At 47.6% G+C, this 135,201-nt stretch overlaps 1 protein-coding gene across 2 annotated transcripts; it reads left to right on the top strand.

The window, feature by feature from the left end:
• The first annotated feature begins 25,123 nt into the window (after positions 1-25,123).
• Positions 25,124-102,664, top strand: CHRDL1 (chordin like 1). Of its 2 annotated transcripts, none has more exons than XM_007666516.3 (12): positions 25,124-25,204; positions 31,577-31,725; positions 43,301-43,413; positions 44,542-44,635; positions 67,023-67,168; positions 68,364-68,457; positions 78,941-79,008; positions 84,799-84,973; positions 89,669-89,863; positions 95,487-95,654; positions 99,463-99,552; positions 102,508-102,664. In XM_007666516.3, the coding sequence occupies exons 2-12, from the start codon at positions 31,629-31,631 to the stop codon at positions 102,636-102,638; spliced, it is 1,371 nt and encodes a 456-aa protein (XP_007664706.1). In that variant the 5' UTR covers positions 25,124-25,204; positions 31,577-31,628; the 3' UTR covers positions 102,639-102,664. The 2 variants fall into 2 exon arrangements, with proteins under 2 accessions (XP_007664706.1, XP_007664700.2); XM_007666510.3 differs by lacking the exon at positions 25,124-25,204 and adding an exon at positions 27,196-27,344.
• Positions 102,665-135,201: the final 32,537 nt, after the last annotated feature.

The following is a 135,201-nucleotide window of genomic DNA, read 5'->3' as shown; positions in this document are numbered from 1 at the left end:
GCAGAAGTGGGATTAGAACCCAGATTTCTTGACTCCTCTCCCTGCACTCTTTGCACTGGGACAGACCGCTTCTAAATGTCTTGAAGAAATTCCAAAGTCCCTCGTGGTCTTCATCTTTCAGTAAAGTGGATGAGATCATGTTTGCACAGTGCTAGGAGATCCGTGGATGAGAGGTTTCCCATCAGCCCTCTGGTTAATCTGCTTTTAGGTTAACTGTGCCAACCAAATAAAAAGTACAAGGTGAAGGCACAGTAGTTCATGGATCCAGGTACCAAAGTGGACTTTTCCCTCAATTATGAAGGTTTTCCATGGGGAGGATATTTCTTGGTTGAATTCCCCTATACATATTTTTTTATTGCTCCCCTTTCCCTCTAATCATAACAAATAATTACTCTCTCCCCTCTTCAAAGCCTTATTGAAGGCCCATCTCCTCCAAGAGGCCTTCCCTGACTAAGCCCTCCTTCCCTCTTCTTCTACTTCCCTCTGCGTCGCCCTGATTGCTCCCTTTATTCATCCCCCTTATGTCCATATCTGTAATTTATTTCTACACATTAATGTCTGCCTCCCCCTCTAATAATAATAATGTTGGTATTTGTTAAGCGCTTACTATGTGCTGTTCTAAGTGCTGGGGTAAATACAGGGTAATTAGGTTGTCCCACTTGGGGCTCACAGTCTTAATCCCCATTTTACAGATGAGGTAACTGAGGTAACTAAGTGACTTGCCCACAGCCACACAGCTGACAAGTGGCAGAGCTGGGATTCGAACCCATGACCTCTGACTCCCAAGCCCGGGCTCTTTCCACTGAGCCACGCTGCTTCTCTAGACTGTAAGCTCGTTGTGGGCGGGGAATGTACCTGTCATATTGTTCTGCTATACTCGCCCAAGTGCTTAAGAGAGTGCTCTGCTCACAGGAAGCGCTCAATAAATAGGATTGATTGACTGAACTAAGGAAAGGTAGCTGTGGAGGAGGGATGGTGGAGAGGTTGATGCCATGTCAGGATAGTACCACTGGATGTCAGTGTCCCCCAGGATTCCAGCAGGGAACAATCCCGCCTGTTGGAATCAAGTGATCCCTGGCTGACTCCAGGAGAGGCAGAGAGCCTTGGAAGGATAGGAGAATCATAAAGACCTTCCAGAAAGGCAGGGCATCCCGGTAGAAGAAACACAGCCCTGGGAGTCAGGAGGCCAGTGTTCTAATCCCAGCGCGGCCAGCTCCCTGGTAGTAATAATAATAATGTTGGTATTTGTTAAGCGCTTACTATGTGCCGAGCACTGTTCTAAGCGCCGGGGTAGATACAGGGTAATCAGGTTGTCCCACGTGAGGCTCACAGTCTTAATCCCCATTTTACAGATGAGGTGACTGAGGCATCGAGAAGTGAAGTCACCCAGCTGACAGGAGGTGGAGCCAGGATTAGAACCCATGACCTCTGACTCCTAAACCCGTGCTCTTTCCACTGAGCCACCTGGTGTGGGACCGTGGACAAGTCACTTCACTTCTCTGTGCCTCAGTTACCTCATCTGGCAAATGGGGACTAATATTGTGAGACCCAGGTGGGACAAGGACTGTGTCCAGCTTGATTAGCTTGTATCTTCCCCAGGGCTTAGTACAGTGGCTGACACATAGTAAGCACTTAATGAATGCTATATATACATATATAGCATATGTATATGTATTCATATATATATAGTATTTAAGTGCTTACTACTACATACATATATTATTTTAAAAGGAGTCAGGAGACCAGGATCCTAAACCTAGCTCTGCCACATACCTTGAGCAAGTCACTTAACTCCCTCTGCGCCTCCACTTCCTCGTCTGTCAAATGGAGATTAAACATCTGTTTTCTCTCTCCCTCAGACTGCGCCCCAAGTTCATTCATTCATTCATTGATATTTATTGAGCACTTATTTTGTGCAACACACTGTACTGAGCACTTGCAAGAGTACAAAAGAACAATAATCAGATATATTCCCTGCCCACAATGAGCTTACAGTTTAGAGGGGGAGACAGACGTTAATATCGAGAAATAAATAAATTACAGATGCGTCATTTCATTTATGTACGTAATCCCAGCTGGGACGGGGACTGTTTCTGATCGGACTGTACTGTACCTACCCTAGAGCTTGGCTGATCTTGTTGGAGACCAGTCCCTAAAGCCTTGAGGTTGCGAACAGCAGGATTGCCTCCATTGCTGGAAACCTCTAAGACCACCTTGTTGCGCCCCCAAAAAGAGCTGAGACCGGCATGTGGGGTCATATGGGCAGAGAACATTGTCTACCAACTCTTGGTATTGTATTCTCCGAAGCACTTAGTACAGCACACTGTAAGTGCTCAATACATACCACTGATGATGATGTGTCCTTTCCCCAGGTCCCCAACAGGTTATCTACAGTGTCCTGTGTCTGTGGCAGAGGCCACCCCAATGCCAATCAATTCAGTCACCTAGTTTTCTTTAATGGTATTTGTTAAGTGCTTACTAGGTGCCAGGCACTGTTCTAAGCAGTGGGGTAGACACAAGTTAATCAGGTTGGACACAGTCCATGTCCCTCATGGGGCTCACTGTCTGACTCCCCCATTTTAGAGATGAGGCAACTGAGGCCCAGAGAAGTGAAGCTTCCCGCCCAAGGTCAGGCAGCAGACAAGCGGTGGAGCCGGGATTAGAACCTAGGTCCTTCTGACTCCCAGGCCGCACTCTATCCACTAAGCCACACTGCTGCCCATTTGACGGACAACGATCCCCCTGAATTCTGTTGCTACTGAGCACCAACCAAGGGTGGCATAAGTCCCACCTCTTCGTGTGGTAATGGTTAGCAAATCTCTAGGCCATACTGGACATAGCTAGGGGCTACAAGCTCACCTCTTTTCTTTCCTGATCATTTTCTTTCCTTGATCCCTGGGTGTGTTCTATTAAGGAGACAAGGTGATTGCCTTTTCTGCCTCCCCAAAGTGGAGAAAATGACCCATTCAGGTTGATAAAATCAGGCCAGGTTAAGCCAGGTCAGCCCAGCGAAGCTAAATCCCGCCAGAGAGGGAATTAGCACCAGCTAATGGCTTTCTAAAGGCATGAGTTTCCTCAGCAAGTGGCTCTTCGGCTCAATCGTCCCCTTCCAGAACCAACTCGGCTTGAAAACATCACCTAAGTGGCCCGTGTTTGCCCTCAGATCAGTTGGCGGTAAAGCAGGGAGGTAGGGAAGACAGAGAAATGAGAGGAAGAGAGGACAGGGAAAGGAAAGGAAGAAGATGAAAGAGAAAAAGACAGAGGGGGAAGAAGCAGGAAAAGGGAGGGAACAATTTAGAGGGGTAGGAAAGGAGGTAAAAAGAGGAAGGGATATTGTATCCGACTATCTTTTATCTACCCAGTGCTTATCATATAGTGGTTGCTTAATTCAGCCTGGCACATAGGGAAGTGCTTACCATATATCACAATTATTATTGTTATCATCATTATTAATCATAATAAATGCCACAATTAGTATATGAGGGGGAGGGAGGGGTACAAAGAGAGTGGGGTGGAGAAAAAAAGAAGTCAAAAAGGCTCAATACCATCTCAGAGACCCAAATGTCTTATTTAATCATTATTGAGCACTTACTGTGTGTCAAGACTGAACTAAGAGCTAGGGTAGAAACAAAATAATCGGATCAGACACAGTTCCTATCCCACATGAGGCTTACAATCTAGAGGAGAGGGAGAACAGAGATTGCACCCCCATTTACAGGTAAGGAAACAGAGACACAGAGAATGAGGCCTCACAGCAGGCAAGCAGTAGAGCTGGGATGGGAACCCAGGTCCTCTGATTCCTAGGCCTGAGGTCTTTTCACTAAGTCATGCTGTTTCTCAAGGTGATATGAGAGGAATTAGGTGGATTTGCCAAGTTACCCGGGGAGAGAGGACAGATTTAGCTCCTGAAAAGACTTATTCACCTCCAATTTATCCCCAGCAGTGACCCCGGCCCCCAGAGCCTCAGTGAAGCAGTGGGGGTCGAGCTAGACCTCTAGAGCAGAGTGGCTTATGAAAAGGAGCATGGCCTAGTGGCAAGAACAAGGGCACAGGAGTCAGAGGATGTGGGTTCTAATCCCGGCTATGCCACTTGTTTGCTTTGTGACCTTGGGCAAATCACTTCACTTCTCTGTGCCTCAGTTACCTCATCAGTAAAATGGGGATTAATAATGATAAAAATAATTCTGGTATTTGTTAAGCACTTACTATGTGCCAGGCACTGTACTAAGCACTGGAGTAGATACAAGGAAATTGGGTTGGACATAGTCTATGTCCTGGATAGAGTTCACAGTCTTAATCTCCATTTTATAGATGAGGTAACTGAGGCACAGAGAAGTGAAATGACTTGCCTAAGGCCACACAGCAGACAAGTAGTGGAGTGGGTATTAGAACTCATGACTCATGACTCCCAGGCCCTTGCTCTATCCACAAGGCTATGTTACTTCCCTAAGACTGAGAGTCCATGTGAGCTCGTTGTGGGCAGGGAATGTGTCTGATTTTTGTTGTATTGTACTCTCCCGAGCGTTTAATACAGTGCTCTACACATAGTAAGTGCTCAATAAATACAATTAAACGATTTAATGATTGAATGACAGGGACTGTGCCCCACCAGATTACCTTGTATCTACCCCAGTGCTTAGTACAGTTCCTGGCACATAGTTAAGTGCTTAACAAATGCTATTATTATTATTATAATGCAGGTCTCTATGAAGGAAGACCCTTGGGAAGTCAAGCGGAGACAGGTCCCGGGCTGGGGCGAGGAACTGAAGGTAGAACACCAGGGCCTGAGACATCCGATGCATAGCTTGGGTTTCGGATGGGTAACCAAAGAAGGGCACAGCACTTCATTTCCTGCGAAACCGTTACCGAAGACATAAAACGTCTGACGTTTTAATTAAGAACCACGATATCAATGTCATGAGCAGCTCTGAGGCTCCACAAGGGAGACACAACTTGACTGTAATAACAGCGCAACCCCAGACAGGGATGCCTGGCAGGACTGTGGAAATGGGCAGGTCACATTCTTGAGCGCAACACGGGTGAAAATATAAAACTCTTAAAAAAAAAACCTCCTCAGGAAACTTAACCTCCCCAAAGAGTCCTCCTGAAAGGTCTGATTACATTCCCAAAGGGCTCAGACCACTTAATTTTCCCCAAAGCTTTTAAAGTTTCCTAAAAAAATCATTCGGTGATAATTTCACTGAGTGAAAAAAGCAGACATGTGACCTCAGATCGCTGGGTGGAAGAATCAGGGTTTGGGGACTTTTGGGTTTCAAATATACGATTAACACGGCTAATGGAAAAGGCCCTCCACTTTTATTATTAAGAATAGTCTAAACATCTCTGCTTTACAGACTCCCTCTGTTCCGAGCTGACTACCTCCAGGTCAATTATTCAAAGGAAAATTCAAGATGAAATTCAAAATGGATAAGCCAACGTGATTGAAAGTTGGCCAAAACACAAGGTGGCCATCAGACGGGATAAGGAAGAGGGGAGATTATCCGAATAGAACTCGGACTGGGAACCAAGCAGAAGCCCTTGACGGAGAAGGAGGGAGCCCTTAGCTGAAACATAAGAGCTTTAGATTAGATAGAAGGTGGGACTTCTTAGTCCTGAAAGGAGGAAGATTCTGGTTCAGGTTTATGAGGGTGGAAGCAGACTTAAAAATAGATTTGTTACCCATCTGCCTGGTGTGGCTTAGGCAAGTTCCCTCCTAGGGAAGTAGCATGGAGTAGAAGCTAGAACATGCGCCTGGGAATCAGTAGGTCATGGATTCTAATCTAATCAAACTAATCTAATTTAACCAGGCTCTGCCGCTTGTCTGCTGTGTAACGTTGGGCAAGTCACTTCACTTTCCTGGGCCTCAGTTACCTCATCTGTGAAATGGGGATTGAGACTGTGGGCCCCGTGTGGGACTGGGGCTCTGTCCAACTGGATTTGCTCATATCCATCCCAGTGCTTAGTAGAGTGCCTAGTACATAGGAAGAGCTTAAAAAATACCAAAATTATGATTAATTATTAGAGGCACAGACTTGATGACCTCTCTAACACTCTTCCACCTGAGAGCGACAGCTCTTGAAGTGGAGAGTCTCTGAGCAAGTCCTTGATGCTTCCTGCCTCAGTTTCTCCACGTGAAACAGGACAATGTTCCCCCTCCATGTTTGTTGGGGTGTAGGCAGGAAGGAGGGAGGCAGTGGGGAAAAGGTCTTGAGGAAAAACCATTATTGGGCAGGAATTGTCTCTATCTATTGCCGAATTGTACATTCCAAGGGCTTAGTACAGTGCTCTGAACATAGTAAGTGCTCAATAAATACTATTGAATGAATGAAAAGCCCTTAGAGTGACATACTATCAGTGGTATTTATTGAGCACTTACTGTGTGCAGAGCAATGGACTAAGCGTTTGGGAGAGCACAGTGCAGCAGAGTAGTTAGACATGATCCCTGCCCTCGGTGAGTTTCCAATCACAGGGTCGCCTGGGAAATAGATCTGGGAACCTTCAGGCAGCAGCTGGCAAGGCCTGTCCAATCATGATTCAGGGAACAGCTGTGGTGGCATTCATTCATTCCTTCATTCAATCGTATTTACTGAGCGCTTACTGTGTGCAGAGCACTTTGCTAAGAGCTTGGTAAGTACAATTCAGCAACAGATAGAGACGGTCCCTGCCCAACAACGGGCTCACAGTCTAGACAAAAGGGACTTTTTAAAAAGTGTCCAAAGTTCATTCATTCAATAGTATTTATTGAGCGCTTACTATGTGCAGAGCACTGTACTAAGCGCTTGGGATGAACAAGTCGGCAACAGATAGAGACAGGTCCCTGCCGTTTGACAGTCTAATCGGGGGAGATTAATTACAGTCTAATCGGGGGAGACGGACAGACGAGAACAATGGCACTAAACAGCGTCAAGGGGAAGAACATCTCGTAAAAACAATGGCAACTAAATAGAATCGAGGCGATGTACAATTCATTAACAAAATAAATAGGGTAACGAGAATATATACAGTTGAGCAGACGAGTACAGTGCTGTGGGGATGGGAAGGGAGAGGTGGAGGAGCAGAGGGAAAAGGGGAAAATGAGGGTTTAGCTGCGGAGAGGTAAAGGGGGGATGGCAGAGGGAGTAGAGGGGGAAGAGGAGCTCAGTCTGGGAACGCCTCTTGGAGGAGGTGATTTTTAAGTAAGGTTTTGAAGAGGGAAAGAGAATCAGTTTGGCGGAGGTGAGGAGGGAGGGCGTTCCAGGACCGCGGGAGGACGTGACCCAGAGGTCGACGGTGGGATAGGCGAGACCGAGGGACGGTGAGGAGGTGGGCGGCAGAGGAGCGGAGCGTGCGGGGTGGGCGGTAGAAAGAGAGAAGGGAGGAGAGGTAGGAAGGGGCGAGGTGATGGAGAGCCTCGAAGCCTAGAGTGAGGAGTTTTTGTTTGGAGCGGAGGTCGATAGGCAACCACTGGAGTTGTTTAAGAAGGGGAGTGACATGCCCAGATCGTTTCTGCAGGAAGATGAGCCGGGCAGCGGAGTGAAGAATAGACCGGAGCGGGGCGAGAGAGGAGGAAGGGAGGTCAGAGAGAAGGCTGACACAGTAGTCTAGCCGGGATATAACGAGAGCAAAGTTGTGGCCTTGTAGTCAAGGGCATTTAGGCCAGGTCTACACTAAGACATTTTCCAAGTGATTCTTTCAGATCTAAAAATACACTTTGGGCTCGGTTATTCAGTCCATTCGTTCATTCAACTAAGTTTTCATTTCCCTTCCTCAAATCTCCCTTCTGCATGGTGTAGTGGAAAGAGCCCAGGCTAGGGAGCCAGAGGAGTGGGTTCTAATCCCAGCTCCGCCATTTGTCTGCTGTGTGACTTTGGGCAGGTCATTTCACTTCTCTGAGCCTCAGTTCCCTCATCTGTAAAACGGGGATTAAGACTGTGAACCCAACCTGATTACCTTGTCCCTGGTGCTTAGAACAGTGCTTGGCACATAATAAGCGCTTAACAAATACCATTATTATAATTATGCACTTGGATCTGTACTCTCTAAGCACTTGGTATTCACCGCACTTGGTATTCACCCCACCTTCAAGCGTCACGGTATTACATACATATCCTCATTCTCTGCAATTTCTCCTATCAGTGTTTTATTTTAAGGTCTGTCTCCCCCTCTAATCTGTAAATTACTCATGGGCAGGGATTACATTTACCAACTCTGTTGTACCATCCTCTCCTAAGCGAAGCAGTATGAGATAGTGGATAGAGCAGGGCCTGGGAGTCAGAAGGTCAGAATTCTGGCTCCGCCACTTGTCTACTGTGTGACTTTGGGCAAGTCACATCACTTCCCTGTGCCTCAGTCATCTCATCTGTAAAATGGAGATTGAGACTGTGAGCCTCAGGTGGGACCGGGACTGTGTCCAACCTGATTTGTTTTTATCCATCCCAGTGCCTAGTATAGTGCCTGGCATATAGTAAGTGCTTAATAAATACCATAATTATTATTATTAGCCCAGGATTCTCAAGAAATCGAGAAATCGAGGAAGCCAGAGGGCTGAGCAAACTTGCCTGTCCCACTAGCCCAGATCCTGCCACCGAGAAGGGGCCGGGGAGGGGTGGGGGGCAGAGGAGGAGAGTCTCTCAGTGAAATGAAGGGAAACCCGGCAAATGTAAAGCAAATAAAACAGGCTATTTCTCCACCCAGCATGACCCCAGCCTGCGGAATGCACTATCGCAGGGGGCCTTAAGGGGAAACGCCATGGCTGGGTTTTAAAAAGAACGAGATAATTTTATGACCGATAATAACATTGGCAGCTCCGGGCCAAGTTAGGATGATGCAAACCTCACGTTTCGAGGCAGAGGTGGATTGCCCAGAGGGTCAGGAAGCAATCCATCTCCCCCCAGATATTGTGCCAGATAATTAAGTAAAGGGCATTGTGGGAATTTTCTTCCTTTTAGGGCACTGGTCAGGGGGTCTGGCTCGTTAGAGCTGTCACCTCTTCTTGGACACCTTCTAGTTCCATCAGCTTAGCCGGCTCACGGATACACCCAACCTCACACATCCCTAGTCCCACTGCACACGATCAAACTTGGGGATATGCAACCACATGGGCACAAAGACTCCTTGTGGGGTTTTCTGCTGTCATTCCCAGGGACAGAAATCCCTGGATCTCTGGATCCTTCCAAAGTGAGATAACACCGTCCATTGGACCAGGAGATGAGGGAGTCGTGATAACATTTACTGAGCGTCCACTGCACTGAACTAAGCAATTGGAAAGGGCAAAACGAAGAAGTGGAATGTTGTCTGCCCACAAAGTGCTTATACCCTAGTGGGAAGATAGACATAAAAAGGATATGCAAATAGTCAAAATAAATAAAGGAATGTACAATTGAATAAAAATATATACAGGAGTGCTGAGGATGGATATAAATAAGTGCCAGAGAGAGGTGATGGAGTATTGGAAAATAATCAGGGCAGAATTGCTTGAGGAAGGTGAGATTGCAGGAGGGCTTGGAATGCAGGGAGGGCTATGGTCTGTCAGATTTGGGCAAGGAGGGAATTCCAGACTGGGAGACAGCATAAGGAAAGCGATGGAGACAGGAGAGTCAACAGTGAGGTACAGTTAGTGGCTTAGCTTGAGCGGAAGAAGCACAGCCTTATGGAAAGAGTGTGGGTCTGGGGAGTTAGAGGACCTGGGTTCTCATCCCCATTGCATCATTTTGCCTGTTGTGTGTGACCTTGGACAAGTCACTGTGGCTCAGTTTCTTTAACTGTAAAATGGGGCTAAAATACCTATTCTCCCTCTTATTTAGACTGTGACCCCAGTATGGGACAGGGGCTATATCTGACCTGATTAACTTGTATAATAATAATAATAATGTTGGTATTTGTTAAGCGCCTACTGTGTGCTGAGCACTGTTCTAAGCGCTGGAGTAGACACAGGGGAATCAGGATGTCCCACGTGGGGCTCACAGTCTTAATCCCCATTTTACAGATGAGGTAACTGAGGCACAGAGAAGTTAAGTGACTTGCCCACAGTCACACAGCTGACAAGTGGCAGAGCTGGGATTCGAACTTATGACCCCTGACTCCAAAGCCCATGCTCTTTCCATTGTATCTACCCCAGCATCTGGAACAGTGTTTGACAGATGGTAAGTGCTTAATAAATACCATTAAAAAATAGAAGGATGAAGAGAGCAAGTTGCAGACTAGTCTAAAATGGTGGAGATCCAGGCTTTGGGAAGAGTTTGCTTGGTACAGAGAGTCTCAAAGCCAGAGGAAGGCATGAAGGGTGGCAGAGGCAAATGCAGATTGACATTGAGAGAAGAAGAATTCATGCAGCAGCGTGTAGATCACGAAGGGATCCTACCAGATCTCAGAGAAAGACATGGGCGGTCATGCCTTACTGACTCTTTGCTGGATCACAGACCAGAGAAAACCCACAGCACAAACTGTCTTGCAAAAATACTGCAGACTTAGCCAGATCTCTGGGCCAAATGAAACTCTTCTCTCAGGCTGATTTGTCAATTTTAAAACTCATTTCATTCAAACCCCTCTCTGACTCTCAAAAACACTATGGAGACTTACTTATTTCACTGCTGTGCCTAGCCACTTTCTACACTTTCAATCGATCAATCAATCAGTTGTATTTAATGAGTGCTTAACTTTGTATGGAGTACTCTACTAAGCACTTGGGAGAGTACAATATAACAGAGTCGGTAGACGTGTTCACTGCCCACAATGAGTTTACAGTCTACAGGGGGAGACAGACATAAAAATTAATAAATTTCTGATATGTACATAAGTGCCATGGGAGGGGTGAATAAAAGGTGCAAATCCTCTTTTGAGAATTGTCTTTGGAGAATTCAGTGATGTTTTTGCTCCCCAAGGAATGTAGGTCCCTCTCTGGGCTACTTTTGCTTTCATTGGCTTGGGATTATTTAGAAAAGGCAAAATTATGGCAAGAATGATGAGCTCAGCATCCACATGGGTAGTCCAACTACCACTCTCTGGTGACCGTACCGACTGTTGCTAGAATGCCTCATGCTCTTTTTAATAATAACTGTGGTATTTGTTAGGCACTTACTATGTGTCAGGCTCTGTACTAAGTGCTGGGGTGGATACAAGTAAATCAGGTTGGACTCAGTCCCTGTCCCTCATGGGGCTCACAGTCTTAATTCCCATTTTACAGATGCAGTAACTGAGGCTCAGAGAAGTGAAGTGACTTTCCCAAAGCCACGCAGCAGACAAATGACAATCCAGAATAAGAACTCAGGTCCTTCTTACTCCCAGGCCCCTGCTCTCTCCACTAGACCAAGCTGCTTCTCTTGTTCGTTAGCTTTTCTCTACAGTCCAGAAGATCCTGTTTTACTGATGAAGAAATGTTGGCCCAGAGAAGTCAAGTTTCTTGTCCAAGGTCATATAGTAACTCAGGATTAGAAGGCATACTCCCTGACTTCCTGTCCCAGAAGTAAGTCTTTTCCCATTTCCCTTGCCAGTGACTTTTTGCTCACACATTCCCTTGCTTCCTGGAACCTCCTGCCCCTTCACGTCCAGCAGACCACCGGTCTCTTCATCTTCAAAGCCTTTGTGAAATCACACCTCCTCCAGGAGGCCTTCCCTGATTAATCCCTCATGCCTCCACCCTAACTGCCCCACAACTGCAACTTCAGCACTTCTGTGTCACCTAAGCACTTGGGTACTCACTTCACCCCTTCAAGAAGAGAGGACAGAGCTTGAAGCAAAAAATCAGAGGGAGAAGCAAAGAAGCAGTGTTGTCTAGTGGAAACAGCAAGGACCTGGGAGTCAGAGGCCCTGAGTTTTAATCCCCACTCTGCAATTTGTCTGCTGTGTGACCTTGGGCAAATCACTTAACTTCTCTGTGCTTCAGTTACCTTATCTGTTAAATGCAGATTAAGACCATGAGCCCCAAGTGGGACATGGACTGTGTCCAGCCTGATTAGCTTGTATATATCCCAGTGCTTAGTACAGTGCCTGGCACATAGTAAGTGCTTAACAAAACCATTAAAAAAAAGTGAGAGCTTACCAGTGCAGAGAGCATATGAAACCATGAAGTCAGAGGGCTGGAACACCAGGCCATGGAAACCTGAATGAATGAGATTTGGTACATATAACCTAATCCCCTTTATTCCAAAGAAGCACAAGAGTTTCTTTGTCTACCTCTAAATAGATGGATATCAGAATGTTTGCAAAAAGAGAGAGGGAGAGAGAGTGAGTAAGAGCAAGGATAGAGAGATCAAGACAAAGAGGCAGAATGAGAGACAGAGAGCAAGAGCGACAAAGAGCAAGAGAGATAGAGAGGAAGAGAGACAGAGAAAACAAGAGATAGAGAGAGAGAGAGAGCAAGAGACAGACAGAAAAGAAGGAAGAGTTTGAAAAACAGAAACAGAGCAGGATAGAAAGAGAGAGCCAAAGGCAGAGACAGAGGGAGAGAGCAAGAGATAAAGATGGAGGCAGAGTGAGAGAGTGACAGAGAGGAGTGAGAAAGTAAAAGAGAGAGGTCAAAAGAGATAGAGACAGAAAAAGTAAGCTTTTGTGGGCAGGGAACGTGTCTACCAACTCCATTGTATTGTCCTCTCCCAAAGGCTTAGTACAGTGTTCTGCACAAAGTAAGACCCCGATACTTACTTTGATTGATTGATGAGAGTGAGAGATAGAGACAGAGGGGAGAGTGAGAGAGACAGAAAGAGAGAGAGAGAGACAGGTGAGATGATGATGATGATGGTGGTATTTGTAAGTAAGTGCTTACTATGTGCCAGGCACTGTTCTAAGCGCTGGAGTAGATACAGGGTAATCAGGTTGTCCCACATGGGGCTCACAGTCTTAATCCCCATTTTACAGATGAGGGAACTGAGGCACAGAGAAGCTAAGTGACCTGCCCAAAGTCACACAGCCGACAAGTGGCAGAGCGGGCTTAGACCCCACGACCTCTGATTCCCAAGCACTTGTTCAGACCAACAGACACAGCTGTCACTGGCTCCATTCCTTTGGCTAGCAATTCCTCCCCATTTAGAAAGCCATCCCCACACTGCGATGAGAGAAGGATGGGACCAAACTCATTTTCTGAAAAGAATCATTTCCTCTTTGGACCAAGTCTATTTCGGACAAACCAAACCTCAGGGGTGAGCTAAGGTTATCAGGGATTTCCCTGGAAAAATTAGAATATAAAATAAAAGAAGCAGCATGGCCTAGTGAAAAGAGCATGGGCCTGGGAGTCAGAAGGACATGGTCTCTAATCCCGGCTCCGCACTTGTCGGCTGTGCGACCTTGGGCAAGTCACTTTGCTTCTCTGTGCCTCAGTTACCTTTTCTGTAAAATAGGGATCAAGACTGTGAGCCCCATGTGGGACGCGGGCTGTGTCCAACCTGATTAGTTTGTATTTTCCTGAGTGCTTAGTATAGTGTCTGGTACATAGTAAGTGCTTAACATATATGAATTTTTTTTTTAAATAGGATAATTTTGGGAGCACTAACCCACTATCCCACCTCCAAGCCCTCTCTGGGAATCCCCTCTCAGCCCTGATTAACGGCCTGCAACCAGTCTTCTCCCTCTCTTTCTGCTCCAACTTCATCTCTGGCTGACTCCCTGGGTACCACCAGTGTCCAGGCAGGAAATGGGTAAGCTCGAAAAGAGCATTTTCCCCACAGGCTGAGAGAGATCAAGCAAGATCGAAGACTGAAGGAGGATGTTTCAATACTGGGAGCTGCTGATGTTGGGTCCGCTCTTTCCTCTGGATGAAAAGGCAGAGCTGCTTTGTTTACAACCTCATTATAAAGAATGCCTGCCTGATCTGAATACAGCAGATCTTGGGAGAAATAATTGGCCCTGGGGGAAAATAAAAGCCATCTGTTTAGTTATTTACTAAACCTATCAGGAAGCGAGAGGTGTGATAACATAACAAGATTTCTCCACCCCCAAACCCCAGAGCTGTTCCAGAGCTTACAGGTATCAAAAAGGTAAAAGTAAATGATCTACTTGGAAATAGCGAGGGCCAGGAGTCAGGGGGACTGGGTTCTGATCCCAAGACAGCCACTAGCCTGTCGTGTGACCTTGGGCAAGTTACTTACTTCTCTGTGCCTCAAGTTCTTCATCTGTAAAAATAGGAATTAAATACCTCTGTTCTCTCTCCTTAGACGGCGAGACTCATGTGGACAAGAGGTTATGTCCGACCTTATTATCTTGCATCTAACCCAGCACTTTATACAGTGCTTGGTTTAGAGTATGTGCTTAATCCCCTTATCTCTAACTGCTGGGTAAGCTCAAAAAGAGCATTTTCCCCACAGGTTGAGAGAGATCAAGCAAGATCGAAGACTGAAGGAGGGTGTTTCAATATGGGGAGCTGCTGATGTTGGGTCCGCTCTTTCCTCTGGATGAAAAGGCAGAGTTGCTTTGTTTACAACCTCATTATAAAGAATGCCTGCCTGATCTGAATACAGCAGCTCTGTGAGCAAGGGGATGGAGGCCGGGAGTTGAGAGAGAAAGGTACAGCTAGAGGATAGGCTTGGGAGTTTGGGAAGAGTGGGTGAAGAAAGCAGGCAGGTAAAGTGGGGGCCAGATGGTGGAGAGCCCCAAAACCGATTGTGAGGAGCTTTCAACTGATGTGGAGTGACACAGGGAGCCGCTGGAAGATTTTGAGGAGAGGAGAGAGATGCGTGGGTTGAGCGATGATTCAGGAAGGTGAGCCGTGCCTCAGACAAAACTGCAAAGCCTGGGTGTCAACCACTGAGGACAAACCAGAGTGGCACACCAGAAAGGAGTGGATGTCTGTGCGCGAAAGTTTCAAAAGCCTGGTTTCTCTGAGAATGTATTTCCATACCTGTTTCCCCTCCAGTCTGTAAGGAAAGACGGTGTCTACCAACTCCATTGTTGTGCATTCTCCCAAGTGCTTAGCCCAGTGCTCTGAACACAGTAAGCGCGCAATAAATGTCACTGATTGATTGATTAATCATAATAAATAACAGTAATGATGGTATTTGTTAAGCACTTACTATGTGCCAAGCACTGTTCTGAGCATTGGGGTAGATGAAAAGGTAATCAGGTTGTCCCATGAGGGGCTCAGAGTCTTAATCCCCATTTTATAGATGAGGTAACTGAGGCACAGAGAAGTTAAGTGATTTCCCCAAGATCACACAGCATACAAGTGGCGGGGCTGGAATTAGAACCCCAGACCTCTGACTCTTAAGCCCGTGCTCTGGCAGAAGAGAAAACAGCACCAATTGCTTCAGACATGATGACACAAGAGGCAACATTTTAGAGCACACAGTGTGGCTGGGACTGTTCATCCTATATTGGCCTTTTCCATTACACAGGCATTCAAAGGTCAAGTTTACCCTTGGGAGCATCTTCTTTTATATGCAAGACAGCTATATGTTTTTTTTCCTCCATGCACTCTGGAGCTGGATCCTTAATCCACATCTCTGAAGCCTAATCTTCTATCTATCCCCTCTAGCTCTTCCCATCCCATGAGGAAACATAACCTGAACCTTAGCCAATAATAATAACAATAATTGTTGTATTTGTTAAGCACTTAGTAGGTCCCAAGCGCTGAACTAAGCTCTGCGGTAGATACGAGATAATTAGGTCAGTCCCAGACCCTCTCTCAAATGATGATGATAATATTAATAATAATGGTATTTGTTAAGCACTTACTATGTGCCAAGTACTGTACTAATGCTGAGGTGGATACAAGATAATCAGGTCCCACGTGGAGCTCACTAAGTAGGAGCTAGAATAGCCATTGAATCCCCTTTTTGCAGATGAGGGAATTGAGATACAGAGAAGTTAAGTGACCAGCCCAAGGTCACACAGCAGAAAAGTGGCAGAGCCGGGATGAGAAGTCAGGTGCTCTGATTCCCAGGGCCGGGCTCTTTCTGCCAGATCATACGGCTTCCCAATAACAGTGGCTCTCATCCCTTGTGGGGGACCCGGAGGATATTGGACGAATTTAGCCCAGAGTGCTGTTACACACTTTTCTTGTTGGGTAGGTGGAAATGGGTGTGGCAGGTACCTGCCAACACCATCAGTGAGGGTTTACCGATGACCTCAGAATGCCAAGCATATTGCAAGATGTCTGGGATACTTATAGAGATTAAACACCGTTCTACCTGCCGGGAGCTCATAGCCTACGAGAGGTGACCAGAGAGAAAAACCTTCAGTGAATCTACAGGGTCAGTGGTTAGTCAGTCATATTTATTGGGCACTTACCGTGTGCAGAGCACTGTACTAAGTTCTTGGGAGATTACAATACGACAATAAACACACACACAATCCTTTCCTACAATGAGTTTACAGTCTACAAGAGGAGACAGACATTACTATAAATAAATAAATTACAGATATGTGCATAAGTGCTGCGGGGCTGGAAGCGGGGATGAATAAAGGGAGCACGTCAGGGTGACACAGAAGGGAGTGGGAAAAGAGGAAAGGAAGGCTTCGCCAGGGAAGGCCTCTTGGAGGAGCTATGCTTTCAATAAGGCTTTGAAGAGGGGGAGAGTAATTAATTTTCAGAAATGAGGAGGAAGGGAGTTCCAGGCAAGAGGTCGGTGTGAGACTGACAAGATTGAGGTACAGTGAGAATTAGAGGAGCGAAGTGTGGGGGCTGAGTTGTGCAATCTCTTTCCTGCTAGTCATGTCCCTGCCGGGGTGGAGAAGGGGTAGATGGGGCGTATCCAAGATGAAGCAGGCCGGCCTTCCCGGGGCAGGCCATCCCAAAGCTATTGGTATTATGCCTGGCTTGGCTGTAGAGACTTTTACTGGCCAAGACCAGAGTGGGCTCTTCCAAAACATTTTCTATCACATTGGACTTTCTCAACTTTGGCGCTGAACCAAACCTCCCAAGACAGACTGGAGTGCTCAAGACCTCCATCCCACCCCTTTTTATCTTTCAAAGTGGTATCTGGTTTTTATGGACTGACCCGGAAAGGGAATAAAAGACCCAGGCATAAGGCGATGGGAGATGCCTGTCCTTTCTTTTAAGCCTCGCTCAGAAACTGGATTCCCTGGCTCTTGGGATAAGATGTTCCAGGAAAGCCAGAGAAATACTGCATCTGGAAGATGAATCTCCAAAGGGATATTTAGTCAATGCTGTTTTGAAAGAGCAGAGCCTGTAGCGTGAGTTGCCCAAAGGATAATAATTAAATTAAATGAAATTAATCCCCAGAACTACTATTATGGGACTGCCTGATTACATAGGTAGCTAAGACCCAGTAACTACCATTTTCTCTGCTGGACTCATAAATTATGTTTTTGTGTATACTACCAAGTTGTAGATGAAATACCGTTCTATCGACAGAGAAAGCTTTTCTTTACGTGCTCTTGCAAATTTGGGATGCAGAACGGAGACACTGCATGAGCTTAGACCTGATGATTCTTTTCCTCGCCAAGCTTCCTGCTGGGCTGTGCCACAGTTAATCAAGCTTTCTAGGTTTCAGTTAATTGCGAGACCCCAATAAATTGGTTTGTACTGGCGTGAGTCCAGGCTGATAATTTCACAGCCTTGAATATGGAAACTGCTGCAAGTTCACCTAGGATTTAGCAAGCAGGGAGCAGAGAGAGAAGGTATAAAAGAAACTCTTGTTTTGCTAAGTTCCATTAATAGTGGGGAAAGCTGAGCCACTAGTGACAGAAAAACACAGTTCAGCACACGTGCCGGGCTCCTCTATGTGTGTGTGTGTGTGTGTGTGTTTGTGTGTGTGCACGCAAGCACACGCAAGAGCAGGGGGTGAGTGGGCAGAGCTGTCTCCAAGGTCTAGGATAACTTTTTGTTCCCCCCTTGGGGTATTTTGGTTTTTAAATGGGGAATTTAAAAAAAATCCCAAAATCTTTATTTTGAAATTTCTCTTTGTCTGATTGTTTCGAGTTTATGTCTCAGATTTCACAAGAGTCCCTTGGGGAACAAATGCTGGAGCCCATAATCTAGTAAAAGCTTCGTTTATGGGTTTTTCTTTAATATTGTAGATAAATACAATGCTCTGGGAACTTCTTCCCCTTCTCAGCTTGGGCACGGAGTTGAAAGGTTCTCAGACTTGGGTGAGGGAAAATCCAGATTCTGAGAGAAGAGGAATCCTGAACAGAAGGACGGTCAATGCCCGCGGGGATCGGCTCCCACAGGATTCTGGGAATACAACAGGAACTTTCTGTGACTCAGTGCCCACCCTGGCACCTCTGTTGCCTACGGGGTCTCTTCGGCAAGAGAAGTGGCCCAGCTAGGAAAGGGGTCCAGGTGGCGAAGGAGCATGTGCCCAGACTTTGCTTTTGAGATTGGGCCATTGCATTTTTGCTAGGAGAAAGAACTTGTCAGGGTGATAGATATTCTGGAACAACCAACTTCAGGGGCTGGGGAGTCTCTATCCCCACTGAGCTTTAAAAAAAGAAGATTAGAGACATTTGTCTGTCTTGGGTGGCTTAGTCGGAGCTGAGGGCTGGACCAGATGACCACTCGAAGGTCCTTTCAATTCTGAGTGCCTATGATTTTTATGTCTTATGGTGTCCTGCTTGTCCCTTGGCGCAAGTCTCTGTGGTACAAACAGATTTCCACACATTCTGAGCTAACCCCACATCAGCAAGGCTTGAAGTGGTTCTGTCAAGTGGGACATCAATGTCTAAGCTGGGATCTTTGCTGAGCATTCATTCATTCATTCATTCATTCATTCAATCGTATTTATTGAGCGCTTACTGTTTGCAGAGAACTGTACTCAGCAACAGATAGAGACAATCCCTACCCAACAACGGGCTCACAGTCTAGAAGGGGGAGACAGACAACAAAACAAAACAAGTAGACAGGCATCAGTAGCATCAGCATTGATAAGCAGAATTACAGATATATACACATCATTAATAAAATAAATAGAATAATAAATATGTACAAATACACCCGAGTACTGTGGGGCAGGGAAGGGGATAGGGAGTAGGGGCGATGGGGAGGGGAGGAGGAACAGAGGAAAAGGGGGGCTCAGTCTGGGAAGGCCTCCAGAAGGAGGTGAGTTCTCAGTAGGGCTTTGAAGTGGGGAAGAGAGCTAGTCTGACAGATATGAGGAGGGAGGGCATTCCAGGCCAGAGGTAGGATGTGGGCCAGGGGTCGACGGCAGGACAGATGAGAATGAGGTCCAGTGAGGAGGTTAGTGGCAGAGGAGCAGAATGTGTGGGCTGGGCTGTAAAAGGAGAGAAGGGAGGTAAGGTAGGAGGGGACAAGCTGATGGAGAGCTTTGAAGCCAAAGCAGCTATGAGACCCGAGTATGATATTAGAAGAGACATCTCCATTAAAGTTCACCATCTGTCTCAATTCCATATGACGAGTGGCCCTATGTAAATTATTTACTTATATTAATGTCTGTCTCCCCCTCTAGACTGTAAGTTTATGTTGGCAGGGAATATGTCTGCTATATTGTTATATTGTACTCTCCAAAGGGCTTAGTGTAGTGCTCTGCACACAGTAAGTACTCAATAAATATGACTGACTGACAAACTGACCAGAATATTCTATGGGAGAGCTGCAGCAAAACCACAACTGTCAACTTAGAGGAGAGGAAACCATTCATTTTGAGTTTCACACCTTTCTTTCACTCAGGGGAAATAGTTGGGCAAAATCTTTTCAGAAATGTTGTTGGTTCCTCTCTACTTGAACAACGTGTTGGAGATTTTTACTGCCAAGTGGGGAGAATCATCATCAGTGGTATTTATTGAGTGCTTACTGTAGGGAGAGCACTGTATGTAGTAAGTGCTTGGGAGTGTACAAATCAACGGAGTTGGTAGACATGTTTCCTGCCCACAGTGAGCTTGCAGATCAAAGGGAGAATTCTTCCTGGTGAACAGGTGGGTGGCAACAAGTGAAACTCCAGACCAAGCAGCCTGACTCAACATTAAAATGCGTCTTATTCAATTCATTCAATCGTATTTATCGAGTGTTTACTATGTGCCACTGTACTAAATGTTATGGAACAAAAAGGCCGAGGCCCATGTCAAGAGGATTGAACTGCGAGATAGGACATAGATTCTATGTGGTATTTTTTGAGCAATAATGCCATTGAGGTTCCTCTCTATTTGGACAGTGTGTTGGAGCTTTTTACTGCCAAGTGTGGAGAATCATCATCAGTGGTATTTATTGAGCGCTTACTGTGGGAAGATCACTCTACTAAACGCTTGGGAGAGTATGATAGAGTCGGAAGGCACACTCTCTGCCCACAAGGAGCTTACAGTCTAGAGAAGGGACTCATCCCTCATCTGTAAAAAGGGGATTAAGACTGTGAGCATCACGAGGGACAACCTGATTATCTTGTATCCACCCCAGCACTTGGAACAGTGCTTGGCATGTAGTAAGTGCTTAACAAATACCATCATTATTGTTATTATTATCCGGACACCTGCAAAGACCTAGTGTTGAACATGAAATGACCGGAGATGCGGGCAAATAGGGACCTGACCCAGAAAAGCCTCTGATGTCTCAAACCAGTTAGCAATGCACTTATTTCTTCTAGCACACATGTCTTCATTTCATGATTTGGACACAATCCGATGACAGACTTAGGGAACATTCCTCCCATATAATAAGCCCATTGTGCTATCACACAATCCCCAAATTAGGGCAAATAGAATCAGGGTAGAAGAAAACTGTTGAACACAAGCACGTGGTGTCAGTCAAAATGTGCAAGGCCTAGGGATTCATCTCAAAAAATGTCAGGCTCGGTGGCGTCTTAGAATAATAATAATAATAATGGTATTTGTTAAGCACTTACTATGTGCCAAGCACTGTCTTAAGTCCTGGGGCAGACACAAGGTAATCAGGTTGATTACCTGTATTGGCTGTAGTCAGAGAAAACCTTCGCCATCAGCCAGGAAACCGACGCAAACCTCTGAGGTGTCATGAGACGTGAAGGGGAAGATTGGCCTGCTCTTCTTCCTTTTCATGGGAATGTTGATGTCTTTTCCCAAGAGGTCTCCACCCCACTCATCTGCTGGCAGCTACCTCAGCACCCTCTCTCCGTTCTAGCCGAATTTTGTTTCCCTCAGCCCCCTCCATTGCCATTCCCCCCATCAAGCCTCCAACCAAACCGCCCCTCACATAGAGAACGGGACAGCCGCTTCAACCCATGTCATCTGGACACCTCCCTCACCTCCTTGAAATTGCAGTTCAAGGTCCAGAAAGCTTTCCCCAACGGAGGAATAGAAGAAGCAGTCGGTCACCGAGCTTTGCCCCAGACCAGCCTTTAGGGCGCCCCAGATTCACCTCTAATGACATCACCAACCCCAAAACCTGTGGCCTAGAAGTTCTGCCTCAAGGTTCCTGCACCTTGGCGACTTGTTAGCGATATCAGGGTGACTGGAGCCAGAGAAAATGTGGAATCCAAAGGGGCTACAGAATGGAGAACGTGGTCCTTTTCTTCCTTCATGGTCCCATCTAAGGGTCCGTCAACCAAGGACATTCATTCATTAATTCACTCAATTCATTCAGTCGTATTTGTTGAGCACTTACTTGTATGCAGAGCACTGTACTAAGCGCTTGGACATCTACCCATCCCCAGGACAGAGGGTGGATTAGAACCCTCTCCAGTCTGACTCACCATCCTTCAGCTGGAGTCCAGTCAAGCCTCCCTCTCGACCTGACCCTCCTTGCAAGGGGGAGCTGGGGGTGGCAGAAGATGGTGGAAGAAAGGACCTAGGGACTAAAGACAAAGTAAACACTTAACAAATACGATAATTATTATTATATCTGTTATCATGGAGCTTCTTCTTTTTTTCTCTCTTTTACGGTATCTGTTAAGAGCTTGCTATGAGCCAGGCACTGTTCTAAGCACTGGGGTGGATACAAAGTAATCAGGTTGGACACAGCCCATGTCTCACATGAGACTCAGTCTTGATCCCTATTGTACAGATGAGGTCACTGAGGCCCAGAGAATAATAATAATAATAATGATGGTATTTGTTATGTGCTTACTATGTGCAAGGCACTGAACTAAAGGCTGGGGTAGATACAAGATAAGTGGGTTGGACACAGTCCCTGTCCCACAGGGGGCTCACAATTTTAGTCCCCACTTTACAGATGAGGTAACTGAAGCACAGAGAAGTGAAACGACTTTCCCAAGGTCACCCAGCAGACAAGTGGCGGAGCTAGGACTAGAACCCAGGTTCTTCTGACTCTCAGGCCTGTGCTCTTACCAAACAGGCCACACTGCTACTCGCTTTCACCTTCAGTTCACCTCTAACTATCACCTAGCAAGTAGCAGGACCATCTGGAGCCAAACTTTCAATTGAGGTCCCTGGTCTGGTGGGCAGTTGAGCTTTCCAAAAGGAAACTGGAGTGTCATTGTTCAGTCAAGGCTTGGTTATGCACAAGTGGATTATTTCCTTTACTAATTCCGATTCTGTTGCTTGCCTTCTGTGTGACTTTGGGCAAGTCACTTATCTTCCCTGTGCCTCAGTTTCCTCTTCTGTATAATGGGGCTTCAATACCCGTTCTCCCTCCTGTTTAGCCTGGGAGCCCTATGGAGGTCAGGGACACTGTACAACCTAATTTGCCTCGTATCTACTTCAACATTTAGGACAGTGCTTGGCGCATGGTAGCACTTACCAGATACTGTTATTATTATTAAATAATAATTATTAAAATCACATCTCCTTCAAGAGTCCTTGCCTGGCAAAGCCTTCATTTCCCCTCTTTTTTTCCCCCCTTCTGCACTGCGTCTGCCCATGGACCTGAATATCTTAAGCATTTGATATTCATCCAGCTCTCACAGCACTTAAGTACACATCCTTATACTCTCCCCTATATCCGCTATAGATTAGAATCTATAATTTATAAATTAGAATTTATTTCAATGTCTGTCTCCCTCTTAGACTGTAAGGTCCTTATGGGCAGCGATCCACTGTACTCTACCTTCCCAAGTTCAGTGTTCCCCGCACAGTAAGCACTCAACAAATATGTTATTATTATCATTATTAACATCATCATTAGTACCATAGCTAGCAGCGGTGTCAATCTATGCCCTTTACCTCAAACTCATCCATCTTGCCACCGACTTCTTGCCCACATCTTGCCTCTGGCCCAGAAAGCCCTCTCTCTTCATATCCAACAGACGGTTATTCCCTTTACCCTTAAAGCCTTATTGAAGTCAGCCAGTCAGTCAGTATTTAAGTCAGCCAGTATTTAAGTCAGTCAGTATTTATTGAGCACTTACGGTGTGCAGAACACTCTAGTACACGCTTGGGAGAGCATGTTATGACAGTATAACAGACACATTCCCTGCCCACAAGGCATATCTTCTCCAAGAGTCCTTCCCTGACTTAGCCCTCATTTTGTCTTCTCCCAGTCCCCGCTGAGTCACCCTGACTGGCTTTCTTTATTCATCCCTCCCTCAGCCCCTCAGCACTTGGGTACACATTGGTAATTTATTGATTTATACCAATATAGATCTCCCGTTCTAGCCTGTAAGCTCACTGTGGGCTGGGAATGTGTCTACCAACTGTTTCAGTGTTCTCTCCCCGGTGCTTGGCACAGCACTCCACGACGGGTAATGGCTCAATAAAGACGATTGATTAATCTAGCACTAGGTTGGTCAGAAAGGTCCAGGACTTGCTTTCTCGTTGGGATTCCCCCTCAGAAAGGCCACCACCTCGTCTCCCGCATCCACGCTGCTAGTGACGGGCCTCCCAGCCCCCGGCCCTGACCCCTGGAAGCCAGACCCTGCCCCTCGCATCCATCCCCTACTCACTGTGCTTTGGGGATGGGCTTCCGGCCTGGCAAAGCGCAGGCGGGTGCCCAGAGGGCAGAGAAGATGCAGACCCTCCATGCCTGGGCAGTCCTTGCATTGGGTTTGCGGGTTCTGATGGTGAGGGGCCCGGTGCCCTGGCATGGTAAACCCTCCAGCTCCAGGACGGTCGGTTGGATTCATTCATTTATATTTATTGAGCACTTACCGTGTGCAGAGCACTGTATCAAGCGCTTGGCACCAGAGGGCAGAGAAGATGCGGACCCCACATGCCCGGGCGGTCCTTGCGTTGGGTTTGCGGGTGCTGAAGGTGAGGGGCCCGGCTAGCCCTGGCACGGTAAACCCTCCGGCTCCAGGACGGTCAGTTGGAATCATTCATTCACATTTATTGAGTACTTACTATGTGCAGAGCACTGTACTAAGCGCATGGTAACAGAAGGAGACGAGTCCTGCCCAACAAGGGGCTCACGGTGTAGAAGGGATTTGCCCCCAATGCCGGGGGCAGTGGGGGGAGCGCCGAGGAGCAGCGTGGCTCAGTGGAAAGAGCACGGGCTTTGGAGTCAGGGCTCATGAGTTCGAATCCCAGCTCTGCCACTTGTCGGCTGTGTGACTGTGGGCAAGTCACTTAACTTCTCTGTGCCTCAGTTCCCTCATCTGTAAAATGGGGATTAAGACTGTGAGCCCCACGTGGGACAACCTGATTCCCCTATGTCTACCCCAGCGCTTAGAACAGTGCTCGGCACATAGTAAGCGCTTAACAAATACCAACAAAAAAAAAAAAAAAGAGGAGCAGGCCGCAGACCACGTGTGGCTAGAGAAGCAGCGTGGCTCAGTGGAAAGAGCCCGCACTTGGGAGTCAGAGGTCATGGGTTCTAATCCCGGCTCCACTGCTTGTCAGCTGTGTGACTTTGGGCAAGTCACTTCGCTTCTCTGTGCCTCAGTTACCTCCTCTGTAAAATGGGAAGCAAGATGGTGAGGCCCACGTGGGACAACCTGATCGTCTTGCAGCCACCCCAGCGCTTACAACACTGCTTTGCACGTAGTAAGGGCTTAACAAATACCAACATTATTATTATGAAAATGGGGACCAAGACGGTGAGCCCCACGTGGGACAACCTGATCATCTTGTATCCCCCCCCCCAGCGCTTAGAACAGTGCTCTGCACATAGTACGAGCTTAACAGATACTACCATTATTATTATTATTACGTCCCCTCCGCCCCCCGGGCCCCGACTGGCAGGGAGATCCTTCCCCTTCCCAAGTTTTCCCCCCTTTCCCAATTTCCCCCCCCCCCCCGCGCGCGTCCGGCAGGTATTCCCAGGACGGCTGATTTGAATTCCCGGCCCTTCCCCGCCCCCCTGGCCGCCTCCCCGGCAGAAATGGCCAGAAGGCCGAAGCCGCGGGACAGAGGAGGACCGGGACCGGGACCGGGATCGGGATCGGGACCGGGATCGGGATCGGGAAGCCCGGCGGGGCCGGCGATAAGCCGGGTTTGGAGCGGCGGGCCCGGGCCGGTAGGAGGATGGGGGGGTCGGGGGGATGGGGCGTGGGAGTCGAGGTGGGGGGGGGGGGATGGGAGGGGGGGAGCGGGGCAGTGTCCTGCTGGGGGTCCCAGGAATCCGAGCCCCCTCCGGCCCTCTCTCAAATTGTCCATTCCAAGCGCTTAGTCCAGTGCTCTGCACATGGTAGGCGCTCAATAAATACTGTTGAATGAATGGCCGACAGCGGCCGGAGGGGACCAGGGGGACGGGGACCCGCCGCCTGCGGTCTTTCGGCGCCCCCCCGCCGCCTGGGGTCTCTCGGAGCGCCACACTGAGCTCCCGCCGCCTGGGGTCTTTCGGCCCGCCGCCTACGGTCTCTCGGGGCGCCCTCCCGATGCCTAGAGTCTCTCGGCGCACCCCCCCCCCGCCGCCTGGGGTCTCTCGCCCCCTCGCCGCCTGGGGTCTCTCGGAGCGCCACACTGAGCTCCCGCCGCCTTGGGTCTCTCGGCCCGCCGCCTAAGGTCTCTCGGAGCGCGCCCCACCACCACCGCCGCCTGGGGTCTCTCGCCCCCCACCCCCTGGGGTCTGTCGGAGTGCCACACTGAGCTCCCGCCGCCTTGGGTTTCTCAGCCCGCTGCCTAGGGTCTCTCGGAGCGCGCCCCACCGCCACCGCCGCCTGGGGTCTCTCGCCCCCCACCCCCCGCCGCCTGGGGTCTCTTGGAGTGCCCCAGTGAGCTCCCGCCGCCTTGGGTCTCTCGGCCCGCCGCCTTGGGTCTCTCGGCGCTCGCCCTCCCCCCCCCCGTCGCCTGGGGTCTCTCGGGGCGCCTCCTCGGTGAGCCCCCCCTCCGCCTAAGGTCTCTCGGCGCCCCCCCCCCCGCCACTTGGGGTCAAGGCCTGGCTGCAGCCGGAGGACACCGGGGGATTCGAACTCGCGACCCTGCCGCCCTCCCTGCCCCGCCGCCGCCTGGGCGGTGCTGACCTGCAGCGCCCTGAAACGCTCACTAATGGGCCGGGCACTGTACTGAGCGCCTCACGTGTGTGTCGGGGGGTGGGCAAGGCAATCAAGTCCCGGGCTTTTAGGCCTCGGAGCCCGTTGTTGGGCAGGGGTCGTCTCTCTCCGCTGCCCCATTGTACATCCCCAGCGCTTAGGACAGTGCTCTGCACACAGTCAGCGCTCCCTCAATACCATTGAATGAATTAATAATTAATGGGGCTCACACTCTGAGCAGGAGGGAGCGCCCACCCGGCTTGCCATGCCCACCTCGGTAATAATAATAATGTTGGTATTTGTTCAGCACTTACTAGGTGCCAAGCACTGTTCTAAGCGCTAGGGGAGATACAAGGTCATCGGGTTGCCCGGCTTACCTCGGTAACAATAGTAATAATAATGTTGGCATTTGTTCAGCGCTTACTAGGTGCCAAGCACTGTTCTAAGCACTGGGAGAGATACAAGGTCATCAGGTTGCCCAGCTTGCCTCGGTAATAATAACACTGATAATAATGTTGGTATTTGTTAAGTGCTTACTAGGTGCCAAGCACTGTTCTAAGCACTGGGAGAGATACAAGGTCATCAGGTTACCCAGCTTGCCTCGGTAATAATAACACTGATAATAATGTTGGTATTTGTTAAGTGCTTACTAGGTGCCAAGCACTGCTCTAAGCAGTGGGTGAGATACAAGGTCATCAGGTTGCCCCACGTGGGGCTCACAATCTTCATCCCCATTTTACAGATGAGGGAACTGAGGCCCAGAGAAGTGAAGTGACTTTCCCAAGGTCACCCTGCTGGCAAGCGGCGGAGCCGGGATTAGAACCCACGACCTCTGACTCCCCAGCCCGGGCTCTTTCCACTGAGCCACGCACACCAGCCCCCGAATGCTCACCCCGGGAGAGGAGGGGCCGTGAGTGGCTCTCCCCGGGGCTGGAAGAGAGCCTGGGGAGGGGAGGATAGGGAGGGCCTTTGGGAAACCAGGGGGCAGGGCTTGAAGCCGAGGGGATTTCCCAGGAGTGGCATTCTCCTGCTCTGGGTGGGCGGCGGGCACGCAGAAAAAGGCCGGACGAGGCCCGAGCTCCGCACTCCGGAGAGACCGGTCCTGCCCATGGATGATGCCGCTGTAACCGGGGAAGGGAGGAATGTCTGGACTCCTGGGATACCTGTCCATCTTCCCGGCCCCAGGTAAAACGCCCTGACTGCCCTTCCCTTATCCCAGATCTGGGACTGAGACAGGGATGGAGTTTAGAGCCGAAGCTACGGCCAAAGGTGGGGGTCTCGCCTTCGTTTTTCAGCAAGCCCCCTGCTTCATTTTTGACTTCAAGAGAAGCCCTGGGACGGGGAGATCGCCTCATTTTCTGTCCTGGGCATAATCAATATTGTTTAATTTGTCCCCAGACTGGTCTAAGAGGAAAGGGCAAAGTGAGCCAGCCAGGCACTACCCGTCCTTATTAATAATAATAATAATAATAACAATAACGGAATTTGTTAAGGGCTTACTATGTGCCAAACACTGTTCTAAGCGCTCACGTAGATATAAGGTAATCAGATTGTCGCATGTGGGGCTCACAGTCTTATTCCCCATTTTACAGTTGCGGGAATTGAGGCCCAGAAAAGTGAAGTGGTTTGCCCAGGGTCATGCAGCAGATATAATTCTATTTATTTATATTGATGCCTGTTAGCTTGTTTTGATGTCTGTCTCCCCCGTTTAGACTTTCAGCCCGTGGTGGGCAGGAATTGTCTCATTTTATGGCCGTATTGTACTTTCCAAGCGCTTAGTACAGTGCGCTGCACACAGCAGGCGCTCAATAAATACGAGTGAATGAAAGTGGCGGGGCCGGGATTAGAACCCATGTCCTCTGACTCCCAAGACCATGGACTTTCCACTAAGCCACGCTGCCTCTTCGTCCTTCTCATTTTTTTTCGGGATGGATGTTGTGGACGCGGTCTATCCCAGAGAAAGTTTTCCCAAATAAGTGGGTGACATTCGGTCGGGACGCCTTCTGAGCTAGAATGCTCAAAGCAGCGCGTGGCAGTCAGAGCCTGGCTCGCTCATCTTTCGGTACTTCACCTCCTTCCCTAAATACAGGGGACTGGGATCCCTTTCTTATTCTGCCACTCGACTTCTTAAAATGCCCTCAGAAAAGTGACTTGTTCAGGATGGATCCGTGCTTCTCGTTTTGTCATCAATCCGACAGGAACGTTTAAAATCGGGAAGTTTCTAACCGACCCATAAAGCAGCCAGAGTAAGGCTCAAAGAAAAGCAGACAGAGAGTTAATGTTGAAATAACTCCAGTTAACTGGGTCAAAGTATAATTTGAAAAATTAAGGGCAGTTTGGCTCCCTGTGAGAGTAAAAGTCGGCGTGTTTGGTGAGTGATGCTTGCTTATATTTACTGCTGCAATACTGACAAGGTTTGGAAACCCAAAGAGAAATTAGAGAGGCAAAAAATAAACTAGTGGGGGGTGGAGGGGGGCTGTGGTGGGTGAGAGGGAGAGGAAAGAGTTAGGAAAAAACCTCTGCTAGTCTTCATTTGTAGTGCTGCACTGAAATTCACACTGTAAGCGAGGCAGATTTCTGCATCTTGGAAGTCAAAATGCTGAAAATTCAGAAAGTGATTCGTTTCAGAACTCTCCCTATCGCGCCAGCACGGCTCCAGGAACTCCAAAAGAGGTTAATTGTTCTCCAGTTATGCTCGAAACATCAAATGGGGCCCAAGGAAAGCAGAATTTTTCTCAGTTTTTCTTGCCAGCTCCAATTATGGTGCTACTTGTTATCCTTTGCTCAGTGGTAGTAAACGGAGAAATGCTGAGAAAGTTCCATCCTTAATTTGTGTGTGCATTGTGGTGGGTGCATGCCTACGTGCATGATTTATAGAACAAACTTTGGTTTCATAAACCCCTGAAAGCTTTGACAGGGAAGGTGACAAACCTGACTCCAACCTGACAGAAGAACTCTACCTCTCTCTTGGAAGTGCTTGGGGAAATAGGTCTCTTTGACCTCTCCTTCCAGAGATCTCTAAATCCAGCTCAGGTATGACTGGTTTCCTTCCTGGCCCCAGGCATCCCAAGACCCAGGGCAACTAGAGAGGTTCCCATAGGAATTGTGGTCCTTGTTAAGTGCTTTCTATGTGCCAAGCACTGTGCTAGGAGCAGGAGTAGATCAAAGCTCCGCAGACTGGACACAGTCCCAGTTCCAAGTGACGCTCCACTGTAATAATAATTAATAATAATGATAACTGTGGGATTTGAGCGCCTACTATGTGCCAAGCACTGTACCAAATAATAATAATGGTATTTGTTAAGCGCTTACTATGTGCAAAGCACTGTCTAAGCGCTGGAAATGGGGTAGATACAAGAGAGTCAGGTCAGACACCGTCGCTGTCCCACTTGGGGCTCACAGTCTAAGTAGATAGTGAATCCCCATTTTACAGATGAGAAGTCTGAGGCCCAGAGAAGTGAAGTCACTTACTTGCCTTAGGGTCTCCCAGCCCTCAGAGGATCGGAGCAGCTGACCTAAAAAAGCTGAGGACTCTTCCCTCCCGCTTGGCTCAGGTCCTGTGAAGAGGCCGTTGCTGGCCGAGGGATATTACAAAGCCCGCTTGATAGCACTAGTCATTCCTGATATCATTTATTCCTCCTTGGTTCCAGAGGCAAGATCCCAGAAGCTCAATTCTCTCAGGAAAGCTTGGAACGGCTGACTCCCAGAGAATTGTTCCCTTGACACTGAGAGCATTAAAAGCTGGGACTTGCTTCCCTTTCCAAGAGAGCTGTTTCTTACTCTCCCTCTGCCTCTCCACTCCACCCCTGAATTCCTTCCCATCCATTTCAGACCCCTGAAATTCCTTTCAACTCGCCCGCCGGGTTCAACCTTTTATTTTTTTCCTGAGTCCTCACGCCCCCGACAAACCCTCCCCAACCGCCCCCCCCCCCCCCCCCCCCCCCCCCCCGCCTCCGACACACACACGTTCCTGTTAATGTTTGGTATTTTGGCTGGGGCCTTAGAACCTGGGGTGGTCTGAGTTTATGCTCGTCCCTGAGACATTGGCTCTCTGGAGAGGTCAGTTGAGTTCAGCGTACAGAGTTGATGAACCCACCTCCCCACCCTGGAAGGTGGAAGGTGCTGCTTCCGACATTTCCCTTCTGTAATTAACTGCTTTTCAAACTTGGTTCGGTTGGGTCGGGTGGGGTGGGACCGAGATGAACACGAGACGCAGTCAGTTTTCAGTTATCTGGGAAGTTAAAAGTTAGGCAAGCGAGCGCATACTAAAGGAAGCAAGGAAAGGACTGCAGTTTTTCTTCGTAATTGTTGATTTGGAAATGAAGTGTGATTCCTGAGCAATGACTCCGTGTTTGTATCGATAATACAATGTTAACTGTGTCTTCGCTCCAGCCTCCACACCTCCAGAAACAATCCATTTCTCCATTTCACAATTCCTCTCATGACAGGAGCATTGTAGAGATCCATCTTGAGAGAGGAAAGGCTGTTTTAAAGGTGCTTAATTGTTCTGAAGGAGATGGGTTTCAGTTCCCAAGGGAATCTGCATCTGATCCGTTGGGGGAATTACCCTGAACCACAGCAACGTGAACGGTCAGATGGTTGATCAACCCTGGAGAGGATTGCACTGGGACACAGGCGTACAGGGCAATGGATTGATACATTTATGCCTGTTTCCCAAAGGATAGATAGTCAATGTCGTCTAAGAGCTGAACTGAGCCCTCATCTGACAAATCACAAGAGTGTTGTATCTGTCCCTATTTCTGTTTCCTTGTGGCCAAAAACAGGGGTGCTTCAACTCCCGGCCTTTCGATCTGTGTCTGCTTCTGTCAAAGAAAATCTCCCCAAGAACCTACTCTTGCCTCCCTGGGGAAGGAGGACTAGATGGATTTTCTTTCTTGTCTGCTCATGGACTGGAAGGGTTGAATCCCGGAACTGGAAGGGAACAAAAGCAGCTTGGCTTAGTGGAAAGAGCACGGGCCTGGGAGTCAGAGGATCCGGGTTCTAATCCCGGTTCTGCCACTTGTCTGCAGTGTGACCTTGCGCAAGTTATTTAACTTCTCTGGACTTCAGTTACCTCATCTGTGAAATGGGAATTAATACTGTGGGACAGGAAATGTATCCAACCCGATTCTCTCGTATCTACCCAGAGCTTGGCAGACAGTTAAGCATTTGAGAAATACCATTAAAAAAATCAAAACTAAACAAAAAACCCAATATTTTCTGACTTCCTCTCTTTCTCTCTCCTTTCCTTTCTTTCTCTGAGGACGGTTTTCAGAGAGAAAGTTGCCAGAGTTGTGTTTTCCTGGAGTGTTCCATGTGCCATGGGTGTATTTCTAGCCTTTTCTGGGTCTGAGGCATTTAGGTTGGGAGGATCCATAGGAGCTGTCTCAAGTCTCTTTCTGTTTTCTTCCCTACAGACGCCAAACTCTGTCCTCCGACCGCTTGGGCTTGCTCTTCCATTCGGCCAAGATGAGGAGGCACTGGAAGATAGAAGACGTCAGGTTCGTCTTTTCCTGTTTGCTCTTTCTCCTCTTCATCGATGGCAGCGCATTGGAGCAAGTGAAACGTAAGTCACTTGGAAAAAACCGAGTATGGTTCTGGGGCTCGGTTTGAGTCTTGTCTCTCAGGTCAAGAAGGGGTTGGGTAATTGTTCGGGCAAGGGATCCATATTGGGTTACTAGAGGGGAAAGGGATGGTAGGAGGTTTATCCTCCATGTGGATGGATTTTTAGTTGGGCAACAATCACGTGGTTCTTCTAAGCATTGATTTGCTCTCGTCAGAAACAGAATCCTGAGCTGGATGGACCATTGGTCTGTCCCTGTTGATAGCCTTTGGTCTCTGTGGTTTCATGTTCTTCATGAGCATCTACCCTTCTTATTCCAAATTTAACCCAAACATGGGCAAGGAAAAGAAACCTTTTGCTGGGTCCCATGTGAGTTTCCAGAATTTCAGCTTGTTTTTCATCAGGTTGAACAAAATTCTGGGTTGCTTTCCTCTGTAGAATATAGTTTTCACTTCATCTTGAAAACGTCACTTTTGCCATTTTCCTTTCCTGTCTCTTAACTTCAAGAGCCCCATTTCACTTTATACAATTCCCAAAGCATCTGACTATTGACCTGGAGCTTTTCCTGAGCTTCAGCCTCCTCGGCAGAGGGCTGTCAGTTTGTGAAAACCTTAAACAGGGGAGGGAGAGATTGGGGTCTGTGGGGGGGAATAGAGCCAGGTGGCCTCATCCCCAAAAAACCTTCCCATGAACTGGGTTCAGATGTATTATCCTTTGAGGCAACTGAGATGACAGGAACCGTTGGCAAACTTTATGCCATTTATCGAAAGGAACGCACAAACAAAGCTGGGGAATATTTCTAGAAAGTCAGTGATCCGTATGATGTGCTAACACGTTGGGAGGAAGACAAGAGAGGCAGGAAGAAACAATTAAGAGAGATTTCGAGATGCCACTGACGCCCCCTCTGTGGCTCACTGTGATGTCAGCCTTCCGAGACGTGTGTTTTTGCCTCTTGTCGGGTGGCCCGTTGCCCCCAGAGCGTTGACACCTGCCACGGACTCTCGGGCTGTCGAAGGGAAGCACCCCGGAGCCAAAGGCCAGCGCTGTGCTCCTCAGGCCAGCACTGGGGGCATCAAAAGAGGCAGCGGGTGGACGGGGTCCAAAAGAAGCATTCTCTGCTCCACTGAGCTTATTCACGAGAGGAACTATGAAAATATTCTCGTTAGGAGCCGAGACGGCACATGAAACCCGTCACTTACACATTCATCTCATTGCTTTGCCGACATGAAGCTCGTCGTCCCCCTAAGCTCGGAGCCGGGAGGGGTGAGGGGGAAGACTTTGCTTGCTTTCGTTGCTTTTGTGGGCATCCATGATAGACGGTGGGCTGAGGAAGATGAACGTGGAATTTGTTTGGTGGGGGAGGGGTGGGCAGAAGAATAAATGGGACAGAGAGAGAAGAGAGAAATCTCTGACCGTCTGCCTCCCTCTCATCTGCCAAGTTCCCTTCTCTCTTCTGTCCCTTGCTCCTCTCGAGGGTCTCTCCTTCCCCGACTGAAGCCGAAGGGATGAGGCATTCCCCACCCAATGCCCCTCTCCTGGGTAGCCCACCTCAGCCCCAGTAGGGCTGCTTTTACCACTGGGGAAAAGGGACCACTGTCCCAGGCACATTGTCCTTGGGAAAGGCCCCTCAGGGGCATTCCAGCAGCTACTGCTCCGCTCCCTTCCACGCAGGCAGCCAACCAGTGGCCCTCTCTCCCAGGAAGTCTTCCCCATCAGTGAGGGGAGTACCCATTTTCTCAAGGCACATCAGATGACCGCCACCTCTCTTTGACTTGTCCATGTGGATCAGGCATAGTGTTGGAAGAGGATTTTCCCAGAGAAATTTCTAGATTGGGCCCAGGCCTGACCCAAGCAGTAGCATCAAGGCCAAACCTCACCTTGCATTGAAGGGGGAATGTGCCATGGGGCCAGGACTTGCCACTTTGGAGTCCCAAACCCATTTTTCCCACCTGGGAGCCCAGTCCAGCAGTCCTGCTATAGCAACGTTGGCCCGATTGACCATCGCTCAGGACAGTACTTTGCACACAGTCAGTGCTCAATAAATACAGTCGAATGAATGAATGAACCAATTAGCATTTTAGGCTTTATAACCCCTGCTCTGTCCGGCTACCCCAGGGCTGTCCCAGTTTGGTGAGCATGGGGGAATCCAGCCCCCACCTCCTCCCGGGGCACTAGGGCAGAAGTTATGAAGTGGGAGGCTCTCAAGCCAATCAGGAGATCCCCAAGAGAGTATACGATCCCAGGAAAAATAACTGTCTGCACACTGCCAATCTAAGCCCTCCCTCATCAAGTTAGCTGGACGACACGCCAGATGTCATACCCACTGACCCAGGTGGAGCTGAGGGAAGTTTTCTATCCCATTTGGAGACTTGTCCCAGGCAGTGTCAAAGATCCCATTTCCCATGTTGCTCTGGGGTCTCGCTTGCCAACTGCAGCTTGGATTTCAGTGCAACTTGACCTTGTTTCTTCCAGGCTCCTGCCCTGGGACTTGAGGGCCCCACCTCATTTTCAGGGTTCGGTGAGGATGCAGATTTCCTTGGGACAGGGACTCTGCTTGGAAGGTAGACCTGAGAGGGGCAGCCTCCTGATGGAGGGAGGAGGAGGTTGATGAGAAGCAATGTTGCCTAGTGGAAAGACCATGGGCCTGGGAGTAGGAGGACCTGGATTCTAATCTTGCCTCTGCTAATTTTTTTTTAATGACATTTGTTAAGGGCTTACTATGTGTCAAACACTGTTCAAAGAGCTGGGCTAGATACAAGTGAATTAGGTTGGACACAGTCCCTGTCCCACATGGGTCTCACAGTCTAAGTAGGAGGGAGAACAGGAGAACTGAGGCGTGGAGAAGCTAAGTGACTTGCCCAAGATCACACAGCAAGCATTTGGTAGAGCCAGGATTAGAATCCAGGACCTCTGAATTCCAGGCCTATACTTCTTCCACTAGGCCACGCTGCTTCCGCCTGCTGTGTGACCTTGGGCAAGTCGCTTAACTTCTCTGAGCCTCAGTTTCCTCTCCTGTGAAGTGGGAATAAATACTGTCCTCCCTCCTATTTAGACTGAACCCCAAGGGGGTCAAGGACTGTGTCCAGCCTGATAAACTTGTATTTACCCTATCTACTTGTATCTTGTATTATTTGTATCTAAGTGAATGCTTAACAAGTAATACGATAATACTGAAGATAATAATCGTGATCCTGGAATGCTGTGTCATTCTCAAGCCCCAAGGGGTTCAGTTTAGTGGGGCAAGGGAAGGGAAGAGGCGATTGTCAACTCTTCCTCTAGGCTGTAAGCTCCTGGTGGGCAGGGGACATGTCTACCAACTCTGATAACTGATATTTGTTAAGCTCTTACTCTGCGCCAGGCACTGTACTAAGTCCTGGGGATTCAAGCCAATTGGGTGGGACACAGTCCTTGTCCCACAGTGGGCTCACAGTCTTAATCCCCATTTTACAGATGAGGTAATTGAGGCCCAGAGAAGTGAAGTGACTTGCCCAAGGTCACACAGCAGACAAGTAGAGGAGCCGGGATTTGAACCCAGGTCCTTCTGACTTCCAGGTCCGCGATGTATCCACTAGGCCACACTGCTTCTCCCCAAGCTTCTTCTCTGCTGCACTGTACTCTCCCAAGTACTCAGTACAGCGCTCTGCACCCAGCAAGCACTCAGTAAATCCCACTGTTTGGTATTTTAGTTCCTGTGCATTCCTTAGGTAAACAGGGAGGAGGTAGTTAACGCTCCATAGACAGCAGCTCTGACAATGAGGGAGACTGATTCAAGGAGCCAAAGAAACCTGCCGGAGGATTTTAGGTGCCTTGCAATGGATGAATGAGCCATTTGTTGCTTATTTAAAGGATTGTTACTGTCCAGTGTCAGAGGGAGGTTTAAGGCCCTCTAGTAGGGGAAAAGGCCTTTCTGTAACTCCATTATGTGTTGGAGTTAAAATTGTAGACAAGGAAGCCAGGAAGCTCTTTTGAAGTTCAAAGGAGCGTAACATGCAGGACGTAATAGTCATGCAAATACGGGACAAAGGAGATGGGTTTGGCAGCTCCAACTTAGGTAATGAACTATTGATCAAAAGGAGGCTGTGGACTGGAATTGTTAGAAATATCAAATTATGTAATTCTGAGTGAATTGGCCAAACCTGGCAAAGCCTCCCTCCAGCAAAGGACAGTGTTTGGGGGCCAAGAAGGGCCATGTTTGCTTGGGGTAAGACCAGGGTCTGGGGAGCTCTTGTTGCTGATATCGGTCCGATGTTCCCGTTGTCCGTTATCCCATCTCCATCTTCCTTCCCCAAATCCCCTCCCCTCCCAACATTCCAATTTGGACTTGGTAGGTGGAGTAAGTTAACAGGGTAGAGAGCGGAGATTGAGTGGAAGAGGGAAGATGGACACCATTTGAGAAGCAGTGTGGCCTAGTGGATAGAGCCCGGGCCTGGGAGTCAGAAGGTACTGGGTTCTAATACCGACTCTGCCACTTGCCTGCTGTGTGATCTCGGGCAAGTCATTCAACTTCTCTGTGTCTCTGTTACCTCATCTGTAAAATGGGAGTTACCACTGGGAACCCCATGTGGGACAGGGACTGATTAGCTTGTAAGTACCCCAGCACTGCGTACAATTCCTGACACGTAGTAAGCGCTTAACAAATACCACCGTTATTATTGTTAAATCTGAAGGCTTCAGATCCCAGCTCCGCCACTTGTCAGCTGTGTGACTGTGGGCAAGTCACTTAACTTCTCTGTGCCTCAGTTACCTCATCTGTAAAATGGGAATGAAGACTGTGAGCCTCGCATGAGACAATCTGATTACCCTGTGTCTACCCCAGCGCTTAGAACAGTGCCCTGTACATAGTAAGCGCTTTACAAATACCAACATTATTATGTCCAGTCCCACTTTGGGAGATAGGAGAGTGTGATGGGAGTGTCAGAGATACAGCCAGGCAGATGGAAAACACTCTGTAGATTGGGTTTGGATAAAATGATTCCAGGGAAGAGGATCATGGATTCTCCTACCAAATCAACCTGGGGCATCATAGACAGATCTTTCAGGAAGACTGAGCCCCATCTGAGGATCAGTCATCACAGGTAATTAGGGGGTCTCCAGAGGGCAGAGCCCACTCTGTGATGTATGTGTGTGGGAGGGGGGGTGAGGGACATGACAGAGGAAGAACCAGTCAGTTTTTGCCCTCGAGGAGTTTACGGTGCAAGGATGGAACCCGAATTACCTCAGAAATATCAAACATAAAGGCAGAAGCCTAAGCCCATATACAATAAACCTAAAAGATCCAACCCTAGAAACTCATGACCAAGAAGGAGACGAGGGGCAGAAGCAAGTCGCATTGTGTGAAAATGGAAGATTCCCTTTCAGGTTTGCCTTTCTCCGTCTTACTGAAATGCCCCTGGGGGCTAAAGGAAAGAAGATTGGGCTGGGAGGCGAGAGACCTGGGCTCGGTCCCAGATCCATCTCTATCTTTCTGTGTGGTTTTGGTCGAGGTTCAACTCCTTCATCTTAAAACAAATCCTCCCTTCCTACCTAGAGTGCTCGGGACAGGGGGAAATCTGGGGCCACTGGGGCTCAGCCATGAACTGTGAGCAGACCACCTGTTGCTACTTTGGTGGTCATTTGGATTCTCCTCCCACTTGTTTTTCAGGGGTGGTATGATAACCAACAAGAATAAAGTCTATGTTCAATGATCTAAGGTGAAGGGGCCAGAGAGAGCCCAGCCTACTAAAATACACACTTAATCCCCAAGCCTCAGTTTAGCCAAAGTTTCACCTTCCAATTTTGGACAGGGAGCAAAGCTGCCCAGTTTGAATCTCCTCTGCCCTTTTCCTGCCCCGGCACCTGCTCTGTTCACTAAGAAGCAGGTTCATGACCAAGAGGATGGAAGCAGGAGGAGAAGAAACAAGGAAGGAGGCCCAGTTCATCGACCCGAATAACCAGCCCCTTGAGCTTTGGGGGTCAGCTGTACCTAGAAAGCCCTTTCAGCCTGAAGCAACGAGGCCTAACGGATACTGCACAGGCCTGGTAGTCAGAAGGACATGGGTTCTAATCCCGGATCTGCCACCTGTCAGCTCTGTGACCTTGGTCAATTCACTTCACTTCTCCCTGCCTCAGTTGCCTCATCTGTAAAGTGGAGATTTAAGGCCGTGAGCCCCATGGGGGACAGGGACTGGGTCCAATCTGATTAAGTTAGAACAGCCTTAGAACAGTGCTTGGGACATAGTAAGTGCTTAAAAAGTATCATTATTGTTATTAGAATTAGTATTAGCTAAATGGAGGAGAGATACTGGGGACATTCAAGATGTTATGCTTTAAGACGGGAGTCTGAGCTGATGCCAAATGGGCCCTTCTGAAGAATAAATGCAAACCTGGAGCTTGGGTTCCTTAGTTTTTTTGGTTGTGGTGAGAAATGGGTAGTCCCCTCTGGAGCGGAGAGATCATCAAGTCCTGTGAGGCAGCTTGGCAGAAGCGCCAGTGTTTCGAACCCAACATTTCTAGAACCCAACATTTCTGATGACCCCTTCAGACCTATTTCTATTCTACAAACCTCTCCCCAGTAAAAAATCACTCTTCTTTTTCTTTCCACAAGCCTCTTTTGTTTGCTCTGGGGGCCCCATTGCTTGCTTCAAGCTGTGACTCAGAGCCAAGATTCAAGTTGTTTTCTCTTTATCTTCACTCCTTGCCCCCCACCCTGCAGAATTTCTTTAAAGCTTAGTTCGTCTTCAGGATTACACTTTTCCACCCCAGAATTCATTTGCTTCAGTGTCTCCTCTTCAGCATGACCTACAGGAAAGACCACGGGCCTGGGAGTCAGAAGACCTGGGTTTTAAATCCGGCTCTTCCAAATGCTTGCTGAGTGACCTTGGGCAAGCCACTTAACTTCCCCATGCCTTTCTTCTATTCTCCCTCCTACTTAGATTGTGCAAAGATTCATCTCTCTCTTCCCACTGACTATGTGTTGTAATAGGATAAATATTATTGTAATATTTAGATGATGATGTGTGTACAATAATAACATGGTCAGAGGCAGTTTGTGGAAACTTCCCCTTCTCCTTTTGGACTTGTGATGAAGCTATTGGCCCTCTGACCTTGTCTTGAGAGTCTGGCGGTGATGATTTGTGGAAAACACTGACAGCATTCTTTTTGGATTCTTCTTTTGGGATGGAGCTAGCCCCGATTTTGTTTCAAGTGTCCCAGAATTGTCAGGGATTTGGACTGCAGATTGTGCTGCAGACAGTCAGGGCGGCGGAGGGGCCCAAAGGAGACACAGAGAGGGAAGAGGGGTGGAACATTTAGCTGAAGAGGTGTGATGCGACAGCTGTGGACGAGAGCCTTGCTAGTGTTCTACTTTCATGGTCTTGATCATTTCCATCTTTCTCCTCTTTGGGATCTGTCACCAGGGCAGAGGAGTCAGGGTTGAGGATGGCCACCCCTCAGCCCCCCTCAATCTGACCGGATTTCCCCAGTCAGACTGAACTTCAGCCAGTGGGTGAAAGAAATCCTTACTCAATAAGTGATGCCTGGGTGCCGTCCTGTCCTCTGTGGAGTCCTCTGGGTTAATCAAACTATGGCTGCCCAGTTTCCAGATGATTTTTTCATCAGTGAGCTACCCATCAGGTGGAGTTGGGAGACTATGTAGTCTCTTCCCAAGGGGATAGCTAGAATCCAGCTCTAGAGGTCTCTTGCCCAAGGGAGTCATAGCTTGGCCAAAGTCCCAGAGGGCTAAAAATAAGGCTCTGAGAAAAGATACATCAATCAACAGTATTTACTGAGCGCTTACCTGTTGAGAGCACCATACTAAGTGCTTGAGAGTATACAAAAAGCAACAGCACGGGCTTGGACATGGGTCCTAATCCCGGCTCCGCCACGTGTCTGCTCTGTGACCTTGGGTAAGTCACTTCACTTCTCTGGGCTTCAGTTACCTCATCTGTAAAATAGGGGTTAAGATTTTCAGCCTCATGAGGGACAGGGACTGTGTCCAACCTGATTACCTTGTATCTACCCCAGCGTTTACAACAGTGCTTGGCACACGATAAGCGCTTAATGAATGCCATAATTATTATGATAGACGTGTTGCCTGCCCTCAAGGAGCCTACAATCTAGTGGAGATGACAGAGGCTAGAATAAATTTCTGAGAAAGGGGAGCAGGAGTATAAAGATGTTGTATGTAAATTCTGGATAGGGGAGGGAGGGTGTGAGTTGTCCAAAGGCCCAGGTGATGTGGAAGTGCTGAAGTGACCAAAAGTGGGGAAATAGGGGGAGGAGATGAGCCATTCATCAAGGACGACCTCTTGAGAAAACGGGATTTCAGAACCATCGTAAAACAGCATGACCTACTGGAAAGACAATGGACCTGGGAGTCAGAAGACCTGGGTTTTAATCCCGGCTCTTCCAAATGTTTGCTGAGTGACCTTGGGCAAGCCACGTAACTTTCCCATGCCTTTCTTCTGTTCTCTCTCTTACTTAGATTGTCAGTACCATGCGGGGCAGGGACTGGGACTCTGTCCAAACTAATTCACTTGTATCTATCCCAGCACTTAGAACAATGTTTGTCACTTAGTAAACGCATAAGAAGCACTATCAAAGAAAGAAAGAAAGGGAGAGGTAGAGTCCAGTCAGGCCCTGCTTCTATGTGGTCTTGGAGGTGTGTGTATCAGGCCTTCTTAAGGCCAGTTAGATGTGTGCAGACCTCGCTGGTCCTCACTCTTTTTTTTATGGTATAAAATTTAAATATAAAATCAATATTTAGAAGGATTGGTATGTTGTGAACTGCACTAAACACTTGAGGAAGAACAACAGAAAGAAGAGACATGCTCCCTCTCCACAAGAGGCTTATGCTTTCTATATATAACATGGAGAAAGTTAGTGGAATCTTGAAGTGAACGTGAGGAGTTTCTGCTTGATGAGGAGGGACATGTATAACCGTTGGAGGTGTCTCAGGAGTGTAGAACTGTGGGCTGGGTACTGCTTCAGAAAAATGATCCCTGCATAGTGTGATTGAAGCTAGGAGACTAGCGGAGAAGTTAACACAATGGACTAACCATGACATTATCAGAGCTTAGATCAGGTTGGCGGTGGTTTGGGTGGAGGAGAAATGTTGTAGAGGAAAAACTGGCAAGATTTAGCAATCTTGCATTTCCTCTTGCCTGCAGGACATGGTTGCCCTGCCACCCCCTCAAATTCAATACGTCCAACACTGAACTCTCATCTTCCCTCCCAAGCTCTCTCCTCCATCCAACTTTCCCATCTTGGTTTGATCACACTACCCTCCTCCATGTCTCTGAAATACATGCCACTGTCCTTGATTCTTCATTCTCTTTCAACTCTCACATTAGGTCTGTCGCTCAATCCTGCCGATACCATTTCCCAGAGTCGCCTCTTTTCTCCATCCAAAATGGGCACCTCCCCGGTTCGGGCACTTGTCCGATCCCTGCTTGACTACTGAATCAACCTCTTCATTGTTCCCTTTGCCTCCAGATTCCCCTCATCAGTTTGCACTGCTCTCTGCTGCTCGGATCATCTTTCTAAAGTGTCGTTTGGGTCCTGCCTACCCGCTCCTCAAAAATCTTTAGTGGTTATATACTCTCCACTGTATCAATCAGACATTCCTGAAACTCCTGACCATTAGCTTTAAGACTCTCTCTACTAGCACACTTTCTATTTCTCCCATCTCACCTTCTTCCTGTGTCTTTTTCTGTCCTGCCGGGAATTCCCTCCACCTTCAAATCTGCCAGACCTCAGCTTTCCCCTGTCTTCAAAGTCCTTATGAAACTCCTCCTCCTCCAGAAAGCTATTCCCAGTTACTCTCTCTTCTCCCCAGGTTCCATCCTTCTAACTATCATTTCAGCTCTTTTGTACCACCTCAGCCCCTACGCAATCACATCTACCAACTGATCTCTCTTCACATTTCTGTGAAAACCACATGGATTACTTTACAGGTGGGGATACCAAGGCATAGCGCAGGAAAGGGTTTTGCATGGGTTGGGGTGGGGGGTTCACTCAGCAAATCGGTGGAAGATGCAAAACTCAAACCCATGTCTCGACCTCCAGATGACTACTCATTTTGCCGCCTCCCCAGCATTCTCCACTTTTACTACATTGATTTGCAATTCTGCCTCTGCTGGTGGTTGAGACTTTCACTGAAGACCTTGAGATTGGGTCTGGGAAGAGAGGATGGTGGAGCAAAAGACCCAGGGTGATCCTGATCCTCCTGCCCCTCTATGGAAATTTGAACCCAATAATCTTTTCTGTGTTCAATCCTAGGCAAATCACAAAGGGTGTTTTTGGAGGTGGTGAACTCCAGTGCTTTACCAATTATCCAGATGCATTATGTGGCTAGATGAGCTGCTTTATTGTGTGGTGTAGAACATTAGAAATCCTGAGGGAGGCGGGGGAAATAGCAAGGCTAAAGATGCTGGAGAATTGAGGTGATCCTTGAGGTCAGGCCTGATGGAGCGGGGCCAGGCTGTTTTGGAGGATCCCTCATGCAGAATGGATAGAAGCAGCACGGCCTAGTGGATAGAGCCTGGGCTTGGGAGTCAGAGGACCTGGGTTTTAATCCTGGCTCTGCCACTTGCCTGCTGTGTGACCTTGAGCAAGTCATTTGGCTTCTCTGGGCCTCAGTTTCCTTCTACTTAGACTGTGAACCCCAAATGAGGCAAGGACTATATCCAACCTGATGATATTGCATCTACCCCAGTGCTTAATACAGAGCTTGGCACAGAGTGAGCACTTAAAACCACAATTATCATTACCATTATTGTTATTATTATTAGTTGAAGAGCAGCTGTGAAAATGAACACCCTTCTTCCCCCTTACCCAGAGCCCAATACAAATCAGGCAACAGCTGGAGTTAAAAGAATTAGACAATGGTTCTATATAGAAATGGTGATTCCTTTCTGCCTCAACTCCTCCCTCTGCCCTCCATTACTTTGGTTTACGCGGAGGTGAGAGGAACACTGAGAGCATCTGTTGTAAAGGATGCTGGGATTTTCCGATGTCACGGGGACTACTAGGAGATGGGGCTAGAGGAGGGCGGGGAAGGCATGGCTTGGAAGGGAGGGTGGGGCCCAACTTGTGGACTGAATAGTATTTGGACAGTCTCGTGACTGTTTTTTCCGAGTTGCTCTATTTGTCCCTGTTGGCTGGGGCGTGGAGTTTGGATTCCCCAGGAGGGGCACTTTCCAGGCCTGGGCAAACCTCTCATTCCCCCACTTCCCATGCCTCCCACCCTACTACGCACATCACCATGCACGACCAAACTTTCCAAAGCCTCTAGTATTCCATCTTAGGGAGATAGTGTGGTCTAGAGGAAAGAGCATGGGCCTGCAAGTCAGGAGACCTGAGTTGGAATACCGGCTCTGTGTGGCCTTGGGAAAAGTCGCCTAACTTTTTTGTTCCTCAGTTTTCTCATCTGCAAAATGCAGACTCGTTACCTGTTTTCCTTGGACTGTGGGTCAGGGATCATGATCTGCTTGTATTGTACCCCCCCCCCCCCCAGGGCTTAACACAGAGTAAGCACTTAACAAGTACCACAGTAATTATTGTTATTATCTAACATCCTCACTCTGTCTCCTTTCCACAGCCTCGGAGACGTACTGTGTATTTCAAGACAAGAAGTACCGGGCAGGAGAGAGATGGCACCCTTACCTGGAGCCTTATGGGTTGGTTTACTGTGTAAACTGCCTTTGCTCAGAGGTACAGAACTCGAATAATAAGAAAGATGGCATTTATTAAGTGCTTACTATGTGTTAAGCACTGTTCTAAGCGCTGACTTTCCCACCCTCTCCTTTTCCCTCTTCTTTGCTCTGAGTCTCACTGGTCAGTGTGAATAAGGCCCAGCCCATGTGCTCAGAAATGGAAACAAATGAAAAAATTATGCAGGCTCAAGATATGAGAAATGGATGAGTAAAGATCCTAGTCTTTCTGAGCTCAGTGTCCATGGGATCTGCTTGTAGGGGCTCTGAGAATCAACATGCTTGTCCTGTCATGATGTGTTTGACCTGAGGTCACTGCGCAGGCCAGAAACCCTCTGAGACTAGCTATAGGCATCAGTGCTGGTGGGTGCGGAGACTGGAGAAGGAGGCTATATGGATGAGGCCCTTGTGTGGCTCAAGTCTCAGAGGAGCAGCATGGCCTAGTGGACAGAGCCTGGGAGTCAGAAGGACCTGGGTTCTAATCCCGGCTCCTCCACTTGTCTGCTGTGTGACCTGGGCAAGTCACTTCACGTCTCTGGGCCTCAGTTCCCTCACCTATAAAATGGGAATGAAGTCTGTGAGCCCCATGTGGGTCAGGGACTGTATCCAACCTGGTTAGCTTGTATCTATCCCAGTAGTGCCTCGCACATAGTAAGCACTTAACAAATACCATTTAAAAAAAAATACTCACCTGGCCTAAGTTGGATTTCACCGCTGCATGTTTCCACAGACGCTCCCTCTTCTTCACCTCCACAAGTGCTTAGTACAGTGCTCTGCACAGAGTAAGCACTCAATAAACAGGATTGAATCAATAAACGAATGTTGCTGCTGTATCACTTTCCCAAGAATCAGCATGGTGTAGTGGATAGATCACGGGCCCGGGAGTCAGGTGGTCATGGATTCTAATCCTGGCTCTGCCACTTGTCTGCAGTGTGACCTTGGGCAAGTCACTTCATTTCTCTGGGCCTCAGTTACCTCATCTGTAAAATGAAGATTGAGACTGTGAGCCCCACGTGGGACAGGGACCGTGTCCAACCCAATTTGCTTGTATCCATCCCAGTGCTTAGTACCGTGCCCGGCACATGGTAAGGGCTTAACAAATAATATTATTTTTTTTCCCCTCCTCCAGAATGGGAACGTGTTCTGCAGCCGCATCCGATGCCCCAGTGTCCACTGCCCCACGCCCGTTCACATCCCTCAGCTGTGCTGCCCCCGGTGTCCAGGTAACCCAGCCCACCGCTCCTCAGGGGCCCTTGACTCTCTGGTCCTGCTGCCCGGGAGGAACGGGAGCGAGGAGTTTGAGGCGGGAGGATGGAGAGAGGGAGCCAGTGGACTGGGGGCTCGAAGGGAGGGAATTCCCAGACGGGGATAACAATGGGACGCTTTCATGCCGTCCAAACCAGCCCGTAAACACCGTTTATGGCCGCAGCGGGGCTTGTTCAGGGCTGTAATAAGCCCTTGAATTCCTGGTGACAGCTTTTCATTGGTTTTTAATAGTTATAAGAGTGATAGCGGTCGGGGTGGGGGCCGGGAGGGGGGAGGAGAGCCTGGCTCGGAGATCTCCCTGCAGAAACAAGGACCGGCTCTCACCGCCCCAGCCGACGGGGCAGATTAACCTGGACCGTGGCACCGGGCGTGCTCTCCAATTAGCGCTCCGCCTGCAGCCCCGCTGAGCCCCTCGATGACTCAGGACCATTAGAAATCATAGGAGCAGAGCCGGCCAGGTTTATGACAGTATTAAATCTCCCTGCCTGCCGGCTGAACAGGAAACTCCTGCAGACTGTACGGTTATTATGCGGGCATTGTTAGGAGCTACTGTGTGGTGGAGGATTTCGCGGGACTCCCAGCCCAACGGTGCTTCTGTACATACCTGTAGCCTATTATGTATATTAACGTCGCTAGATGGTAAGCTCGTTGCGGGCAGGGTATGTGTCTGTTCTATTATTATATTGTGCTCTCCCGAGCGCTTAGTACATTGCTCTGCACCCAGTAAGCGCTCAGTAAGTATGACTGACTGACCGACAGCGTGGGTCATGGATACTGCTCTGATGGATGAGGCACCTCGTCTCCACTTGGAAAACAGGGTTGATTCACTTCCCGCGGGATCCCCTGAGGATCCTATGGGAAGCGGAGGTGGGCAGGGCAGGTGGGGAGGCCCCCGGCTAGATCGGCAGGTGTGCGGCAGGCCCTCTGCTCCTAGTGGACATCGCTCTGTGGTCATAGTCGTCATCAGGATTTATTGCGTTATGGGCTTGTGCTGAGTTTGGGTTGCATTGTGTCGTTGTTGTGTTGTGTTGCCCTGTGGACCTCAGTGAACCTGAGGGTTGGGAGGAGGAGCGGGGGCTTGTGGCAGGGTGGGAAAGGAGGGTCCTGCCTGCAGATGGGGAGAAGCAGTGTGGCCCAGGGGAAAACGTGTAGGCCTGGAAATCAGAAGATACGGGTTCTAGCACCAACGCTGCCACTTGCCCGCTGGGTGACCTCGGGCAAGTCATTTGGCTTCTCCGCACCTCATTTTCCTCATCTGTAAAATGGGCATTAATTATCAGTTCTCTCTTCTCCATAGACCCTGAGCCCCAAATAGGACAGGACATAAGTCTGATCTGATTATCTTGTATCTACCCTGGGGCTTAGCACAGTGAGCACCTACTGTGTGCCGAGTACTGTACTGAGCACTTGGGAAAGGACAGTAAAACAGAGTTGATAGACACGCTTCCTGCCCTCAAGGAGTGTACAGTCTAGAGGGGGAAATGTGGGAGCGCTCAACAAATACCAAAGTGTCCCGCCCAATTTTCTTGTATCCACCCCAGCACTTAGTACTGTGTCAGGTACATAGTAAGCGCTTAACAAATACTACAATTATCATTATTATCATTACTAATGGCAGAGTCCGGGGAGAGTTTTCTGAATTGGTGGAAAGAGAGATGGGCAGCTCGCAAGAACAAGACTTCCCTATGGGAGGTGGAGGTTCTGGAGGAAAGGTGGTCCCACCAGGAGTGAGGTTGCTAAGAGGGTATCCATGCATCCAGAGGATGAGGAGGGTGAGGGGTCTCCCCAAGCAGCAGGTTAGCTCAGATGACCCCAGGAAGGGAGGCTCTGGCAAAATAGTACACTCCTTCTTGTTGGGAAACAGAAGATGGACCTGGCAGGGAGATTTAGTGCCACAGACTACCGGCAGTCCCGGAAACAAGAGAAATAAAAAGAAAAGCCAAGCTCAGACAAGTTGGCGTTAGAGGTGAGAAAGCAGAAGAAGGGTAGTATCCCCAAAGGATGATCACCTAGCTGTATTTCCAGAGGGGAAAGAAGAAATGGATTTCAATGGCAGCAGGACTGATGTCACTTAGACCTAAGGTAATCTGTGTCCTCCTCTAGACTGTAAGCTGTTTGTGGGCAGGGAATGTGTCTGTTTATTGTTCTTTTGTACTCTCCCAAGTGCTTAGTACAGTGCTCTGCACATAGTAAGTACTCAATATATAACATTGATTGATTGAACAGTGCTTGCCTGTGGAAGTTCTGGGAGGAGGAGACCTGGGCCAGCTCAGATCTCGAGCTTTCCCTGTGCCAGACTGCCTGCACTGACCCCCCTCTTTCCTCTTATTTCAGGGACAGAGCTTCTCCCAATTCAGCTGTCCGGGCACCCTCTGTTTCCCATGATCCCTGGCTCCCAGATCCCCACCCCTGGAATTCCCTCAATTCCCACCAATTTTCGAGGTCACCTCCGTAGCGCTTTCTAAACCGTGGAAATCGGGGTATGCAGATTGCTTTTCCAGGATTACAAGGGGAAAATGGATCCTGATCCCCATGGAGAGCAAATTTGGGATTTTCCCAGGAGGAGCTGGCTCAAGCTTCCTCAAGAGAAGTTAGAGGCTGGACAGAGAGACCAGAGCATTCTGAGAGCTATAAGACTGGGAGGGGCTTCCAACGGCCATTCGGTCCATTCTCCTGTCATGGGGCAGGTTTGCACCTCCTCCTTATTAAGCTACTAACTGGATTCATACATTCAGTCGTATTTATTGAACGCTTACTGTGTGCAGAACACTGTACTAAGCGCTTGGAATGTACAATTCGGCACCAGATAAAGACAATCCCTGCCCAACAACGGGCTCACGGTCTAAAAGGATTCAAACAGATCTCCAGAGAAGGAGGTGACCAAACTTCCATTAGAGAAAGTTCAATAATGAGCGAGCCAGAATGATCCCGAAGTCGTATGGGTTGACCGTACATCCTGGCTTAACCTGGACCACCCCTGGATTTTTGATGGAGGAATTTTGGAAAGCCGTGTCAACGTCACAGCATTGAGACCGCTCTGACTAAAAGGCCCGGCCGGGTTTACACCAACCTCTAGGGGCCTTGGTTTCTGGGTTCCTGTCTGAGACGAGTCAGGCTCACATCGTACTCACGTTAGGCCCCAAAACATTCCAGGGCCTGGAATCTGGATGATCCAGAGAGTTGGCTCCCTGTAACCTCAGGTGACTTCTCCTGAAACTCTCCAGCCCTCAATCAGTCAATCAATCGTTTTTATTGAGCCTTTACTGAGTGCAGAGCACTAGCCTAAGCACTTGGGAGAGTTACAATATAACCGAGCTGAGGGACACACTTCCTCCCCACGAGGAGCTTACTGTCTAAGGGGAAGAGTGAAGGGGGAAGGCATGTAAACTTGTGTTGATGTCCAGATATTCTGGGTTTCCTCTTGATTGTAAGCTCATTATGAGCAGGGAACGTGTCTGCTTATTTTAGTGTACTGTCATCTCCCAAGCGTTTAGTACTCTGCACTTAGTGAGTGCTCAATAAATACCATTGATGGATTGATTGATTTCAACCTAGTGGGTGGAGTCAGCGGAAAAAAAGGCAGGCAGTTGCAGAATGAAAGCGCGGGGCTCCTGTGACTGTTTCCTGTAGTTCTGTTCACCTCCCTGCCTACCCTGCGGGCTCAGGCTTCCTAAACTCTTTTTTTTAATAGACTACATAATTTAGTTCCATCCTTTGCCTCCCTCCTTCCTTATCTCCCCCTCTGCTCTAGACCAGCGCTGGGCACATAGTAAGCGCTTAACAAATACCATCATTATTACTACTATGCTGTGCGCACCTGGGTGCTGAATAAGGGAGTCAGAAGGTCATGGCTTCTAATTCCTCTCCGCCACTTGTCTGTTGTGTGACCTTGGGCAAGTCATTTCACTTCTCTGTGCCTCTGTTACCTCATCTGTAAAATGGGAATTGAGACTGTGAGCCCCACATGGGACAGGGACGGTGTCCAACCCGATTCACTTATATCCACCCCCACACTTAGTACATTGCCTGGCACATAGTAAGTGCTTAACAAATACCACAATTATTATTATATCCCGAGGGGAATCTCTTCATTTGCTGGAAGATGGCTTTTCCAAATGGAGCCTCTGTATAGATTGGTTCCTGTGGATAACACCACTAAGAAAGGCGTTCTGTTACAACAAGGGTTATGACTGGAGAACAATGCTTTTGAGGTAAGGTGAAAGAAACTGAAATTGATGAATCTAGAGCCGAGAGGGCTGAAGGTGAAGTAACTGTCGTTGGAGCAGTTTGCTAAAGGCAGTCCATATCAAGGCTGCTGACCAACTGATCAGTCAGTCAGTCATTTGTATTTATTGAGCACTTCCTGTGTTCAGAGCACTGTATTAAGCACTTGGGAGAGTACAGTATAAAAATATAACAGAGAAATTGGCACAGGATGTAAGCAGGGAGGATTTGGGGCAGGCCTAAGAAGTGAAACACTGGAACAGGTTACAGAGTCTGTTTGGGAGTCTATCTGGAGAGAATAATAATAATTGTGGTATTTATTAAGCACTTACTATGTGCCAGGCACTGTGTTCCCAGCAAATCGGGTTGGACAGAGTCTCTGTCCCAGATGGGGCCCACAGTCTCAATCCCCATTTTATAGATGAAGTAACTGAGGCACAGAGATGTGAAGTGACTTGACCAAGGTCACACAGCAGAGAAGTGGCGAAGTCGGAATTAGAACCCATCACCTTCTGACTTCCAGGCCTCTACTCTATCCACTACACCATACTGCAGGAGGGACTCTCTTCTGTGGAACAGCTTAGGCCCGGCCCTGATCGGAGGCAGGGGGATCTAGGTGATGACCTCCCATCGTGTTAAATTTTCCTCTCACCCAATGCAGAGGCGCCCGGCCGTCTGCGGGATTGCGTGCCCGGCCGTCTCCTCCAGTGGGTCTTCCAGTTGGGTCTGAAGTAGCCTGGCGCTTTGATCTCCAGGGCGCGTAGCGTGTTGGCACCTGCAGCAGGCCATCTGGCTCTGGGCTTTGCACAGACTCTCCGGCCAGGGAGACACACCGGCTGCCAGGAACTTGTCATTGATTAGGAACACATTTGGTAAACAGAGGCGAGGCCGGACCCAGTGTGGCCCTCCGCCCGCTACGTGCAGTGTGGCGTAGCAGATAGAGCACAGGCCTGGGAGTTGGAAGGTCACAGGTTCTAATCCCTGCCTCTGCCACTTGTCTGCTGTGTGACCTTGGGCAAGTCACTTTGCTTCTCTGGGCCTCAGTTACCTCATCTGTCAAATGGGATTGAGACTGTGAGCCTCGTGTGGGGCAGGGACTGTGTCCAAGGCAATTTGATTGTATCCACCCCAGTGCTTAGTACAGTGCCTGGGGCATAGTAAGTGGTTAAAAAGCACCGCAATTATTATTATTATTAGTGAGAGCAGAGGGTGCGCCCTGAAGGAGGAGGATGGAGTATCCATGGGCAGCCCAAGAAGGCAGCCAGGAAGGCCTGATCTTGCCTCCACCCTTTCCCCTTGGCCAACTCACCCAATTTCTGCAGGTCACTTCATTAAAATTGGGATACTCTCTCTTCACACTGACTTCACTGCCACAAAAATGACTACCAGCCTCTGGGCCAGAGAGAAGATAGGGAAGGACTAAAGGAAACTAGCCTTTGGACAAAATGGGTGATTGCAAATAATGGAGGCCTAATTGTATTTCTGTGATTGCAGTGATTTTTAATAATAATGGTGGTATTTGTTTAGCACTTACTATTTATCAAGCACCGTACACAGCGCTGGGAAAGATACAAGACAATCAGGTCGGACCCAATCCCTGTCCCTGTGAGACCGAGAATGGATACTGGATCTCCACTTTGCAGATGAGAGGATTGAGGCTCAGAGAAGTTAAATGACTTGCTCAAGGTCACTCGGCAGGCAATTGACAGAATCGGGATTAGAACCCAGGTCTTCTGACTGCCAGGCCTGAGTCCTTCCACTAGGTCATGCTGCTTTTCTTTCCACAGTCAATACCATAACTACCTAAACTCCAGTCTGTAGACCATAGTTGGACCCCGGGTTCTTCCTGAGATCTAGCTATATACACACACATTCATTCATGCACACATATAAATATGGATAGATAGATACCATATTGATATAAATATATTCATTCATTCAATAGTAGTTATTGAGCGCTTACTATGTGCAGAGCACTGTTCTAAGCGCCTGGAATGTACAGTTCGACAACAGATAGAAACAATCCCTGCCCAATGACGGGCTCACAGTCTAAACATATGTGTGTGTGTGTGTGTGTGTGTGTGTGTGTGTGTGTGTGTAGATATACACATATAGTGACCCAATTATAAAGTGATCAAAAAAGCATCTTCTCCCACAGTTGTAGAGAGAATTCCCTCAATAATTTTTGTCAAGTTCTTTTTGAACCTCTGAGTGGCTGGTGCGTGAAATCCCAAATTCATTTATTATTCCTTCTGTGCTTGCATCTCTCCCCTCTTCATTTTCCCCGACACAACCCCCTGACTTTCCCATAACTGAAAACAACACCATCATCCTTTCTGTCTCACAAGCCTGTAACCTTGGCTTATCCTCAACTCATTTCTCTCCACCAACCAACGTAATCATAGTCACCAAATCCTTTCAGTTCTACCTTCACAGTAATGCTAAAATCCTCCCTTTCCTTTCAATCCAAACTACTACACTGATCTAAACACGTATCCCATCTTAACTTCTGCACCAGCCTTCTTGCTTATCTCCCTGTCTTTTTCTTTTTTTAATGATACTTGTTAAGTGCTTGCTATGTGCCATACACTGTACAAGCTAATCAGGTTGGACACCGCCCATGTCCCCCATGGGACTCACAGTCTTAATTCCCATTTTACAGGTGAGGTAACTAAGGGATAGAAAAGCTAAGTGACCTGCCCAAGGTCACACAGCAGACAAGTCTGAAACCAGGTCCTCTGACTTCCAGGCCCATGCTCTTTCCACTAGGTCATGCTACTTCTCATGTCTCTCCCAACTTCAGTCCATAGTTTACTCTGCTGTCCAGATAAGTGTTTAATCCTTGTTTCTCCTCTTCTCAAGAACGTCCAGTGATTCCCCTCCACCTCTGCCTCAAACAGAAACTCTTTACCTTTCGCTTTGAATTACTCTATCATTTTGCCCCCCCATCTTACTTCACAGTTTTTCTACTACATCCCAGTACATTCACTTAGCTCCTCTAACACCAGCCTACTCATTGTACCTCAATCTTGTGTTTCCTAATAATGATAATAATAACTGTGGTATTTGTTAAGCGCTTACTATGTGCCAGACACTGTAATAAGTGCTCGGATGGATTCAAGCACATGGGCTGGACACAGTCCCTGTCCCACACGGGGCTCACAGTCTCGATCCCTAGTTTACAGATGAGGTAACTGAGGCACAGTGAAGTGAACCAACCTGTCCAAGTTTACACAGCGGACAAGTGGAGGATCAAGGATTAGAACCCATGACCTTCTGGTTCCTAGGCCCGTGCTCTACCCATGACGCCATGCGGCTTTCTCCCTACCAACTCCTAACCCTCGTTCTGCCTTTGGCCTGGAACTCCCTCCCCCTTTATATCTGACAGAACATCAGTTTCCCCTCCCTCAGCCCCTCCTACAATCATATATCCAAGAGGCCTTCCCTGACTAAGCACTGTTTTCCCTTACTCCCTCTCCTGTCTATGCCACTCTTACGCTTAATAATAATAATAATAATGATGATATTTCTTAAGCGCTTACTATGTGCCAAGCACTGTTCTAAGTGCTGGGGTATTCACTCATTCATTCGATCATATTTATTGAGCACTTGCTGTGTGCAGAGCATTGTACTAAGCACTTGGAATGTACAATTTGGCAACAGATAGAGACAATCCCTGCTCAACAATGGGCTCACAGTCTAAGAGGGGGATACAAGATAGTACATACAAGATAATCAGGTTGTCTCCCATGCAGCTCACTGTCTTAATCCCCTTTTTACAGATGAGGTAACTGAGGCACAGAGAAGTTAAGTGACTCGCCCAAAGTCACAAAGCTGACAAGTGGCGGAACCAGGATTAGAACCCATGACTTCTGACTCCCAAGCCCATGCCCTTTCCACTAAGCCTCGCTGCTTCATTTGGATTTGATCCTTTCTTGACCTCACCCTCAGCCCCACAGCTCTTATGTACATATCTTAATTTATATTAATCAATCTCCCCCTGTAGTTTGTAAACACCTTGAGGGCAAAGAACATGCCTATCAACTCTATTGTATTGTACTCTCCCAAGTACCTAGAATAGAGCTCTGCACACAGTAAGCGTGCAGTAAGTAGGATTGACTGATTGATTGGAACAGTGGGTAACAGCTAAAATCTGAGTATCAGAGAGTACTACCCCAGTGTTTAAAGCATAGTAAGCACTTAATAAATTCCATTAAAAACCCCCAGCCAAGAGAGGCTAGTTTAGGGAATAATAACTGTGGTGATTGCTAAGTGCTTAGTATGTGCCAAGCTCTGTGCTCAACACTGGAGTTAAAAAGGCAATCAGGTCAGGCAGTTCCTCACATATGGGGCTCGGAGTCTGAGGAGAACAAGTACCTAATCTCCATTTTACATATGAGGAAACTAAGGCCTAAAGAAGATAAGTAGACCTGGCCAAGATCACTCAGCTGGCAAAGGGAGGAGCGGGGATTAGAACCCAGAATTACTGACTTGCCGGCCTGGGCTCTTTTGTGTAGGCCACGTTACCATTCGGCCAAAGGCTGAGTCCGAGAAGTAAGGTGCACAAAGGAGAAGAAAGGGTGAAAATTTAATTAATTCATTCAGTTGTATTTATTGAGCACGTACTGTGTGTGGAGCACTGTACTAAGCGCTTGGAAGAGTACAATAGAACATTAAGCAGGCACAATCCCTGCCCATAGTGAGCTTAGAAACAGAGAGGGTTTGGTTAGTCTAGCATATAACCCAATTTGTGGGGCTGGGGCTGGATTCCAGAGCTTAGAATGGTGCCTAGCACATAATAAGCACTTAACAAATACCATTATTATTATTATTGTTAAGTGGAGTCCAATGGTGGATGAGGGGCTGGTCAGAGTGGACCACCCTGGCTGTTGGGGTCAGAAATATTGTTGATTGGTGGATTATCATGGACGGGCCCCTCGCAGCAGAATGGCCCCAGGGTGCAAGGGCAGGCTGGGAAACCTTCAGCCTCAGCCCAGCCCACACAGCAGCAGCGGCAGCAGGCATCACAACAGCCACCGCCACATCTGCTGGACCGCCTAGGCCTCCATGCTACTCAGTGAGGGAGAAATTGGGCATGTCGGGTCATTAGTGAAAGACGGCAGGCAGCTGGGCTCCCTGCATGAGGAATTGATTTGGAAACACAAAATTAAAAACAAAACACCCCATACCTCGCCCGCCTACTGCTCTATAGGTTCATTTTGGTTCATTTCAAAACTACAAAACAGGATCCTGAATCTGCCTACCAGAGCCTCTCTCAAAGCCTTCTCTCCTGCCCATCCCAAGACCAATTCAAGGCCTTTCCGAGAGACTACCCTATCTCCTCTGAATCTGCCCAGGTTCTAAAAAGATGATGCATTCAGGAGGTTTGGAAGGAAACTGCAAAGTGTAGTCGTATATTCAAGATGATCGGTCTTGTCCATGGTTCTCCCGCCCCCGAAAACTCTCCAGAGGGAGCAGGAGAAGAAGTAGACGAGAGCTCCCCCTGAGACTTCTCTGGACCAGAAGAGACCGGCCCAGCTGAAGCCAGCTTGAAACTAGGGCGTGTGGTGCAGTGTGAATGCACGGGGAGGGCCTGGAATCCCCCAAAAGCTACCCCAGGGTTTGGGGGCCGGGCTGGTGATTTTAGAAGTCAAATTCTGGCTGCAGAGTGACTGGCTCATTGAAAGAAGGCCAGCTGGGGTTCGGCTCTTGGGAAAGGTCACAAAGAAAGGTGTCCTTAAAGAGGGCCGGCTTCTGGTCTGTCTCTCCAGCCTCCGGCCATTCTTGCTTCTCCAGATTAACAAACCCTGTGGTGACATTCAGGAATCAATCAAGCTCTCCCTCTGCACTTGGACCCTGCATAGATGTGCCTCGTTAGGCAAATTCCCCAACGTGCTTTCAAAAATGCATGAGCCACCGGGTTCCCTAGATTTCTCAGATGACAGGTTTAAAAGGGAATTTTACATGAGGGTTCAGAGGACCCAGGAGGGAGGGAACTTTTTGCTAGGCCCAAGGCAGGGCGATCAAAGCATCCCCATGACCAGAAACCCACGACAGCAGGCCTACCTTCTAAGTTAGGAAACTGTCACGGTTATTAAGTGAGGTTTTTGCTCTGCAAGTTCCAAGTCTTTTTTTATGAGAGAAACAGGATGTTTTGGACTAGTTTAGTGAGTGGCTAGTCCAGTGTGACAGCACCTATTAACAGTCACCTGGAGGGGAATGGTAACATTAAAATGCATTAATTCATTCATTCAATAATATATATTGAGCGCCAACACTTTATTAAGCACTTGGGAGGGTACAATATAACAACAGACACATTACCTGCCCACACCAAGCTAAAATCATTACAGGCAGGGGGAATCTATGTGTCAGGCTGGGTAAGTTGTTATGTCCAGGAGAGCCACAGGAGATGCTGGGTCATCTGGCCCTCATGACTAACAGCAGCAGGAACATCTCACCGGCAACCACTAACTGAGCCAGGACCAGTTGGCAGGAAGCCTTGGGGCAGAGCCCAAATGGGTCCGTCGCCAGCCTCCCATCTCCGACCTGAAACTTTCCTGCAACATCAGTTCACAGGACACCCCCCCAGACTGGGCAAACCCCAATAATTTCGGTCAGTGGTAACTCAATTTTCACAAGGTCTGTTGCAGAGGCCATGAAGGGTCAACTGGGACTGAGTTCAGGCCAGTTAGCCGGCACCCAGATGGCCCGGCTGAGTCCAGGCAAGAAAGCCTCCCCCTCCATCTGTCTTGGAGTGGCCCTGTTGGCTCTCTGTCTCCCCCTCTATACTATAAGCTCGCTGTGGGCGGGGAATATGTATGTTATATTGTTGCATTGTACTCTCCCAAGTGCTTAATACAGTGCTCTGCACACAGTAAGTGCTAAATAAATACGATTGACTGGCTGACAATGGCGCTCAGGCCTTCTGAGGTAGGATGAAGAGTTCTTCCATGTCTGCCGGGAGCTCTCCGGGCCAAGTAGCCCCATAGGATATGTAGCCCCCCCGGGGTCGTCTTTGGAGCCCAGAGGAGTCAGAGCCAACATGCTTGTCGAACAGTCCAGCCCGGGATTCCTAGCATTCCAGCTACCCCGGGGAATTACAAGTTGCCGCCCATTACCGCAAAGCCAGTACCCAGCTGGGAAGCTAGGCCTCGGAGCTGACGCTCGGGACTGGGGTCACTGGCGACCCAGCATCCAACTCTCCGAAGCGACGAGTGTGAAATCCCCCAGCGGTGAATCACCGGGGAGGAAGCACATGAGCAAGTTTCCAGTGAGCCCTGCCCAGGACACTGTCAGGTTCATTCATCCTGACATCGTCTGTAAATCTCCTTTAGCTTCAGGTCGCTCTTGCCGGCGCTTGGGGATAAACAACATATTTTTTTGAAAAGCCGCACTTGGTGGAAACCATCTGTGTTTGGGTGGGTCTGGGTTGGGACTCAAAAAAGGCACCCCCTTCCCCATCTCTAACATCTTTGGGTGCCCCCATCAAGGGCCGGCCTGGATGGGGGTTTATCTCTGCGCATAACAAGCTTACAGTCTAGAGGGGGAGTCAGACATAATATGAATAAATACGTAATTTATAATATGTAAATTCGAGAAGCGGCATGGCCTAGTGGATAGAACTGGGGCCTTGGGAGTCAGAAAGACCTGGGTTCAAATCCCAGCTCTGACACTTCTCTGCTGTCTGACTTTGGGCAAGTCACTTAACTTCTTCGTGCCTCAGTTCTCTCAACTGTAAAACGGAGATTAAGACTGTAAGCCCATGTGAGACAAAGACTCCGTCCAACCCGATTTGCTTGTAAGTACTTAGCAGTACTTAGTACAGTGCCTGATGCATAGAAAGCACTTAACAAATGCCACAGTTATTATTATTATTATTGTTATTTTTATCTGATTCCACTCTGGCAACTTTCCTCTGGGGGTTGTGAGTTACTCTGGATCCTGTTAGTGGAGTTGACCCAACTACCCATCCACACTGCTGCCAGGAGGGGAATAACTGGGGGCTTTTTCCTCCCCTTCTTTTTGGAAATGAAAGCCATTTTTTATTGAGTCATCTGCCAAGCCCCACCCTACCCTTTTAGGCTCATCGTCTCCCTCAACCCCTTCCCCAGGCCCGAGGTATACCACTTAGCCAAGTGGGGCAAGCAAGCTCCTTTCTTTCAGTCAGATGGGCTCATTTGCATTGATGCCCCAGGGGTGGCTGTTGGGGGGAGTTGGGGAGGCATTCTGCTATCACCCAGTCCACTAATTCTCCTTGAGACAATTCGTACTTCCCTGAAGGCACAGCCACCAATAGCCATCTGTGGTATCTCATAGCCAGCGCAGTGAGGTGCAATCTAAAGAAATCAGGGGAAGGCAAATGAAAATCAGCCTGAAATGGAACAAATCTGCTTGTCTTTTTTCCCTTCTCACTCTTTGATTTGCATGGGAATCTGGGTTTAGGGGAGTTCCGAGCATTTTAACAGGAATTCCCAATACACATCTATCATTTGGAGCTGTTCATGCCCCTGAGCTATAGAGATTCCGCCTACTATGTGTTCCGGACACATCCCGGCAGGATGTCTACAAATCCCAGTAATGTTTGGACTGGGGATGTTGGCTGACACACAGTGTGGATGTAGAGGAAGTAGGAGATCTCTGAAAGCCAGATAATCCTTGCACAATGGCTCCTGAAGCCTTCTGAGGGCTCTAGACTATAAACTCATTGTGGGTATGGACTGTGTCTACCAACTCTGTTATAATATAATAATAATAATTGTGGTATTTGTTAAGCGCTATGTGCCAGACACTGTACTAAGTGTTGGGGTAGATACAAGCTAATCAGGTTGGACACAATCACTGTCCCACATGGGTCTTACATTCTTAATCCCCATTTTACAGATGAGGTAACTGAGGCACAGAGAAGTAAAGTGACTTTCCCGAGGTCACACAGCAGACAAGTGCTGGAGCCAGGATTAAAACTAAGGCCCTTCTGACTCCCAGGCCAATGCTGTATCCACTAGACCATGCTACTCCTCATATTGTACTCTCCCAAGTGCTTAGTACAGTCCTCTGCACACAGTAATTGCTCAATAAATACCACTGATTGATTGATGGATAGTGACATCCTGCTGCAAAACCTAGCTCAGCCATGGGGTGAAGATGGGCTGGACAGCAAAGACAAAGGAGCTGCCGGGAACCGGTGGTTTCATGATCGGTGGCTCGAACCAGTGACTGCTGAATCGGTTTGGGAAGTCAGTCAGATTTACCTAGGGTTTATTGTGGATAGGTAGGTCCTGTTCTAATGTCAGGAAGAGCCAAGAGTGTTATTTTTATCCACACTCCAACACCACACATTTATTTATGTGTGATTTACAGCATAGATCCCTTGATCCACTAGGCTGAACCCAGCCTGGACGTCTAAAAAATTGAGTTGATTTTTACCCCAGTAATATTGAAGCAGTATCGCCTCCCCACAGAATCACGCTGGATCAGGGCCTAGACTCTTAGGGGAGGCCCCAGGTGGGTCCCCAAGATAAAGTTTCCCCAGGGGTCAATTCCGCCATCCCAAATAACACCAGGTTCTTGCAGCCTTAATATTGGAGCAGCTGGTGTGATGAAACTAAGCCACCCTGTATATGTCTTTGGGGCATATGAAGTCTGGGTACTGAAGTTTTTCTAGTGTGAATGCTAGATTAGCCCTGTTGAGAGGAATGGTCTTTCAAAACACGGTCTGGATAGCTGAAGAATATTCACAGCCTTCTCCTCCAGGAGCACTCTGGCTCCAACCCCTAGCCTTTGGTCAGTCTTCCAGAAACTGGGAAATCCCTTTCAGATTTCCCTGCAGCTGTGTTTTGGATTTTGAAGGATGAGCTTCTCTGTGTGTCTTTATTCCTCATGTGTCTGTGATGTTGAATAGACTGTCTCCTCTCCCCAGGATCCTGGTCTGTAATTACATGAATCGTACCATTTCTCGTACAGCTGGGAGGGAGAGGTGGAGTAGGAAAATAGAGGGTTACAGATGGCGAGGAGCCCCGTTTTTGATATTCTCTGTGTTTATAACACAGAGAGGTTGTGGACGAGGCTCAGCGAAACATAAGCTGGATGTCAGGAGCCGGGGCTGTAAAAAGGTACTTTGATTGCTTTAACCCTTGAGAAAGTGGCTTCTCCTATTCTTCCTGGGGGGTTACCGGTGGTGGGAGTGGGGCTGGTGGTGGTGAAGAGCCCTGCAGCTGAGAGCTCATGGCCTTCGAGCTATACTTTTGGATGCCAGAAGGGCATCTGTGGTCGGGATAGATGGTGAAATCTTAAGGGACAGACCTGAGGCCCAGACGGTCCTGGGTAGGCCAAGGGACTGCAAAAAGAATCTCACCTCAAGCAGACATCAGACTGGATTTCCCAGGAAGCCCAATTGGGAACTTGGTTTTTTGAGGTCAGGAATGTTACTTTCACATATTGGCAAGCAGTGGGAGATGGCCATGAGAAAGGCCCCCTTTCCTGGTACTGGAGGATGCAGAACGACCTATGTTTTTGCCATTTCAGCCCTCTAAGGGGTGTGGGGTGACATTCGAAGACATTGCTAAATGCCACATTCTTTTTTTTGCCTTCTTTCTATAACCAGATTTTATTAAACCCTACAACACCATGCTAACATTATAGTATCACCACTGCATTCAGGTAAACAGGCCTAGAGACTCTTTTAACCTTAGTTCCACAGAATCTGGTGAAACTTAGGAAAGAAATTGGCCAAAGCTTTAAGGAGAGCTAGGAGAATTAGTAGAAAGGGCCCAGGAAAAGGGCTTAAATCAGGAAGATCAAAGTTCTAGTCCCAGCTCTGCTATAGAGACATCTGCCTTAGACTTTCTGGGTGTCAGGGTCCCCGTGAGTAAAAGTCCTCACCCTCCCCTGTCTTCACAGGAACTCTCTGAGGACAATTGACACCAAAGGGAGGAAAAGTAGTATAGAAATTCAAAGTTTTCCCAGTTTCCTGGCTTGTAAATAAGCTAGAGTACAGCTTAAGTACTTAGAGTTCAAGAATAACTAGTATAGTACTAGCCCCAAACCATCTAACTAGGCCCTAGAGGGTAACGTCACAGCTTTAGAAGCAGTGTGGCCTAGTGGATACAGTACAGGTCCAAAGGACCTGAGTTCTAATCCAAGTTTTGCCACATCTGCTGTGACCTTGGGCAAGTCACTTTACTTCTCTGCATCTCAGTTACCTCATCTGTAAAATGGGGATCAAGACTGTCAACTCCATGTCAGCTGTGTGAGTTTGGGCAAGTCTCTGTGCCTCAGTTACCTCATCTGTAAAATGGGGATTAAGACTGTGAGCCCTGCATGGGACAACCGGATTACCTTGTATCTTCCCCAGCACTTAGAACAGTGCTTGGCACATAGTAAGCGCTTAACAAATGCTATCATTATTATTATTATGTGGGACTGGGACTGTGTCCAACCTGATAGCTTGTGTCTACCCCAGCACATAGTAAGTGCTTAATACCATTTTTTAAAAAAAGACACTGTTACTCCCTGTCTCAGCCCCTACTCTCTAAATTCACCATAAATTATAATAATAGTAATAATGATAATAAATAAAAAGGAAACAGGTCTGATAGGTTCTCTACTGTACTTTTCCAGCATTTAGAACAGAGCTCTGCATAGAGTAGGCATTCAATAAATACCATGGAAAGAATGAATGATATTCTCCCCTTCCCTAAGTCCTCACGATGTCACTTCCAGGGGTCACCCCTAAGGATAACTACCTGTTGTGCTGCTGCTTGATGTAGAGACCAGTCAGATGGTTTTTCAAATTCAAGCATCTTCCCAACACTTTACTTTGATTATTGTCATCTATCAGAATATGTCCTGAAGCCCCGCTGGGCATCAGAAATCTCTCAGGGGATACCGTAAACTGTTCCCAGAAAGAGCCATTTCTCCATGGCCCTAAACTCCCCATCATTTGAGTTATGATGGCTTTCACAAGTATCAAGAATCCACCCTGGACCAGTTACTCCCTTACTCCCTTGTTCCAGATGGACGCTGAGGGCTCTCCTGAGGCATTGGATTAGATTGTTTAAAAGCACCTTCTAAGCAGTCAGTCTCCAAAGGGGATGGGCTTTTAAGATTCCTAATTTTCCTGAGGTGGCAGTTTCTCCCAAATGCAGCCAACTTAAATATTCAAACACACCTCCCAAACTACAGGTCTTTGACAAAGACCAGAGAGAGTTTATTGCTAATACAAATAATTTAAAGTCTGGATGACCGAATAGAACTGGGTTGGGCTGCCCCAGGCAGTAAGGGAACTGAGATGCATTTGGGTGAGACAAACTCACTTTTTGTGGTCCAGATTATCCGCGGATTGGATAACGGGTCACTCAGCTCACCAGATGTCAAATAAACAGCTTTCCACGGTTTACTAATGTGAAGGGAGAAGGAGTTCCTGGCAGAAAGGAAGGTACGAGCAAGAAGTTAGATGCTAGGCACCAATCTGCTGTGAGTCAAAACTCACCTGTGCTGGGCAGCAGTGACGGGGAGAGAGTCAAGGGTGGAGACTCAAGTTTACTGCACAGAAGAACCACTTCCATATTTTTACCAAGAAAACTTTACGGATCCACTACCAGAATGACTGCAGATGGAGGTGGGGTATTCTTGGAGAGATGTGTCCATGGAGTCACCATGGGTGAGAAACAATTGGGCATCATAAGACAAGACAAGATCCCAGGGCTCAGAACAGTGCCTGGCACATAGTAAGCACTTAACAAATACTGAAAAAACAAACTACACAAAACTACTGGATTTCCCACCTGAATGAAGATGGAGTTTACCCTCTTCTCCCCGCTGCCCTTCTAGTTGCTGAGATTGGGAGATGCGTGTATAGGGGCAATGTCCCAGTGCCCCTGCTTCCAACAATGATAGTTAGTCTCACCCTAGAGTTGAACTGTAACCTAAATCCCTCATGCTCTAACTTTAGTCTCTTTTCTGTTCCCTGATAGCCCTAGTCTACATGATAACCCTTCAGTTACTTGAGACCATTGTAATTATTATCATTATCGTTATTATTGTGCTAGATTGAAAGCTCATTGTAGAGGCAGGGAATGTGTCTGCTATATTTTATACTGTACTCTCCCAAACGTAGTTCAGTGCTCTGCACACAGTAAGTGCTCAATAAATATGACTGATTGATTAAGTGCTTTTTATGTGTCAAGTGTTGTTCTAAGCAATGGGGTATGAATTAGTCTGGTTGGACACAGTCACTGTCCCACATGGGGCTCACAGTCTAAATCCACGATTAAAGCACCCCTCAACCTTCTCTTCTCCGGGCTAATTCTAATTCCGGCCCCATCTCCCAGCTCTTTCATGATCCAACAAAAATGTTCCAGGTTATTGAGCTGAGCCTTCAGCCTCAGTGCCAGTGTGGTTCACTTGCCTTCGTTCCCATGGGATTTCCTGACTTTCACAGGTCCCTGGCTCAGGGAAAGCCATGGCTCTCTTTTGCAAAGCGCCTTCGCTTGACTGACAGGCCCGACCTCAGGAAGCCCGGGACTGACAGCCCCATCAAGGCTGTTGGAAAAGAATCCCAGCTGGGATACCAAACTCCTCCAAACGACCGTCAGAGGGATGGCAGATGGACGGCTAATTAACCTCCCCCATGCCCCCGGCCTGATCCCAGTCCCTGCCAGGCGTAGACCCTGACCTTATTAAAGAGCAAATCTGCAGGCCCCCTTGTTTCAAGTGCACGGGAGAATGCGCTCTCAACAGGGAATTTGAAGACTTCCAATTAGGGGCAAGTTCAGAAGCCAGAGGGAAAATGAGCCGCTCAGGATGAGTAACCAAGGGAGATGCATGACTCTGTGTCAGAAGAAAGGGAAGAGGCAGGCAGGCCACTGGCTAGGGTTTTCACAGGCCCAGGCCAAATAGCACTTCGTGGCCCTGGTTGGAGGAGATGAGTGGAGAGTTTAAATAGCAGAACTACCAGCTACTCCGGTAATTCCGTTCTGGGAATTTTGGCCCCTCCCCAGATGGAATGTGGGAGGCCTTGATTGTGGGGTCCAATGACACCCTGAGCTCGACTGGGGAGGGGGTGTTTAAGGAGCAGAACCAGGGCAGAGGCAGGCAGTTGCCTCTATATTCGTCGTTCCTCTATAAGCCCCCTCCCGTCCCCTTCTTGCTCAGCTCCTCCATCGCCAGGAAATGCCGGCCAAACGCCTACATCCTTAAGATAAAAATAAGAGGGGCAGGGACCTGTGTTGCTCCTGGGGAGAGGGGGAGAAAGGCCCAGGAAGCATACCCTCTTTAAAACGGTGCCCTTTCAAAAATCTGATTCGGGACTACCACTGAGAGTGATACTGAATAAACCCAGTTCTGCCGCAGATCTGAATCACCATGGGCCGCTCCACCCCTCATCCATCAGCAGGTAGACTGTCCCCGCTTCCTGCCTGAGCAGGAAAAGAATCAGGATTGGGCTGAAGTATGAGCTTTCGGCTCCCTTACTCTGTCTCTGGCTCCCTCCAGCCGGGCAGGCAGATAACTGGTTTTCCTCACTCTGCACCCGCCCGCCGGTGGGAGGGAGTGTTGCGTCTGCCAGTTTAGTTGCAGAGTGAGCTTCTTGGTCTGCTGCTTGGAGAAGGTGTTTTTGGGTGGCGGGCACCTGCCACCCTCAAAAACTAGTGGGTCTCAGTCACTGTCAAGTCAGTCAAACCTCCTGTCATGGGCCTGATAAGATCCCATCTCCTCTGACAACTATCCCCTTCACCTCCCTGCCCGCCTCATCCCAGCCCTCATTCTCCTAGCCTGCTAAACCGGCCAGCCCAGGGCACCCAACCCTATACCCTCCTGCCTTGGAGTCTCTTGCCCGCTGTCTCCCTTATCTTCAGTGCCCTGCCCACTCCTCTCTTGCTCAGCTGGGCTTCTTCCTTCTTTCAGTGCCCTTTTGCCTGCTCACATGGTCTGTGGTCATCCCAGAATAACCCCCTTGAGTCCAGTCATATCACTCCAGGAGCCGACACCTGGAGGTTTCTCTGTGTTGCATGTTAGTAGCTGTCTGCTTTTACGTGTGTAGAATCTGATGTAGGTCTGTGAATCTGTCTTGTAAACTCAGCTTGCATATGCCAAAATGGTTCCCTAGTGTTTAGTATTTAATAAGTATAGTTGATTGATTGATTGGGTCAGTGAGGGAGGGGACTGCATCATCTTCCTCCTCCTAGTCTCCCTCTCTCTTTCCTCCTCCCCTCCCCAGTTTCTCAGGGTTTTAGATAGTGATAGGACTGCAGTGGTCGCTGAGTCTGTGCTAGGAACTGGCTGACTAGCCCTAGACGAGGATTTGGCTATTCCAAGTATGTGAGCCTGCCTGTGTGCCCTTCTAGATTTGAAGGGGAAAGTTGAGCCTGTGGCTCCTTTATCCCCATTCTGCAGATTGGGAAGCTGAGGTCCAGGGGGGGTGTGATTTACCCAAGGTCACACAGCTGCTCAGCAGCAGAACTCTAATCTTATCAAACAAATTTGGTTGAGCTTCAGGGAAATGGGAGGAGTAAAAGCTGGCCAGCCCTAACTAGATTCTCCCATTTCCCTGGGGGATTGAGGGTTAAATGCTGAATGATGTTGAAGCTGTCTGTGTGCCTGTGCGGAGAAGCCCTAGAAGAGGCTGCTGGGTTTTCTTTGCTCTTTCCTCCATCTCCCTCCTCCTCCCACATCTTGCAGGGCAGTGACCAGCTCTGCTCTCAGGGAGATTCTGATGCTGCACGGCCAGATCTCCAGTGGAAGCATATGAGGAAAGTCAATCAGTCAGTCAGTCAGTCATATTTATTGAGCACTTACCGTGCTCACTTACTGTGCTCAAAGCACTGCCCTAAGCCCTGGGGAGAGTACAACAATATAATAAGTGATGAAAACAGTGTGGATAGAGCCTAGGCCTGGGAGCCAGAAGGACCTGGGTTCTCCACTACATGTCTGCTGTGTGACCTTGGGTAAGTCTCTTCACTTCTCTGGACCTCAGTTCCCTCATCTATCAAATGGGGATTGACTGTGAGCCCCATGTGGAACATGGACTGTGACCAACCTGATTCATTCAATAATATTTACTGAGCACCTACTATGTGTCAAATGCTTGGGAGAGTACAATATTACAGTCAACAGACGCATTCCCTGCCCACAGTTGGCTTACAGTCAGGAGGGGAAGACAGACATTAATATGTATAGTATAGTGCTAAGCGCTTAGTACAGTGCTTTGCACACAGTAAGCACTAGATAAATACAATTGAATGACTATAAATAAATGAATAAATAAATTAGCCTGTATCTACCCCAGTGATTAATATAGTGTCTGGCACATAGTAAGCACTTAACAAACACCTTCAAAAGAAAAAAAAGTTTCCAAGTTCTACGGTTGGATTTTCCCTCCTAATCCTGCAGTCTCTCGGCCTTGCCCCTTTGGTGGGGTGCCCAACCGAACAACCCGCATTCCTTGGTGGCGAAATCATTCCAGACATTTCTTGGATTCCAGAGCTCTGCCAGCTCATTTCGGGGCCACAGAAAATATGATTTTGTAGGACAAGAAAGTTTCCCTTCCCCATGAAACCCCCAAAGCATGGCAGCAAGCACCAGTTGTATTCCCGTCCGGGGTATTCATATCTGATGGGCAATGACTGTTGCCGAATTGTATATTCCAAGCGCTTACTACAGTGCTTTGCACATAGTAAGCGCTCAATAATTACTATTGAATGAATGAATGACTCTTCCCCCTATCTTAAAAGCCTCATTGACAGCACATTTCCTCCAAGAGGTCTTCCCTAAGTCCTCTTTTCCTTTTCTCCAATCTCTTCTGCTTTACCCTGACTTGTTCCCTTTATTCAAACTCCACTCAGCACCACAGCACTTATACATCTGTAATTTATTTATTTATATCTATGTCTGCATTCCTCTCTAGAGTGTAAGCAGTCTAAGGGGAAGGGAGAACAGGAACTTCTTAAACTCATTTGCAGATGAGCAAACTGAAGTACAGAGACCCTCTAGACTGTAAGCTCATTGTGGGCAGGGAACGTGCCTGTTATATTGTTATATTGTACTCTCCCAAACACTTACTACAGTGCTTTGCACACCATAAGTGCTCAATAAATCCAACTGACTGCTTAAATTCATTCAATCATATTATTGAACGCTTACTGTGTTCAGAGCACTGTACTAAGCACTTGGAAAGTACAATTCAGCAACAAAGAGAGACAATCACTGCCCACAATGGGTTCACAGACTAGAAGGGGGAAAAGGAGTGTCTGCTCCAACATCTGCAGTGGAACCAACACCTCATGTTTCTCGGGCACCATGCGTACGAGGGATCCGAACGGAGAATACAGTCAGTTATTGGCATGACCCACAACTAGCATATATCAAAGCACTCTCAGGTGGAACGAAGCGGGCAACGGAGATGTGGGCTAGTTGTGGACCACTGGATTTTCCCTCTACCTGGGACATTGATTCATTCAACCAGATTTACTGAGCTCTTACTGTGTGCAGAGCACTGTATTAAGCACTTGGAAAGTACAATTCGGCAATAGAGACCATCCCTACCCAATGACAGGCTCACATGTACGTCAGACGATGTTCTTGCAATTTTACGTCACTGTAGTTGGAGCAGTAGAAGAGCACTAGATTCTTCTATTGTACCATACAATAAATCAGTGGTATTTGAGTGCTGAAGGACTGTATTAGGTGCTTGAGAGAGAGAGAGAGTACGGGAATAATGATATCGGTTTTGCCAAGCACTATTCTAAGCATTGGGGTAGATACAAGATAATTATGTCCCACATGAGGCTCACAGACTAAGTAGGAGGGAGGACATTTTACAGACAAGGAGACAAGGTTATTAAGGCACAGAGGAAGTAATGTGACTTGCCCAAGGTCACACAGCAGGCAGGTGGCAGAGCCTGGATTAGAACCCAGGTCCTCTGACTCCCAGGCCCGGGCTCTTTCCACTAAGCCTCACTGCTGTTCATGCTGCTGCCTAATCATCGTTCTCAGCTCGCTGCCATTGCCCCTTTTGAGGAGTTGGTTCATGGCTGTGCCAGGGTCACCTGGAATAAACCGTTGCTCCTCGGATGTCGGAGGGCAGGAGAGTTTCATCCTTCTCTTTGGTGATTTCCCTGACAGAGGAGTCGCTGTCTCCAGTGAGCACTAAGACGACAGGGAAGTCCTGCGAGTACAACGGCACCACTTATCACCACGGGGAGATGTTCGTAGCCGAAGGGCTTTTTCAAAACCGGCACGCCAACCAGTGTGCCCAGTGCAGCTGTTCGGTAAGTAGCCCCGTCATTCACTCATTCATTCATTCAATCAATCGTATTTATTGAGCGTTTACTGGGTGCAGAGCACTCTATTAATTGCTTGAGGGAGTACAATATAACAATAAACAGACACATTCCCTGCTCACAACAAGCATACAATATGGGGACTGCAAGGGAAGACAGACATTAATATAAATATAAATAAATTCATTACAGACATGTGCATAAGAGCTGGGGGCTGGGAGGGGGGAAGAACAAAGGGAACAAGTCAGGTGTCACAGAAGGGAGTAGGAGTAGAGGAAAGGAGGGCTTAGTCAGGTAAGGCCTCTTGGAGGAGATGGGCCTTCAATAAAGTTTTGAAGTGGGGGAGAGTCATTGTCGGATTTGAGGAGAGAGGATGTGGGTGAGGGGTAGGTGGTAGGCGAGAGATAGAAGAGATCGAGGCACAGAGATAAGGGTCCCACCCTCATCTCTCGGGAGGCATCTCCACCCCAACACCCCTCTGCACCACCAACCCCATCTTATTTCTCTAAAACTGAATTCAAGGTCAGCTGCTTTCCTCACTGTGGATATAGAACTATGTCCAACTATAAGCTCGACCTCCAAGGGAGGATGTGGACAGCTGTCAATCCCAGGACAGTGACCTTTAACAGCCTTCAAGTGAATGACCTCCTTTCTTGAGTTGTATTGGCAGGCCCTTCCCCTCATCCTTAATCAATTCCTTGGGTCTGTGCACATAAGGAGCTAATAATAATGATGGCAATAAAAATTCTTGGAGATTGCATCATACTTATATTTTCCCAAAATGCCTTTAGAGAGTTTAATCTCATTTCAAACTCACGACAGTCCCGTGAAGTCTGTATCATCGTTCCCCATTTTACAACCGAGCAAACCGGGATGCAGAGAGGTTAAGTGATATGCCTAAGGCCACACAGTAGGCCAGGGCTAAAGCTGAGATTGGCACCCAAGTCTCCCGACCCATCTCTTTCCACCAACTCGTGGCTTAACTTCTGCTGCAAATGCCTACTTTGGGACTCGAAGTCCCTTGGGGTCTGCTACTATAGCTTTCCAAGAAAGTTAAAAGAGGCTAATGACTACAAACTAGGATGAAGGAAAAGCGAGGAACATCAGTTCAGCCTGCTGATGCCCATTGCGGATCGAATCGACCACGGGAACTGTTGCTCACCAATGAGCATCTCGTTGGCAGGAGGGGAATGTGTACTGTGGTCTGAAGACTTGCCCGAAGCTCAGCTGTGCCTTTCCGGTCTCAGTTCCCGATTCCTGCTGCCGAGTGTGCCGAGGTAAGCGTCCCACCTGAACCCAGAAATCTGCATTCTGGGTTTCCCCATGACTCCTCTGGGGCTGGACTGTGTTAATGGAAATGAAATCATGGTGGGGGGGGTGCCCTTAATTATGTGGGCCCAATCAACCAAAGGACTTCTCTAAGTGAAGCTTGCTTTCATTGTGTTCTCTCAGGCTAGCTGCCAAAGGACAGGTGAAGGGGGAAGGGGAGAAAGTGGCCAGAGCCAGAGGACATTAATTTTTGTAGCCTACCCATGTTTAAAAAGGCTCAGCCAGGTTATTTTGGGTGGGTGGGTTGACTTGTTCAATTAGGAGTTCTTGAAACGCCAGTCGTCGGTGGTGCCTCTTGATTTCTTTGGTCTATAGCTCTCCTATTATTATTCGTTCAAAAATATCTATCGAGTGCTTATTGTGTGCAAAGCACTGGACTAATAATAATAATAATGATGGTATTTGTTAAGCGCTTACTGTGTGCCAAGCACTGTTCTAAGCGCTGGGGTAGATATAAGGTAATCAGGTTGCCCCACGTGGGGCTCACAGTCTTAATCCCTATTTTCCAGATGAGGTAGTTGAGGCACAGCGAAGTTAAGTGACTTGCCCAAAGTCACAGAGCTGACAAGTGACAGAGCCGGAATTAGAACCCATGACCTCTGACGCCCAAGCCCGAGCTCATTCCACTGAGCCACGCTGCTTCTCTGAGCACTTGGGAGCATACAATATAACAAACACATTCCCTGCCCACAACAAGCTTACAGTTCATTCATTCATTCAATAGTATTTATTGAGCGCTTACTATGTGCAGAGCACTGTACTAAGCGCTTGGGATGAACAAGTCGGCAACAGATAGAGACGGTCCCTGCCGTTTGACGGGCTTACAGTCTAATCGGGGGAGATGGACAGACAAGAACAATGGCAATAAATAGAGTCAAGGGGAAGAACATCTCGTAAAAACAATGGCAACTAAATAGAATCAAGGCGATGTACAATTCATTAACAAAATAAATAGGGTAATGAAAATATATACAGTTGAGCGGACGAGTACAGTGCTGTGGGGATGGGAAGGGAGAGGTGGAGGAGCAGAGGGAAAAGGGGAAAAAGAGGGTTTAGCTGCGGAGAGGTAAAGGGGGGGTGGCAGAGGGAGTAGAGGGAGAAGAGGAGCTCAGTCTGGGAAGGCCTGGGGGAGACAGGCATTAATATAAATGAATAAATTACAGATATGTTCATAAGTGCCATGGGGCTGGGAGAGGGGATGAATAAAGGCAACAAGTCAGAGCGAAGTAGAAGGGAGTAGGAGAAGAAGAAAGGAGGACTTAGTCAGGGAAGACCTCTTGGAAATGTGCCTTCAATACGGCCTTGAAGACGGGGAGAGTAATTGTCTATCAGATTTGAGGAGGGAGGGCAGAGGTAGGGCGTGGGCAAGTGGTGGGTGGCAAGACAAGGCACAGTGAAATGGTTAGCTTTAAAGAAGTGAAATTTGGGGGTTGGCTCATAGTAGGAGAGTAGTAAGGTAAGGAAGGAGGAGGCAAGGTGATTGAGTGCTTTAAAGCCAATGAGGATGTGTTTTTACTCAGATGTTCAGATGCAGGTGTTAGAGGCAGTGTGATCTGTTGGAGTGAGTTCCAGCCAAGGAATCAAGAGATCTTGATTTCAGGACAAGTTCAGCCACCCACCTGTTGTGTGAATTTGGACAAGTCACTTACCCTCCCTGGGCCTCAGTTTTCCCATCGGTCAATTGGGAGGAAAAATATCTGATTCCCTTTGCCTTGGAGATTATTTGTGTGGTGGGGAGGGCAAATGAGATTGTTGATGTGAAAGCCATTTGGAAATCAAAGCACTGTCAAAATTTAAGGTTTCATTTTTACAAACAGTCCCTTAAAGATTGACTTATTCCCTCCAGGTATGGGAAATTCACTTTTCTTCCCCTGCAACCCATCAGAACATGCCATTAATATTTCTATCTGGAAGACCTACCCTTTTAACGCCAGCAGCACACAAATGCTCAAACCCCTAATAATATGCTGGCTGCAGAGAGCCTTCTGAGTTTGGAGTGGAATTAGCCATAGCCTAATTTGATTTATGCTTGAATTAGGCTGAGAATTTTCCCACACCTGTTTCTTATGATGTCTTCATAAAAAGGTCTGTGCTACAGTCCCACAGTTAAGAGTCAGCTGGGGAAAAGGAAATTTCCCTCCCTCCCACCCCACCCCCAAGCCCTCCCCTTGTAAATTTGGGTCTGTCCCGCAGTACATTCTCAATGAGCAAATCATAACTTGTCAGCAGGCCTATCTGTCCCTGGATCAAAGGGCTGGTATGAGAATTTTTTTTTTTGAGCCAAAAGTCACTAAGATCGAATGCTGAATAATCAGGGAAGCCTCTGAATATAAGTTCTGGACAGATACTATCTAAAAAACTGTCCCGCCCAGACAATGGGAAGAAGAGAAGTAAGGTTCCACACTCTCCCTCAGTACTGTGATCCAATCTGGCACAAATGTGGAAGCCAGGGAGTCTAACTTAAATCTGTCCCACTGTACTTTCCACTCTTTCCCTCTTATCTTGTCCAGAGTGGAAGCTACTCACTGACCTGCTTTTTACATTCTTGCCCATGGCTCCTGTCTCCTCTCACCCTTATTGCCTCTAGAGTCAATAAACCCTCTTTTCTCTGTAATTATTTCTGTGGCTCTGCTTGGGCTCCCCCTCCACTCCCTGCCTCTGACACTTGGGTTGATGGATCTCTCTCTGGTCTCCCTGGTAGCCAGGGGCAGGTGGTAGGTTTGTGGTTCCTGGCTCCCTGGCTAGACTCAAAAATGAGGTGAGAAGGTGCCATCCATTTCCAGCAGCAGAGAAGCAAGCAGGGAAGGGGTCAGTGGAGGCTAATTGCATCCGGGTCGGGAAGCCCCAGCATCTGAAGGCACCACACAGGGTCATCAGGTTCATCCCCCGGCTTCCGGCTGGCGAACACCTAGGCCATTCAGGATAGATAAATTGCTGTTCTTTTTTACATGAAAGAATATCAAGGATGGAGTCCCTTCAACCTCAGTCATTAACCTGTTTGGTGTCTCATCACCTTGACAGTCAGCGAGTTCTGTCTACCAAAGTCTCCCTGACATTAAAGCCCATTTCTTCTTAGTTCAGTCCTCAGTCACCGAGACAATGTCCTCCCTCCTCCTCCAGGACGCCTTCCCTGATTAATTCCTAGATCTCCAAGTCACATCAACCCCCAAATTGCTTCTCACACCTTTCTTAGCACTTAGAGTAATACGTATATTCAGTTCTCCATTCACCAATTAATTCTGAATTTTTATCCCGGCGTATTCGTTCTGCTATGTATCTGATCTTTAAGCTCCTTACTAGTCCCATTCTTCATCGTACTCAGTTTTATATGTCTGCCTTCCCCATTCTAGTGTATGCTCCTTGTAGGCAGGGAATGTAATGTTTATTTGGGCTACACTTTCCCAAGTGTGTAGTATTGTGTGTCACACTCAACAGGAGCTCATAGCTACTTTTAAGATCACTGCTTCTCTCCACAATAGAATGGAAACAGTTAGCCCTTAGTCATGTCTTGCCTAGGCTAAACAGCCACAACTAGTTTAATCTCTTCTCATGGCACCTCTTGCCCCCTCCCTTTAGTCAGGATTGCTGCTTTCTTTCTCAAGCCCATGAGTTTTTGGACCTCCTTTTCTCAAGTGCAGCAGCATGGCCAAGTAGGCCACGGGCCCGGGAGTCAGAAGGACCTGGGTTCTAATCCCAGCTCTGCCACTTGTCTGTTGTGTGATCTTGAGCAAGTCACTTCACTTCTCTGGGCCTCAGGTACCTCATCTGGAAAATGGGGATTAAGACTGTGAGCCCCATGTAGGACACTGACTGGGTCAAACCTGATTAACTTGTATAACAGTAAATGCTTAACAAATACCACTAAAAAAAAATGAAAAATACGGGCCCCTGCATTCAGTCAATCATATTTATTGAGCACTTACTGTGTGCAGAGTCCTGTACTAAGCGCTTGGGAGAGTACAATATAACAAGAAGCAGACACATTCCCTGACCACAGTGAGTTTACTGTCTAAAGACTGTAAGCTCTACTGTAGTAGAGTTTGAGTACAGTAAACTACAGAACTACAAACTAAAGTACTACAGTACTGTAGTAGAGTAGTACTGTACTATAGCACCCCGGCTCTGCCACTTGTCAGCTGTGTGACTTTGGGCAAGTCACTTGACTTCTCTGTGCCTCAGTTCCCTCATCTGTAAAATGGGGATGAAGACTGTGAGCCTCATGTGGGACAACCAGATTACCTGTATCTCCCCCAGCGCTTAGAACAGTGCTCTGCATATAGTAAGCGCTTAACAAATACCAACATTATTATTATTAGTAGTAGTAAGGGTCTGCCTAGTGTGGACTGAGTAAGGATTGCTTCCTGACTTCCTATGTCATACACAGAGAGTAATTCACCTTTGGAAGTTTGGACCAAGCAAGCCTTGACTCTTTTGGGGCCTGGAGAAATATCTGTCTGGAAATCCTATCAGGATAGACTCTCTAGGACTGCTCCCAAACCTAGTCAGACCATAAAAACCCCACCGTAGTTTGTCATTTCTGCTTCCCGTCCACTCGCCCACATGACACAAGGAGGCAGAGGGCTTTGGAATTATTAGCCTTCCAAAAACTGAGAATAGTTTGGACAGCCTAAATGGATCACTTGGCCAAGTGGGAGACCGACCCATAGGTACTTCAGGAGCCTCGCCAAACTTGAGGTCTGGCTCAGCTTGAGTCAGATGGAAAAGGGGCATCTTTTTTCCTCAGAAGTCCAATTCTTCTAACTTGACCACAGGAATTGGTTTCTTCCTGATGAAGACAGTTGTCCTGCCCAATGGGAGCACTGCTTTCCCTTAGAGTCCAAGCTCAGAGATCAGAGACCAGCTGGGAGTCAGGAACTCGGCAGGGTATGAAGAGGTGTGTGTGACAGTTCCAGAGCTGGTTCTGCCTCTCTGGGATGACTGCTCACTCAATTTCATTAGATTTCCCTCAAAAGTCTTTAAAAGCACAGGAGTCTCTATAATAGGAAATCCCTCCAGGGCTGGGTCAGGGCATGGAAAACCAATTGGCTCGGTCCAGGACTTGTGTTAGGAATTCCACTGTTTCCTGGCCACATGGAAAGAAAGGAAGCTTTGCAGGAGGCGGACAGGGTAGGCATTTTTCATCCCTGAAAATCATCAATCGGGGGCATGTTCACCTCAACCATGGCATTTGCCCCAGTGCTCTGATTTCACTGTAGCTGCCAAAGCTTGAGGGGGTCCCGCAGAGTTTGGAAATGGGCCATTCCCTGTATTGTGAACAGGCCAAACAGAAATGCTCCACTTCTCTTCCTCTTCCAAATCCCTCCTGGAAAGGCCTTCTTGCACCCTCAGATGGTGACACCATCCCCTCCCCTGCTTCTTCAAGTCCCCACTACACGCGTCCTCCAGAAAGTTCCGCACCAAAACATCTCTGAACTAACCCTTTCCCCATTGTGTCCCGAATGTTTCTCTGGCCTGACTGAGACGATAAACAGTCCGGGCAGGGAACGTGCCATGCCTGCTGTTTGAGGCGTCTTCAGGCTTGCAGTCAGAGCTCAGCAGATTTATTCTAATAATTCTGTTGGGGATGTCTTGTCAAGGTCAATAATGCCGCTTCCCCCTTGAAGGTCCAGAGGTATTTTTGATGTGCGTAAATATGGCTCCACAAAGACATTGCCAGTGATGCATTGCAGGCCAATTATCTCTTCACGGGTGGCTTATGCCACTCTTACCTCGGGCCCGGCCTTCTTCTGTCTTAAAGAATGCAGTGATCCCCAAGAAACATACAGGTGGATGTGTCCCGTTGCTTGAATTAACAAACTGTCTTTGTGAACTTGGACTGGAGCATTAACGGAAATCATTACCGAGGCTGGTAGGTAGAGCGGGAGTGGGGGAGTCAGAGGAGCCGGAAGGATCACCAGAAGAAATGGGATAGTAGGGGCAGGACTTCATCACTGGAAAAGCAGCTAAAGCCTAGGCTGGGAATCCTACCTAAAGGTGGCAGGGATGGCAAATCTGGGGACACTGCTGACCGTATTTTGATTGAATAAATCCAGGTGGCTCAGGCCAAAAGACAGCGGAGTGTTGACGTAACTTTCCAGATCATTCAGGCGAAGGCCTGGAGGGGCTGGGAGGAAGAGACAGACAGACAGCCACCATCCTTCATCTCTTCCAGGCCAGGAAGACCACTTTGCGTTCCCCTGGGCTACTGCAGCCGAGCCAGCCAAATCGGCAAGCGTGGTTGAAGGAGGAAATACCTAGCATAAGACCCATTTTTCACTGACGAGATGGAGAGGCTACAAGAGTAAACTCTCCCAAATTGTCTGTTTTATTGTCTCCGCTTCCTGACAGCTATTTTTAGTTCCCCGGGGTGGTAGCAGAGAATTTTACTTTATATGGTGACGTGGGTTTTTAACTCCCTACTTTATGGCTGCTAAAAATTAAACCGTCTCAGGAAGCTGCAGCTGTCCACCCCTGGGTATGCCGCATCCCAAGTCAGGGGATGAAAAGTTAGCTGGTTGACTAAAGGGCCAGTTCCTTCTTCCAAGGGGGCAATAAAAATCAGCCTGAATAGGAAAGGGAATAGTGGGAGCAGGAGAGAAAAGAGATTGCAGATATTTATGGTGGGGGGAATCGGCGGGCCCATTTTGATTGGCTTTACCAATTGTCGTGGCTTGGAATAACCCAGAGGACAGTGAAATGGAACCCATTTCCTTTTTCAGTTTTTATTCATTCATTCGTATTTATTGAGCACTTAGTGTGTGCAAAGCACTGTACTAAGCACTTGGGAGAGTACCATATAACGATAAACAGACACATTCCCTGCCCCAAATGAGCTTTGCTGGGAGATTTTTTTTGCAGATAGCAACAGAGCAACATCAGCCATTTTCAACGCTCCCTCCTCCATTTCCTGCTTTGCCTGTGTCCCCTTTGGTGTCCCTGCTCTGTCAGCAGAGGCAGGGAAAGAAGAGAGAGGGGAGCATGGGGCAGCTGTCAAGCCCTGGGAGTGGTAACAAGGGCAGCTGTTACAGAGTCCTACCTGCCTTGATTACTCTATCAGCCTCCTTTGCCGACCTCCCTGCCTCATGTCTTTCCCCATTCCAGCCCATACTTCACTCTGCTGCCTGGATCATTTTTTCTACACCAAATGTTCAGGCCATTTTTCTTCACTCCTCAAGAACCTCTAGTGGTTGCTTATCCACCTCCATGTCAAACAGAAACTCCTTACCTTCCGCTTTAAAGCACTCAATCATTGTGTCCCCTCCTACCTCATCTCACTACTCTCCTGCTACAACCCAGCCCGCACACTTCAGTCCTCTAATGTTAACCATTTCACTATGCCTCAATCTCATCTATCTTATTGCTGTCCTCTAGCCCACGTCCTGCTTCTGGCTTGGAATACCCTCCCTCTTCATGTACAGCGGGGGATTACTTTCCCCATATTCAAAGCCTTATTGAAAGCGCATCTCCTCTAAGAGGCCTTCCCTGACTAGATCTTCCTTTCCTCTTCTCCCACTCCCTTTCGCATCACCCTGACTTGCTCCCTTTATTCATCGCCCCCATCACAGGCCTACAGCACTCATGCACACGTCTGTAATTTTATGTATTTATATTAATATCTATCTCCCCCTCTAGATTGTAAGAACACTGTGGGCAGGGAATGTATCAGATATATCGTTATATAGTACTCTCCCAAGTGCTTAGTACAGTGCTTTGTACACAGTAAGTTCCCAATAAATACTACTGACTGACTGAATGACTGGAGGGAGCAGACCAGCAGAGGCATCTATGCTGCTTCCACAAGTGGAAAAGCCAAGCAGAGGTGACCTGGCATGCTACTCTCTAGCACAGATTTGTCATTTGGGCCCTAAACACTTTCTTCTTCCCAGTGTGCTTGGCACTGTTTGCATAAGCCCTTTGGCTCCAGTGAGCTACCAGGTCAAACAAAGGATCTTCCAGATCCTTTCATTCATTCATTCAATAGTATTTATTGAGCGCTTACTATGTGCAGAGCACTGTACTAAGTTCTTGGAATGAACAATTCGGCAAGAGATAGAGACAATCCCTGCCCGATGACAGGCTTACAGTCTAATCGATCCTCTGAGAGCCCTGGCATTGAAGCCCTGCCTATAGGCAGCTCCGCACCTAAATTGTCCCCAGCCCCATTTTTAAGGACTTCCAAGGGGGGAGATGCCACCGTCTCTGTAGTTTACCTCAGCTGAGCTGAGCAACGTCTGTGGGACGTGGAAAAGTTAGAGGACTGGTCCGGGAGATGCTGTGACTGGAGAAATGCCCAAGTGAGTTTCTGTAATTATGTCCTAGGCCCCTAAAGAGGTCAAAATGGTGCTTAAAAAGGTAGAAAAGTTTGCTTTCCCCTCAGGAATATCTGCATACCCACACCTTGCTGACTGCCGTCAACCTGACTTCCCCTGGTTTGGAATTTTGGCCCCTAATGCTCCTCTGCAGTGGCCATTGCTGGGAAAATGCCCCATTTGAGAGAGGGAGGGTGCGTTGTGGGAACGACCAGACCCAAATCCAGGCTTCGCCAAACACAGCCAGAGTTTTGAATTCATTGGCTCAGAGCCAAGGCCGGCACCATTGTTCAAATACTTGTTCTTCTCACCTCCCCAGGCTAGAGAGACAAACCTCTTCCATCCCTGTAGGGTGCTACTCGGGGGAATAATGGAGATTGAATAAATAACACATGTAGAGCGTGAGGTGAAATGAATGTTGTTTGACAATCAGTCCACCAGAAAACTTTCAGAGGTTGGTGAAAAAACGCATTACAATCACGTCTTGATCTTTCTCCTGACTACAGGATCATCAGTCACTGTCAGGGCTCCTCACTCTGGCTAGAACAGGAGGCCTCTCTCCAGGCCGGTGGTAGTTTCCCAGTGAATCAGGGTCAAGCACGACAAGTGGGTCAGCCTTGCGTGTTCCCAAAAGGGAGCACCCCTGATTCTCAGTCAGCCTTCCTTCATGTGATTCTTTTGTGACTTTAGTGAATGTGAAGGAAGGGAATTGGAGTTAGGGTCCCATTCCTCTTTCCACTGCTCTCTTGCTCTGTGGACCAATAGAAGGGGCCTTGAGCTCCTTTTTTATTATTTTTTCTGTTTCGTCTGGCATCCTGACCCAGAAGCTTGAGCTTCTTTTTTTTATCCCAGGCACTGTACTAAGTGCTGGGATAGATACAGGCTGATCAGGTTGGACACAGTCTCATTTTACAGATGAGGTAACTGAAGCCCAGAGAGGTGAAGTGACATGCCCCAACTCACACAGCAAGTAAGTGGCAATCAGGATTAGAACCCAGACTCTCAGGCCCATTCTTTATGCACTAGGTTATGATGCTTCTCCTTGTAGGCAGGGATCTTATCTACCACCTCCATTGTATGACCTTGTGGATAGAGCACCGTTAAAGTCAAAAGGATCTGGTTCTAATCTGGCTCTGTCACTTGTCTGCTGTGTGATCTTGGGCAAGTCAGTTAACTTCTCCTCACCTCAGATACCTCATTTGTAAAATGAGGATTAAGACGGTGAAACCCACATCAAATATAGATTGTGTCAAAACTTATTAGCTTGTATCTACCCAGAGCTTAGAACAGTGCCTGGCAGAGTGTAAGTGCTTAACAATACTATTTTAAAAAAAAGTGACTTATCAGATCAGAGACAGAGGAGGGACAAGAATTCTGGTTCCTGTCCCAGGGCTCTTTCCAATAGACCTAATGCCTAGGTGAATTTGTGGTGCTTTCTGAGCCTATAATTTTGTTAGTAAAATAGTTTTCTAGCCCTATAATTCTGTGACTCAGTTTCTATCAAATGCCGGAGTCATTAACATGTAATTACTTTACAGCTATTTGAGGTGCCACCTTAATGTTTCTGATTTTTCATAACTTCTCACTAGCAGGGTGTGGAATTTTTTTAAAAAGAAAGATGAATAGAGCTCTTAAAATCATTCCCATCCATAATAATAGCCTAAACTGAAGTGAAATTTAGGTTCCAAATAATATGAGGACTTCCCCTAAAATGTTGGTTTATGTTCATCAGAAAGCATCTGGGCAGTTTGCTCAAAACTCCCAAACAGGCTGATAGAATAAGTGATAACACTTTTGAGTCCCCTTAGACTGTGAAGCCCCTTTGGGACAGGCACTGTGTCTGTTTTGACTGTCCTGTATCTACCTCAGTGCTTAGTACAGTGCTTGGCACATAGTAAGTGCTTAACAAATACCACAGGTGTCCCCCAAATGGGTATTATCTTTCACTGTTCAGTTTGCTCCAATCTGTGTCCATTGATTTAGACCTTAAGCTCATTGTGAGCAGGGAACAAGTCTACCAACTCTGTTATTGTGTTCTCTCCCAAGAGTTTAGTACAGTGCTCTGCACACAGTAAGCATTCAGTAAATACAACTGATTGATTGATTGATATTGCACACACAGGGGATGGTGAATTGTCATGGGAACATTCTGATGGGGATGTCTTCCGACAGCCAGCCAACAGAGAAGCAGTAAGTATGGAGATGTCACAGAACACCCTGCACAGACCCAAACCGGAGCCTGCCTCCCTCCTTTCCCTCCTGCACCATCCATCCCCACCCCACTGAGCTTTGTAGGATGGCTCTCCAGGCCCGGGTCGTTTGGTTCCCTTAATATGGGCCCCCTGTCATTCCTATGGACTAGACCATCCTCTGAAGATGGGTCACTGGAATTCAAGACAAAGAGCCCCCTTTGGAGTTTCTCATTTCTTCATTTGTTAACTGTATAGTGAAACAGTGTCCTTTCTTGTGCGGTCTTCACACCGCCAGTGAGTGCGGAAAGCAAGATAACTAAACAATCTAGGCTTGTCGAAACTGGTTTCGGTCAGCAGAAGCTCACGCCCACTGCTTCAGTGGAGCAGAAGCGTATTTCTCAAACACAAACTGAATCAATCAACTAACTGATCATATTTATTGAGTATTTACTGCGTGCAGGGCACTGTAGTAAGTTTAGGGCAATATAGTACTATAATACAATATAACAGAGATGGTAGATGGGGGTCTCTTGGTCCTGTCCACTTCCAAGCACTTAGTAGAGAGATGCCATTGATTGATTAATTGATTGATTGACTGAATCACCTTGCCTTGTGTTAATCTGTATAGGGTTATACACATTCATGTATAATTTGAGTATTTTAATGAAAACTTGGTGATCAGAGCTGGATGAGGCTCAGAGGCTGTTAGTGGACCCTAAGCTTTAGCAGCAACAATAACTAACATTTTGTTGGACCCCATAGAGGGTGCCATGGTCCTGTTCTTTAGATCTAGGGGGCCCTCCCTAGAAATTAGCTCTTCTGTCCACCTTCCTGTCCCCCTGGAAGGAAAACCAGAGCCCCCTCCTTATTAGGGAGAAACTGGGATTTGCTCAGAAGTCTGAACATGTAGTTGAAAATGGGAAGAGGCTTTGACTGCTCTGTGGCCTGGGTCAAGAAGGAGATGGGATGTCCGGACAAGCCATGGAAGGGCATGTAGACATGGGAGGGGTAGGAGGAGATGGAGGTGGAGGGGCAGAAGACAGAAAGTACCGAGTACAGGGCTGCTTGCTCTCATTCAGTGGCAGTGTTGAAATCCAGGGCCTGTCCCCTTCCCTCCAAAGCCAGACCTTTGGCCATTTATGGGCCAATGCCATTTCCCCTACTTTCTGCCTTCTTTGCCTCCTTTTGGCACACAGATCTCTTCCCCCTTCCTCCCAGCATCCTTTGAGGCATGCGACGGCCCGATGAGAGGATAGCCCAGGTGCTCCGGTGCCTCTCAGGAATATCAGGAGCCCTGTGACCAGAAGCCGGGGCCTCGGGTAACCGAGTGATTTCTTAAAGGGGTCCGGGGCCCGTCTTTGGAATCGGGCCTCTTGGCCTGATACAGTGAAGCATCCAGCTGGTTCCACTTTATTTTTATAAATGAATATTTTCCTTTGCTGTGCGGGAGTCCAGAGACTTATGCGTGGGGCACATTTTTATAAATTGAATAATAAATAAATAAATAATTTTTGCCGTAGAGGAATGCGGAGGGAGGGGTGCAGGGCGAGAAGGCCAGGGGTTGGGAGAGAGGCAGGATGGGTCGTGGTTTTTCCATGGTCCGGGACGGGTTCTGTGCCAGTCAGAAATTCCTCATCCATCACTCGGGCCGAGGGCTGTCCCACAATCGCGGAACGAGTAGATCGCTCTGGAATCGCAATTTTCCGGGAAAACGCCCACCAGTGCCACGTTTCTCATCGCTCACGAGGTTCGGCCCCCGTTGAACCTGAATCATCCAAGTTGCAGCCCAACAGCCACATGGCTGATATTGTTTGTTTAACAGAACAGGCCTGAAAATCGTGATGGTTACCAGTTTTGGGAGGGGTCCTCAACCGAGAGAGTATCCAGGGCCCGTCCTTCCCCTCCTTTGGAGTCTGATTTTCTTTCCCAACTACAATTTTGCACAGTCCGCTCTGGGGTCTATGGGTGTTGGGGAAAAAAATTCAAAGCCCAAATATCATTTTGCTTTGGAAAACAGCCACAACGCAGAAACTATTCCCTCCGCCCCAGCCAATGGATACACAAAGATTCGCCATTGAGATGCTGAATGAGCTGGGGGATGGTGGCTGGTTGAAGCTGGGAAGCTTAACCACGCACACTCAGGAGTCGTACAGTGTTTGGGGAGGGTCAAGGGGGAAGACCACTTGGGCCCCATCCTAAAGTCAAGCTAGGGGTGAAAGAAAATCTCTTCCTTCAATTTACTAAAAATTTGGTGCTTTTTAAAATGTGTGGTGAGGGCCAAGTGAAATTGAAAATGTCCACCTGGCTTGTAGATCATCTAAATTAAGCTAATATAGGATTTCAGGTGGTTCTCTTACCCAGACTCCAACAGCACATAGGAAGGAGAGGTGGTTAAGCTCACTGAACTGGGGCTTGGTTTAAGCCCTGGATCCTGCCGATGTGTGTTTACCATGCCTATCTGGGATCACTTCCTTCCTGGTTTGATCCTTTGGTTTCCCCGTAATCTGGAAGGCTGGGTTCATGGACTATAGCAAGCTTGTCAGTCGCTTTACAGTTCCCCGCTCAACAAATGCTACTGCCATTATCGCTCCGCCTCCTCTCCTTCCTCCCTATCTCCATCTCCTTACAGTCACTCCAACTCAGTGAGCTCTGCGTGGGGGTGGAGCAGGTTGAAGGCCAGGTTTTTATAGCAACTGCCCTCCGTCTGGGACTCGCTGTCCAAATATGGGGAATGCACTGTGTTTGGGCATTTTCGTGTCTAAATCTCTTACAACCCAGCATCAGGACTGGCCTTCTCGTTCCCCTGCATTCCCTTGGCTCAAACTTCCCTAAACTCATTCAGTGATGAAACAGCTCATCATCTCCCCTCTGGAACCTGACTGATACCAGAAAAAGAATTGAAATAATAATAATGATAACATTAATAATTATTATCATATTTGTTAAGTGCTTATTATGTGCCAAGCACCGTTCTAAGCACTAGGGTAGATACAAGTTTATCAGGTTGGACACAATCCCTGTCCCCCATGGAGTTCACACTCTTAATTTCCTTTTTACAGATGAGGTAACTGAGGTCCAGAGGAGCCAAATGACTTGTCCAAGGTCACGCAGCAGACACACGGCAGAGCCAGGATTAGAAACCATGTCCTTATGACTCCAAGACCCGTGCTCTATCCACTAAGCTATAGAAGTTGAGGGGGTGAACAAAAATTCTTCCCACAGAAACCCCCTGCTTGCGTGACAGCTTGTTGATTTACAAAATGGTTTGCATAGGCTCTAGCCTCCCCTTCTTGCTCACACCCTCCTTTCTTCCTGGAACTTCCTCCCCTTCACATCCAGCAGACCACTGCCCTGCTCTCTCCATCTTCAAATAATAATAATAATTATGGTATTTGTTAAGCGCTTACTATGTGCCAGGCACTGTACTAGGTGCTGGGGTGGATACAAGCAAATCAGGTTGGGCACAGTCCCTGTACCGTATAGGACTCACAGTCTTCATCCACATTTTACAGATGAGATAACTGAGGCACAGAGTGAAATGGCTTGCCCAAGGCCACACAGCAAACAAGCGGAGGAGGTCATATCTCCTCCAGAAGGTCTTCCCTTGATTAGTCTCTCATCTTCCCACCCTGTTTCCACCTCCTAGTGCCACTTCAGAGCTTCCACTTTCCTTAAGGACTTGGTGACTCGCCCCCAACACCCATCCCATAGAATTCGGGTTCATATGTTTGAAACATGTTGCTTTCTTCTGTGTATTATTTATTTTGATGACCGAGAGTCCCCCGCTGCTAGATGTAAACTTCTTAAGGATAGGGCTCATGTCCAGTATTTCTATTGTACTCTCCCAAGTCCTTAGTACAGTGCTCTGCACAGGGTAAACACTAAGCAAATACTCTTGCTTGATTGATTTGACCAATTTACATTTAATGGATGAATGAGTCTAATAATCCACACCATCTCTAGAACCCACCTTTTTCTATCCCTCCAAACTGCTACTATGCTGGTCCGAGCACTTACCCTAGCCCGCTTTAACTACCGCATCAGCCTCCTCACTGGCCTCCCTGCCTCCTGTCTCTCCCCTTTCTAGTCCATACTTCATTCTGCTGCCCTGATCATTTTTCTAAAAACATGTTCAGTCCACATCTCCCACTCCTCAAGAACCTTCTAGTAGTTGCCCATCCATCTCCAGAACAAACAGAAACTCCTTGCCATCGGCTTTAAGGCACTCAACCAGCTTGCCCCCTCCTACTTTACCTTGCTCATCTCCCGTTAAGATCCAACCCACACACTCCCAACCCGCACAGTTAGTTCCCCTGTACCCTCCTCTCGTCTATCCTGCCGTTGACCGCTTGCCCACATTTTCTCTCTGATCTGGTACTTCTTTCCCTTTCATATCTGACAGACCACCACTCTCCCAACCATCCTATGTGCACAGTAAGTGCTCAATAAATACCACTGATTGATTAAAGTTTACTCCCTGGTGGAGTCGGAGGACCTGGGTTCTAATTTTGCTTCTGTTACTTGTCTCCTATGTAAACTAGGGCAAGTCACCTCACTTCTCTGTGCCTCAGTTCTCTCATCTCCAAAATGGGGATTCAGTACCTCGTACTTTGACTCTGAGCCCTCAGTGAGACCTGATTGTCTTGAATCTACCCCAGTGCTTGACAGTGCTTGACATATAGTAAGCACTTAAAATTATTATTTTTATTTTTATACCCAGGGGTTTAAATGGGCAGGAAGCAAATATAATAATAATGATAATTATGGTATTGGTTAAGTGCTTACTGTGTGCCAAGCACTGTTGTAAGCACTGGGGTAGATACAAGGTAATCAGGTTGTCCCACGGGGGGCTCACAGTCTTCATCCCCATTTTACAGATGAGGTAACTGAGGCACAGAGAAGTTAAGTGACTGTGAGCCCATCATTGGGCAGGGATTGCCTCTATCTGTTGCTGAATTGTACATTCCAGGTGCTTAGTACAGTGCTCTGCACATAGTAAATGCTCAATAAATACTATTAAATGAATGAAGTGACTTACCCAAGATCACACAGCTGACAAGTGGCGGAGCGGGGATTAGAACTCACGACTTCTGACTCCCAAGCTTGTGCTATTTCCACTGAGCCACCCTGCTTCTCATGCCAAATATATGTTGGCATGTTGTTAGCATGCTGATGGGGATGGAAAGTTTCTCTTCAGGTAATGACAGTAATATAATAATAACAGTAATAATAATAACAGCAATACAAACAACAACAACAAGAGTTCCTTCCTGTTTCCACGTTTGCGTTTTCACATAATTTCCAGCTTTCCTGGGTGGCTTTTCATGGTGGGGTGGTTTTTTTTTTCCAGTTTTTGTTTTGCCAAGTACTATTTTGTCTTTTGGGTTTGAGGTTTCAACAGCCAATCTCACCCCTTCCATTTCATCCTCCCATACTTGTGTGTGTATGAGCGTGCTCACGCACACACACACAGACACTTTTCAGTCCTCCCATGAGTATCAGTCCCTGAAAGAGGGATGGGCGGACAGAGGAGGGAGGTCTCTGGAGGCACCACAGCTCCCAAGAGGGTGAAGCTTTTTCTCAGACCCTGAAACTCTTTGCACTTCTAGCCGGAAGTCAGTCTTCGTGCACTGCTTAAGGGTATCTCTGTGTGCTGGTGAGCAGGCAACGAAGAGGTGGGGGGAAAAGACGTCCATTAGGTTTAGTTGCGGTAGATGGATGGCCTTGCCTGCCTTTTCCTCAGTGGGTTGCTAGCTCTTCTTTGGATGACGGCCCTGTCTTTCCCCAGAGGCACTCGTATCACCGCTCTCACTATGACTCCCCGCCCAGCTCCAGCAGGCAGACGGCCAGCGGGTCCCGTTTCCCCGGGGCCAGGAGTAACCGGGGAGCCCTGCCCGACCCCCAACAAGCATCGGGGACCATCGTACAGATCGTCATCAACAACAAGCACAAGCACGGACGAGGTAAAGTGATCCTCTGGGGATTTCTGATCGCGTGGGGGCTCCCTCCCCTAAATCAAATCATTCGACCCACGCAGATTTGTATTCTGTGAAGCCGCATCCCTGCCCAACATTTCCGATAATGGCTTTTTGACAAGCAGGGCCAGAAAAGTACGCTGAAGGGTGCCTCTCCATCTGCCAGAGAGCCCAACTGAGCAATAGCTGTCAGGTGGGCCAAACGAAGCTGGAGAAATCCCGTGGACATGCAGGGCCACGCGGAGCGGCTTTTTCATTCGATCGTATTTATTGAGTGCTTACTGTGTGCAGAGCATTATTCTAAGCGCTTGGCAGGCATGGCACCGGCCCCCACTCCTGAAGGGGAGGGAGCCCAGCCCCCTGGATCCAAACCCTGCGAGGGAGGATGATGCCTGGGGAGAAGGGGAGCAATACCCTTCACTTTCCACCCCCTCCTGCCTGACTCTGTTTCCCAAGGAGAAGCTCCAGGGTTGAGGCAGGGTTGGGTGAGAGAGTCCCTTTCACCCACCCCAAGTCCCCCGATCACGTCCCACCCGCCATCCGCATTTCTTGCTGCAACTCTCAGCCAGTCCTCCTGGGTTACAACATGTCACTTTGGTTGAGCATCTCTGAACAGCTTAGGGCTTCAAGGCTCCCGGTGCATCCAAAACCACCTCCACTCAAGCCAAAGCTGTATTGGGAAAATGAGCCTCTGGCACCAACCCCCAGGCTCCTGGGCCAGCGTTGGATCTCAGTCTGGATTTGCACAATGACTGCAATTTGGAGACACTTGGGAAGTCTGCATGGGGCCAGGTGGGCCTCTGAAAACTCATCGGTTCCCTCCTCACACATCCCTCCTAGCATGTCCCGTCCTGGGATTCACTTAAGACCGAGAACTCTTGAAGCAGCAGGGAGACAGGTGATGTGCTGCTTCCCACTAGGCTTTCTGCTGCCAGAATTTATTCTCAATCTATCTCTCTCTCTCTCACACACACACACACCCAACATCCCCCCTTGTCACAAGTTAGCAGAGGTCTGTCCTCCATTAAATCTTCCTTATCCCCCCCAAAGGACTGTGGAAAACATTCCTTCTAGGGCCCTCTACAGTGTAGGATGTCAGGGACAAAGTTGAGCTTCCCCTCAAGCATCTACACATGATGGTCCCCGCAGAATAGCGCCCGATGGGTTTGCTCCAGAAAATAATAAAAAGCACGGAAATGGGGGAGCCCATCCTTAGCCATTCGTAATCCAACCGGAAACTCGGAAACCAAGAATGCAAATTGGGTTTACGGTAGCCTGCGGCCCACTGGTTCACGTGATTGACTGCAGTGAATACAACAATCCCCTCTCCACCCCACCCCGCCCCCCAAACATAGGGCTCCATATCTTCATGTAAAAACTTCCTTGAACCCAGAGTGGCAGCAAGACAAATTAAGCCAAGCAATCAATGGCCTACATCTTCTGCCAAACTTTTTTCTAATCATTCCTACTTTCTCCAATGGACGCATGGGAACGAGCTCAGCTCGATTGCGTTCATGAAACCATTCTATGAATTGTTTCCTTTCAGGGGGGAAAAACCAAAACTTCTCTTCAAAAGGGTTAAACCTAATAAATTATTAAAACCGAGGGTGGAATAATGCTGGTGAAAAACAATACGTTACAAAGAGCTCCTGCTATAAATCTCGGTAAAGTGAGTTCCACCAAAGCCAGTTGGCCACATCTGTTCCTGGTTAGATGCAAATTTCAGATTATAGATAAAAAATTAAATTGCTTTAGAGAGTTACAGGCTTAAAAGAGGACCATAGTTTGGAAAAAAAAAGCCTAAAAAGTGATGGCATATTAGGAGTATTGGAAATGTTTACTATCTCCGCTCGTTGGAAAAATCCGATTTTTTTTAGGGTTCCTGGTATTCTTCTCTGAATGCGGGGACTGGCAGCAAACTAGATGTCCCCACTCCGTTTTCAGCCCTGGAGTCACCTCCAGTTCTCTCTCTCATGACCAACAAGTTCTGCAAAGCATGTTCTGAAAGAAAATAATGTGTGCGCCGAGCGGGACGCAGAATCTCCTCAACCAGTTGATTTGGAGATCCCTCTTCCTTATGGGACAGGGGAAGACCACCCCCATTTCCACCTTCTTCTCCGGCCAGCCCAGCTTGGATTTCCAACCTGTCCCTGGAGAGGGAATGAGATTTCAGTCACTTTCTGTGGTGAATACCATTGGGTTATCACTTCCCTACTTGCTGGAGAATTGGGGGGTGAGGATAGTCCTGCCAAGGATCATTTCCCTCTGAAGGGTTTGTGCCCCTTTGGGTTCCAGTTAGTGGTGTAGACCCCTGCTTCAACTGAACTTCCCCCTTCCAACTGGTAAAGGGGAGCAGTGGGGCAGTTTGTGACAGGGTATCTCAGCCTGCTCCATTAGCTTGGGGTTGGCAGGGAGTTCAAGGGACTCTGGGACAGATCTGTTGCCCTATTTAACCTGAGGTGTGGAGGTTATCTCTCTCCAGCTGGGAGCCCTCAAATCAAGCATCACCTAATCCAGTCAGCTCCCCAAGAAGCTCTCTCTTGCCTGGCCCATTCCACCTTCAAGATCTCTCCTACTCTCCAGGAAAAGAAGCCCCACTGCTTGCATTAGGGGATGGCGTTTCTCCTCGGTCATCCCTGACCTTCCCAGATATTCCAAGCAGCACATGGGAGAATGTTCTGGCTTCCTCTCAGCAGACTCCTTTGGTTAGATGCTTGGAGATCCTCCCTCAGAAGGCACCAGACCCTCCAGCAGATCCCACATCACATGGCCTAAAACGCCAAAGCCATGCTCCGGACTCTGTGAGGAGGGGCCCCATGCCGAGACCCGGCCAATGGTTTCCTCGCCCGCTCGTCTGGGTTCCCGGAAAAATCCGACACAAGCGACACATTGTCCGCGGAGAGGGTCCAGCAGAGATGGAGGCAGTATCTAACTGGCGGGGACGAAATGACGAGCGCACTAATGAAAAACACACTCCTGCTTGGAGCCCTGGCCAAGAGGCTGGCGGGAAGCCTCCGCAACATCCCTCCTCTTCCCAACAGGAGAAGCATCAGCTCCTCAGCTCTCCGTGCATGTTGCACCTTTCCTGTGCAGGATCTGGGTGACATTCCTCTTCTTCCGGCTCCCTTCCCTGGGGAAAGCGAGGCCTAGAAGGGCGCAGATTGGGCCCTGGCTATCTGTCCCTGCAGCTAATTCAGATCACGCAGACCCTCTTTGGCCTGACAACAGACAGCTGATTTTTAAGACCTGAAAAATCCAAGTGGTTCAAAGCAAAATGTATTTTGGGATCCCAGTCAACCAGCTAGCTTGCTGGCATAGGCCTCAGCATAGACTCCCTCTGGTTTGGATCCAGAGTCAAAGGGAAGAGAGGAGGGGATTGTTTGCATCAATTAGGCCCTAGATCTGCCTTTGTCTTATGGCCCTGGTAATTCTTTTGGCCTGATTAATCCAGATAATTGCCTCCCTGCTGTGTCACTCTGGCAACAGTGGCCTGGCCTAAGTGAGATGGGAATGAAATTTGGGATTCCCTGACATCCCCATCTAGGCTGATCTCATCTACACCGGCTCCTTCCCACCAACCCATTCCAGCTTGGGGGACAATTTTTACTCTCAGGCCTGGGCAGGGATGGGTGGCATCAGGGAAGAATACGCATTAAGAGATTTGGACCACTAGCCCCAGTTCTCATCAGCCACTTTCCACGGGCACCCATCAGTCTCTCAATCAATGGTCTTGAATGAGCCCTTGCCAGAAGAGAAGATGATGGGGGAGGCTTCAATAGAACTCTGAATATCACCATAATTGTTGGGGCCCCTACTGTGTGCAGAGCAGTGGAAAGAAGCAATAATAACAATAATGCTGGTGGTATCTGTTAGGCGCTTACTATATGTTAAGCACTATATTAAGCGCTGGGGCAGATGCAAGATAATTAGGCTCCACATAGGCCTCACAGTTCAAGTAAGAAGGAGAACAGGTATTGAGTACAGATGAGGGGACTGAGACACAGAGAAGTGAAGTGACTTCCCCATGGTCACACAGTAGCTAAGTAGTGGAGGTGGGTTTAGAAGCCAGGTCCTCTGACTCCCAGACCCAGGCTCTTTCCACTAGGCCACACTGCTTCTCAAGCAACACCACACCATCCACGATCCCTCTGCCCTTGTTGATCTTAGTCAATTAGTTACGCCTAGTCGTCCGCTCTTCACTCTGGCTTCCTCAGTCATAATAACAATAATAATAATAGGATTTGTGGAGCGCTTACTGTGTGCCAGGCACTGTGCTAAGTGCTGGGGTAGATACAAGCAAATCGGGTGGGACACAGATCCTGTCCCACATGGGGCTTACAGTCTCAATCCCCATTTTACAAATGAGGTAATTGAGGGACAGAGAAGTGAAGTGACTTGCCCAAGATCACACTCTGGTTTTCTCAGTAATTTATGTCCACTGGCTCCTCACAGGATTACCTGATCCCTGCCCTTGCGGATCTTACAATCCAATGGAACAGCCAGTAGATATGAATTTCTGAGAAAAGCAGAGTGAAGAGAGGAAGACTAGACATAGCTAACCGACCACGAGTGAACCAGTGACGATCCAGCCTCAGGAAAGGTCAGGCCCACCACCCCCACTCCCTCCCCTTTCACCACTTGGTTTCCTGACCTCTGATTTCCCACCTTCCTATGCTGTTGCAGTTTGCGTTTCAAATGGAAAGACCTACTCCCACGGCGAATCTTGGCACCCAACTCTCCGGGCTTTTGGGGTCATGGAGTGTGTGCTCTGCACCTGTAACGTCACCAAGCAGGAGTGTAAGAAGATCCACTGCCCTGACCGGCACCCCTGCAAGTACCCCCAGAAAATCGACGGGAAATGCTGCAAAGTGTGTCCAGGTAAATGAGACAAAGGCGGGGGTGTACTTGAGGTCACCTCGGGTAGGAGGGGTTGGAAGGAGGCTTTTCGAGCCAGTCCCACCCGGGAAGGTTATCACTTAGGGTCCCCGGGGAAAAAAATCGCTTGAAAAATCCAACCTTTCTTCTCCATCCAAACTGCTGCCATGTTAATCCAAGCACTTATCCTATCCCCTACCTTGATTAGTATATCGACCTCTCTGCTGACCTCCCTGCCTCCTGTCTCTCCCCACTCCACTCCATGCTTCACTCTGCTGCCCAGATCATTTTTCTATGAAAATGTTCAGTCCACGTTTCCCCGCTCCTCAAGAACCTCCAGTGATGGCTCATCCACCTCCGCCATAAACAGAAACTCCTTACCATTGGCTTTAAAGCGCTCAGTCTTATAGCCAATTCCTACCTTACTTCACTGCTCTTGTATTACAGCCCAGCCCACACACTTCCCTCCTCTAATGCCAACCTACTCACTGTACCTCGATCTCATCTATCCAGCCACCAACCTCTCACCCCATCTTGCCTCTGGCCTGGAAAGCCCTCCCTCTTCATATCCGACAGACCTCACCTTCAAAGCCTTATTGAAGGTACATCTTCTCCAAGAAGCCTTCCCTGACTAAACCCTCATTTCCTCTTTTCCCACTCCCTTCTGCGTCGCTCTGATTTGTTCCCTTCATTCACCCCTCCCTCAGCCCCACAGCTCTTATGTACATATCTGTAATTTATTTATTTATTAACATCTGTCTCCCCCTCTAGAATGAAAGCTTGTTGTGGACAAGGAATGTGTCTGTTTATTGTTATATTATACTCTCTGAAATGTGCTCTGCATACAGTAAGTGCTTAATAAATTCGATTGATATGTTGAAAAATCATCACCAATAACACTTATTGAGTGGCCGCTATATGCAGAGCACTGTAATGATGGGAATGGGCAATGAAAGAAATAGATATGACCCCTGCCCTTAAAGGGCTTGCAGAGTAATGGAATCTGGTTGTCAGATCCCCACTGTTGGTATTTGTTAAGCGCTTACTATGTGCCGAGCACTGTTCTAAGCGCTGGGGTAGACATAGGGGAATCAGGTTGTCCCACATGGGGCTCACAGTCTTAATCCCCATTTTACAGATGAGGGAACTGAGGCACAGAGAAGTGAAGTGACTTGCCCACAGTCACACAGCCGACAAGTGGCAGAGCTGGGATTCGAACTCATGAGCCCTGACTCCAAAGCCCATGCTCTTTCCACTGAGCCACGCTGCTTCCCAGCACTGGCTGCTGGGAGTCAGTCAATCGTATTTATTGAGCATTTACTGTGTGCAGAGCACACAGAGTGTTTCCGAGAGTATAATATAACAATAAACAGACACATTCCCTGTCCACAACAAGCTTTCATTCTAGAGGGAAAACTACAACGGGCCCATTGTGGGAGAGTTGGTCCATTCATGAGGGCTGAAATGCTAGACTTCAAAGCTTACACTAGCTGACTTGCTCATGATAATAATAATAACCATATAGTGTTTGTTAAGTGCTTATGGTGTGCCACGCTCTGCACCAAGCCCTGGGGTCAGGTCAGTCACGCTCCCTAATCCACACGGAGGATCGCAGTCTAAACTGGAGGGAGAAGAGGTACTGAATCCCCATTTTGCAGATGAAGAAACAGAGAAACAGAGAAGTGAAGTGATTTGCCAAGGTCACACAGCAGGTAAGTGGTGGGATTAGAACTTCCCCTAGGCCTCAGTGCTTTGCAGTTTTAGGCTCTCAGAGCACTCAGGTAACATCACCACCTGAATCAGGCATTTGTGAAGCAGCATGGCCTAGTGGAAAGAGCCCAGGCCTGGAAATCAGAAGACTTGGGTTCTAATGCCGGTCCCACCACTTACTTGCCTGCTGTGTAGCCTTGGGGAAGTCACTTAACATCTCTGTGCCTCAGTTACCTCATCTGCAAAATGGGGATTCAATACCTATCCTTCCTCCTACTTGGAACGTGAGCCTCTTGTAGGAGCTGGTTATCTTGTTATCTACCTCGGCCCTTAGTTTGGTTCTTGACACTTACTAAGCATTTAACGAATACCATTATTATTATTGGTAATAGTATTTTAAAAAAGGTCCCAGCCCAGAGCACAGAGCACAGTGAGGTGCCTGAAAGAATGGAGATGGGGAAAGAGGTGGGGATTTGGGAACAGGGAATTCAGGGTTATCTATGGGGAGATGGAGAGAGATGCCCCTAAAATCTTGATTTAGACGTTAGGATCAGCCTCCCACCCACCCCCAGATCAATTTAAGTTTCAACTTCTCTCTTCCCTGGCTCATTACCGTTGCAGGAGTAAACATACAGCTGAGAGGGTCCTTTACTCTGATTGAACTTGTACGAATAGGCAGTGCCGTGCTGTGAACCTAATAGGTGCTCTATAAAAAATAAAACAGAGTGAATGAGTTATGAATGACTCGGATCGGGAACGGATCGGGCCCAGGTGATGGAATGAGCCTTGTTTCCCAACCCACCCCCGGCCCCTCCACTCCCATCACTTCCCCCTAGGGGAGGTCAAGCAGAGTGGAGCAGGGGGGTGCCCACCACATTTGACACAGGCAAAAGCCGGGGGCAGAAAACCTGGATGAGCCCCTCCATCAGAGTCCACTCCTGGATAATCGCGAGTTTGATTGTAGGCCCTCCACCGGCACCCGCCTTTCCACCCTGGGAACTAACTTCCCTGGAAAGTCATTTATTTCCCTTGAAGACAGCCTCAAAGGATCTGGATACAGCACGTAGATTTGCATCAGGATCTGAACGAAAACAAAAACAAACGAAACGAACTCTGGGTCTTTTTTTGGCCGGCGTGGCTGGCCGCGGGGATTTGATTTGATTTGAATCAGGATCCTCTCTTTTGTCCAAGAAAGGATCTGTAGGCGAGTCCCTGTAGGCAAGCATGTATGGATCCAGATGTGTTTGTCAAATGAAGTACGTGAGAGTTTGTGGACACTGCCTTTCACATCTAGAGCCTTCTACTCCACTCGGTTTAGATCAGGAAGAAAGTAGACTTACCCCCTCCCTCTCTCCCCCTCTAGACTGTAAGCTCCCTGTGAGCGGGTAATGAGCCTACCAACTTTGCTGTATTATACTCTCCCAACCGCTTAGTCGAGTGGGAAGCAGCATAACCTAGTGGAAAGAGCACAGGCCTGAGGGAGTACCTGGGTTCTAATCCAGACTCTGCAACTTGTGGGCTCTGTGACCTCAGGCGAGTCACTTAACTTCTCTGTGCCTCGGTTTCCTCATCTGTAAAATGGGGATTAAATCCTCCTCCCTTCTACCTTGACAGTGAGCTACATTTTGGAGAGGGGCTGTGTCCAACCTGATAATCTCATATCTACCCCATCATTTAGGATAGTGCTTGGCACACAGTAAGTGCTTAATAAGTATAACTATTATTATTATTACTACAGTTCTCTGCACCCAGTAAGCTCTCAATTAATATCATTAATTGATTGATTCATTCTAGGCCTGGGCTAGGGAGGCAGAAGACCTGTACTCTTTAAACACTTGATATCCACCCTACCCTCAACCCCCACAGCACTTATGTAATTAGGTTTAAACCCTGCTATTTCCCCTACCTGTAATTCATTTTACAGAGAAACAGCATGGCATAGTGGATAGAGCATGGGCCTGGGAGTCAGAAAATCATGGGTACTAATCCCATCTCTGCTACGTGTCTGCTGTGTGGCCTTGGGCAAGTCACTTCACTTCTCCAAGCCTCAGTTACCTCATCTGTAAAATGGGGATTGAGATTGTGAGCCCCACGTGGGCTAGGCACTGTATCCAACCCGATTTGCTTGCATCCACCCCAGTGCTTAGTACAATGCCTGGCAGATAGTAAGCACTTGACAAATACCAAAATAATACTAATAATTATTATTTTAATGTCTGTCTCACCCACTAGATTGTGAGCTGCTTTTTTTGTTTGTGGGCAGGGATCGTGTCTACCAAATCTACTGTATTGTACTTTCCCAAACAGTACAGTGTTCTGCACCCAGTAAGCCCTCAGTAAATACCAGCTATCAGTTGATTGATTCTAGTCCCGGTGTTGCTGCTGACTGGTCAATCCTCTCTGGGCCTCTGTTTCCTCACGTTCAAAAATGGAATGGTAATCCCTGCCCCTGGCACCTATCCACTAGGCCCCGTCTCTTTAGGTTTCCTTCACCTGGTCCAATCCTTGGAAGGGTTCAGTTGTGCTATTGCCCTAGAGATGCCTGTAATAGAGAAGCATTGTGGCCTAATGAATAGAGCATGGGCCTAGGGATCAGAAGGACCTGGGCTCTCATCCCAAGTCTGCCATTTATGTGGTGGCTAACCTTGGGTAAGTCACTTCACTTCTCTGTGCCTCAGTTACCGCATCTGAAAAATGGAGATTAAGACTGTGAGCCCCACATGGGACAGAGACTGTATGCAACCTGATTATCTTGTATCTACCCCAGCGATTAGTACAGTGCCTGGCACATAATAAGCATTTTTAAAAAAACGACTTATTTAACCACTTTAGCATTTAGCATTTAGCATTTAACCACCCCCCGCACCAAAATACGCTGTAATAATAATTATGGTATTTGTTAACCACTTACCTTGTGCCAAGCACTGTTCTAAGCACTGGGGTAGATACAAGGTAATCAGGTTGTCCCATGGTCACACAGTTAGCAGTGGGCAGATTGGGAATTAGAACCCAGGTCCAGTGACTCCCAGGCCTGGGTTATTTCCACTAGGCCCTGCTGCTTCAAGGTATAGTTAAAGAAAAGGCAGATAAGTGAGTTCAGGAGCAACAGGTGAAGAGCACAGATATGAAGATGGGGTGAGATGGTGGAAAGCCTGGAAGCCTTTTGTGAGGAGATTTTGTTTGATATAAAGTGAAGTGAGAAGGCACTGAAGGTTTTGGAGGAATGGAATGGTGTGTGCTGAGCGATGACTCAGTGTAAAATGGACTTAAGTTACCCGCTCTTTATTGTTTAATGAAATTTAAGTGCTTACTACATGCCAAACGCTGAATTAAGCATTGGGGTAGATACAAGATAATTGGATTGGCCACAGTCCCTGTCCCAAGTAGGGCTCACAGTCTTAATCCCCATTTTGCAGGGTAACTGAGGAACAGAGAAGTTAGGTGACTTGACCAAGGTCACACAGCAGACATATGGTGAGGCTGGGATTAGAAAACCAAGTACTCTGACTCCCAGATCCGTGCTCCTTCCACTAGGTCATGCTGCTTCTTCATGCTGTTCTTTCAACTTGTTAGTGTCCCTATCCATGTGAGACAGGGAATGAGCCTGTCCTGATTATCTTCTGTCTATCCCAGTTTTAGCCTAGAGGAAGCAACTTAATGAACACTAAAATAATAATATTTGGTAGTTAGCATTAGATTTGCCTCAAGCATGATGTGTTCAGAAAAGCACCCACAGCCACCATGAATCAGAAGGGTTCAGGTTCTTTCTCTCTTCTTCTTCTTCATCTCCCTTCTCCTTTCTTCCTCTTTTGTGAAGCACTCACTACGGGCCAGGCACTGTACTAAGCGCTGGGGTAGATTCAACAGGTTCTTGTTGCAAAGACACTGACCATGAAGCTTTGTTTTCCACCCCCAGAGGAAATACCTGGCCAGGGCTTTGACGACAAAGACTACTTCTGTGGAGAAGAGACGCTGCCCGTGTATGAGTCAGTGTTCATGGAGAATGGGGAAACCATCAGAAAAATAGCCCTGGAGACTGAGAAGCCCCCTCAAGTTGAGCTCCATGTTTGGACCATTCGAAAAGGTGAGCCAGATCACCCTGCTTTCTCATCCTTTGCTGGGGAAAGATCAGAATCAAAATCAGAATGACCACTCCCACCCCTATACTCAGCCCACTCTGAGTCAGTAGCAAATTCTTTCATGTCCTGGGTCCAATCCAGGATTCACCTTCAATTTTGGCCAAAGAAACTGCCTTGGCCTTAATCATAGGTCGGCAGCCTTTCCGTGCAGAAGAGCCAAGCAAAATGAAACCTTTGAGCAGTTGGTGTGCAGGAAGCCAGGCTTACAATTCATGCCCAGAGTAACTTAGCTCACTTCATTGTGAATCTAAGGGTTCACAATGAAGTGAACTAAGTTACTCTGGGCATGAACTGTGTGATTGGCTTGCATTATGTGCATTTTGTTCAACACCCCTCACAATAACAGCAGTTTTAAATGCTTCATCACCAACCTATCCTTATCCAACACTAATAATAATTATAAAAATTGTGGTATTTCAATCAGTCGATTGTATTTATTGAATGCTTATTGTGTGCAGAGCACTGTATTAAGCGCTTAGGAAAGTACAATATAACAATAAACAGACACATTCCCTGCCCAGAACAAGCTTATAATCTAGAGGGGCAGGCAGATATTAATATAAATAAATGAACAGCAGATATGTACATGAGTGCTATGGGGCTGGGAGAAAGGGAAAAATAAAGGGAGCTAGTCAGGGTGACTCAAAAAGGTCTGGGAGAAGAGGAAAGTAGGGCCTATTCATGGAAGGTCTCTTGGAGGAGCTGTGCCTTCAATAAGGCTTTGAAGCAGGAGAGGGTAATTGTCTGTCAGATATGAGGAAGGAGGGCATCCCAGGCCAGAGGCAAGATGTGGGTGAGATGTTAAGTACTTACTCTGTGTCAGGAACTGTATTAAGCACTGGGGTAGATACAAGATAATCAGATCAGACACAGTCCCTGTCCCCAAGGGGCTGACAGTTTTAGGCCCCATTTTACAGATGAGGTAACTGAGGCCCAGCAAAGTGGAGTGAATTGCCCTATGTCACACAGCAGGCAAGGGGTAGATTGTAACTCAGGTCCTTCTAACTCCCAGGCCCAGGCCCTACCTACTAGTCCCTGTCCCTTTAGGTTTCCTTCCCCTGGCGTTTCCTTCCCCTGGCCTGGGCCTTGGAAGGGTTTAGTTGTGCTACTGCCCTAGAGATGCCTGCAATAGAGAAGCATTGTAGCCTAATGGATAGAGCATGGGCCTGGGGATCAGAAGGACCTGGGTTCTCATCCCATCTCTGCCATTTAATGTTGGTATTTGTTGGTATTTGTTAAGCGCTTACTATGTGCAGAGCACTGTTCTAAGCGCTGGGGTAGACACAGGGGCATCAGGTTGTCCCCCGTGGGGCTCACAGTCTTCATCCCCATTTTACAGATGAGGTAACTGAGGCACAGCGAAGTGAAGTGACTTGCCCACAGTCACACAGCTGACAAGTGGCAGAGCCGGGATTCGAACCCATGACATCTGACTCCAAAGCCCGGGCTCTTTCCACTGAGCCACGCTGCTTCTCAATGCTGACCCATTTATGTTCTGGGTCACCTTGGGCAAGTCATTTCACTTCTCTGTGCCTCAGTTCCTCATCTGAAAACTGGAGATCAAGACTGTGAGCCCCACATGGGACAAAGACTGTGCCCAACCTGATTACCTTGTATCTACCCCAGTGTTTAGTACAGTGCCTGGCACATAATAAGCACTTAAAAAAAAGGACTTAAAAAAGTACATAACCCCCCCCCCCACCAAAATACGCTGTAATAATGATTATGGTATTTGTTAAGCGCTTACTATGTGCCGAGCACTGTTCTAAGTGCTGGGGTAGATAAAGGTAATCAGGTTGTCCCATGTAGGGCTCACATTCTTAATCCCCATTTTACAGATGAGGTCACTGAGGCCCAGAGAAGTTAAGTGACTTGCCCAAAGTCACACAGCTAAGGGCGGAGCTGGGATTAGAACCCATGTCCTCTGACTCCGAAGCCCGGCGTCTTTCCACTAAGCCACACTGCTTCTGGTTTCTTCTATAAAGCAGGACCCACTCAAGAGGCAAAATGGTTGTTGGGATCTCCAAACTAGATCTCGGGTCACTGGTCAGAGTTTCCCAGGCTGGAAGAATAAAGTGGTTGGATTGAAAATGCAAACAGTGAGTGGTTTTCTCCACTCCCTCTAATCTGAGGCTGAAGGGGTGGTACACTCTTATTTTTTCCTCCTATCTCAGTTCAACAGTCATCTTTCTTTTTTTATGGTATTTGTTAAACACTTACTATGTATCAAACACAGTTCTAAGCACTGTCCCAATTGTGCTCTCACTCTAAGTAGGAGCGAGAACAGGAGAAATGAATCATAGAGAAGTTAAGTGACTTGCTCAAGGTCACCCAGTAAGCAATTGGCAGAGCCGGGATGAGAACCCAGGTCCCCTGGCTCCCAGGACCCTACCCTTTCCACTAGGCCACGTTTCCGCTCTTCTCCCAGTCCTGCCCCACGCCTATACTCACTTTCCCTCAAGGATGGCAACTGCTACCTCCCCCTGGGCTCTGTGCCTGAAATCATCGGCTAGGACATGGTTGCTTTGTTCTCGTCTTTGACCTGAGCTCCTTAAGTTTCTCCCTCAGAAGGCGGGCTGAGCTCATCATGGCCAAGTCAAAGCTGTAGCCCAAAGTGCAGAACTGAGCTCCATGACATTTGTCTTCTGGGCAGTGCACTGTGATATAATAACAATAATAATAATAATAACTGAGGAATTTGTTATGTTCTTACTATGTACCAGGGACTGTACTAAGCACTGGGGTAGATCTTAGCAAATGGGGTTGGACTCGGTCTCTGTCCCACATAGAGCTCAGATTCTTAATCACCATTTTACAGATGAGGTATTGGAGGCACAGAGAAGTTACATGATTTCCCCGAGGTCCCAGAGCAGATAAGTGGCGGAGCCGGGATTAGGCTTCAGGTCTTTGTGACTCCGAGGCCCATGCTCTATCCACTAGGCCAAGCTGCTTCATTTAAACTGGTATTAAAACTGGGATTTAAACTCTCTCCGAGCGACTCTACGAGTGGGTTGTGACTCCTGGCTGGGGTCTTTCGATGGATTTCCCAGCCTAATCAGATAGCTAATCGTTCGCCTGGTTCACGGCCAGAGAGTCCTGAAGGATACGTGTTTCATTTGCTTTGCTAGTGATGAACCTTTGGGGAGAGTTTGGGCTGGTTCTAAAGAAAATGTTGGTGGGCTGGTCAAACAGGGCAGCTTATCTGCAAGGTTTCTGTAAGGTTTCCCGGAAGGCTGCAGTCAAGGATACTCAGGGAAGTTGAGAATTTAGAACCATCCCCTAACATTTTTATAAGAGGAAAGGTGGGTACTTGAAAGGATAAAGAGTCCTTGGCAATTGCTTCAGCACAAACACTTACAGAATGGCTTCTCTCCACCCCTAGGGACTTATCCTCAGGACTGTGACTCATTTGGATAGGGTATGATGGAAAGGTTGGGTCGTTGGTCCTGGCACTGCCCACTGCTTCTCTGGGGGCAGAGGTTGGGGGCAAAAGAAAAGGAAGGGGAATCTGGGTCTGATTTTTCTGGGCCCCTTCCACTGAGTAGGATCCCCTGGTCAAGAGAGTTGACTACTCCACGCCCATCCTCCTGCCCCAGCGGAGAGGAATAATCCAGGAACAAGAAAAGGTTGATGGTCAGCGGGCTCAATGACACCCAGAGCCCAATAATGAGACGATGCCCTTGGCCCAAGGAAAGAGATGCCAGTGCCCCCGGGGGCAACGCCTAACCTGTCTTGCTTCTCCTCTTGTGGCAGGTGTCCTGCACCACTTCTCTATGGAGAAAATATCCAAGAAGGCATTTGAGGGGCTCCGGCCCTTCAAGCTCATCACCAGGACCACTCTGAGTAAGTCACAGCCCTCCAGTTCCTGTTTTCTGGGTGACTGTCAGCAAGCACACCCCCTGAAAGCACAGGACTCTGCTCACCTGAGATCCAAAACTGCCAGACTGATTCAGTCTGGATCGTCTTCTCTGGATCAGAGAAGCAGAGTGGCGCAGTGGAAAGAGCATGGGCTTTGGAGTCAGGGCTCATGAGTTCGAATCCCAGCTCTGCCACTTGTCAGCTGTGTGACTGTGGGCAAGTCACTTCACTTCTCGGTGCCTCAGTTCCCTCATCTGTAAAATGGGGATTAAGACTGTGAGCCCCACGTGGGACAACCTGATTCCCCTGTTTTTACCCCAGCGCTTAGAACAGTGCTCTGCACATAGTAAGCACTTAACAAATACCAACATTATTATTATTATTATTATTATTGTCAGTACTGGGTGTGGGGGGGAAGGGGGAGGTGGGAAAGGGGCTCAACTCCTAGTAGTGGGATGACTCTGAGATCTTCTCTCTTTCCCCCTGCCCCTCTCCACCCCTACATGGACAAGCCATTACATTTTCTCTCTTTACTTAGTTGCTAATATCATTCTCTAGGGTTTAGGCCTACAGTTTTTATGGGGATTCTGTTTGTTTTTTCATGTCTACACAGAGCTGGCCTCTGAGCTCACAGGGTTTAACAGATATGCAGCACTGGTGTGTCTGACTATCTCTTTCTCATTGTGCATAGTGAAGGAGATGTAGAGAGATCCTTGTTTAGAACAGTGGCATGTTTTAAAGAGCTCACTATGCGCCAAGCCTCGTGCTTGGACACAATCCCCATCATACTCTGTAGGGCTGATGCAAGGATCAACTACAGTGCCTGGTGCAGTTTTCAATTCTGCATCTCAAAGTCTCTGTCTTCCAAGAGGTCTGTAAGCGCTCAATAAATATAGTTGAATGAATGAATAAATTGAATGTATAAATGAATGCTCAGTAGATAGCCAACCCACTCCCGATTGCTGAATGCCAGGCTGGTCTGTGGAACCAAGGTGGTCTCTCAGCAGTCTACAGCTAGGCTTCATTATTATCAGTCAGTCAGTTGTATTTATTGAGCACTTAATTGTGTGCAGAACACTGTACTAAGCATTTGGGAAAGTTCAATATAACAATAAAAAGGCACATTCCCTGCCCACAACGAACTTACAGTCTAGAGGGCGAGACAGACATTAATATAATTAAATTATATTTGGTAAGCTCTTACTGTGGGTCGAGCACTGTCCTAAACGCTGCAAGTTAATCAGGCTGGACACAGTCCCTGTCCCTCATGGGTTGTCAGTCTAAGTAGGAGAGAGAACAAGAATTGACTCTCCATTTTACAGATGAAGAAACTGAGGCCCAGGAAAATCAAGTGACTCCCTCAAGGTCCCATAACAGGCAGCTGGCAGAGCTCAGATGAGAACCCAGGTCCTCCGAGTCCCAGGCCTGGGCTCTTTCCACTAGGCCACACTGCCCTTTTTCCTCAAGCCCTCTTACCCTCCACCATAACCAAGTTTCAGGTCCAGAGCTGACTGGGGTGGGGGTGTGATTTCAGAACCCCACACCACCCCATGGTTTCTCCCAGATCCAAATTGGTCCCAGAGGGGAGGGAGAATGGAGGAGAACAATTTTCAGGCAATCTCTTGGATCTAAACATGAATCTCTCCCCGTCCCCCCACCTCACCCTCCCCACAGCAGGATCCAGGTGAATATAATAAGAGCACTAGCCCTTAGCTGGCTCAGTCGTCCCCAACTGAAGGGGTGAACAGTACAGAGCTACAAATCCTGAAATGTTGGAGGTTTGACCCCAATACAAGGTTTTGGCAGAAGTAACTTGAAAAGTGTCAATAGTTCTCCCATTCCATCCTTAAGAAGTGCAAGGCCTAGAGAGAGAGAATGGCCATGTCTGTAGTTTGGGATTTCAGCTGCTTTGAAAGCATTAAGTAGCACGAAGCCCATCAGATCATCACGGGTCGCATTTCAGCTACCGAAGGTAGACTGGGCATAAATGATACTTTAATAATAATGATTGTGGTATTTGTTAAGTGCTTACTTTGTGCCAGGCACTGTCCTAAGCGATGGGGTGGGGTGGGGTGACACAGTTCCTGTTCCACGTGGGGTTCACAGTCTCAGTCTGCGCTCACAGTCTAGGCACGGTCCTGTCCCACACAGGGGCTCACAGTCTTAAGTAGGAGGGAAAACAGGTATTAAATCCCCATTTTACAGTTGGGGACACTGAGACACAAAGACACACCCTTGCGCAAGGGAAGACTAACCAGCCACAGCAGATGGGAATTTCTCTGGCCTTGCTACAGAGAGCTTGGACCAGGGCACGGTGAGGCAGGGTGTCGGCAGTTTAACCACCTTTCCAGCCTCACCCTCCCACATCAGCCTCATCAGTCACATCATCTTGAAATCAGCAGGGCAAGCCATCCCTCTACCTCTCTCCGCATATCCAGTTATAGTTTGGTAAACCAGGGTAGACACTGGGGAGAAACTGATGTCTGGCACCACTGCATCCCCGAGAATAGATTATCCCTGGATTTCCACTGGTGGTTACTGGGGTGTATGCTTTGGATTCAAACAAAAGCCATCAGTCCCCACGGAAGAGCATTGGAATCACTCTGCCCACTGTCAGAAGGTCATGGGTTCTAATCCCAGCTCTGCCACTTGTCTGCTGTGTGATCTTGGGCAACTCACTTCACTTCTCTGGGCCTCAGTTTACTTCACCTTTAATTGAGACTGTGAGCCCCAAATGGGACAGGGATTGTATCCAGCCCGATTTGCTTGTATCCACCCCAGCACAGTGCCTGGCTCATAGTAAGCGCTTAAGAAATACTATTATTATCATTATTATTATCGGCAAGCCAACCCAACCAGGGAGAGACTTGGGTAGATGGGTCTCCTCTCCCAATCCTACTTCAGAGAAGCTAATCCAAATGTTATGTGTTCGACTTCCAGGCCAATGGAAAATATTCACCGAGGGAGAAGCTCAGATCAGCCAGATGTGTGAAAGCCGTGTGTGTAGGACAGAGCTTGAAGACTTGGTAAAGGTTTTGTACCTGGAGAGGCCTGAAAAAGGACATTGTTAGGGAGCTGAAATGGATGGGAGGGGGGATATGGGGTGGGGGAGGGGGTGGGAAGGGGCTGGAGAAAAAGCAAGAAAACTTACAGAAACTCAGATCTGCAGCTGGCCTGCAGGCTTATTTTGCTTAAGTCAACAGTGCCCTAAAAGCCCAAACTATAACGCCGTAATTATTCACATCATGCACAGCATAACTTGCTGCTTTGTGTGTAACGGTCCGTTGTCAGACCATTAAACATTCTTCAGAAGTCTGGGAAGTTCTAGGGAAGAAAAACCGCCAGGGCTACACACTTCTCTAGTTCCTCGTAGAATCCTGTTCCCTTACAGGTTAAGAACCGACTAAAGGCCAGAATGATTTCACCCCAAAAGCCATTCAAACAAAAGACAAAATGGATGCCCAATCAGGACTCGACATGCAGTGGGTGGGTTAAACCACAACGTTCTGGGGTCATTACAGATAAATAAATAGAACTCCAGCGCGGGGCGATTTCCCCTTCTCCCCCCACCGACCACAGCAATGCCAAATCTGGCTAAAATCGAGGCATTGAGGCTCCTTGTGGATTTGCCCTCCTGGATGTATTGCACGGGAACCCAGAGCCAGGGTTGAGATCCTCTAGTTTTCGGCAAACACAATTGGCATGCCAGAGAAGTGGCGCTTGGCTTGAAATGGGCTTTTCAACCCAATAAAAAATAATAATTATGGTGTTTAAGTGCTTACTATGTGCCAGGCACTTTACTGAGCACTGGAGTGGATACAAGCGAATTGGGTTGGACACAGTCCCTGTCTCACATGGGGCTCCCAATCACAGTCACAGTGATGCTCTCGAAAGAATGACACTTCAGTACCTGGGGGCGTTCTCCTCTGAGGGCTGGCAGAGCCCCACGTGAGAGCTAGTCTTTCCCAAATCAATTAGGTCCCAGGAGGCTGCGAAAGGGCAATTCCTCTTGCTTTCCCTACCCATGTTTATTTGGGGGGGTGGGGTGACCTGAGTCCTGTCACAAGGATGTGGTGATTCCTGGGGCTCCTGAATGAATGTTGGACCTGGAATTGGGAGAGTCAGCCCCCATTGCCCAGAAGAGTGACAAACTTATCACCTTACACCAAAGTCCCAAACTCCATCCCCCGGCCTATCTAGCATCTTCTGGGTTCCCTCCTGGAATTGCTCTTGAGTAGCAAGAACCTAAGGCCCAGGGTGGGCTCTACCACCTAAACATATGCCTGGAATAATCCCAACTTCCCAGGAAGTCAAGTCCCCAGATGGATGGCAAAACGCAGGAGGTGTCCGTCACTTGCTGTTCTGATCCTGATCTAAGGGCTCGACTCTCCTCCTTTCCAAGGGGTTGGTGAGACCTGCCCTTGGTTTAGCCGGAAGGCCCAGAACTGGAATGGGGAAGGCAGAAGAGGGCTCCAAGGCTAGGCCTCATCCTGCACCCAGCCCGGGAAAGACCTATCTACAGTGCAGAATCCAGCTGGTCCACTAGATGTCCAGCTCCGCTGCCTTCTAAAAGCCCGGCTCTGGGATGTAGTAAAACTGCCCCAGCATGATGAGAAGCAACACTCACCAATACAAGCCAAACCCCCAGGGCTCTGAAGACTCTCCTCTTCACCATTAACTCCACATTCCCAGGGACAACCGCATCTATAGATTCTATAACCTATGAGAGAATCTTAGGTGAATAGACCAGGTGGGTCCAGAAGATAAGTTAAAGATGAGTTAAAGAATAACGATCGTCCACTGGGGTCAGGCCCAGTTCCTGATATAGCTTATAGAGCCAACTGGCAAGCATCTAACCTCCAAAAAGATGTTATGCAAAGTCCAGATGAGATGAGGCGGCTGTCTCTTTATCTCCCCTTATTTTTTTTCCACTTTAAATCCAGTGGCTTGTATGGGTCTTAGCCTGTGGATGCCTCCAACAGAGGCTATTCAAGTTTATTTTTCTGTGAGGGAGGAACCCCAGAAAGTCACATGCCAAAAATACATCCAACCCCAGCTGTGCCCCATGCCTGGACGTGGGCATGCTCCACAAGCCTGGTAGGCAAATACTTGGAAGAGCCTCCAGGGTGTGAGCCATTATAAAAGGCAAGTACCAGAAAGTATTCATTCCTTCATTCATTCATATTTATTGAGCCCTTACAGTGTGCAGAGAACTGTACTAACAGTAAACAGACACGTTCCCCATCCACAATGAGCTTACAATCTAGAGTGGGGGCAGAAAGAATCTGGACCCTCAGCTCATCTCCAAACACTTTGGACACTGATTTCCCTCTCCCGGGGTCTTAGCCAGAAGCAAAATTTGGATGTCACCCCCTTAAAAGCTTAGGATTCAGAAAAACCCGACTTCCTAACCTGCCTCAAAGTCTGCCTCAGAGAACTGTTTGGTGGACTCTACCTGCCGCTGGCGTCGGCAGGGGCCGGGGGAGAGACAAGGGTCAGAGGCCCTCTGAGTCTGTACCTGACTTGGAAATACACGCTTGCTAACACCCCAGGCATTTCATGAAAGCCCTCCAGCAGGATAAGGGGAGAGCTTGAGCCTTAGCGGATGTAGGCTGACAGCTCCTAGAGATCTCCCCCTGTTCTGCCAGAGGGGGCCCTGGGGACCAAGAGCTAACAATCAGAGAAGATGCATCATCACGTGGCAACTGTACAGCATTTGTGTCATTTGTGGGAACTGGGGAGAAAGGTGAACTGACCTTTGTGTGTGCCGCAGGATGGATGTGGTTCTTATTGTGTATTTATTTGTAGGAGAAACACTTTGGATGACAAAACCGAAAACATCATTTAGCAGTTGCAGTTTTGCCTTTTTACATTTGAGCCACTTAAACTAAGAGATGCAATATTACCTTTTCACTCTGCTCACAGGACATGTGCCTAAATATGGTACTTATTTATGTACTTACTCTAATCCATGGTTTTCTAAATTAATAAACTCAAGTTGGTTAAAAAGAAAAGGCTCTCCCTCATATCTGCCAGTTTTACCTTTTCGGAAGCGTTTACTGTAACGCTGGGTTATTGTGTATTCTAGGGTAGCTTATCATTCACTTGTTTGTTTTTGCTGCCTCTTGACATGCTGAACCAATCAATCCTGTCAGTCATATTTTTGGAGCACATACTGTATGCAGAACACTGTACTAAATGCTTGGGAGAGTACAATACAACAGAAGGGAGTGGGAGAAGAAGAAATGAGGGCTTAGTTGGGGAAGGCCTCTGGGAGGAGATAATAATGATGGTATTTGTTTGTTAAGCTCTTACTACGTGCCAAGCACTGTTCTGAGCACTGGAGTAGATACAAGGTAATCAGGTTGTCCCATGAGGGGCTCAGAGTCTTAATCCCCATTTTACAGATGAGGTAACTGAGGCACAGAGAAGTTAAGGGACTTGCCCGAAGCCACACAGCTGATAAGTGGCAGAGCCAGGATTAGAACCCACGACCTCTGACTCCCAAGCCCTGCCTCTTTCCACTAAGCCTGTTAATGAGGCTTTGAAGGTGGGGAAAGTGATCATCAGTCGGATAATGAAGGAGGGGGGTTCCAGGCCAGAGGCAGGATGTGGGTGAGAGGTCAGCGGTGAGATAGGCGAGATGGAGGAATGGTGAGTTGGTGAGTGCAGTGAACCAGCAGAATGCCCCATCCCTGGAAGTCAAACGTTGGGTTCAACTTTCTCCTTTTCCTCACCTCTCTGGAGAGACGTCCAGGGTGGCAGAGTCAACTGATAGTGCAGAAAGAAAGGGGATCCACTCTGTTTCTGCTGGGAGGGTTTCAAGAGGAAATGGAGGACGAACAACTGCTCAGACTTGGACCCATGAAGAAAGATGTTGGCCTTCTCACGTTGCCAGAGCACTCGCAAGGAGACTCTTTGAAAGGTGTAAATCACCAAGAACAGCCCGTTCTAGTGGGATCCGATCTCTTCCAGGGAATGAAAATGGGGTTCTGCAGCTGCTCTGCCAGGCCAGGAGCCAATGAGAGAGACTTCCCGCTGCCAAATAGGCCAGCTGTGCTCTTCCCCATCTCACTGTCTAGCTGGAGCTACACCTTCCCTCTCCGAAAACATTTATTCGGTGCCCACAGGACTGCTGGGATGAATAGGGCAAGTACCCCAAGGTAGGGCTCTCTGAAACCCCCTGGTCTAGGCCCCCTGGTGTTATTTTATCTCATCTCCATTTATTGTTGGATTGTTTCTCTCTTTACAGAAGCAGCTTGGCCTGGTGGATAGAGCAGACTCCCGGGAGCCAGAAGGACCTAGGTTCTAATCCCACCTTCTCCCCTTGTCTCCTGAGTGACCTTGGGCAAGTCACTTCAGTTCCCTGTGCCTCAGTTCCCTCATCTGTAAAACAGGATTAAGACTGTGAGTTCTATGTGTGGCAGGGACTGTATATCTTAGTTTGTATCTACCCCAGCGCTTAGAACAGTGCCTGGCCCATAGAGTGCTTAACAATTACCACAATTATCATTATTGTTATTATTATTATTATGCTGTTGGGTTTCAGTTGAATATATTTAGGTGTTTATTTGCCTGTTGCTATCTTTAGGCTGTCCTGTCTCCGTCATTAGAGAAGCACCATGGCCTCGTGGACGGGCCTGGGAGTCAGAAGGGCATGGTTTATCAATCCAGCTCTGCCACTTGCCTTCTTTGTGACCTTGGACAAATCACTTCATTTCTCTGGGCTTCAGTTACCTCATCTGTAAAATGGAGATTGAGACTGTGAGCCCCACATGGGACAGGGACTGTGTCCAGTCCAATTTGCTTGAATCCACCCCAGTGTTTAGTACAGTGCCTGGCACAAAGTGTTTTACAAATACCATAAGAATAACAATAAATTGGGCTGCAAACAGTTTTAGTGGCCATGTTTTTTCTTCTTGCACAACATCCATAGGATTACAGGCCAGAGTTCTTCAGGCTGGGTGACCCAAGGTGCTATTATTATAATTATAGTATTTATTAAGGGCTTAATATGTGTCAAGCAGTGTTCTAAGCATTTGGGTAGATATAAAATAATCAGATTGGACACAGTCCCTCTCCTAAATGGGACTCATAGTTGAAGTGGGAAGGGGAATAGGTATTGAACCCCCATAAGGAAACTGAGGCACAGAGAAGTTAAGTGACTTGCTCAAGGTCACCCAGCAAGCAATTCACATGGTAGTCTGTTGACGCACCAACTAAGTGACAGCATTTTTAAAATGTTGTTTGTTAAGTGCTTATCATGTGCCAGGCACTGAACTAGGGTAGATACAAGATAGATTGGACACAGTCCCTGTCCTATGTGGGGCTCACATATGAGGAAACTGAGGCACAGAGAAGTGAAGTGACTGGCCAAGGTCACACAGAAGATGCGGCAGAGCCAGGTTGAGAACACACAGCAAGTAAATGGTAGAGCTGGGATTAGAACCCAAATTCTTCTGACTCCTAGACCGTGCTCTATCCACTAACCCATGCTGCTTCTCTAATGAGGGAGATAGGACACTAAAGATAGCAGTAGGCAAATAAACACCTAAATGTATTCAACAGAAACCCAACAGCATAATAATAATAATAATAATGATAATCATGGTAATTGTTAAGCATTTACTATGTGCCAGGCACTGTTCTAAGTGCTGGGCTAGATACAAGCTAATAATTAGGGCCAAGTTTCAGCTAAGGCCATCAGCAGAGAATGTTGAATGACCTGGCTTCTCCAGGGCCATAAAGCAAGCCTGGCCACACTCTCTCTGAATCTCCTTACCCCTAGAAGGGAGGTTGTAGAAAGGGTTTCCACCAGCCAGCCAAAGCTGAAAATTAAGGCCAGGTTGTTTAGTAATAATGAGCGAACTGCTTGCTGTGAGCTTACACTAGGGTAGACCCAGGATAATCAAGTCCCCAAACTCACCTCTTCTGGAATTACTCATCTATAGGCTACTTGGTTTTCACAGAGAAGATGCAATCTACTTGGTTTGAGTGGAGAAGACACAGGCGAAGAGTGCTTTTAGCCCCTGAATCTCTAATGAAGGCATAAATAAGCTATGTCTGGTCGGAAAAGAACAGATATTAAACCAGAGCCCGGGGCAACGGGTACATAGGGAGGAGGAAGAGGGTGAGGCAGAGACGCCTGGAATGAAACATGATGGGAAGAAGGATGCTTTTGGTCTTGTTGTTTTGTTCAAAGAAAAGGTCAGTGGGCATTTGAAGTCAGATCTACAACCTACGTGATACTTTGGAATTACGGAAACTCTGAGGAGAAATTTCCAAGGATGTTGAGACATTCTGGCAACTCGGGAGTGAAGGCCCTCCAGGAAAGAGACAACCTAAACGGGGCCAATTAGAGCTGATTGGATGACTCAGCAATAAATAGGAGCTTGACCTAGGGGGGTGGATGGGGTGGGGAGAGGGGTCTTTAATTAAAACAAGGAAAGAAGTGCATGCTCTTTGAGAGAATCGCTATAAAGAGATGGTGAGCCTGGAGGAGTGTTTTCCCAACTGTTCCATTGGCCTGGCCATCTTTTCATAACTTCCCCAGTTCTGGACTCTGAGGGATGGGTTGCTGAGGGTCTGCTGTCTCTTTGAGCCAACCTATCAATCAATTGTATTTATTGATCACTTTCTGTGTGCAGTGCACTTTACTAAGAGCTGAGGAGAGTACAATACAACGGTAGAATACAATGGAACAGTACAATACAGTGGTAGAAATGTTTCCTGCCCACAGTGAGCTGGGAATCTAGAGAGGGAGGCAGACGTTAATATAAATTACAGATCTGTACATAAGTGCTGTGGGGTGAGGCAAGAGTGAATGAAGGGAGCGAATCAGGAATCCCAGAAGGGAGGTTGGTAGTTGGTAGAGAAAAATTAAGTTGTGCCACCTTCAAGGGAGGCAGTTTGGTCTGGTGGTCAGGCCAGAGCCCTGACCTGGGAGTCAGAAGATGCGGGTTCTAGTCCTGCCACATGCCTGATGTGTGATCTTGGGCAAGTCACTTGACCTGTCTGAACCTTGGTTTCTTCATCTGTAAAATGGAGATGCACTCCCTTCTCTCCCTGACTGCGAGCCCCATTTGGGACAGGGACTGTGTCTGAGTTGGTTATTTTGGAATTCCTAGCACTTTACCCAGTGCTTGGCCCATTATAAGTGGCACAGTGGATAAAGCCCAGGCCTGGGAGTCAGAAGATCATGGCTTCAAATCCTGGCTCCACCTCTAGGCTGCTGTGTGGGCTTGGGCAAGTCATTTTACTTCTCTGTGCCTCAGTTACCTCATCTGGAAAATGGGGATTGAGACTGTGAGCCCCACATGGTACAGGCATTTCCCACCTGTGTTCAACCTGATTTGCTTGTATCCACCCCAGTGCTTACTACAGTATCTGGCACAGAGTAAGCGCTTAACAAATACCATAATTATTAACAAATGCCATCATTATTATTATTAGAAATAGTACCAAAGTAAGTCGAACACTTCCCGCAGGTCTCCCTCAGCGCTTGGACGTAAATCCCAGGCAAGTGTTTTCACCTAACATTACACCCCCCAGGACGCAGAACGGCCCTGGCCTATAGGTCTCCGGGGGAAAGACCGTTTACTTGACCAAGATTAGGGTCCCTGGACTCCTCCTGGTGGGAGGAACACTGCTACACCTGAGGCTGAGTTCCAGAGCAGATGGGGGCTCAGGTCTAGCCTGTCCCTGAGATGGGGAGCACCACTGGGCTTGGTGGTGGGGAGAGAGGAGGCGTTGGCAGAGCTCAGCGATGGGCAGGACCACAAGGACCATATGGAAAACTGGCGCGGATGTGATTTATGTTTCCTTTTGTCCCAACAACGTTTCCACTGTGGTCTAAAAATAACTGGGGCAGACAAACAGCAATTATGCTGATAGACTGTGAGCATTCACTTGGCCGGGCTAACTAAACCACATGGAAAAGTCTAGGTTTGGAAGGGTTTTTCTGGGTCTCTTTCTGCTCAACCCCCAGAAAAATCTTGAAGAGCTGTTGGACCAGGTGGGGGGAATTAGCACTGGTCATCGCAATAACCCTCTTTCTGGTCCCGAGATCTGCCTGGACTCAGTGGGCCTCACAGGGAGGAGAATCTTCAATCCGTCCTCTCCAGCCTACTACTCCAGATCATCCATCACCTCCCTTCCTCCGGCTCCATTATGCCTGCCCGGGGCCCATTTAGCAGACCTATGCACTAGCTGGAGAAATGGTGGTGGCCCTCCCTGGGAAACCCAGGCAGAAGGTGATAAACCTGGGAATTAAGTACTTTTCTGATAGATGGCTTACACACGGGAGACAAGTGTCTGTGGAAACACACCTGCAAGTGAGGGAGGTAATGTATTCACCTTCTCTTCTTATTTTTGCTTGTCCCTGTTGCACCATTATTAGGAAACTCCACTTTCTTTCCTGGCCCCGGTCTCTCAGGCCTGCTCCAACTTGCAAGAGTCCAGACTTAATCCATGTACTCTTGGTTTGAGAGCAGAGCGGAGGGGGTAAGCTTAGTTGTCCGATTCATTTTTCCCTGTCATCTATCTTCGTCCCACCCTCCTATAATGCCTCTCCTTCCACCCATTCTCTTGTAATAATTCACTTTCGATTCCTAAGAATGAAGCACCCACCGGGCCTTAGCTTTCTTCTGCTAAATGTGGTGACCCAGATTTTTTAATATTTTAAATATAATTAAGAGCACATGAAGCAATTATGTAATATGGGTTTATCATTTAATGGTGCCTGGCATCTGCAAGTGGAGAAAGGGCTGTGGTTTATGGTGGAAAATCTACACAATCCACCCCTTGTTTTTCCTCTATTCCACCTTTTGTAATCAGGGAGGGAAAAGATTGTGTTCCAGAAAGAGTCCATGCAGCAAACTCTTCAAAACTGCATCAAAATATAAGTTTTAAATAGGAACTCTTTATCGGGGTCATCCTTTCATCTGGATTGATTTGAGTGTCTACTGTGTGCAGAGCACTTACATATGCCCTTATAACATGCAGTTTGGTTCTTGCAAACCCTACATTGAGAAAAAGTCATGCTGAGCACTGTGAAGGAACTGATTCTTCCAATACCAAAGGGCACCCTAAACAAACAACCTCCTATTGGCAGATGAATCTTTCCTAGTTCCAGAATAGCATTCGGGCCAAAATGGGAAATGCAAACAAGCAGAGTTTAGTAGAGTAGGCACTCAGGAGAGTATTATCAGGGAAACAACTAGAGTCCCTGCCTGCTAGGAGCTGACAGTGTAATGGGGAGAGAGACCAGCACCAACTCTATACCTCACTGGGAACGGGAAGAAAAATTGACAATCCATTGACAATCAGTCAATGGATTGTATTTAATGAATGCTTACAGTTTGCAGAGCACCATAATAATAATAATAATGATGATGTTGGTATTTGTTAAGCGCTTACTATGTGCCGAACACTGTTCTAAGCACTGGGGTAGATACAGGGTAATCAGGTTGTCCCTCTTGAGGCTCACAGTCTTAATCCCCACTTTACAGATGAGGTAACTGAGACACAGAGAAGTGAAATGACTTCCCCAAGGTCACTCAATAGACAAGTGGCAGAGTCGGGATTAGAACCCAGGTGCTTCTGGCTCCCAGGCCCGTGCTCTATCCACTTGGCCACACTGCTCCTATCACCGCACCTCGCTTGAGCCACTGTTATAACTACGTCCTTGGATCCATCCTTGATCAGGGCCAGCTCCTTAGAGCAGAAGGGAATGAATGGAGTACCAGACCTTGCATTAGCTGAAGTGCATCTGGGGGTGAAAAAACCAACAGATGGAGACCAGGAACCTAAGCAAAGGTAGGCAGATAACTCAGAATTGGCTAGAAGCTTCATTCGGGCAAGTCACAGAACCCAGGGGGTGCCTCCTTCCAAACCGTGCTGGGCAGGAGCCAGCCTGCTCTCTGGGTGCTTGGATGTCCCACACCTCTCTCCAACCCTGCTCTTCTTAGGCTTCCTGAAGTAGCTACCAGAATAGCTGGGCATCATCCGGCAGCACTGGTAAACTCCGACCTACTTGCGATCCTGAGCTGGGCCCCATCTGCTAGCCTGGGTCTCCTGTCTCGCTAGCCTGAGAGGATTGAGATCCAATAGGGAGTTGGTGTGGTAGCAATTATGACTTGGTTATCATTCTGTCATTTCCTTACTCATTCTGTGTCACTCCATGCCCCCGCCTTGTAATGGGATTCCTCATATCGTTATCGACAAAAATTAGACAAATTAGGAAGGGTTCGTTTAGTTGATCAAGAGACGAAAGACTCCGAGAATGGGTCAAAGAACAGGACAGTAGGAAAGTGGCGAGCGGCCCGTTCGCCCCGGTAGGGTACAAGTGATTGCAGCATCCCGATCCCGGGCCGCCCTGCCAGCTTTATTGGTACGGCGGAACCCACCGCTGGCACAGGGCACCCAAATGGGGCTAGGCACACATAGTAACCAATCAGTAAGCACTTTCATGATACCAGCGCTCCACAGTGACAGTGGGGTTACCAATCAAGGTGAGCTCGTAATGAGTCATACGGGCGGCAGATAATGCCTGTGTGGCCCGTGAATGAAGAAGGGCTACAACGTCGTGCGAGGCGTGTATGATGACCCGGTGCCCCAGAAGCAAGTCCTGGGCGCAATCAAGGATATTACGGGCGGCTGCAATGCAACAAATACAGGGGACCTGGCCCTGAATAACAGGATCCAATTGCAGGGAATAGTATGCCACCGGACGAAGGGAAGGGCCGAGGTACTGGCAGAGGACCCCACGCGCCATCCCAACTCGCTCATGGACGAACAGATGGAAAGGTTTTGGATAATCAGGGAGCCCAGGGGCAGGGGCAGTTCCTAATGCAGAACATAAAGGATCAAAAGCTCGCCGGGTCTCGGTATCCCACGGGAGGGGCTCTAGGGTCCCGGCTGTCAGAAGGGCATAAAAGGGCTTGGTGAGAAGGCCGAGTACAGGGATCCAGGAGCAACAGAAACCTACCGCTCCCCAAAGAACAATGGAATACCCTACCCCGCCTCAAAGACAGAATTGCTGAACCCAACTTATCAGACAGCATACCCACACACGTGAAAATTTCCAAACCTTTCTTCCCAAACAGCTTTTTGTACAACTACAAAGTACTGCAGGTTAAGATACCCATCTTTGCCTTTCAAGAATTGTCCAGCTTTGCATTTCAAGAATTTTTCTACCACCACATGAACTTTGTTTAGATTAAACTAAACGCTCTGTGGCAAGACTATACATTGCAAACTTACAGTAATGCAAATGCATATTCCACTAAAGACAGTACCCATAGTAAAACATAGTGTGAATATTCCACTAAAGACAGTTCCCAACCTCTTCCTGAATAAACATGTTTGTCAAAGCTCAGTGAACATTTTGCTATGCAAACAACTTGAAGAAACTGCACCTTTAAAAAGCTATAAAATTTCAATCAACTCCAGTACTTCCAAGGTTATAAAGTTTGGAACATTTACATTCAATTAGTTTGGTTCAGAGGAAGGTCAAATGATAAGATTCTGCAATTCCAATTTCACCCCACTGGTTTCCTAGATTGGCTTATCAGACCTATGTACATTTAAAAATCCCATATACTTTTCTTATTCCCATTGTTTAGGATAAAATTCCATTTGGCATCTGAATTGAACCTACAAAAAAACCAAAACCAAACTTCCAGCATTACAGTTATAGTTACAAGTATTTTAACAATGGTATGAGAAAAAAAAAATTAGACAAAACCAAGGCTCTATGCCGTCAACTACTACCATTGGAATACCTATTACAAAAATACACATTAAATTCTGCTAGTTTTGTTATTAAGCACATAATTGTTCTTTAAATTTACAACATCTGACTGTCTTTTTTTATATATATTTTCTGGATCCCAAAGCATCCTTCTTTTAATGAGACTTACTCCAGGGGAATGTCAGGATGAATTCAAAAGGCAAGGATCATGTACAAATTTTGGTTCTAAAATCCTTGTGAATATTTCAAATTTTTACATATTTTCCCTCCAAGTTATTAAGAAGAAAAATTAAGTCACTTTCCTTTGAGCATATTTACCCTCCACCAAGTTAGGCGAAAGGGGAACGAGGAATATCTACCTTATAAAGTGTTGCCTGGTACCTAAACCCATTGGAAAAGAACCTTTACTCATAGGTCAAATACCTGTTTTCTTATCTTCCCAATAATGAGAAGATTAGTTAATAGAAATATATTTTTTCTGCAATTTTTCCTGAGATCAATGCCTATTTGCAACAAAGAAAGGTGAACCAACGGGTAGTTCCTGAATTGAAAGGAACTTTTATCCTCAAAACCCCTGTAAAGCTGGTGATTTGTTTTGCCCTTTTTTTTCCTCCCCCCTCCCCAAGGCTTTTTAATGACAATTTTGAATTAATAGCCCCATCAACAGTGGTTCGTTTATAGGAAAGAAACTTTGGGCACGGTGGGAAGGTGGAATGCCAGATGAGTTCTCTTTAGACCCATCTTAATCTCACCACGAAATGCAGAGGCTGCGATTACACAGTAAAGAAAAGACAAAAGATAAGAGGTCCATGCCCCCAGGATCTGGGCAGCCAGTCCCACCATTCCCGGGTTCAGAGGTTTCCTTCACAGCAAGGAAAAGAAAAGGAAAGACAAAAGAGAATAAGTCCATACCCCCAGGAGTCGAGCAGCCAGTCCCACCATTCCCGGAACAAGGCCGGGGCGCCTGAGGCGAGCGGCAGCACGGGGGGCGAGCACACCGCAGCAGCCAGTGTACATAGCCCTCTCACAGCCACCCGACTCGTTCTGGTCATTAATCGAACGGATAACCGGGTCCATCCCGAGGATCCGAGACAAGGCCACGCCACAACACGCTCCACGTGGAAAATTCGGGCCCGAGGGTCCAAGAGACAGGAGACCCGGGAGACCCAGAAGAGCAGCGGCGGGCCTTGAGGAAAGTTACGAGGGGGGAGAAAGGTAAGAAGCGATTCGAGGGCCGAAGGGTCAAAAATACCTCCCCTGCCCAAAAGTAAAGACCCTTTTCATCGGTTAAACGTTCCCAGTCCGGGCAGCACCAAATTAGTTTCGCCTTGGTCGCTCCTTTTTTTTTTAAAATCTCTCTGATCCTTTTTTTCTTCTGGGGAAGGCAACCCGTCGTCCATGATTCCAAAACACAGGTAACACAGCAATCCGGCTCGGGGTGACTACTCCCCATTTTGTCCAGACAGCCCTACCGATGAGGACTCTTGGACAGTCCCACTGGACTGCCACACTGGGGCTCTCAGTATTCAATGTCGGCCAGGGTCCGCGACCCTCCTCGACTCCACTTGCACAGGAGTTTTCCCAACGTACACCCATAATAATAATAATAATAATGTTGGTATTTGCTAAGCGCTTACACCCAGGCCCTCAAACCTCGACGTTCACCAAAATTTAAATTTAGGAGCCTCCCCACCGAAGGACTACCAGGGCTTCCCTAAAAGCGGGGTCTGGGCTTATCAGTTACTGTGCTTTTTAATAATAATAATAATAATGTTGGTATTTGTTAAGCGCTTACTATGTGCCGAGCACTGTTCTAAGCGCTGGGGTAGACACAGGGGAATCAGGTTGTCCCACGTGGGGCTCACAGTCTTAATCCCCATTTTACAGATGAGGTAACTGAGGCACCGAGAAGTTAAGTGACTTGCCCAAAGTCACACAGCTGACAAGTGGTAGAGCCGGGGTTCGAACCCATGACCTCATACTCCAAAGCCCGTGCTCTTTCCAGTGTCCCTAGTAGGGTTTTGTCAGAGCGGGGATAACTCACCATCCCACGTTCCCTCATGCGCAATTAGTCAATCAACATGACAGGGTCCCTTTGTGGTCATCAAAACTGTTATCGACAAAAATTAGGCAAATTAGGAAGGGTCCGTTCAGTCAATGAAGAGACAAAAGACTCCGAGAGAACGGGTCAAAGAACAGGACAGTAGGAAAGTGGCGAGCGGCCTGTTCACCCCGGTGGGGTACGAGTGACTGCAGCGCCCCGATCCTGGGCCGCCCTGCCAGCTTTATTGGTACAGCGGAATCCCCCGCTGGCACAAGGCACCAATCGGGGCTAGGCACACATAGTAACAGTAGCCATCAGGAAGCACTTTCATGATCCCATGACACCGGACCGGCCCGCACGAGAGTGGCGCACGAGGTCCGAAGTGGCGCATGGTAAAGGAGTTTCACGTGGCGTGGCCATTTTACAGTCTGAATGGCACAGGTAATGGCGCAGGCATTTTACAGTTCACGTGGCGCAGGTCCTGTGACTTGGGCTTGAGGCTGGCTTCACCATCACCATCTTGAGGTGGTCCGCAACAATATAGACCTCTTTAGGGAAGAGGCAGGAGATTGATCGTTAATGCTCCAGAAGCATTTGGAAAAAACCAAAATATTCAATGATAAGGCCTCAAAAATCCCACAATAATAATAATGGCATTTGTTAAGTGCTTACTATGTGCAAGCACTGTTCTAAGCCCTGGGGGGGGGGGGTTACAAGATAATCAGGTTGTACCAAATGGGGTCCCCATTTTACAGATGAGGTAAGTGAGGCACAGAGAACCCAAAGTCACACAGCTGACAAGTGGCAGAGCTGGGATTAGAATCCATGACCTGTGACTCCCAAGCTCGGGCTCTTTCCACTGAGCCACGCTGCTTCTAAAAGTACCTAAACTTTCTGGTTACCTTAACTGATCTGGGTTGGAGGCCTGGTGGGCAACCTAGGCAATTGAAGTGAGGATTTGCTTAAACTGCAGGAATGTTTTTAGTTCCCGGTGCCTCTCTGAGGACTCTGTCAAGTCTCTGAACGGCATAAACGGCTAAAAAGATGAACCAGCAGGAGAAAAGAGTCAGGAGAAACCTTAGAGTCCCCCAGCACAATAGTTATTGAAAGTAATTGACCGGAAACAGTCTCTGCAGAGTAGTAGTAGTTATTGAACACCTACTGATTGCACTGCACTCTACTATGCACTTGGGGAAAGTACAAAAGCAGCAAAATAGCCATTCCCTGCTCAAAAGAAGGGTACAATTACATGGGAAAGACAAACATACAAAATGATTCACATATAGAGGAAACGGTAAGAAGAACAAAATATTGAGCGCTTGCATGGGGCTTGTTTAGACAATGGGCTACGTAATACTATCATTGTTATTTGCTGGGCTCAAAATCCCTAGGCCTAATTCCACTTCACCATACCCTTGTTGGGATAAAGTGTAGGAGTGAAGAGGGTGAAGAAGTAGCTCTTGATCATCTCACGGGGGGAATAATGTTGGTATTTGTTAAGTGCTTACTATGTGCCGAGCACTGTTCTAAGCGCTGGGGTAGACATAGGGGAATCAGGTTGTCCCACGTGGGGCTCACAGTCTTAATCCCCATTTTACAGATGAGGGAACTGAGGCACAGAGAAGTTAAGTGACTTGCCCACAGTCACACAGCTGACAAGTGGCAGAGCTGGGATTCGAACTCATGACCTCTGACTCCAAAGCCCGTGCTCTTTCCACTGAGCCACGCTGGGGGGAACTGAATCCTAGAAACAGAATTAGTCATCCCGGCCCCCATGTTCCACAGCTTGTCAGAACCGGGAAAAGAAATGTTCTAACACCTTCAAAGGCTTATTAAAGGCACACTTCCTCCAAGAGGTCTTCCCCAACTAAGCCCTCATTTCCTCTTCTGCCACTCGTTTCTATGTCACCCTGATGCATTCCCTTTATTCTCCCCTCCCTCAACCCCACAACACTCATGTCCATATCCAGAAGGAGAATTAATCATCTCGGGTCCCAGGTTCCACAGCGTGTTAGAACCGGGAAAAGAAATGGTCTTAGAAGGCTTGTCCAAACCAGTTGTCCCTGGGTCCTAATCCCCTGTGCCAGGGTTCATGCTGAGCTAGATCTAGGCTCTTCTAGTTTACACGATTCACTGAATCTCTCCTCTCGTCTGCCCCGAGACAGAGCCAGGAATTCAGCCGTGGGAGCCTTGTTTACTGGACTGCACCGCTGCTAAACTCCCCTGGCCCTGCCCTATTAAATCATACTGTCAGAACTGACCATTTATTCTTCACTTCCCATGCTAAATTCTCTCACACTGCTAAGGCAGGCTATTGAGCAGCTGTGGCCTTTCATCGGAGGTGGTGGTGGACTTTCCTTGAGGAGCCAGAGGCTGTGGAACATGCTCAGAGTGTCTTCATACTCTTGTCCATTGTTCATTCATTCAAATTTATTGAGTGCTTACTGTATGCAAAGAACTGTACTGAGCACTTGGGAGACTACAATATTAACAATCAGCACACACATTCCCTGCCCACAAGCTCACAGTCTCCAACCATCGTCCTTCATATTTTTGTTTCAGTGTTCCTTTTATGTCACCCTCCACCTGACCCCCAACCTTATTTTTAGTCTGATAGCTTGTAGGGGGTTAGGATCTGTGCCTCTCATCCCCGGCTCTTTGGGAGACTTGCACAGTCAATCAACCAGTTAATCAGTGGTATTTACTGAGTGCTGTGTGCAGAGCACTGTACTAGGCACTTGGGAGAGAACAATACAACAGAGTTGGTAGATACGTTCCCTGCCCAGTAGGAACTTTTGTTCTAACCTGGTTATCTCCAGTGTCTTAATTCCCCTTGTCAGGGATGGGGCCAAGCTAGATCTAGGCTCTTCCGGTTTATGCAAAGGAATGAATCTCTCCCATCCAGGGCTGAATACAGTGCTTAGCACATTGCAGGCTCTTCGATAAAAGCTTTCCCCCTTACTACTTGAAGACCCCTCTAAAACCACAAGAAGCCAGCTCTTCTGAAAGGAGGGGTTTAAGTGCCTCAGCTCTAGTATCTAGCCTCCAGGCAGAGCAAACAACTGATCCTAAATTGCCTGTAACCTGCCTAACAGTTCAAAAAGAGAACCGATGAGGTAAAGTCACCAGATAAAAAGTGATCCAGAAAGGAATGGGGAGTTTGGATGATGGATGCACCTCTTTCCCCCAGACATTTCTGCTCCTGTACCATTTAGGAAACATTTGTTTTCTGGTGAAGGGAGATTGATTCCCTTAAATAGATTCTGTGTGGGTCTCAGGAGCCGTGTTGCAACAAGAGCATTGCCGGTTTAAACTCAATGGGGGGGGGGGGGCGTTGTAACGGTCCAATTCAGAGCACACAGATCCCCCAGAGTGGTGTTATTTCCGAGCCACAGTCTCCATTTCATCAAATATGATAAAACCTTAAGGAGAATCAGGCACCTGCAGCAGCTATTTTATTTCTAGAATTCATTTTCTCATGAACTAGAGCCATATCTACAAAAGGAAGGAAAACAATGTGTGGAAGGGAAGTTAGTGGATTTAATTTTTTTCCCCGATTTGAAGTAGATGCAGCTGATGTGGTTTGAGAGAGAGTCTCTGGAAGTAGATTCTCCATTCCTCCCTGGGCTAACTGCTAGTAATCAAGCAACAGTAGGAGGGCCCACTTAAAAAAAGTGTTCAAGCAGAGTCGGAGATGGCTTTGCCACTAGATTCAATTCAGTTGGCTTCAAGATCACCCGTATGGCTCGCAAACATCTTCAGACCTGTAACAAGACAAAGCTTAGTCAGTCCCCAGGCTGTCTTTGCTCTGTGGTATATATTTTAAATAGCTCTAGAGAGCAGTTTATAATAGCTGCATGTACAAACAGCATAAGCATGAGGTCCATAAATGCTAGCTTGAAATTTTGATTGTCTGGACTCTGTTGTTGTTATTTTAATCAAAATTGAGAAACTCTGACACAAAAAGTTCAGGCTCCAGTTTAAAAAATATTTCAGCTGCTGGAACTCTGTGGCAAGATCAGAATCCTCTACATTCCTTCCTGGGGCAAGTAGAACACTCTGAATAACGGCTTGTTCTTGCTTATTGCCATTAAACCCCACAAGGAAGTGGGTGTTGGTGGATTGCTTCATAAATAAAAATTGTAGTTTGAAAATCACCTTTTTTCTATCCCCTAGAGGCTTAAGTCTCATCCAGAATCCCTCTCCCACAGTGAAGAAGGAAACCATATAGTCCTCCCAGAGGACTGAGGGAAGCAGGTGCAGAAAGAGTAGCCACTTCTTTGAAAAATTCTTTATTTTTCTCCCCAAAGCCTCTAAGAACTTGGGAGATGCCATTCCCTACTTTAGTTTGGCAGATGAAGTGCTAAGGATGCTATCAAGTGCCTTGCTTCCTGGCATCCGTGGAATTACTGAGGGAATGACCAGGGGGGCCTCCCAACCCATTTTGTAGAGAGGGAGTGAATGGATCCATGCCACCATTAACACCAACCTTCCGCTACTGCACCACTACCTTGACTTCTCCCCTCAGCTAGGACCTATGATAGCTGTCAGGAAGGGGGGAAGTAGAGATTCAGAAATGTAGTTTGCATAACCCATCGACAACTCCTCTACCCTCACATAGCTGCCAAGAAAAAACAATGGACTGAGGTGAGTTGGGACGAGGGTTGTATTCCAGGCTGGTATTCCTCTTCCAGTACAAGAGGGTGCATCACATTTAGGATAATAATTGCAACTATTGTCCCAGACACAAAAAGAATCCTATTTGACTCCCACAAAAAATTGGACAGTGGAAAAGAAATTTAATGCACGCTCCTTTTTTTGATCTTTTTGGGAATTGTGGGGGAAACCGGGTAAGTGGGGTAGGCGAAAGGTTACGTTTTATTAGCCTAATGATGTGGAGGATTCCTAGGAGGAGAAAGTCTGTTGGTATATGACTGAAGCAAAACAACACTTTTGCAGGAATTCAGGGGTTTTTTAAAAAACATTTGTGGGTCTACTTTATTTTGCATACTTGAGGGCTATTTAGAAAGAGCTCCAGGTCTGGTGTCAGCCCTCATGTTCTGATCCTGTCTCTGTTTTACTGTGTGACCTTTTGCAAGTCCCTTTCTCCTCTCTGAGCCTCTGTTTCCAACTGACCTGTATCACAGAGGACGCTTTGAGGAATGACCAACGAAAATGATGATCAAAACCAAAATGCCGTGAAAGCCACTGGGTACCCTGGCAATCACTGCTCTATAGAAGCAACTTGAATATTTCAACACAGGCAGTACATGAATCATGCAGCTTAATTCACAGTTTTAAACAAAAATGATTAAAAATGGGAAAAACTACCCATGGACTCCATCCAGCTGAACACCAAATTGCCCAGATATGAAGTGTCCACAGAGCTGCTCCTTTCTCATTTCTCCCCACTTTGTTTTTAAACCCAACCTTGATCCCCTTGCTTTTGAATAGACTAGATGTTACATTTATCCTATGTCACCTCTTCCTCCACCCAAAAATATGAAGAGAAAGAATGGATGTTCTAGGATACTGGACTAGCTCTCTGGGTGAAGGATATCCCTAGATTCAGAAACCATGTATATTGCCATTACTGGGTCACCCCATTGGACCATCAGCCCAGGATTCAGTCTCCAACGAGGCCAACAGGATACTTGAAGGAGCTCCTGGTCTGGGATTACCCTTTACCCCCTTTGACACTATCCTTGTGATTAAAGCTGAATCATTTCCCTCCCTGACATTCCCTCCAGTGACCCATTCTGGATCACATGGCCATGAATTGATCCAAACCGCTCTTGAACCTACTGGTATTTTCTGCTTGCACAACTTCCTGAGGGAATGAATTCCGTATGTTTTCAGCCTAATGGGTCAAGTGTTTTCTTTGATTTATTTTGAACCTACCACCTTTAAACCTCAGTGGTTCCACCCCTCCACCCTCCCCTCCACAGTCATACTGGTTTGGGATTTCTTGAACTACAATCCCAGTTTCACTCTGTCTACTCCTTTCAGGATTGTATAAACTTCAACCAAATATTGTCAATTCCCCTGTCGTCATGACCCAAGGCCAGTATGCCTTCATTTTTAATAAATATTATAATTAGATTAATAATGATAATATTAAATGCCTGCTATGTGTTATGCACCAGGGAACATATAAGTTTAGCAGAATGGCTGCAGTGTCTCTCCAACACCAGGCTCCCAAGCTATCTTACCCAGTTTTGAAGATGAAGAACCGAGGCCCAGAGAGGTTAAGTGATTTCCCCAAAGTCACACAGCAAGCCAGAGGCAGAAGGGAACTAGAAGCCTAGTCTCCTGACCCCCAGTTAGGTGGGGATACAATCACAATCTTTTAGACTGTGAGCCCGCTGTGGCAGGGATTGTCTCTATCTGCTGCTGAATTGTACTTCCCAAGCGCTTAGTGCAGTGCTCTACACAGAGTAAGCGCTCAATAAATACTCTTGAATGAATGAATGAATCACTCAGCTCCTTGGTCAGATGCAGCATAAACCTGTTCTGCTTTGTCCCAAGTCCCCCAGGGTAAGATCTCTTCATCCTCCAAATGAAATTTCATCCCCCAGGATTTAGTTAGTGAGTCTGCTGGCCTCTACTCAGTATATAAAGCAGCCTGGCCTAGTGGAAAGAGCACAGGCCTGGGAGTCAGAGGATTTGGATTCTACTCCCTGCTCTGCTCTGTGACCTTGGGCAAGTCTCTTAATTTCTCCGTGCTTCAGTTTTCTCACCTGTAAAATGGTGATTCAAAACCTGTCCTCCCTTCTATTTATATTGTGAGCCCCATGTGAGACTGGGATGGTCCAACCTGATTAACTTAGAGGAGTGCCATAATTATTATTATTCTCAGGGTATAAAAGTTGGAAAACCTCTGCCTAAGCCTATTCCTTGTCCCAAGTTCTGGAAAACCCACAGCATTGACTTTTTTTAATTAACCTTCCAAGAGACATTATTATTTTTTACTAATAATAGTGATTCTTGTTAAATGGTTATTATGTTTCAAGCATGGGGGCAGATAAAATATACCCAGAGCAGACACGACCTACACAGAGCTCACTGTCCAAAGGAGTGGAGAACTATTATTTAGTGTCCATTTTTCAGATGAAGAAACTGAGGTCCAAAGAAGTTAAGTGACTTGCCTAGGATCGCATGGCAGTCAAATGGCAGAGCTGGAATTAGAACCCAGGTCCTCCGACTCCCAAGTCTGTACTCTTTCGACTCTGGCTTCCCCTCAGCTGTTCTGAGGAAAAAGATGAGCTTCAACCCTTCTGCCACTGCCCTGCCCCAAAAGGAGCTTAGACTCTAGTGGGAGAGAGAAGCTTAAAAATAAAGAGAATCTTAAAAATATTTACAGAAGTAGATAAATAATTGAATGGACAATTAAACACATAAAGAGTGTTGAGGGTGGGCAGAAGGAATTTCCTGAGTACTGATGTTGACTAATGAATTTATACGGCAGCAGATGTTGGGAAACGAGTCGCGGAAGGGTTCCTGAAGGCAATGGGATTTTAACATATCTTTGTTATTATATTAATGTCTGTCCCTCTAAACTGTAAGGATGTTGTGGGCAGGGAGCATGTCTGCTGACCTTTGTATAATATTCTCCCAAGTGCTTAGTAAGTTTTCAGTAAATAACATTGATTGAAGAGGATTTTGAATGTGGGGAAAGCTGGTCTGGCAAGGGAAGGAATATCAAGGCAGAGGACAGAAGCAGAAGATTCAAGAGTAAGGCACTCCTAGAAGGTGGCTTGGGAGGAGCCAAGCAGTCTGGTCAAGGAATAGCTGGTAAAGAGAACAAATAAATAAAATAGGCCAAGTTGAGGGAGAACTTTGAAACCCATTGTCAGTGAGAAACACAGGAAGCCATAAAGCTTTTCAGTGTGAGCTGAGGAGTCCCTTGTGGGACAAGGACTGTGTCCAATCTGATTATCTCATATCTTAGACTAAAGTTTGGCACATAGTAAACATGGCTTGGTGCAAAGAGCACGGGCTTGGGAGTCAGAGGTCATGGGTTCTAATCCCGGCTCCGTCACTTGTCAGCTGTGTGACTTTGGGGGAGTCACAACTTCTCTGTGCCTCAGTTACCTCATCTGTAAAATGGGGATTAAGACTTTGAGCCCCACGTGGGACAACCTGATAACCTTGTATCTATCCCAGTGCTTAGAAAAGTGCTCGGCACAAAGTATGCGCTGAACAAATGTCATCATTATTATTACTTGTTATTCCCCTCTCTTCCATCTAATTTTCCCATCTCCATTGATTACACCACCATCTGTCCCCTAACCTTGGCATTATCCCTGACTCTGCCACCTCCTTCAATCCCCACATTCAGTGTATCGCCAAATCCCATCAGTGGTTCCTCCACAGCATTTCCAGAATCCACCCCTTCTTTGCCATATCCCGATTTGAATGCTTGCATCCAACTCCTCACTGAATCATTGGCCACCAGTTTCTCTCTTCTCCAGTCCATACTTCACTCCACTGCCCAGATCATTTCCCTAAAATGTCATTCTGCTTACATCCTCCCATTCTGCTCTCTTTGTGGGCAGGAATTGTGCCTGTTTATCATTCTTTTGTACTCTCCCAAGCTCTTAGTATGGTACTTTACGACAAAAAGCGCTCAATAAATATTATTGGGTGAATGAATGAATGAATACACAAGAACCTTCAGTGGTTGCCTCAATTAATGTGATTGAGAGGTAAATTTGGAAGTCATCCATATAGAGGTGTTAGTTGAAGCAACGAGTGGATGAATTCCCTGAGAAAGTGAGTGTAGAAGGAAAAGGCCAAGGGACACAGAATAGAACCTTGTTGGGTCCCTGTAGTTAGGGAATGGGAGGTGGAAGAGAAACCCAAAACAGAATCAGGAGCAATCAGAGGGAAAAATAGGGGGCTGATGAGTCAGCCCAACCAAGGTCCGAGAACATTCCGAGGAGAAGGGGGCTGTTCACGGTATCACAGGTGGTCAAGTGATCAACGAGATTTAGGAGGGAGTACAGCCCATTGGACTTGGCTATGAGGAGGTCATGGGAAACTTCGGAGAGTGTGGTCTCAGGGGAGGGATGGGGAGAAAAGCTAATGGTAGTCGGTCAAGAAGAGTCGGTGGGGAGGAAGTGAAGGCAGCGGGTATATTACTTTGACTGCCAAATGAGTTGAAGGGTCTCCGGGTGGGGAAGGCCTTGGGCAGAAACCAGACCCATGGTGCAATATCGTTCTGTCGAGTAGCACGTGCAGCCTGATGCTTCCAGATGGTGGAGTGGAATCAGGGCTGTCTCTGCAGCTCGAAGGAGAAGGTAACCCAATATCTGTCCAACCCCTGCATTTCCAAGCCATCCTCCAGGTGTTTCCTGCTGTTGCTCTGCTGCGGAGCGGGACAGAATAACATTTGATGATTCTGAGTTTCTATCAAGGAGGATGAATGCCATAAGTCAGCGAGGAGCTCGACAGCTTGGAAGCGAGGCTGACTGGCTTCCTTTCTTGGGATGTTTCCCGAGGATTTTCTGCTCCTCTTTGCGTTCAGATTTGCACCTTTGTGAAAGCCGCCCCTGAGGATCTCGGATCCGATCTGGTTTTCCCAGAAAAGAAAAAGGGAAGGTTGCCATATCTTTGCGGAGAGACATTTAAGCAGAGGTTGCTACCTCTCTGACTCCCTTTCTAGTCCCCTTGCTCTTTCAAGCTACCAGTGGTGGAACCACTCTATGCTCAGAATAACATCTACGGTTGGTGCGCATGGTATCCCTAGCCCCAACGTCAATTCATTAAATTCATTCAATCATATTTGTCGAGCATCTACTGTGTGCAGAGCACTGTATTAAACACTTGGGAGAGACACATTCCCTGCCCACAACGAGCTTATGGTCTAAGGTGGCTCTTGTACGGGGCAACTGTCAACAGCAGCACCCAGAGAGGTGGGAATGGGGAAAGGACGATAATGATCTCCCCACCTGTCTCCTTCTCTCCCAGCCTCTTTCCCCTTCAGGATTCCTCTCCCCAGATGAATGGTGGGCGGCCTACAGCTGGTGTTGGAGCTGGGGGTATTTTGACGGTGACTGAAGGGCACTTCTTTGACAAATACACCTCTTTGGGAAGGTGTGTGGTTAGAACATGGGCCTGGGAGTCAGAAGGAACCACTTGTCTGCTGGGTGACCTTGGGAAAGTCACATGAATTTTCTGTGCCTCAGTTCTGTCCTCTGTAAAATGGGGATTAAGACTGTGACCCCCATGTGGCACATGGACTGTGTCCAACCTGATTCGCTTGTATTTACCCCAGTGCTTAGTACAGTGCCTGGCACATGACAAGTGCTTAACAAATACCATTCCAAAAAAAAGTCATATACTGGCCACCCCTTTAGTTTGCCCGTACGGTAATAGTTATCCTCTGAATACATCATATTGATGCAAGTTGTATACAAGGAATATATCAGATGCTAAAGGGAAAGCAAAGCAAATAAAAGAAACCTTTGGAACTCCTCAGGTCTAAATCACAGCTGGCCTCAGGCCAGTGGTAATTTGCAAGTCTGGCTTAGCTGTGCAGTGTTCTCATTCTGATTACTGCTCCATGGACTGACTGACAGATTTTTTTTTAGAACACTGGAAAAAATGGGCCCAACTTCTAACCTGAAAAGTGTGGAGTTTGGCTGGCTTAACTAGACCCTTGGGTCTGAGGCTAGGAAAAAACCTTGTGTATCCCTGGTCCATCTCTTTATTGTCGGGTCCCTGTTGGTCACCCCAGCGCCCTCACCCTGCTTGCTATTCACACCGCTCCTTGCGGGCAGGGAATGTGTCTGTTTCTTGTTATGTTGTACTCTCCCAAGTGCTTAATATAGTTCTTTGCTCAAAATAAGCACTCAATAAATATGATTGACTACAACCCTATAGGACTTATGTACGTATTTTTAAGTTAAATATTATAAATTATTTGTATTGAAGTCTGTCCCCCCCTCTAGACTGTAAGCTCGTTATGGGCAGGGAACATGTCTGATCATTCTGTTGCATTGTACTCTCCTAAGCATCTAGTATAGTGCTCTGTACCTAGTAAGCACTGCCCATAGTACATAGTACGTCCATAGTACATAGTAAGCTCTAGTAAGCACTCAATAAATATCACTGATTGGACGATTGAACCCTCACCTCCTCCCACCTTCAACTCTAACTCAGAGCAGATCCAGGGAGGTGGGGAGGGTCACAGAAGAAATCCAGGGGGGAAGGAATGAGTTGTTCCCCTGCCCAAGCTGTTTAAGGGTAGCTCTGCCCTCAGCCAGGGGGCTGGACTTCCTGACCTCTGGAAGCAACTTCCCTTGGGAATTCTTGACTGTCGCTCACAGTATTAAAATTGGGTCCTGGGAGTCTATGTGGGCTGAGTTGACTGGTTCTCTCAGTGGGCATCTATAAGCAGTTGCTTTTCATGCCGTCCAACTGAATTCTTTACCCTATTGTTCTAGGGGCTGCCGACTTCAAATCTTAAAGCTGCGTTTTCCAGGCCCATCTCTCTCAACTTGACGGAGGTAAGACCATCTTAATTTTGGAACACTAGACTTTATTCTTGACAGTAACACCGATATCCTTGTCCTGTGAGCACAGAGGAAATGCGGCCAAACTATGCTGCCTAGAATGACTACACTGTCAGCGTAGTTGACATGATCTAAATTATCAGGAGATAAATTAATGTCTTGTCGGTGTCTTTGGGCCCCAGGCAGGAAGGTCCTGGGGGTTTATTGGCTTAGCCTTGTGGTTATTGTGCCTCTTTCCTCTCAGAGCAGAACTTTGAGATTTCAAAAGGACAGGCATTAACAACTTGCTCTAAAATGTGGCTTGGGGTTGGGAGAAAGTCGTCTTGGGCGGGTTGAATGTACTTCTGTTGAGGGCAAAACAACAGTGAGAAGCAGCTTGGCCTAGTGGCCTTACTCATATAGTAGTTCTTGAGGACTGTTATTAATTGTTAGCATTTTGGCTAAAGCCATCTTGCACAGGAATGTTGTTTTTCCCCTTTCCCTTCTCTATTTCTTCCTAACTCCTTGGCTCTAAGTTCTGGAAGATAGACATCATTTAGCCTGTGGCCCTGTCTCAAAACAAGGTAGCCTCCCAACCAACCCCAAGCACCTCTTCTCTGTTGACTAGCCCTGGGGTAGGAGGTGCTCTCCCAAGCCCTTACTACAGTGCTCTGCACACAGTAAACACAGTAAACACTCAATAAATACAAATGATTGATTGCCAGAGCCCAGTCCAGAGTAATAGTAGTGATAGTAGAAGCAGCGTGGCTCAGTGGAAAGAGCCCGGGCTTGGGAGTCAGAGGTCATGGGTTCTAATCCCTGCTCTGCCACTTGTCTGCTGTGTGACTTTGGGCCGGTCACTTAACTTCTCTGGGCCTCAGTTACCTCATCTCTAAAATGGGGATTAAGACTGTGAGTCCTGTGCAGGACAACCTGATTACCTTGTATCCCCCCCCACCCAGCGCTTAGAACAGTGTTTGACACATAGTAAGCGCTTAATAAATACCATCATTATTATTCTTGTGCTTTCCAAGTGCTTAGTACAGTGCTTTGCACACATTAAACTCTCAATAAATACGATTGAATGAATTCATTTAATTGTATTTATTGAGTGCTCACTGTGTGCAAAGCACTGTACTAAATGCTTGGGAGAGTACACTATAGCAACAAATAGGCACATTTCCAGTCCACAGTGAGTTTACAGTCTAGAAATGAGTTTACTTCTGTGGGGGAGGCGAGGTTAAACCCAGAGCCCAGTGTCCTCTGAGATATTCTGGTCATATCCCTTCTTTCAGGCCCTTTATTATGTCCTGATTGTGTCCAAGCCATGACTTTCTGCTTTGAAATGAAAGATATCAGGCAAACAATCAATCAATCAATCAATCAGTAAATTGGAAGACATGACCCCTGCCCTTGAGGAACTTATATTCTAAGTGGGGAGACCGACATTAAAATTAATTGCAGATAGGGGAAAGAACGGAGAAGAAGGATAAGCACATAAGTGCTGTTGAAAAGGGCTAAGGGGGTTAGTGTCCAAGGGCTTTGTTAAATTGTTTTGTTCTAATCCTCGCTTTCGGTGCACTGAAAATAACCTACTGATCTGTGGAGCCTTTCGTGTTGGAAGTTGCGGTCTCCCAGCCCTCCTGTCTTTGTGTTCTCAAGCTCAGCTCCACCAGCCATTGACTTCTTAATGTAGTTTGTACTGCGATGTAAACAAGGCAGCCTGCAAAGGGCACCAGTCAGTAATAAGGGTTTTCAGTCTTGACATTGAGCCATTGACTGGATTAACCGCATTTTGGAGTTGGAGAGGTTGCATTCCTGATTCTCTTTGCCATCTAGTTTAGAAGGCGGGGGCTAGGATTAGGGTGCAAGGGAGAAGGCATGGGCTTGGCCTGCGGACGGGCCCCTCCGGACATTCCGTTCTCTGTAAAATCCACATCTCTTGCCTGCGGGCCTAGGCCAAGGGAGCGCCTCTCTTCTCGCTCACGCAAGAGAGTTGCCCTTGCAGTTCCCATCCCACCAGGAACCAGGGCCCGGAAACCCAAGGCATCCGAGGTGAACAAATTCTCTTTGCAGTGGAATCCCCATCCCTGGAGCTCTTTAAGGCTGACGCGGAGGTCTCTGTCGACAGCAGCTTAGTTAAGGTGTGCCGACTACTATTCTCCAGGGTTGAGGGGCTAGGCTCTAGACTGCAAACTCATTGTGGGCTGGGAGTGTGTCTGTTATATTGTTACATTGTACTTCATTCATTCAGTCATATTTATTGAGTGCTTACTTAGTGCAAAGCACTGTACTAAGCGCTTGGGAGAGTACAATACAACAAGAAACAGACATATTCCCTGCCCATCACGAGCTCATAGTCTAGAAGGGGAGACAGACATTAATATACATAAATAAGTACTCTCCCAAGCGCTTAGAGTGCTCTGCACACAGTAAACACTCAAGAAATATAACTGATTGGTTGAACAAAACAGTCGATGTTGGACACAGCGGCAACAGATCTTGTCCCGTGGGGCCATGAGGCCTTGTGACTTAGGGGTGAGGACAGGGTTGTCCCAAGGCACAGGGATCTGGGTGATCATAACAGTCCAGGGTTTGCTGCTGACACCTCTTGTGGTTCCAGATGATGTCTTTCTGGCTTAGAACACGGAACCAAACAGGAGTGCCACACCTGGAAGTAGAGGAATTTCTGCTGCCCCAATTACCTCTTCATCCCCCTCAAGCTTCCAGCTCTTACGCCTTCATACGGGGAGACCATCTGGCCCTGAATTCGTCTGGGTGCTTTTTCTTCCAGGGACGCCTCGGGGTGAGGATAAGAGCATGAGTGGGATGGCAGCCGAGAACACAGTCGTGGAGAAGTGACTGAAGGAGGGGATGGGGTAATCCCAAGAGATGGAGGCTTGGGGGGAGTACTGGGAAGGAGCCTAGGAGCAGGAAAGGTGGGTGTCCCCAGAGGATTACCAGTAGTTGATTTAAAATGGTAGTTCTTGCCCCTTTGGTTCTTTAGGATATAAGCTCACTGTGAGCCGGGAATGTATCTGTTTACTGTTACGATGTACTCTTCCAAGTGCTTAGTACAGTGCTTTGCATACAGTAAGCACTCAATAGATACGAATGAATGAATTAATATAGTCCCACCCTCTCCTGTTCCAGATCAGACTGGGCTTCCGAGCGGGGCCAAAACGATCCACCATCGAGCCTTTCTGATTTGGTGACTCGTGTTTACCCCAGTGCTTAAAACAATTCTTGGCACATAGTAAAAGCATAACAAATTCATGGAAATAATAATAATTGGTTGACTCCTCAAGACCTGTCTGCCCCAATTCCTCCCCTTCCACTGGCTGTCTCCTAGGAGTGCTGCTCTTTTTTTCAATTGCCACACTCAGAAAGAGGATTTGGCCCCTCGGTGTGAGGCTTAGAAAAGACAGGGCCCAGGATAGTGTGGTAGATGGTAAGCAGGGACTGGCTAGTAAGATTTTCAGCAGGTGAGTGTGCTTCTAGGTGGGCTGGTAGGAGCTGAATAGCCACCTGTAAAGCTGGTTTAGGCCTCGTCCTTTCTCAAGGCCAGGGATGTCCACTCCACTGTGAGGGAAAAGTAGATTTCTCCTTTTAGTCTTTTTTTAGTGATCTTAAAGTGCTTACTCTATGCTAGCACTGTACTAAGCAGTAGGGTAGATAGGTTGAACAGGTTGGACACAGTCCTTGTCCCACATGGGGTTCACAGTCTTAATCCCCATTTTATTCATTCATTCATTCAATAGTATTTATTGAGCGCTTACTATGTGCAGAGTACTGTACTAAGCGCTTGGAATGTATAATTCGGCAACAGATGGAGACAATCCCTGCCCAATGACGGGCTTACAGTCTAGATAACTGAGGCCCAGAAAAGTGAAGTGAATTGCCCAAGGTCATACAGCAGACAAGTGGCAGATCCAGGATTAGAACCCAGGTCCTTCTTACTCCCTGGCCTGTGCTCTAGCCACTAGGCCACTCAGTTTCCTTTGAGCACTCTAGAGAAGGGTCATAAGGTGGGATTTTAGGCCCATGGCATCTGAGGGTTGGTTTTGCCCCTCGCCAGTTCAGGACAGCTACACAAGTCAAGCCCCCTGGCCCCCTGGGAACCAGTTAAACTGAGCCTAGCCCAGCATTGCCCAGATCCCAGGTTTCTTTTGCCACCATGGGCAATCCCCTGCGCTAGTGTGGCTAAGAGACTCTGCACCCGCCCAGGGCACCTGACCAAACCGTGAAACCGGTTCCGTCCATGAAGCGTGCCTCTCCCAGAGGAAAATACTGCACAGATTGTTTTCCCTGGCAGAGCGGAGGAGTCAGAGAAATTGGAAGACCACAGCCCTTCTGTGGTCCAGGGAATCTCTAATGCAGATTATAGAAGAAGGGGCTCGTAATTTGATTTTTCTCACTCCCTCCTCTGCTCCCCACCCCCTCTCCCCACCATCCAACTCTGATTCCAATCTGTTTTCTTGGAAGATACCAGAGACTGCTGTTGTTTTAAATTTAGGCAAAACCCTCAGCAGGGTGTAGACTTCCGGGGCCAGTGAGCCAGTTTTCTCCATTTGTACTTCTATTCCACAGTCCAGGTCATCATCAGCCTCTGCCTCTGCTTCCTGCAAGACCGGAAGGGGCCACACTGTCTGAAAGTAGCAGAGCGAGGGAGCGGGTTAATCACCTTTCTTCCAGTGGGATGTTGGGGCCACCTGGTTCACCCCCACCTTCTGTTCTTCCTCTGGGAAGAGAGAATATCTGTTCAGTTTCTGCTAGCAGATTTCCTTCTGCTAGCATGTCTGAAGGTGGTGAGAGTGGATTGTTCACTCCTCTAAGCTAGTAGCTGTGATACTGGAACATTCCCCCGCTTAAATCTCCCTTCTGCTCCTTTGGATACTCAGCACCTGCCCAGTAGCTTCAAGGCTCTCTCTTCAAGACTCCTTTAAAAATTCACTCTCTTCTCCCACTGAGCTCTTCCCCAGCTCTCACTCTCTGCTCCTGCCTGGCTTACTGTGCCTCACTCTCAACCTTCCAGTCTCTGACCCCCTGCTTATATGCTACCTCCTCCCTAAAATTTCTTCCCTGGTTTAAATCCTCCAAGCCACACCCTCCCCCATCTTCAGCGCTTAGTACAGTCCCTGGCACAGAGTAAGCACATAACAAATGCCATAATTATTTAAAGCCCTCCTGAAAAGTGACCTGGACATTTACAGTGCATTTATTTCCAACACCCCCAGGTCTGTCATTCCCAGTGACCAGCACAGGCAAATTTGTCTGTACTGATTTACAGACTCCATTTATTTATTCATTTTTTAAAAAAATTCATTCATTCAGTCGTATTTATTGAGTGCTTACTCTGTGCAGAGAACTGTACTAAGGACTTGGGAGAGTGCAACGATCCATAATAGTGCTTTTTACTAGTAGTATCTTATCACTCAATACTCATTAGGCTCTTACTCTGTGAAGAGTCCTACATGAAGCACTTGGGAGGGTCAAACAGTAGCTGTGATCCCTGCTCTCAAGAAGCTTTCAGTCTAGCAGGGGAGTTAAAAGCTAAAATGATATAGCTGTATAATGCTACTGGGGAAAGGGATGGGATGTAAAATGAGACTGTGAACCCCATGTGGGATATGGACTGTGTCCAACCTAAAGAGCCTGTAACTATCCCAGAGCTCAGTACAGTGCCTGGCACGTACTAAGTGCTTAAATAAGCGCTTAACAAATACCAAGAAAGAAAGAAAAAAGAAAGGGTGAATACCCCAGTGCTTAGTGAATGAGGAAACAAGGGTGACACCAAAGTGTTAAAGTGACAATAGAGAGATGAATCTCCTAAAGGAGATGTGATTTCAGAAGGGCTTTAAAGATGGTGAGAGTCACGGTCCGGTGAGATGAGAAGGGGGAGGAAATTCCTGGAAGGAGGGAGTGACCAAGAGATCGGATGTTTAGTGATAAATGGTGTTTATTAAGCATTTACTATGTGCAGAGCCCTGAACTAAGCACCTGGGAGAGTACAATGCAGTTGAGTTAGCAGACATGTTCCCTGCCCACAAAGAGCTTATTAGAGAGTTGAAAATGAAGCCCATTAAGTAGGATGGCTCGAGAGGAATGACACATGCAAGCTGGGTCGTAGTTGTAGAGGGATGAGAATATATAGAGGTGAGAGAGGGAGCCAATTGAGAGCCTTAAAGCTTATGATGAGGAGTTTCTGCTTGATGCAGCGATGGTCAGCTCCTGGAAGTAGTTGAAGGGTGGGAAGAGGAGCACAAAATCATTTTTGAGAAAAATCACTTGGGCAGCAGAGTGAAAATTGGTTTGAAGAGGCAGGGAGGTAACTGAGGAGGTGGGTGCTGTAGCTGAAGTGGGATGACTATGAGCCCGTTGTTGGGTAGGGATAGTCTGTATCTGTTGCTGAATTGTACTTTCCAAGCACTTAGTACAGTGCTTTGCACACAGTAAGTGCTCAATAAATAGGATTGAATAAATGAATGAATGACAAGTGCTTGAAACAGCACTAGAGAAGCCGCATGACCCAGGGAAACGAATGGAGGGTCTGAAGATCTGGGTTCTAATCCTGGCTCTGCCACTTGTCTGCTTGGTGACCCTGGGCAAGTCACTTAACTTCTCTGTGCTTATTACCTCGTCTGTAAAATGGGGATGAAGACTGAGCCCCATGTGGGACATGGACTGATTTCTTGGGGTTTTTTAAAAGTATTTCTTAAGCGATTACTATGTGCCAGCTACTGAACTAAATGTAGGGTAGATACAAGCTAATCAGGTTGGACACAGCAGATAAGTGGTGGAGCTGGGACTAAAACGCAGGGCCTTAAGACTCCCAGCCCCCTGTTCCTTCCACTAGGCCATCTTGATTCTGATTATCTTGTAGCTGTTCCATGCTTAGTACAGTGCGTGGCAAATAGTAAGGGCTTAACAAATACCATTTTTTAAAAAAAGGAAAAAACAGCATGGAGATGGGTTGTAGGGAGAGAAAGGGTATGTTGTAGAGAAGTTGTAAAGAAAGAGCCTGTGCTCTCTAAAATTTCCCTACATTTCCTCTTCAAATGCAAAAACAATGAAATTATTACTTGAGATAAGCTTGTTGTTGGCAGGAAACGTGTCTACACCTCTGTTATACTGTACTTTCTCAAGCGCTGAGCACAGTGCTCTGCATAAAGTAAGAGCTCAATAAATACCATTAATTTATTGAGGATCTCTGTGGATGGGGTGCTACTCCAATTAATCAACTGTATTTATTGAGTGCTTTCTATGTGTAGAGCACTGTGCCAAGCACATGGGAGAGTACAACAGAACAGAATTGATGTCCACATTCCCTGCCTACAATG

This window comes from Ornithorhynchus anatinus, chromosome 6 (genome assembly GCF_004115215.2).
Source record: "Ornithorhynchus anatinus isolate Pmale09 chromosome 6, mOrnAna1.pri.v4, whole genome shotgun sequence".
Lineage (NCBI taxonomy): Eukaryota > Metazoa > Chordata > Mammalia > Monotremata > Ornithorhynchidae > Ornithorhynchus > Ornithorhynchus anatinus.
This window is presented reverse-complemented; position numbering and strand designations above follow the sequence as displayed.

What these genes read in the sequence shown, in the direction of transcription:
- CHRDL1 (XM_007666510.3), top strand. Translation starts at nt 27,268, where the DNA reads ATGGATGATGCCGCTGTAACCGGGGAAGGGAGGAATGTCTGGACTCCT. An exon ending in GTGCCCAGTGCAGCTGTTCG is followed by an intron (nt 67,169 to 68,363) that starts GTAAGTAGCCCC and finishes TCTCGTTGGCAG; the next exon opens with GAGGGGAATGTGTACTGTGG. An exon ending in CAAGCACAAGCACGGACGAG is followed by an intron (nt 84,974 to 89,668) that starts GTAAAGTGATCC and finishes ATGCTGTTGCAG; the next exon opens with TTTGCGTTTCAAATGGAAAG.